Raw genomic sequence first — 144179 nt, 5'->3', positions numbered from 1 at the left:
TTAGAAAGCAGATTGGTAGCTGCTTGGGGAAGAGGGGCCAGGAGGGGCGGGAGGAAGCGTTTGGGAGTGACAGACAGCCTTCGTGATCTCGATGGGGCGGAGGGTTTCACGGGTGTGCACGGATGTCAAAACGGATCAGGTGGAACCCTTTAAACCCGTGCGGTTCAGAGTGCGTCAATCATATCTCGATTGATCTGTTTTTAAAATGTACTTGTTTAAACTCATAGTGCTTGGAAGGTATTATTTGGAAAATTTACAAACATGCGCTAGCCTGTTTCTTGACTGTGACTGATACACGGGGGTCCTTAAGATCAGTGTGTACTTAAGAAGAAAACAGAAGAAGAGAAGACGATCGTGGGCCTCAAGGCTGGCCTCAGAAAGGAGGGAAAGCCGGCGTGAAGCCAGGAGCGCCCGGCCCCCCTCAGGGGAAGCGCTGGGGTTCTGCCCTTGTACAATGCTATCAAAGCAACGTGTTTGGAACCGTATTATCAGGGGCTTGGGGAAACGAGATGACAAATGTGGTGCTGGCTGCCAGGAAGGAAATACATGATTCTGGACCTTACAGGCTCTTCCACTAACTTTAATCCCTAAAACAAACATCTCTGGGGAGAAAGTCAGTTAATACTGGAGGGGGGGGGGGCTCTTGCTCCGCGGCGCGGTACACCCGGGGAGCAGAGAACCCTCACTGGGGCCACTTGCCCATTAAAGGCACCAGCGCCAGTGCCTGGGGTGGGGGGTGCACTTGGCCGAGCGGGGTGCTGGAGAGTCCCAGGAGGGAGAGCCATTGCCAACAACGAGAGGCTTCAAGAGCTTTTCAGCTGGTGGAGACCTCCAGCCAAGGTTCTCGAGACCCGAGTGAGGCCAGGGAGCACGGAGAGAACTCGGGGTGAGGCTAAGGTACTGCGACCATGAAACCGTGTTTGTGGAGGGTTGATTGTGCACCTCATGCATCTGTTCCTTGGACCTTGACTGAGCACCTGGTGGGCGCAGGACCTCCTCCAGTGCTCCTGTCGTGGTAAGGGAGGCAGATAGCAGGTGGGTAAGCCAGGTTACAAGAGAAGTCCAGATCACCATTAAGTACAGTACAAATAATAAAGAGGGTAATGTGGTAGTGCTTGGAGGAGGGTGACAGCTGCTGTCCCTAAGGTAGTCAGGGAAGGCTTCTTGGAGGAGGTGATACTGGAGCTGAAGCTCAAGAAGGAGGCAGTGATGTGGAGATCTGGAAAGAGGACGTCCCAGGCCAAGGAAACCGGGAGGTCACAGGTCTGGGTGTGAGCTCGTGTGCTTGGAAGGCAGACACTTCTTGGTGCAGTGGGCACCAAGAGGGGCAGAGGGGAGCAGCCAGAGGGGAAGAGATGGGATGGGAGGGTGGTCAGAGCTAGGCCATGGAGCACCGTGGCAGGCCAGTCAGGGTGTTGAACTGAATTCTTAGAGCACTGGACAGTTTTTGGAAAATGTTACTAATGTGACTTTTTGCAAGGTTCTCTGACTATGGTGGGGAGAAGATATGTGAGGGGTAGGAGGGGAAGCCCCACAAAAGCCCTATGCGGGAGGCACCGTTAGCGACCCTCCCACGTTCCCTGTAGGTTGGGAACTGCCTTGGGGAAGCTGAGTACGTTCATCGCTTGGTCAGAGGGTCTGTGGGCTGGGAAAGATGCAGTGTCACTCATCACCTTGAGAAGCCACACCCCTGCAGGCCCAGAGTTGGCCAGGGTTGCCAGGCTGAGGGTCCCACGACCACGCTGCTCGGGTGCACTCAGGTATGTCTTCCAAAACCACACCTATGCGGGCGTCCCAGCAAGTGACCGGGCAGCAAGGGTTGCTCTGTGTGAATGCCTAAAAGTCCTAGGGCACTCGCTTGCTGGTCCCGTGACGGAGCTGAGGGCATTCTGCTGATTGCCTCATTTATGGCTCAGAACACGAGGCAGGCTCTGTGAGTAGCCCCGTCTTATAGATTCAGAAAGTGAGGTCCAGACGGCTTGTTGGGAGTCACAGTCAGGAAGAGGGAGACCCTCACGATGAAGCTGGGGACCCGTCATGGAAAGCCCACATACTTAAACCACTCAGCTCTCCGCTTCTAGAAGAGGCTGAACCACGACTGGATCACAAGCCAGTTCCCTCAGGCGACGTGGCGCAGGCTGAGGTTTACGTTTGACTCTTCCCTGGACGAGGCCCGCTGGCCCGTATCCTCCCAGGAGTCCATGTTGCCGTTTCTGGAACGTGTGTCCCGTGGTGCCGCTGCTTTGCCCCCACGCACACCTTGTGAGAGGCCTTCCAGGTGTGCTGGTTGTCTGTCCAGATTCCGCTCTGCAGGCCCCCGGGGCAGATCACGTCACCTCCTGGGGCCCCAGTTCCCTCCTCTGTAAAATGGGATAAAGATCTACCCCGAGCATCAGGTGATGCCTGAAAAGTTCTCAGCCAACACCTGGCCTGAATCGATTGCCTCTGTGATTAAGTGGCTTCCTCCTTCCTTCCGAAGCAGGAATGCTTTCCCGATGTTTCCACATTGGGCTAAAACCAGGCTTTCCAGCATGAAATTTCCATCCTCACTGCAGCTCTCTGGGGCAGTCAAACTTTTTTTTTTTTCCTAGACAGGAGAGTTGCTAGCCTCCTTGCACTGCTGTCTGTGCTCAAAGCAGCCTTGGTGTGGCCTGGTCCCTAGGTGGTCTCCGAGGTGACTTGTACCCAATTCTGCAAGCTACCTCCTCCTTTGACCTCTAATCTCTGAGGTCAGAGACTGGCAGGTCCTGACTTGTTCACATCATGACGCGCAGGAGACGTGGGCAGCCCGCCATGGTGAATGGACCGGGCTGGTTGGGGCTGGTGGGGCCTTGCTGGCAGCTGCTTCTCCGGATGCCTGCTTGGCGGCTGGGGGCTGCAGGGCCATTTTAGGCACACTAGAGGACAGGGCTCTCTACAGGGCACCTGGCGGGCTGGCCACATGGGGGACAGGTGGCTACACCCCGTCTCCCGGCACCGGCCACAGCATCGTGCTTTCTGGGCTTGCTCATCTGAGAGTCCTGCCAGGGCTAATCTTCCTGACCTTCTCATTGTTTAGACAGAAGAAATACTTCCAGATAGTATTCTAGGAAGAGAGTTGTCCTAGGAAGCAATTGTTGCTGTTTATCAGCAACAATGAGCCTCCAGGCAGAGCCTCATGCGTTCCCTCTATGGGAGAGAGACCCCCGCAGCCTCCCCAGTGCTGCTCGAGGAACACGACTGTTGTTCTGATAGCTACACGTTCCTTGTCACACTTCTTACCCAACCATCCACCCAGAATGATTCGAAGGTCAACACTATACGGAAAAAGATGCATAAAGCCATCCTAGCTCTGCCCCTTCTGTATGGCCCCCTGCTACACCTGATCACCAATTTTTACTAGATCTGACTTATCCTTCCAGAAAGAAAGAAAAAAAATACATATATACATACACATAGACATTTATCTTTCTCTCCATGTATTTTCTTGTACTCCCCCTTCTTATCAAAAGGCAGCATATAACAATTTGTTTTTGGCACCTGGGTGGCTCAGTCCGTTAGGCCTCTGCCTTCGGCTCAGGTCATGATCCCGGGGGTCCTCGGATCGAGCCCCACATCGGGCTCTTTGCTCAGCGGGGAGTTTGCTTCTCCTCCTCCCTCTGCCTGCTGCTCCCCCTGCTTGCGCTCGCTCTCTCTCTGTCAAATAAATAAATACAATCTTTAAAAAAAAAGAAAGAAAGAAATTGTTTTTTTTTATTTAGCAATACATTCTGGAGAAACTCATGTAATAAATACAAACAAAATTACGAACCCCGTACAGTTCAAAATGAACATTCGTCTAAAGGGAAGGCTGATGCTGTTTGGCTGAAACCAATCACCACTCGAGGGGACGGGGGACCCACCAATGGGAACAGCGCTCCTTCGGCGTCTGAGATCCCGACGGGTGCGCCGCGTGCAGGATGACTCAGTGCTCCCACCATTTTTTTTTCTCTATTTGAATTACTGCAGTACTTCTGTTTACACAGTGGGCTGTTACATCATTTGGCCTTCACTTGGCTTCAACGCATCATTTACGCATTAAATCCGCCTCTGTTCTTTTCTTGTTAGCCAGCAGCAATTAAAAAGGACTGCTTGATGCCAACACAATCATAAACACAAATGCAAACTCGGGCAGTGAAATCCTGTGTCAACAGGAGATTGTAAGGTGGTCAGGCCGACAGTAATGATGATGAAAATAACCGTAATGGCCAACCCTTGCCGAGTACTTGCAATGTGTTCGTGAAGCTGAATGCTTCACACTCGGGGTCAGACGTAATCCTCTCCAAAGGAAGCATACCCATTTCAGAGATGAGAACGTTTGGTACTACAGGGATGAGACAACTTGCTCAGGGTCACATACATGTACAGCAGACGGTGAACCCACATCACTGATCCCAGTGACCATTCTAAGGGCTGGTGGCTGGGGCAGGGACCTTACTGAGCTCTCTGACATCAGATCCTGGCCATAACTGGTCACCTTTGCCAGGACCTGCTGGGCTGGGCTAGGCAGGATATACAGGGGCTGGGGCAGAGGGCAAAGGGGTACATGGGGGTCACAGTCCCTGGTGGGACCTGGACTCCCAAGGGACCCTCTCCCCGAAGTCCTGGGTGAAAAAGTGTGCTGAGCCTGCGACCCTGCCTCCTGTCTCTCGGTATCAAAGCAAATAAACACAAGCCAAAAATATCATTTAGAAGAAAACGATCTACGCCCGTGACTGTAACAATGACATGTTGTCAGGTCCTGGCGGACGACTGAGAGTTCTAAATGTTCCTGCAGAGTCCCTGGCCAGCTCTGCCGGGCAGGGGCTGGGCAGTACTTAAGATAAAAGTGCAGACTCTTGGCCATCACCTCCCAGTGGCCTTCTATTTACCCTGACTCCTGCTCTGCCTCACTTCACCTCCTACCCCCTCTCCTGCCACACTGCGTGTTTGTTCTTTCCCTGTCCTGGGCCTGAGCTTGCTCCCTGCAGCTCCGGGTCCAGGAGAGAGGGTGGTCAGGTAGGCCTGGAGCCAGAAGCCTCCGCCCAAGCCTAGGGACCAGATCACAGGGCATGTCTGAGCTGCACAGGCTTCCTGGCAATGGGCAGAGATAGTCTGATGCTGAAGAGGGTGACTCAGGGCAGTCCCCTCCCCAGTGGCTACCCTGGGGTGGGTGGGGCTTTGGTCCTGAGGGATCAGGACAGTGTGGGACAAGCAGGCTGCTGGGGCTGACTCCCTGGAAGGTTCACATGACAATGCTTGGGGCTTCTCCACATCTAGATATTTCCGCTGTCTCCCAAAAACTCTTCCCTGGCTAGGGGCCTGGGGGGCACTCCCAGGCCCAAGGCGGCCAGGGAGGGTACCATTCCATGCCCACCTTTGCACCCTTCCTCAGATCCAGGCCTGAGAACACGGACACCCTCCCCCAGCCCCAACTAGGCCCAAGGAAGCCCAGCCTTATTTGGTCTCCATTTTTCTACATCAATACAATTGCTTATAAAAACTAAGTTACCCCGTCTCTTTGGCTCCACGTGACGTGCCAGGCACTGCTGAAGTTCCAGAAATGCTGGTCCCGTTGTCAGTTCCCAGTGTGGTCTTCACTTGGTTCGCCATGATTGGATCTGGGTATTCTTTTCATCTGGGCTGGAGCTTCTACTAGAATCCAATCCATTCCTACTTATAAAAATTTGGCTTCCTGCATTACCAAAGCCATATGTCTGCAACAACCATCTACTCTACCCCAGGGCCTTCCTGACCCCATCTCATCTCCCATAGTTCTCCACCTGGCTCATCTGACTCCAGCACACTAGCCTCTCTGCTATTTCTCGGTCCCTCCCATAGCACGCCTACCTCAGGGCCTTTGCACTGGCCATTCTACCTGGATTTCTCTGGCAAAACACCCATGTGACCTGGTCTGGCCATCTCGCTTAGGACTTGGCTTGAACGTCGCCTTTACTACCTATAGTACGTTAAAATGCAAATATAACACTCCCATCCCCCTTTCCTTGCTTCATTTTTGCTTCATAGTACTTCTCACATGGGATAGACTCTGTGTTCTCTTTACGTAATTGTTTGTTGCCTTTTCCCCCCACTGGACTGTCAGCTCTACGAGGGTGGGGTTTTTGCCTGTTTTGTTCACTGCTTGTCCCCAGTATGGCTGCAACAGTACTGGCATGTAGTAGGCATATTAATTTGTTGAAGGAATGGTTTCATTGTAGGAAACTTAAATCTACATAAAGACACAAGGAAGAAATAAAAGATGCCTAGAATTTCCAATCCTTCCAAAGGAGCTCCTCGTCTTTGGAGACATTTAAGTGGAAACTGGGCATCCATTTGGTGAGGAGTTGTAAAGGGATGTGGGCACTGGGTGGAGTGGAGGTGGGACTCCTACTCTCAGGAATATTTTGGGGGATACTGCAAAGTGCTCTCCACCACTCGAAGGCATTCTCTCTGCAATTTAGAGCCACTGAGCAGCACAGGACTTTCCCTTTGGTCCTTCCTCAGCACTGGGTGGGGAGCCCTGTGACCCAGAAGCCTTGGGGAACAGGGTGGAGTGGAATCACCTATCACAGCCAAACAAGACTGTCCCAGGAGGAAATGCAACAGAGACCTGTGAAACCGTGACAAAGGTACAGCAAAGCCGACCTTTATCGGGCCATCCCCACATTGCCAGACACGTCCCAAACACCAGCCACAATGTCTGGAGTTCCATCATTAGAGAGACCTAAGTCTCTGCTTTTAAAATGCACTCCTGGGGGGCGCCTGGCTGGCTCAGTGGGTTATGCATCTGCCTTCGGCTCAGGTCATAATCCCAGGGTCCTGGGATCGAGCTCTCTGCTCAGTGGGGAGTCTGCTTCTCCCTCTCCCTCTGTCTGCCTCTATCAAATAAATAAAATCTTAAAAAAAAAAAGCACTCCCTGGAGAGTCAGGCATTCTTCCATGTCGTCCACGTAAACGAGGTCTGAGTTTGCACCCTGAACGGGTCCTAAGGCAGTGTGAGATTTGGCCATGTGGGTGTTTAGCAGCAGGGGCACTGCCAGGAAAGAGAGCAGCCTGCAAGCCTGTGCTCCAGGACAGGAGCCCCCAGAATCAAAGAGCTCAAAGAGCAGCGTGACCTCACAGGTCAACCCTGGTGCAGGTACTGGAGCAAGTTATCTGGGACAGGAAGTGGCTATGAGAGGCAGGAACGAATGCAAAATCCCCTCTCAACATCTGCGTCATTTCTCCAAGGAGCCTGTCTTCACAGAAATGGGGTTACTGGGGCACATCACCTGTGGGGAGCACTTGGGGAACTCCTTGAAGGCTCACTTGGGACAAGACACTCGGGAGACCACAGGTATGGCAAACGCACAGCACACGTATTACCAGTTCTTTATCCTTGCCCACGGCAGACATTACTAATCCATCACCACGCAGCTGTGGAATCCTTCTCTGCCATGTTCCAGATAGTCACTGCTAATCTATCGGCACTCACACTCGAGGTGAAACATGATGGCTATCGCTGGTGGAAGGGCCATCTGGAAGGGGGCTGATGGGGGGCAAAAGAAATGTCTTTACCATGCCTGCCCTTCAAAGTTTTTTTTTTTTTAATTTATTTATTTGACAGAGATCACAAGTAGGCAGAGAGGCGGGCAGAGAGAGAGAGGAAGGGAAGCAGGCTCCCCGCCGAGCAGAAAGCCCGACGCGGGGCTCGATCCCAGGCCCCTGGGATCATGACCTGAGCCGAAGGCAGAGGCTTTAACCCACTGAGCCACCCAGGCGCCCCCATGCCTGCCCTTCAAGAATCATGGGGTTAGGATTCCTCAGATGAGGCTCAGGGAGGGAGGGAGACCTGGCCAAGGTTATGCTGGACTTTAGTGGGGAGAGGTGGGTCTGGAGCTCCAGTCTCCCCGCTCCTCACCTAGAAGCTGTCACCTGTTCAGGAGACAGAGCACATGCATATGTCCCCAGTGTCCATGTGCCCAGTGGAAAAAGCCATTCTAGCTCTACATGTCAACAAGGGCAGAGAATGTGAAATCCCAGGGTGCTTGGGTTGACATCATAAAATTTGGACTTTCTGGGCTCCGTGAGTCAGCGGGGCAGCAGTGGGTAGATGTTGGGGAGGCCCTGTGCCCGGAACATGGCTGCTGTCCAGATAGGTCCATTGGAGCTTAGTCCCTGGTCTGTATCCAGGGCAAACTCCCCAGTACCCTCAGGCAGAAGGAGGGGGGCCCAGTCCAGGGGACAAGCCTGCTTTAGGATGATCCCCGTCCTGGGCAGGCCATCTCTGCTCCCTTGGCCTCAGATGCCTGATCCAACCATGAGGAAGCTGACCCGTGACTTCACTTTGCTGAGGCTCAGTTTCCTCATCCATTAAATGGGGATAATGATACCTCCCTCCTGAGATGTCACAAGAAAGGGATGAACTAATGCTGTAAAGTGCTTGGCTCAGTGCCCTGCACACAGCAGGTGCAGAGGGAGGGCCGTGCAATCGCCTGACGACTTTTCTGGCTGCCAGAGTCCAGCCTGTGCCCCACACCTGCCTGTGGGAAACAGGCCATCTCACGTCGGCTCTGCGCTCACCAGAGCTCACACACGTTGGCCAAGCTTGGAGGGTGAGAAAACGGATTTCTCCTGCATTTGGGAAAGGGCAAGAGGGAAGACAGTGCCCTCTGTCTGCAGAGCAGCCCAGGAGTCCCCAAACAGCTGCCCCAGTTGCCCACGTTCTGTGGCGGGAGCTGTAGACAGGGGGCCCCTTTCATTCCCAGAGGGAACTCCCCATGGGGCCGATTGGCTGGAGACTGGGCAGGCAGATCAGTGACTCTCCTGCTTGGAAGCCGGTTCCGGCAGAGAGAGGGTGTCACTGCCTACCTCTGGCTTCCCAAGAGCCCACCCTCAGTGACCTCAGCTCCCCTGTTCCCACCCACATCACACAGGTGATGCTGGGGGACTGGGTCCTTGGTGCCAATGGGTGGGAGAAGGAAGAGCGGGCTTTGCCTTGTCTCTAATGTTTGAAAACACAAATGTGGCCCATATTATAATTTTACAAGAAAAAAAGGGCCTGGTTATAAAACAGCACGTGTCCATGGAGTTTACATGTGCACACTGAGCCACAACTAGAAGGAAAGACAAGGGGAGGCTGAGAACAGTTGTCCAAGGTAGGGACTGGAGGATTTTTAGTTTCTTCCTTGGGCCTTTCAAGCTTTGTGACTATGAACACGATTTGCTTTTATCGTCAGAACAAACAGGAACAACAAACCCCATTCCTGTTAAATGATGGCCACGAAGCCTATGGTTTAGGGCTCCGTGGCGAGCGGAGGGCAGACTTCCTCGACACGCGCCCCACCCCGCCCCCAAGTAGCTGGTGACCCTCAGGCAGGAGTGGGGCTCCCCCCGGAATGGTGAGATCTGGTCCGGCCCTCAGGCTGCTGGGGGGATACCTCCTCCCTCCTGCTCAGGAATCAGATCCAGCCCTCTCCAGGTCCCCCAGTCCTGAAGGTGGCAAAGGTCCTGCCAGCCGCTGGGGGTGGGAGTGGGGGGCGGAGCTCTGGGTTTGGCCACACCCCCCAGGGGCCCGACTCCCTGCCTGCCGGGAACCGGGCCAGGCGGAAGGACCCGATGGCAGGCACCAGTGACGTGTCCTCCACTTCCTTTAACCTGCCCCACTGCGTGTGCTGCTGAGTCAGGGTCCCTTTGGGGACTGACCAAAGGATGTGACATGACACAGCAGGATGTGGCGATGCTCTGGGCCGTCCCCGGGAGCTGGGAAAGAAGGCCTAAGGAAAATGAGAGCGAGAGCAGAGACATGAGGCGCCTGGGTGGCTCTGTCGTTGGGCGACTGCTTTCGGCTCAGGTCATGATCATGGGGTTCCTGGATGGAGCCCCACGTCGGGCTCCCTGTTTAGCGAGGAGCCTGCTTCTCTCTCAGCCTCTCCCCTCCCCGCCCACTGCTCTCTCCCTCTCTAATACTTAAAATCTTAACAAAAAAAAAAAAAAAAAAAAAGAGCAGAGACATTGTGTGTCCCCACCCATAGGACCACCTCCCGGTTCTAGAGCTGGTTCTCTGCAGTGTCTTCTCTTGGACCTTGGCCACAGGCCTGTGTGCTTCCCATGCCCCCTAGCAGCCCTCCGCGAGGTGCGGGTGGTGGTAAACGCCAGCCCACGTCTCCGGCGCTCCCTGTTTCATCGCTTCTACTCTAGAGACCTCAAGAGTTTGGGAGGTTTTCAAAGGGAGACAGATGCTCTTGGCATTGTGGGGGATAATTCTTCATGTACGATTGTTCCCTGTGTCGCAGTGGCCCCCTTCCACTAGATGCCCAATCACAGGGCCGTCCTGACATGTCCCCCCAACCCTACATTTCCAAACTAATCTAATCCAAACTAATTTCCAAACACCCCCTAGACGCTTAACCGACGGAGCCACCCAAGTGTCCCATGAAGAGATTTTCTGAGAAGGGACAAAGATCCTCTGTCCAAGCTCCCAAACCAACACCAGCAAGCACACACATCGGGGCTTTTCCAGGGCCACGGTTTTCTGCAAGAACTACTGAGTGTTGGGTCCTTGGTTACCCGAAGACTAACGCATTCCTAACGTCTACATGTGGGGAAGCAGCGACACAGAGACTGAGTCACTCACCTGAGGTCTCTCGCCTGGTAAGGAGCAGAGGCAAGATTCACACCCAGACGGCCTGGGTCCAGAGGCCCCGCAGGTAACCACTGAGCTAGGTGGACTCTGAGTGCCCTGGGACTTTGGCCTGAATGCACTTTCCTTCCCTTGAGGGGAAGTTTCATTCCCTCCATGAGATTCTCAAAGGGTTCACAATTGAATAAGAGCCCTCCTCCCTTTATGTTTTCATCCCACTCATTTTACAGGTAATAAAAGGTAACCGCCAAGAAGGAAAGTGTCTTGCCACATTGGTGACCAAGCTCAGATGATCAGTGGGCCTCGCCCACTATTCTGTCCCCTCCCCCTGCTCCTTCCTTACAAAGGATTGGACTGGGGCAGTAGCCTCCCCGTGGGCCTCCCTGCCACTTGGCCCACAGCCTGACAGGCTCCTACTCAACGCCTGGTGTTACTCTGCCCCGACTCATTCCAGCTCGAAATACTAGTATTTTCTTATGTCTACTGTCTAAAGATGGTCACAGAAGTCTTTTCAGTCCAATGTGGTGTAAAACCTTGCTGTGTTCCCACAGAAGGTGGAGGCTGTTTCCCCTCTCCTTGAACCTCAACAGGTCTTTGTGGCGGCCTTCCTGAAGCCGCTGTGGGTGGCAAGGGCTGCTAAGGCTTCCGCCTCCCTCTCCCCTCCAGTCTCTCCTGACCTTTGAACCCACTGCCATGGTGCGAGGACGTCCCTGTCTGGGCCCTGCGGAAGCTCCGGCCAATGCCGAGCCAAGATCTCTGCTGATCGCATCGATCAGCTCACGATGGTGAACGGCCCTCTGGATTCCAGCCTCTGCCCTAAATCTTCCAGCTGAGTCCCCAGGTATGGTAGGGCAGGCACGGCTGTCCCCTCCGGTGGGCCCTGTCCAAATTCTTGAGGCCAGTTTCAGTTGTTACTTCCTTGAATGGGAGACCCCTACCAACTTGGGCTCGGGAGCCATGGGGGCTGCCGGACGCTCTGGAGTAGGGGAGCACAGTAACCACCACCAAGCTGGCTAAGAGCGGAGAGGGGGCTTCCCGATCTCCTCCCCTAGCTATGTCTGAAGCTGGGGTCCACATCTGGTAGGGGCAGTTTTTTTTTGTTTTGAAGGAGAGAGAGAGGCAGAGGCAGAGGCAGAGGGAGAGGGAGAAGCAGGCTCCCTGCCCAGCAGGGAGCCTCATGTGGGACTCGATCCCAGAACCCTGAGATCATGACCCGAGCCAAAGGCAGACATTTAACTGACTGAGCCACCCAGGCACCCCTTTTGTTTGTTTCTTTTACCTTTTGCCAGTCTGATGGGGGAGACAGAATATCTTACTGTTGTTTTAATTTGCATTTCTCTGAAACCAGCAAGGGAGAGGCTCTTTTCTTATATGGTCCTTGGCCTTAAGGATTTCTTTTCCTGTGAGGTGTTCGCTCACAACTTATGCTGAATTTTCTGTTGGGTTGGTTCATCTGTCTTTTTGATTTGCAAAAGTCCTTTACATATTCTGGAAGCTAATCTGCTACTGGTTGTATGTATGGCAAATACCGCCTCCCAGACTGTGGACATATCTTATCGTCTGGGTTATGGTATATTTTGTTGAAGATTTGAATGTAAATGTTGTCAGGATCATTTAATATTTTCCTTTACAGCTGTACCTGGGATAGTCTTCCTCATCAAGAGGCACCATGGGACTTTCCAAGTTGCTGGCTGTATCCCATTTCTTGGCTTTAGAGCTGGGTACAAACCTGGGTTTGCTTTGGGAAATTTTACCGACCTTGGATGTATGACATGCACTTTCCTTTATTCATGTTGTAATTTACAAAAAGTTTACTTAAAAAGAGAAATCATGGGGTGCCTGGGTGGCTCAGATGGTTAAGTGTCTGCCTTCAACTCCAGTTGTGATCCCAGGGTCTTGGGATTGAGCCCCAGATCGGGCTTCCTGGTCATCGGGGAGCCTGCTTCTCCCTCTCCCTCTCTAGCTCCCTCAACTGTGCTTTCTCATGCTATCAAGTAAATAAATAAAACCTTAAAAAGAAAAGAAAAATCATTGCTTACCCTGAGGTGATAAAAACATTCTCCTAGATTTTCTTCCAAATGTATTACACTTTCGTTATTCACAGGTAAACCTTGAATCTACCCGCAGTTGTGCGTGTGGTGTTAGGTGGGGATCTAATTTTACTTTCTCCATATGGATCATCACTTGTCCCGACGCCATTTATAAAAATCTCTTCCCCACGTGGGTGATGCCTCTCGGTCACGTAGCGAGTTCTCCTTTATGCACAGTTGTACTTCTGTGCCCTTCCTCGGTTCCCTTCATCTCTTCGTAGCCTGAAGCCAAAGCTGGTGGGCTTGTTTCTTTAAAAAGCTTTGCTCTGCGGTAGGATCCAGGGGAGGATGCGAAGGCAGGAGATGGTGTGGTCGGAAAGATGCCGTGACCACGTCCCCCTGAGGAGTGGAGCGTGGCTGCTGTGGGAGCCAAGCCAGTGGCTGTGGGGGGGGGCGGGGCTGGGAAGTGGGCTGAGGTCAGCCATGCAGTGGAGATAAGGAGGACAGGATTTGCTGTGGATCAGAAAAATTAGGATGGAAGGGGACTCCTTGGTTTTCGGGCAGAGGCTGGCGGTGCCATTTGCTGAGCTGGGAAGGCCTGTGAAGCTGACAGGTAGGCCCTCAAGAGGGAGAGCCCTGGTAAGTGACTGAGTGAAGGCGGGAGGGGTGGGGATAAGGGTGGTCCTGTCCCACTGACCTTTGCATCCTCCAGGAGGCTGAAGGACTGCCCTCCTGGGTAACTGCGGTAGACCCCCAAAGCAGGGCTGTCACTGCTGTGGGAGGAGAGGGACATCTTCCTTGCCCGGGTGCTGGTTCCTCCCCTACAAATCCTGGCTCAGGGCCAGGCCTTCCAGGCTTCTGGTCCCAGGACACTGGTTCTTGGAAGTCTTCCAGTCCCACGGGAGGCCTGGGGAAGGACAGAAGCAGGTCCTGTGGGGTTGGCTTTGTCACCTGCCTCCCTGCTCGGTTACACATGGCCTCGGTGCATCTCCGTGGTATTTTGGGAGCCTGTGCTATTTGCCGGGACGGAGCAAGGATCCCTGGGCTTCACCTGGGCGTGATGGAAGCATCTCGGTGGAAAAGCTGATGGCCTCTGGGCTCCGAGCCTCTGCCCGTGGGTGGGGGCACAGACCTGGGCGTTTTCGACCAGATCATTGCTCTGTTTACAGTCTGCTGCTGGCTCATCATCCCCAGCTGTTATGAAAACACCTTTAGTTCGTAAAACGTGGAAATTGCATCTGAGCGCTCCAGCTGAGTCATTTCTCTGAGCAAGCCTTCAGCTTGGGCAACATTTTTGGCCAGGCCTGGGGCGCGGCTCTGTGTGGGTCTGGGTTTTGCCTGTGGAGAGCCCCAGGTGGCCTGGAAGCTCCACTCAAACCCCAGAGCCCGAGCTTCCCTCAGCGAATCGAGGCCCATTTTAAGTCCCTTCTTTGTTTTGTCACCAGGGTGGCTGAGGAGAAGAAAGGGACCCCCGGGGTCTCAGTCTCCAGACAACTCGGGGGGTATGCAGAGCCAGGAGGGGTAGGGGTATGGAGGGAAGGAGGTAGGAGGGAAGGGGTAGGGAGAAGCTCGGCTGGGCGGGGGGAGAAGGCCAGGCTGGGCCTGGAGCCGGTCTTGTCCGAGGGCCTGGGAGCCCTTGGCCTGAGGCACTGTCCCTCCCACCACAACCCTGGCCAGAGGTGACCTTCCGACTGGGGCCCAGCATGACTTTTGGACAGGAAGGAAGAAGGAGGGCGGTACAGAAGAAACCGGTCTTTACTATGCACCTACTTCATGCCAAGCCCTTGGCTAGCTCATTCTTCAGCCTCGTGCCTGGTCCAAGAACCTTGGCCCCTCGCCAGCTGCAGGCCCTTGGGCCTGAGTGTTCTGTCCTCATCTGCCTTATCTTCCTCATCCGGCCTCAGCTGTTGTGAGGGTCAAGCGAGATGGTACAAAGACAAGTCAATAAATGGGTTTTTACAGTGACACGGCTCACATTTACCGAGTATGCGCTCTACTGGGCTCCAAGCTGCAGGTTTTTCTTGCAGAAACTCATGGAACCCTCCCAGCAACCGTGAGGCGAGTTCTTTTTTTAGTCCCATTTTACAGATGAGGAAATGGAGGTGCAGAGACATCGAGTCACCTGTGGAAGGCCGCGGACGCTCGGACACAGGCAATAGGAATTTATGTGACACCGCAGAAGCCTAGGCAGTTGGATTCAGCTGGTCTTTCTCAATGTGAATTCTCCAGAACCCTCATCTTTACTTCATTTTTAAAAAGTTGCTTCACCGGGGTACCTGGGCGGCTCAGCCGGTAAAGCATCTGCCTTCAGTGAAGGTTGTGATTCTGGAGTCCTGGGATCAAGTCCCGGGTTCAACTCCCGGCGCAGCGAGGAGCCTGGGTCTCCCTCTGCCCCTACCCTCCTGCTCATTCTCTCTCTTCCTCCCAAATAAATAAATAAAATCTTCTAAAAAACTAAAAAGTTGCTTCACTATCAGATAAGCATGAAAAACACTGGAACACTGCATGCTCCTTCTAAGACATTCACTGGGAACGTTGATATAGTAAAGGTTCTCGGAAGTGCCGCGGTTAAAAGGGAAAAAGCAGACAACCGGTTTGTGTTTAACCCAGCAATTCTGAACTTGTTTGCTCTCGGAGCCTTATTTCTGAGGAGCCCTTATTAAGATCAAGCTTGAAGCCTGCACATTTCCCCAGTCTGCACGCAGGTCTTGGGCTGTCTTATGGGGGCAGCCCATGGACCACCCCGGTTCCAGAGCCCTATGTTTCTCCTTTGTTCAATCATTTCGTTCACCTATGCCACATGCCTTCACTTCTTTTTATTTTTTTAAAGAGTTTATTTATTTGAGAGAGAAAGAATGAGCAGGGAAGCGGGTAGAGGGAGAAGCAGACTCCCCACTGAACAAGCAGCCCAAAGCAGGACTCGATCCCAGGACCTGGGGATCATAACCTGGCTTAACAGACTAAGCCCCCCAGGAACCTCCACCTTGACTATGCACTGGCATGATGGGACATAAAGACGGGACTTTGGCTTTAAGAATCTTGTTAGACTGACGGGAGACAGGACAGTGTGATCAGAAGTTCAAGGGCCTGGGGAGCCCCAGTGGACGGCACCTACCCGCTATGGGAGCCAGGGGTGGGGGCGCCTCCTGGACAGGACGTGGGCTCAGTTTCTAGGTGAAGGACGTTGGGTGGTCAGGTCAGGGTTGCAGGAAAACGTGTACATCCCTGGAAAAGCGAGGCGTTGGTTATCTAGACTCTAGGGGACACCTCTTGGATTATCTGATTCCATTCTAATCAGGCTATTTTACAACTCTGCAAGTTGTAGATAAGTGATGCAAAACCATTCTTATCTATAGACCTGCGGACTCCGAATTGTCCCGCAGAATGCCAGCAGGCCTCCCCCTCCCCGCTTGTGCCTTCATTTGCACATTCCTGATCAGTAAATGCCTCTGTTCTTCAGATCTCTTGTGAACTGGTGAGACCATGTGCCTGGTTCCCTCACTGATTTAGGGGTTTAATAAACTTTTTTTTAAAAAAAAGATTTATTTGACACAGGGAGAGAGGGACAGAGAGAAAGAGAGAGCACACAAGCAGGGGGAGCTGCAGAGACAGAAGGAAAAGCAGGCTCCCCGCTGAGCAGGGAGCCCAACATGGGGCTCCCTCCAAGGACCCTGGGACCCTGGGACCCTGGGATCATGACTGGAGCCGAAGGGTGGACACTTATTAACCAACTGAGCCCCCCAGGCGCCCCGGAGTTTCATCAACTTTACCACATGTTCATTCTTATACGACAGTCATGATTCCACCTCTTAAGAGGATAATAGGAAGGAGCTCCTGGGTGGCTCAGTTGTTAAGCGGCTGCCTTCAGCTCAGGTCATCATCTCAGGGCCCTGGGATGGAGCCCCGAATCGGGCTCCCTGCTCAGCGGGAAGCCTGCTTCTCCCTCTCCCACTCCCTCTGCTTCTGTTCCCTCTCTCGCTGTCTCTGTCAAATAAATAAATAAAATCTTGGGGCGCCTGGGTGGCTCAGTGGTTTAAGCCGCTGCCTTCGGCTCGGGTCATGATCTCAGGGTCCTGGGATCGAGTCCCACGTCGGGCTCTCTGCTCAGCAGGGAGCCTGCTTCCCTCTCTCACTCTCTCTGCCTGCCTCTCTGCCTACTTGTGATCTCTCTCTCTCTCTCTGTCAAATAAATAAATAAAATCTTAAAAATAAATAAATAAATAAATAAAATCTTAAAAAAAAAAAAAAAAAAAGAGGAAGACAGTAAGAGGCTCCTGGGCAGAGAGACACATAGGCGAAGACCTGGCTTTGCTCTCGGCACCAGGCCATGCGGACCAGGTGCCCTGGGTCCTTGTCACAGCGGACCACCAGGAGCTGCCGAGATGGGCTAAATTTTCGGGCCCCACTCGCAAAGGGTGGAGGCAGGGGGGGTGAGATGAAAGGAGCGGGGGTTTGGCTGTCAGGTGATGTGGGCATGCCACCGGGGGCTGCTGCACTTGGTGTCACCCTGACTGGTGTGTCTGCAAGGGAGCTAGCACATCTCTGATGCTGCTGCTGAGGCCGGTGAGAAGCCTGAGGGAGCTCCTCTGCTCCCTAAGATCTGCTTCCTTGTTGGGATTTGCACGACCACCTACCTGCCCAGCCCTGCTGTGTACCTTCTGAAGCTGGAGCTGGAGCCCAGCATGGGCCTCTGGCCCAAAACAAACAAACAAACAAAAAACAAAACCCAAACCAACCAACCCACCAGCCAAGCCAAGCTCCTGCAAAAGGTTGCCTGGTGGGGTTCCCGGGCAGTCTCTGGAGGGAGTGTTTGCATCCATCCCCAGTGAGGGGCCCTCCTTGAACCCACACCCTCCTCATGTAAGGCCCAGCATCCCACCCGTGGGGTCTCGAAGAGCCCTCGGAGGGTTTCTCCTACACAAGGGCAGAGGGACGTAGGACAAAGGCAGCCCTTGGTGCCCTGCTTGGCTTAGCAAATGGCTGGAAATAACCTGCATGCCCAGCAGTGGGGGATCAGCGAGCCTGCGCACCCGTTCAGTGGAGTCCCCGGAGCTCTTAAAAAGACGAGGTTCCCTGGAGTGTTCTCACACCGGAGGGGCAGCTCCTGTGCCCCACTATGCAGGCACTGGCCCATCCCCCACCCCAGCCAGGCACCCCACATCCTTCAGAGCGCCCCTGCTTGGTGTCCCTCCGGCCCTGGCCGGAGGAGTGAGGTGGAAGAGGGAAGACTGCGAGCCTAGTGCCCGGAGTGACCCCCACACCACTCTTGGCCTCAGTGTCCGCCTCTGGGCAGTGGAGACGACTTAATAACCTCCCAGGTGAGACGAGCACCTGGCCTGCAAAGCGGGTGTTCAGTAAAGGGGACTATGACCTGAGTCTTGCCTAGCGGGAACTATGGGGTTGCGGAGCAGGGGCAGGGCCCAGAGTTGTCTGCCGGGAGGAGCCATGCCCTGCCTGTCACGTGCTCCGTGTGAGGGTTCCGGGCGTTGAGCTGTGGCTCCCCAGCCGCCCCCACAGCCGACGACGCGCCCCCGAGAGGAAGAGTTCACGCCGGTGTTTCTGAGGGAGGAGGCGCATCAGGTGACATGGCGGTTGACAGCCACAGCCCTCACCCTCGCCTGCCCTGAGATTCACGGGGCCCTGCCAGCAGTGGGGGTAACCTCAGCTCCCCCACTGGCGCCGCAGTCGCTCCGTGAAGAAACTGGGTGATCTGGGGCAGCCCTAAGGGAGCTGGTGCACACTGTGGGGGCGGCGTCTCCCGAGGCTCTGGGCGACGTGGGGGTCTGGGCTGGAAGTGGTGGGGGGCTGAGAAGGGAGCTCCCCCGGCTGTCCCGAATGCATGACCCCGCGGCCCCCACAGACCTTTAGCTGGCTCCACAAAAACTAGACTTCCTTTCCAGCTAACTTTTTAGTCCTTCCCTTCCCTTACTGACTTGGGTGATTCTTCTTTTCACTTCCCCCTCCTTCTTTACACTCTTTGTCATTCTTTTAAAAACCTTAAACATGCAAACTATGTTCTTTATTCCTTTCAAGGACCCCGTGAGGAAGACTCTACTGTGTTCCTATTTTTCAGATGAGGAAACAGCCAAGCGAGGACAAGGGCCCTGCTGGTAAGAGGTGAAGGGCCAGACTCACCCGTGCACCTTCCTGCCTCCAGTTGCCGGGCCCTCGCAGGTCACTGGGCAGCAGGAATGAGCAGAGCCACGTTGGCCCTTGGGGAGCTCACAGCTGGTGGCAGGGGCCTGACCTGTGGGGTTGGGAGTATGTCAGGGAAGGCTTCCAGAGGAGGAGACCTGGGATCTGGGGTGAGGGAAGGAGGCTGGGAAATGGATTCCGGTGACGGAGAAAGCATGTGCAAAGGCCCAGTGGTGTGGGAAAGGGAGCTTAGGCCAGTGGGGCTAGGGTGAGGGTGCAAGTGGAAAAGGTCAAGAGTCAGGGTTCCGCTCAGAGGAGGTGAGAGTAGATGAGGGTGATGGAGTCAGATGGGGCTCAGGGGCCTCCGAGGCTGAATGGAGGCGAGCCTTGACTGGCAGGCATGTCCCAGACACTTGTCAAGGCTGGGCTGGCCCCAGCTGCCTGGGTCCAGTGCCAGCTAGAATGAGCATCTATTAGGACATCTGGGTGACTCAGTCAGTTAAGCGTCTGCCTTCGGCTCAGGTCATGATCCCAGGGTCCTGGATGGAGTGCCACATCGGGCTCTTTGCTCAGCGGGGAGCTTGCTTCTTCCTCTGCCCCTCCCCCACTTGGTGCGTGTGTGTGTGTCTCTCTCTCTCTCTGACAAATAAATTAAAAAAAAAAAAAAAAAAGAATGTTTATCTGTCTTATGGGCTTAGGATCCCACACCAGGGACAGGAAGACAAGCTCAAGGATTCTTCCAGGCAAGAGAGGCTGAATTCCTTGGGGAGTGGTTACCCTTTTCAGCTCTTCGCAGGATTCAGCTGCCTGGGCTGGGACCTGCAGAGACCCTGGGTCCTCACATTGCTTCCTGAAAACCTTATTCATACTAAAGTGTCAATGGCTCCAATGAAAGGTAGCAGTGTTCGACTCTGGCTGTCTAGAATCATCTGATGTGCGTGCGCTTTTATAAAAATAACATTGCTCATTCTCAAAAAACCAAAATGAGTGATACACAGGAAAGTACAAAGAAGGAAGCAGCAACCCACGCATCCCCGTTAGAAAGCCAGCTTCCTGAGGGCAGGGTCGTTTGTGTTCTCTGCTGTCCTCCCAGCACCTAGAACTTCCTGGCACAGAGTGGCTGCTTAATACAGCCCACTGCCCAGGCTTCACATTGGGAGGATGTCATCTATCCGAAGAGAACTTTGGAGGGGTAAAGAGGGGCCAGTAGGCGGACAGGTAAACAGGTCCAAATACTTTTAAAAGATGGGATTGTAGGGGCGCCTGGGTGGCTCAGTGGGTTAAAGCCTCTGCCTTCGGCTCAGGTCATGATCTCAGGGTCCTGGGATCGAGCCCCACATCAGGCTCTCTGCTCAGCAGGGAGCCTGCTTCCTCCTCTCTCTCTCTGCCTGCCTCTCTGCCTACTTGTGATCTGTCTATCAAATAAATAAATAAAATCTTTAAAAAAAAAAAAAAGATGGGATTGTACCACACCTGCTAGATTTAAAACTAAAAGTAATTTTACTTGAGTTTAACAGGAAAAAACCCACCGCTGTAAAAACTGCTGAATCTTAGATAAGTTTTTAATTTTCTCAGAGGTATTCGTTTATGATGAATTTGTTTCATGTTAAGAAAAAAGATGATGAAATTCATCAAGAGACTGGAGTCTTGGGGGAAAACAAGAAATGCTTCACTTGGGCAGGTGCCCTCCTTCTTCGGGATGAAAGGGTGATCACCTGCCTTACCAGTCTTCACTCCGTTCCTGACTACGACTCTACTATTTTCTCTTTGGCACGGCTTCTAACGGTTCGATTCTGCTCTGCAGCCACAGTTCTCCTAGTATCTCAACTTAGTCCTGTATTTCAATGGATTCCATCCCCCTTTTTTAAAAGCACATTTTGTCCCCGGGGTTTTGCATCAGGAGGTCATCTCCTGGTTATACCAGGAAAAGAGAAGAAAGACTTTGAAATGGCACCTCTGCTCCTGAAAACAGCCTACAGCGGGGAGGAGGTCCTGTAGTTAGGAACCTGTGCCTTTTGTCATTTTGGAGCAAGTCAAAGTTGTAGAAAACTTAGGACAATGCAAATGGTTCTTGTTTGGAGACATGAGGACGGATTCCGTGCGGGGGGGAATGCTGTGGACGGCTGCCCCATGGCTCGTGAGTTTCGTTCACGGACGCACGTTCATTTCCAGACCCCTTAGCTGCCTGTTTGCGTGTACTTGTTTCTAATATTCCTTTAAGCCAGTTGGAACCTATTACTTGTTCTAATTACTTAACGAGTTAAATAAAGTTTTTGACATGTGTTCATTTTATATTGTAGGAGAGTCATGATTTTACCCTTAAAAAAAAAGGTCCCTTTTAACTTTCAGCTGGGTTTTCATTGCTGAATATTTGTGTGTGTGTTTTCAAAAGAAGGCTCAAGGGTGCTGTTTTCCCTGATCCTTTCCATGTTGTCTATAAATCTGAACCACCTCAGTGGGTGCAATATTCTTGGTTTCCCCCTTTCCACACAACTTTGAAGACTAAGCTCCCTTGTCTTCTGGAATTGAATGTTGCTGGGGAAAAATGAAAGGCCAGATTGATTTTTTTCTCCCCTTGTTCATGACTTGGGTTTTCCTCCTGGGTGCCTGAACACTTGTTCTCTCTGTCCTTAAAGTTCAGTAACTCAGCGCAAGTCGGTATGTTCCTGAGGGCGGTTACCCTGAATCCGTCTTGTGCCCTCTCCGTCTCTAAATATTCTTGGGCTTTAGCGGTTGGATCATCTACTTCAGGGAGCCAATCCCTCTCAGGCTGGAGGCTCTGGGCTCCACCATGACCATCTTCTCTGAGTTCACAGTGATTCCTTCACCTTTCTCTCTGTGCTGTGGATTTGCTTTTTAGATGTGCGTGCTATGCTGTGACTCGGTTTCTCAGATGTGCCGTGGTGCTACTTGGGTCCTCCCGTCTGCAAGCTCCCTCGGTGTGTCCTGATGTGGTTTCTTGACTGTCTCTTCTTGGTGCTCTTCTTAAATCGGGTTTGGATTCTCAGGAACTTTCTTCTGTCCTGGGGCTGCTGGTCTCATGGGAGCTGCCTTTGATCCTGGGTGCCTGCTCCCTTTCAGCTTTCATGCCCTCATGTGATTTCCTTCCCCTTCCCCTTCCCGGCAGTTGGCAGGGTGGTCTGGCAAGTTCGTTTCATCTGTGTGGTTCGCTGAGCACGTCCTGCGGTCATCCTCCTTGCAGCTGGAACACGGGAAGCAGCCTGCGTCCCCCCAGGACAGCTGTGAGGGCTGAGTGGTTTTCAGCTCCCTTTTCAGGAGCCCGAGCGTGTGGGGACACCGTCCTCTACGGAGGCCGCCTGGCTGGGGGCTACGGGCCTTGTCTCTGCTGCCGTCCCCTATATGCTCTGCACCCAGACCCCTGCTCTGTCCAGCTAGGATGGTGTCCTTGACCACCACGGGGCAGCCCAGAGTCCGTGAAGGAGGGTCCTAGAGGCCACGGCTATGGAGACTCTTCTCGGTTTGTTGGCCACTCTTTTCATAAACAATCTGTCCTTGTTATTCATTTCATCTGTACGGCGTAGGGGAGCCCGATCTGTCCCCTCACTCTGCCCCCCAAGGTCTGAGTTCCTCTCCTACACAGTGTCCAAAAAAATGCCAGTGTCCAGGTCCTACAACGCAGAGGCCCCGAGAGAGGCTGTGGGTCTGCGTGGGACCCCTGTCTCCACCCATTGTGGTGGGGGTGTCTAGACCTGGGGGCGAGAACTGCTGAGTCACCTGCCGGGGTCATTTGCATTTTGGTCACATTGAAGGAAGACAGCTCAGATTATGTGAAATCACGTGGCTCTGAACGGTTCAGTTTTGGAATGTCTAATTGGGTGGGCAAATTGGAACATTCACTCTATTGGTGAGGCCTTGGAGGCCCAGAAAGCAGAAGTGACTGGCCCAAGGTCATATAGCAAGCCAGCGATAGACAGGTCTGAAGAACTGGAAATGCCAACCCGGGATGTGGGGCCTGGGGATCAGGGTAGCCCAGCTCTGAGGGCAGGAAGGTCTTTGTCAGTGGGACGAGGGGGCCCCCCTTCCCATCTCCTGGCCTCGCAGAGAGGAAATGGTTATGGCCCTGGTCCTGGGGAACTGTGGTCACGACCTTCCTTGGGGGAGGGTGGCTGCCCCAGGAGGCCTGCTAGCAAATCCCAGCCCTCCTGGAAGGTGCTTCCTCTCATGCCTGCCCCCACCACATCCCCCCGCTGTCCTGACAGCTGTGCTTTCAGCGCAAGCCGAGGGCCTGGTGACGACCTGGGGACGAACGGCAGATAGAGCGGGACTGGTAAGGAAGCAGCGACGGAAAAGGTAGGGAATCTGGGATTAGTGCCGGAGAGGGCTCGGGTCAGGCCCTTCTGAGGGAGCCCCCCATCTGCCAGGGGAAGGGGGTGCCAGAGCGGTCGGGGCCCTAACTGGGCCGTGCGTGCAGCTTAGGTTCTGACCAGGGGCTGGGCCAGGCCCCTCAGGGTGGTCGGACGGAGCCGCTCGGCGCATCCTGGCTATCTGTCAGCCCCTGGCTCTGTGCTTGCCGCACCCCACCAGCCTGCTGGCGTTGGGCAGCCCAAGGAGAAGCCCGGGACCACCCCTTTACTCCTTTTGTGGCCCTCCACGGCTCGGCTGGCTCAGGAAAACAACAGGACCCTCTCCACAGGGTTGGGGCGAGGATTAATTCCTGCAAAGGCACACCGGAAGCAAGGCTCGCGATAACGGAGCGACCGAGCCCAAAATAGATCCATTCCACAAGGTAACAAGAAATATTTCACTGGAGTTTTTGTGAGGTGATGGGGAAAAGGAATCTCACTGTTCGCCACAGAGCTGCTTTTTAATTTCTCTCTGGGGACATTTCTGATCTTTCTCTGCTAAATCCCGCCCCTCCTCCTCCGCTCCTACCCCCCACCTATTCCCAGCGTCCCTTCTACCTCGCAGTCCCAGCTCTTTCACGGGGAGAGGGGGGCTGACGGCGGCGGCCCCCCAGCTGTGTCCCGGGGAGCGTGTGAATCACGACGATGATGGCTGCAGCTGGCGCCAGGCTCCGGCAAGGACACGGTGGGGACTCTCTGGGCCCCACCAGACACGGGAGGACCCGGGGAGGGCGCGCCAACTCTGGCCTCAAACTCAGGCGCCCGGGCCCCCCGCTGCTTCCCCGGCGGAGTCTGAACGCGTTCCACCCCCCACCACCCCCCACTCGTGCTTCCAGGCTCTTCACGGCAACCCTGGGAGGAAGACGGGCCAGGCAGCCACCGCCAATTCTGGCCCCAAGGCATCCCATTTTTCAGATGAGGAAGCGAGACCAGGAGAAGCGGACGAACACGGGCCCCGAACACCCCCTCCACGTCTGAGGGTGCGGCCGCCCAGCCATCCCGCTGAGCACGGCAGCTGCTGGGTCTGTGAGGGGAGCGGCCCGCCCGCCTTCCGCAGGGCCCATCCGCAGGGCCCATCCCCCGGGCCCATCCCCCGGAGACGGCCGCAGCCCACCTTGTTGTTAGAGCCAACTGTCTTCACACATTTTTGCCTGGGATTAACCTCCTCCTTTGCTCTCACCATTTTGCTGCGCTGAGTCCTCCTCCCACTTTGGAGGAAGCCTGGCTCTCGGGGAAGGTCAGGCGGGGCGGAGGGGTTGGCTTGGGGGAGGCCCGTGTGTGTTCCCCGAGTGGCATAGTGTCCAGGCAGCCTGGCGAGGATGTCGCCCTCTCTGAATCAGGTCTCCTAAACTGTCAGGCGTGCTGGCCCCTTGGACAACCTAACGAGAGTCGTGACCTCTTTCCCAGAAATCCGCGCAGACTCCCAAACAAAAACTTACAAGTTGGGAGTCCGTATGTCCTCTGCCATCTCTCCTCGGGTTTTCCCGGGGCTCCTGGTCTAGATGAAGGCCCCCTACGTTACGCGGTGCTCTCTGCCAATCTTCAGAACCCCAGAATCTGGATGCTTATGATGCTTGGATGGCTGGGGGTGGCCATGCCTGAAGCAGGCGTCTCTGGGAGAGAACAATTTTATGAGAGGATTAGGCTGAGAATGGCTGACCCCACTGAGTGAGAACGAGGTCCACATAAGTCGCCAGTCAACTCTGGCACGAGAGGCCACGTACAAGTAGATAGAGGGGGTCTTTGCTGGAATGAGAAGCACCCACATCCAGCGAGGGCCAGGCACCAGGCTGCACGCGCTCACGTGTTGTTGCATCTCCCTAACCACCAATACCACCGGGTCACACTATTCTGATCTCTCTGAGGCAAAGGAAAGTTCAGTAAGTTACTCGAGGTCGCGCAATGTATTGACCCAACCGGCGGCCTTTGACCTCAACTCCTCGGACCCAGGAAGCTGTGACAAGTTTCCCTTCCTGTGAACTGGGGATGTGCACAGACAGGGGAGGCCGGCCCTGCTCTGTTCTGAGACAACTCTGTCCCCAGCTCTGTTGGGTCCTCTTGGGTCTGGGCAAAGAGAGCAGGCGGGCGCCAAGTAAACACTGAAATGGCGTTTCTGGAAAGCCTCTGTAACACACTGGCGCCCCGGCCCCCTTGTCTAAGAGTCCCCGATGGACCGTATCACGAAGTGGCATGGCAGGGAGGCAGAACTCCGCTCTCAGGCAAACTTGGCCGGTAATGTGATCCCATTTGACCCCACAGGCTGGCAAGGCCTGGGAAATGTCAGCTTACACTCGTTCCCACCGTTTCCGAGGGGGTTTCCTTTGCCCCCGGTGTGCTCTGCACAGCGCCTACTGGGAACGGCGGGTCTGCAGCCGCTTCCCGGCTGTCGAGCCACAGGTGAATGGGCACTTTGGCGCTGGAAGGGGCTGCAGAGCCTGGCTCTCTCGTGACCCCTGCAAAGGGCTCCCCCTGAGCAAGGCTGTCCCGCTGTCACCTTCTTAAACCCCCTCCGGACGGTTCCGCCCCATCGGACAGGCTCGCTCAGCATCGTAGACGGAGGGAGCTTCGTCATCGCCAGAAAGCCAGGGTGAAAGAGGAGGAGGCCCTGGCCAAGGCCCAGAACCCAAATTCGCAGCAGCCCAGGTTTGTATCCACCCTGGGGACTGACCCTCTCCGCTACCCGAGGCCAGGGGATCTCAACATGTGGGTTGGGGGGAGGCTGGCGGCATCAGCGTCACAGGGGCGCTCGTCAGGACGGCAGACCTTCGGGCCCAGCCCCGATCTTCTGAAGCGGAAGCGCTTTGCACCAGCCCATGGCGATGCCGGAGCCGAGAGCCACCACCCTAGGCCTCTGCCTTCTCGGCTGCCCCGTGGAGCCCTACACTGGCGGGAAGGACTCAAGTTTGAATTCCCGCCCCTCCCCGGAACCCTCCCCACACGTCACGACTCCAGACACGTCGCAGAGAATAGGGAGCTGGAAACAGAGGCCGGCGATGGTACGAATCTTCGCACGTGGCAGAAGCAGCATCTCCAGATCAGTAAGTGGGGAAATCCGCTCGCTCTCGGATAACCAGAAACGTCCTCGAACACACACAACAGAGGACCTAAGCGAACAAGGCCAACTGGAGGGCAACTTGCACTCGTCTTCGTGAAGCTGGCAGGAGCAGTGAGGGAAGAAGCCTGGAGGGACGGGCCTGCCACCTGGGCTGTGGGATTCTAAGGCTCGGCAGGCCTGAGGCCCCTGTCCCCAGCCTCCTACCTCGCCCTCCCATGAAGAGGGCAGTCTGGGCAGAAAGATGCCTGTACAGTGGCCCTCTTCATCCACCCATCCAACTGTCTACCTGTCACCCACCCATCCCCCATCCAACAAACGTTATTAGGCACCTGCTGTGTGCCAAGTTCTCCTGCCATAACCCCAGTCTGGGGGCAAAGCACAAAGCTAAGGCAAGGACTGTGGAGGGAATGGTGGGACTTATGGGATAGGGGTCCTTGCAGGCTGGCTGGGGCCCCCCTCCCACTCCCCCTGTGCAACACCTGCTCCTCGAGTGGGAGTTCCTACTGGGCTCCCCAGCCCAGGGTGCTTGTCCCCTTGAAGTGAGGGCAGTCAGGGGGAGAAGGGTCACTTTTTTCTCAGAAGCGGGTTCCTGGGCTGGCTCTGTGATCCTCTCACCCTTCCCAGAAGGTGAGAAAAAGGGAGCCAGTGGGGCTGGAGGAGCCCGGGAACCCCTGGCCTGAGGGGCCCTGGGAGGGGGTGGCCGCCCGTGGCCCCACTGCCCGTTCCTAGTCCACAGGGATTCCTACCCCACAGCCCTTCTGGAGCAAATCTAAACCCAAGGTGGCTGAGTGGCTGTGTCCTTGCTTTGTTTGATTATAAAAATGATACAGAGCTTGTTGTAAAAGTCAATCAGTTCAGCAAAGTAAAAATGACCACAGTCCTGCCACTTTTACTGTTTTGGTCAGCAACCTTCACACACACACACACACACACACACACACACACACTCACTCTCTCTCTCTCTCTCACTCTCTCTTTCTCTCTCTTTTTAGTAGCCGTGCTATTCTGTAGCCTGCTTTTAAGAAAAGGAAAGCTGATGTTTACAAGCTGTACGGCCACCGAGCCCTCCCCCTGGGGCCTGGGGTTCCGGGGCTGGCGGCGGGGCAGCAGGGACTCACAGGGAGGTGGGGGCACCCTCATGCTCCCCAGCAACTGCTGTGGGTGACTCCCCAGGCCCATGAGCAGTGCATTCACATGCTCTTCCATAAAACATAACTTAGCACAGAGCTAGATTTTTTTTGTGCAGGGGTGTGTGTGGCCTTTGAGGGAACACTCGCCGAACTTGGGGGAGGCGGCGTGGGCAACAGAGAGGACACAGGCGCATGCACATCCCTCACACCCCGCACAGTGGGGGCGATCCCGAGCCCAGGGGCCCCAAGCGGACCCTCCAGGCAACAGTGACCTCCTGCTGGGGAGTGGTAGGGACTGCTGGAATCACACACACACACGGCCATCTCTCTGGGGTGCCATCAGAGCATGTCAGCAGCCCCTGCCCATTTCCCTGCCTTGGCTGGTGGGATCGGTCTGCTCCTGTCACCTGTGACCCTGAAAGCTGCCACGGTCTCCCCCCGTACGAGCAAAGGCCTACTGCCTGTCTGTGGGCGTCCAGCTCACCCGCTCTGGTCTTTCCTGACCCTGTGGTCAGGGTCATTTTTCTAACACATCAGATCATCGCTCTCTCCTGCTTCAGTACCTTGCCTGGGCTCAAGTCCACGCTCCTTGGCTGGGATTGTGTGGACTGATGTCTCTACCTCCCCCCGGCCTGTCCTGGACCCCGGGGGGCCCCCAACCCGCCGTGCTCTGTCACACCTCCAGCCCTCACCTTCACGGTTCCCTTTGGCCTGGGGTCTCCTTCTCTTGTTCTAAATTCTTCCTCATTTTTCAGGGCTTCAACTTCCCTTCTCGTGCTCCCAAAACTGGACCAGGCCTCCCTGGGGACTCCCCCGGCACCCCACATACTGCTCTGTTCTCCTCCTCCTGGGTCACGAGGGCCTTTGTCTCCCTCGCTGACTGAAGTTTGCCGACGGCTGGGGCCATGCCTGAGTCTGGGGGTTCCGGGCAGCACAGGTTTGCGGAGTAGGGGACCACAGTGGAGACCATCACCACCGTGGCACACGGGGACCCGGGGTTTCCTTTATTGTGTGGATGAGAAACGGAGGCTCAGAGAAGCCACGGAGCACACAAAGGTCACTCACCTAGCGTGGCAGGCGCTGGGTGGCTTTGGCTGGGTGCCGAGGAGCCGGCGGTGACAGAGGGACTGCAGTCCCCGTGTTCGCGGTGCACGTGCAGACAGTGAGTCGCAGCAGGGCTCGCGTGGGCGACTTCTCTCTGGCACTAACTGTTAAACCACAGCCGCCGCAGACGTTCACGCTTCTGTCTTGAGGTTAGAAGGGTTACAGCCTCCCAAGGGTCACGAGAGGCGCAAGGCCCCTCACGGGGGAGGCCCAAGGGTGCTGGGTATGGGCAGCACTCCAGCCGGAGGTCTCGGTTTCCGAGACGCGCTTCCTTCCTGGCTGGGATTCAGCCTCATGGCGGCTCTTCAGACCCTTCCTCAATCCTCGAAGGTCAGCTGGGTCAGGGTTCCCAGCTCACTGCCCTGCCTTCCACTCCAGGGTTCGCTGCTCTGGCTTCTGCCCCATGGAGGGAGTTCTCTCTGCAGGAGGCAGGGACCTGTATGCTCCGCTCTGACCCAGAGCTGGGCAAGGGGCCAGGGTCTGACCTTCGTGGGGCCTCAAGGCTCCTGGCAGGGACTGGGGACATGGGCTGGGACAGGCTGACGCCTGTGGCCTGTGTGTATGCCAGGCCCTGTGTGGGACCCAAAGGGATGGAGGCCCAGTGGGGTGAACTCCAGCATCCTGAGTAGCCCTAGGGGTCATCCGAGTCACCGATGGTCGCCAGTGGTCACTGGTCACCGAACCTTCTATGGGATGGTGGGAGCTGTGAGGACACCAAGAAACCCAGCCTCAGGTCCCCATCCCTGCTTGAGGGATGCCTCCCCTCTCCAGGGTTCTGTGGCCTCAAGTCTGGACTTCTGTCTACCCTCTTACCCTGTCCTCCCCCAACAACTAGGAGGATAAGGACCCAGCAGCCACCCCAACCATGGTGGAGTCTTGTTCCCTCTCCCCTCTCCTCCCACCGCAGAGAACACAGGTCTGGTGAGGAAAGCCAGTCTGGGGGTGAGAAGAACAGAATGAGTGCTTTTTGGAAAGCAGGAGCTTTCTCAAAGCCAGGGGCGCAGCAGCTCTAGCGGTGCTGCCCAGCTGCAGATGCTGAGGCCGTGCCTCCCAGCGAGAGAGGGTCTGGTCAGGGCTGGATTCCCCTGAGCACGTCCCACCAGCCGGCTTGTCCAAACCATCCATGAGGCCACGTGGGGGCTGTAGCAGCTGCACGGAGGGAGCAGCGGCCGCTGGTGGCTCTTGGGGACTCCACCCTGCCTTCACAATGGGCCCACAAGGCCATGGTCTCTCCGCCCAGATGTCTCTGCCAGGGTGGGAGTCCAAGGCTGGAGATCTATGAGACCCACCCGAGCGTAGGTGGGCCTCAGGGGCTGGGAGCAGCTCCAAGTCACAGGAAAACAGTTTCTTAAGAAGAGCAAGGGGGTCTGGACCACAGCCTCTACTTCCTCTTCTCCAGTTCTGGAGAAAAACCGCAGCTCAGCTGTGCTGGCTGATAATTCTGCAGCCCTATCCCTGGGGCCTGCCCTCAGGGGTCTGATGTTTCAGCAGGTAGTGGCAGGTGGCCCCTGGGGCTTTGGATGGAAAAATGGGGTTGGGAGAGGAGACTGGATTATCCAGGGAAAAAGCACAGACCTGGACTCCTTACGGCCTATTGCCTAAACTGGAGCACTTGCAGGAATGAAAGGGAGTGCTCTGGATTACTACACCAAGACGGCAAATACAGACGGGGACTTGTCAGGGCAAACCAGGATGGACCTTACCCTACTTATCACCACTTCCTAGCTGTGTGGATTTGGGCAATTACATAACCTCTCTGAATTGTGGTTTCTGCATAAAAAGGGCTAATATGTGCCTGCCTCCCAGGGCTGTTGGGAGAGATTAAAGGAATGAATTAAATTATGTGAAAACTCCTGGAACAGCCCCTGGCCGAGAGTGGGTTTTGCAGGTCTGTTCTCTTTCTGTGAAGAAGTGGGGTCCCTGTCCTTAAAAGTAAGCAAGGACCTGTCAGCGTGTTGAAGTCCTCATGGTGGGAGAGGAGTCAGACTCCAATCCTTCTTGGGTCCTCCACAGGGCTGGTGGGGAAGGTGGTAGAGCCCCAGACCCCTCCCACCCCCACCCCCTCAGGCCTTCCTGTACCTCGGGAGGGTGGGCCAGCGGAATGTCCTAGGCTGGAACTCTGGTAGACTCGTCTCCCACCTTCCTTCTGCGCCATGGTGATTTCTGTGCACGGAAACCCCAGGAGGGCCTGGTGGCTTTGCTGTCACTGGCTCTCTCTGGCTGCCAGGGGCACACAAAAAAAGTCCTTGTGCTTCTGTTGTCCTGAGATTACCCCACGTGGATGCCGCGGCATTCCACCCCCAACTCCCGTCCCCCACCCCTCCAGCAGGGGGATCTGAGAAGGCTGGAGGCTGAAATGGAGGAGGCCACTTTTATTTTCTGGGCCTGTTCCTGGGGCCCGATGAACTGACCAGAGCCTGTTCCAACCCAGAATTTCTAAAAAGAGGTGGCTGTGGGGCCCTGCTCTGCCACTGGACCCTGTGCAGGCCTCAGGTTCCGGCTGTGAGGTGGGGTTGCTGTTCGGGTTAGAGTTAGGCTCAGAGTCAGCTCTGTCCCCCTCAGCACCCCACTCCGGTGGCTCCCTCTGCACCACCCTTCTCTGCTCCCTGGCCCTGGAGGCCCCTGGAGATAGTGGTCTCCAGGATCTGGGCAGAAGAGGCCTCTCAGTAAAGGAACTACTGAGGTTGGAGCCAGGAAATGATCCAATGTCTTTGGGCAGAGCCCCACCTCCCCCGTGCCCCCAAGTCGAAGCTGCCACATGTGGAAGGATGTGACCTCCTGCCAGATGCCCTCATGCATTGCTGACACTCCCAGGTAACCCTGCGCCGGGGACACTGTCCCAGCAGCCTCAGCCACAGGCTACTTTGTCCTGTGTCCTTTCCTCACCCAGACAAGTTTCTTCTGGCTACTCGAGTCAGAGCTTGCTGGAAAGATGGGTTCTGTGAAAACGTCAGCTCTGGAAGATATCTTGAGAGAAGAGGGCACAGCGCTCAGCAGACTCTCGTCCGGCCAGCCTCCTCTACTCGGTGTGGAACCCAAAGCCCCAGGTGACAGACACGGAAGCCAGAAGGCGGTGTGCAGCTAAGGGCTGCCCCTCACGGTGGGCGCAGGCTCCACGCAGCACTGAGCCTGTGGGCAGAGGCCACAGGGCTTCCAGCCACATCCCACTGCGGGAACTTCTACCCGGGCAGGGCTCCCGTGCTCCACTCTCCTGACTGAGGTCCAGGAGAGAAGTGGGATGCCAAACAGGTCACCAAGGTTACTTACAGCTAAGAGGCGACAGGTCTCAAGAAATGAGGTACTACAGCTCCAAAAAGAGGTGCTAAAATCCCACGTTAAGACTTTCTGGCCCATCGGCCTATACGCAGAAGGTCTTCAAAAGTGAGGCCTCCCTAGTATTAACCGTAAAAAGCTCCTATATTCTCACCAAACGTTTGGCCATTCTCCTGTTGGCCCCAGATTTTGGGATATTATCCAGTGTTGACAACTTAAGAGGCAGAAGAATGGCATCTCATTGTTCTAATTTATATTTGTAACTGGGGAGACTGGGCGTTTTTCACATATTTGTGGGCCATTTGTACTTCTTCTGGGAAGAGCCTGTCACAGCCTCTGTTCATTTTTCTACCCAGCTCGTTTTCTTTTCTTTTCTTTTTCTTAAATGATTGATACAGGTACTCTGTATTATGGATATTAATTCTTCGTCAGATATTTTTCTGTTTTCTCTGTCATTTGTCTTTTAATTTTGTTTATGTCACCTTCTGCAGAGTTTTACAGTTTCACCATGTCCCATGCGTGTCTCTTCCTGCGGCTTCTGTGTTTCATGTCGTGCTTAGAATTTCTCTCACTGAGATGATTCAGCTGCTGCTTCAGACGTTCTGAGAAACGACAGCCACAAGGCTTGCAGCGGCAGCAAATCATGCTTATTCAAAAGAAAACGTTTATTTTAAAAATAAGAACTGTCACCCTAAGCATTTATTTAAATATTAATAGTTACGGGTAAAAATTATAAATGGTCTAACAAAACTAACAGCTTTATGGTCACAGATGGTGAGATGCTGACAAACAAGAAATAAGATCTATGTACATTGAGATCTGGTTGTTATGAGAATGCATACGAAGGCTTAAGAAAAGGTCTATTTATAGGCTTTGGTGGAGCCATAATCCCCAATCTTCTAGGGGCTCCTGATGCTGCTTGAGAACCAGGCACAGATGAATGGGGTTCAAATACGTTGGAGGATCTAATTTTAGAAGATGTCCTTCTGCATGCGGTGGACCCCCTAAAAGGTGACAAAGAAAATCAAAAGGTTAAATAAAATCAGAAGTGAACAGTCTTCTTGCTCTCAACCCGCACAGAGTTCTATCATCAGTCTGTGATTTTCCTCGCTCTTCCACGTCTCTGTGCACTTCCTGCCTACAAATGCCCCGTAACTTTCCTTTATGGTTCAAGGAATAAAGGACTGGTGCCCTTCGCACAATTTTGTTCTCAATTTGTCTCCTTAAAATGGCAAGGGCTGTTTCTTAATTTGGAGGCTTGAGACGGACCCCCTGTGCCTGCTCTCCACCCCCACTGCTCACAGCTAATGATGAGACACCTCCCTCTGGACAACAGAGCCCAGATCCACAATCCTCAATCTATTCTGACCAAGTGAGGAGGTGAGAATACCTTGATTTAAGGTTCCAGATGCTCGGACAACAGACACTGTGGAATTACAGTGCTGGCGCAGCTAAGAGAAAGGTAGCTTGGTGGATGAGTGGGGAGCAGCGGCAGAGCACGGGGGAGGGGGGAGCCTCGCAGCCAGCCCCCCTAGCGCAGGGAAGTTGGCCCACGTAGCTCCCCGGGGAGGCACTCGGATCTGGTGCGTGTTGTCGGGCCATGCGGCCAGCAGCTCGCTCTCTGGCCCACTCTCCTCTCCCACTTGCTGCCTTTAAAACCAGCTAAGAAGCCCAGCCACAGCCTGTGACAAAGTCCTGCCAGCACCTCACTTCCCTTACTGACCTGAAGATACCAGCTCTTTTCTCCCCGCTAAGGAAACGCAAGAGAAGAGCCATAGGGCCAGCATCTTACAAGGATAAGAGGAGAAACCTTTCCAGACTGCACGGGTTACTCCCCATGGTTTGTAACCAGCCAAGTCGGTGCCCAGAGGTAATCCCATAATGTCAGGGCCTGCAAGTGATCTTCCCCATTTCTGAATGGGGAGGCCAGGGTCTCAGGGCCACCGTCTGGTTAAAGGCATTCTGCTGGCCCCTGGGGAAGAGCGCTTTTTCAACATTTTTAAACTCCTGCTTGAGGGCAATACCCGGCAGAGAAGCAGCCTTCAATTTCCCTGCGCTGATTTCCTGCTGAGAAGTGAAGCCCTGAGCGAAAACCCGCTGTTTGCGTTGATTTACCGAATGAATCTGCCAGCAGCGGTCCCTGCCGCAGCCAGGCCATCCAGGACCCAGAACACAACAGGTTCATTGTGTGTTACTGGGAAGATGTAAAGCTCAGAGGGAGGGTTGGGGAGTTAAGGTTTCTGGCACTCGGCCACGGAATTCTGGGGCTGAGCACACTCTCAGCCAGGTGAGCAGCCTGGGAGCTGTGGGAAACCATGCCCGTGGTTCAGCGGCACCAACCGGGATGAAGCAGGGGAAGAAGAGGCTGCTACAAGGGGTCAAAAAAAAAAAAAAAAAAAAAAAAAGAAAAGGTTACAAAACTCCCTGGTTTTGGTCAGAAGGGATTAGGAAAGAATCCCATTGTAAACACACAGGCTAATTAACAAACAGCATTCAAATTGGTACTGGCTTTTGGAGAAGTGTGAGTTTTACTACTTCTTCCTAGATTAGGTTCTAACCCACAGGGCGAAGTGCTTCACTCTTAAAAACAGAAGTTGGAAAAACTGCAAAGGGAGCCAAGGGCAATGAACACTGAAATATGGTGGGTTCTGCTCGAACAAGTAAGAATGGGAGGATCAGAACTGTGTGCGAGGGAGCTCTGCGGACAATGTGCAGAAATGAAACGGCTCTGGGTAGGCGTGGGTGAGCCAGAGGCTGGTCCTACCTGGGATATTGAGACCCGGCTGGGAAAAGTGTCACACAAGCCTTCCCTAGGCCAGGCCTCAGCTTCCTCATCATAAACCCCAGGGCGCTGGACCAGACGCCTTTTAAATCCTCCTTCTACTCTGTGAGCTCCTGAGCAAGTGAGTATTTCCCAAAAGAGAGGAATAAATGAGGAAAATGAGAAAATGTCCCCACTGAAGAACATCTGCTGGTCACTTGCGCACTAAAAACCACAAAATGAAACTAGCATTTACTAATGCCTTTAATTTCTGTACCCTGGCAGAAGGATTAGCACATACAAGATGTTTGTTTATGGACTTAACAAGAAAATGACAATTTGGTAACATTTGCCTTCCCTTCTCTTCCCCCACTCGATTTTTGTTTTTTTATTGCCCAGAAGGAAAAGAGGTAGAAAAACTGCGAAAGAAAAACACAATAGCTTGCAAAAGTTTGCTGAGGACTTGCTTCCTTTCTCCTGTAAGCATTTCCGTTACATTATGTGGTTACTTGGGGGGCCACATTCTCGAGGCTGACGGGGTGGTCCCGATCCTGCCAGACCTTGCTCACCTACAGGGCATGGGCAGTGCAATTATGAAGACAAAAGAAGTACTGCATGGATCATCGGCCAGGACCTGACAGGGCCTCGTGCCCCGCCAGCGCCAGCGTGCAGGGAGCACCCCAAAGCCACCGCATCCCAGCCCCGGGGCCAGGCAAAGGTGGGAGATGGGAGGTGGGAGCCATTCACGCAGCCCCTGGAGGCCTGGCTTAACTGACCCGTTGGTTTGGTCTTTGCAGCTACCCTGCATAGGTTGGGAGGTCAGTTCTCCCAGGTCTCACCGCAGGGCAGGGAGCTTTTGGCAGGGAGCGTGCGGGGCTGCAGATGCCGCAGCAGAGAAAGCAGAGTGTAGCAGTACAATGGGATCATAAAAGCAATGGGGAAACAAAACCCTTTGTTTACTCAGTTAGTACAGAATTCATAACATTTTAGGTGGAAAAGAACCTTAAGAAGAGCGATTATAAAGAAAACACCTCTTTTTTTCAAAGGTAATGTCAAAACTGGAGACATTTTTGCAAAGTAGAAAACTTGAGTGATAATCAACTTAGGAGTAGAGATTTTAAACATCTGAAACAAATGTTTCTGTTTTGGATTCAGTCTTAGTCATCACTCCATTAACTAGAGAGGCAACATTTAACAATGGCTTATTTTAATAATGCTTCAGAGCGCACCGGAGCCATGGGGCTTTTGTACTCTCCTCCCTGATGTACCCACCGCCCTGTGGCCCATGGGGCAAGACCTACCCTTTGGTCTTGGAGCCACCAAAGCCAGTTTTCCTCCTCTTAGGCCTCTGGGAGGCTGACATCCTCTTCCTCTTTCTTTCATTTCTGGTTTTATTCGTAAAGTAGTGAGAAGATATGGGTGTTTCTTCATCAAACTCCTCGGGGCCGTTTTTTCTGGTGCCCCTGCTGCTGCCCGGGCTTCTCCTCGGGGAACCGTCATCAGCTACAAGTGGACAGTGCAGATGTTTGTCCCTGATGCTGCGCTGGCCCAGGCGCCACGACGGTCCATAGGGAGGACCACCACCAGGGGTGCAGCTGGGCTGATTCCCAGCTGCTTTCCTGGGGGCCTCCTGCCACCTGGGTTCAGTAATTCCACAAGAATGGAAGATTTCTTTGATGTCAGGGGACTCTGCCAGAGTCCTCAATGGAAATTTACTTTTAAAGTAAGGCGATCAGAATTTATTAAAGAAACCTGTGATAATCTCTCTTTTTTTTTAAGTAAGCTCTATGCCCAATGTGGGGCTTGAATTCAGAGCCCTGAGACCAAGAGTCACATGTTCCACCGCCTGAGTCAGCCAGGCACCCCAGAAATTTGTAAAAGTCTAACTTAACTAAGGACATCAGGTGTGGCTCATACTCTGTTGTGTCCCTATTATCGTTTGGGAGTTAATCCTGTGAAGCTCTTTGAAAAGTATAAAGGTATATAAAAGACAATTTTATTTATAATTTAACACATCCTGAAAAAAAAAAAAGAGCCCAATATAAGAGAAACTTAACAGACTATGCTCTGTACCTCATCTTGAACAACAGTTATGCAGTAAACGTGTGCCAGAAAACCCTAGGCCCTATTATACTCTTCAAAGACAAAAAAATGCTTCTTTATGTTATGATTGGGAACGTATCACATACTCTGCAGGAAATGGGTTGGTACAAAAGCACTAGTTTGCAAAGGAGGTGGTAATTTCCATGAGGTACTGGCACCCTAAGGCACCCAAAAAGCAGGAACTCTTCCCCTGGGTCACGGGGATCCCAGCTCCATTTTCCGGAGGAAGGTATTTCCCGGCTGGTCCGGCTCCCCCTTGGGGTACCCGCCTGCCTGGCGGGAAGGGGTCTAAGCTGTGGGACTCCAGAGTCCGTCCAACACTGGTTCACACGGGGAGCTGTCATCCCGTCATCCTAGCTGTGGGACTTGGCAATAAAAAGGCTGTGAAATGGGGTGTTGTGAGGACGGAATGATACAAAACAGGCAAAGCTCTTGGCACGGTGTCTGTCCCTCAGTAAGTGGGTGCGATCATCACCACACTGTGGGCTGTTTCCACAGAGCAGCCCGTCTTATGTGGGCAAAAATCCCCTCCCAAACAAGTTACTACACTAAACAAATGTTAAGTTCCTACCAATATTCAAAGCAAGGCTCTTAATGGAATAATTACCACACAGAGGAATTTATAAAAACCTCGCTTTTCAGCATTTTGTTAATGGGTAAAAAATGGAGGAGGAGGGACAGAACTTGAAAGAAATGCGCACTCATTCCTCATTCTGCTTATCTTTCCCATCAGCCTTGGGAAGAAACCCCTGCCGTCTATTACACAAACAGAAGAATCATTGAACTTGGCCCGTCTGTTGTGTCCTACTGCAGGGCAATATGCGGGAGGAGGGCATGGGACCTCGCATCTCCTACAAAAGCTCCGTCTTGAGCTTCTCGTGGTTCATGCTGTCTGGAGCTCAGTGAGGGGCTCACGGTGAGGGGCTCCATGACCGGCCCACTGTAACCGGTGGGACTGTCTGCTAGTGATGTGCTCAGTTGGGCAGATTCTCTCTGATAACGATGATTATCTAGCATTCCAACTGCACATTCATTTTCCCAAAACATTTAAACTCCACTCTTAAATTTTATCTTTAGACACGCTTGTCAGATAACATGTCCCTCCCACAGATAAGGAAACCAAGCACAAAGAAGTTACTTGCGGCCTGCCAAGGCTAGCAGAGTCCAGACGGGATTCCCTGGGCACTTGCCTTAACAGAACTGGAGCTCACGGGCCCAAAGGTCCTCCTCTGGGTCCTACTAGCAGGTCGAGTCACTGGCCTTCCTGGGGGGCAGGGCTAAGCGCCAGTGTCCTCCAAGAGTTGCCTGGCACAGCACAGGGGCTGCTCTGCACTTGAATGTCAGTGTGACAAGGTGGAAGAAGTGTTAACACAATCCAGAAACCACAAAAGTCTAATCCGGTGGGACGCATTGCTTAACATTCAAACAGGCTTCCAGAAAACACAGTTAGCTGTATACCGTACCTGGCAATGTCCACTCAGAGTACTTCTGTAATACTGAAATCACTTCGGCACCGTATTTTTCCAGTTTATCTTCAGTAACACCATCAATCTGAAGCAAAACCTCAGGATCAGAAGATAAAGATTCTGTGCATGGGCATAAAATTAGGAATTTAAATTACCACTCATAGAAAACCCACTGAATTCACGCTCATTCACTCATTCAGCACATGCCTGTGAAGCGCCAACTAACTGCAGGGCACCAGGCACACGGGCCAATTTTCTAACCGGCAGTTGGTGCCAACAGACGCAGCCGACAGGCCCTGAGGACGGGAGCCCATCGTGCAATTCCAACAGCAGAGGCACTAAGTCAGGGCAGAGAGGGGCAGAGAGAAGGGTGTGTGGGGGGGACTGGAGGCGGGTACCTGCACTACGTGTCTCAGAGTTTAACCAGACTTTGCTCCCGCCTGCTGTTCTCACAACAAAGACTTGTCTAGCTGCCACACTGATGCTCCCTGGTTTTGGAGAACGCCCACATTTGTCTTTCCAGCTCCGACTGCTCCCCGGCACTCCAGACACGGATCTCCTCTTCCAGAAGCCCATAACTGAATTCGAACTCCACCCCCAACCCAAACCCGTGCTTCCTCCAGTCTCTCTGCCATGTGGGGTGAAGCAAGGACTCGGACGTGAACAAGTGGGCCATTAAGAGTCCTCTGCATACAGATGGCCCATCAGTCTCGCAGCTAGACAAGCCTGTCGTTTTAAAGATCGCTCTGGCTGCCGCATGGAAAATGACCTGTCAGGGAGAGAGGAAACTGTGACCGGGCAGGAGCCCCTGCGGGAGCAGGCCAGGATGCGGGAACTACAGTCGGGCAGGGCACGTGGACGGGAGAGAGAGATCCATGTTTCAGAGGCTGGGTCTGGCGGATTTGTCGAGGCACTGGCTCTGGGGAGTGAGGAAGTGACAATTCCTACTCTTTGAGCAAATAAAGGGCAGATCTCAAATCTGTAATTTTCACATAATTTCTGTGTTTAGAGGAAAAAGAAGAGACCTGTGGGACAGACCAGTAGGTTTATGGAGGGTTAATGGAAGACGAAGTTGGGCAGGCAAGCAGAAATCTGTCCCTCTTCGAGAAACTGGTGGCGTTTCAGCGGACTTTGTGGAAGATTAAATGTGTCTCCTGTTCCTATCCGGAGTTAGAGACCAGGTAGAGAACTCACTAATAGCCTAGGAACAAAATGCTATATTTCCTTGATTCTAAGACACGCACTGCTCCACGCTGTGCCATTCCCAAGGTCCAGATGTGTCCGACAAGGGCCGCTGGCCAAACGGCTGCCGCCACCCGTGTGCGTGAGGTCTCGTCCCAGCTGGCCGTGCTGTGGGGGCCTCAGCAGTGTCCTGGGGGACCCCACGCAATGTTGGCCAGAAGATGAGACTGTGAGGACACTGGAGAAGTGGCTGTGATGCAGAAAAGCTCAGGGTCATGGGGAAGGGATTTGGCACGAATAAAGCAGATATCTGCCTTTGAGGAAAAGGCCATGATTCCATCAGCCACAACCAAGTACTTAACAGGACCTGAAAAGGATGCCGGCAGCCGATGGGGCAGCAGGACACCTGCGTCCCTGAGAGCTGTGGGGCCTCCCTCGGATGCTTTCTGGCACCCTTGGAGAAACGCCACCATCATATCAGAGCAGCTGACTGGCGGATTTGGTTAAATTGCTGGGGAGGAGAGTGGAGTGCGCTATAAAGGCTGTGTCACTAGCCCTCTCAAAGACACAAGGGAAAGACATGTACAGCCAAGGCCACAAATGGTTCCCAAGAGTCAGGCTTTGGATATGAATTTCTCTAAGTACCTAAATCAACTTGATTTGATTTTATGCAATTTTTATATATGCACAGAGTTATATACAATAAGAAATCTATATTTAAGTAAATCAGAAACAATTCCTTCCGTAAAAGCACTGTGTCACTGTTTAATTAGCACAATTTTTTCTTTCTTAATAATCCACAAAATAGCAGTCTCTGAAAACAGACAGCATCTCAGAGCTGATGAGACGCTGTGATGACCCAGGGTGGTAGGAATGGGAACAGAAGAGAGAGGAGGTGTGGATCATTGAGATTTTATGACGGAAGAATGCAGAAGGCAATGTGTACATTAATCAGTCAACTATGTGAGGGACTTATTTTACTTCCCAGGGGCTTTCTTATTAGGATTCTGGGTGGAGCTGTCAGAAGCTATGGAAATGACTATGGTCGTAACAAAAAGCTATGGAAATAACTCAGGTCAGCTGAACTCAAGATAAGCAGTGTGCCAGATCTGGGTTCAAAGGAGCATGAAACATAATGTCTTTTCACAAGGAATGTAGCTCCTCATTGCAAAGACATTTGTACTTAACATAGCTAAACATCATAAAGCAGGCAGATAATGAAGACAAAATCAATGAGTGACAGCAGGTATTAGAGATTACAATCATCCACATCCTAACATCCAGCATTAGAGGGAGAAGTATAAAATTAAAATTATACTGTGTGTCCAAATAACACAGTACTGTATATATCTTATTATTATTATCGTTTAAAGATTTTATTTACTTGTCAAAGAGAGACAGCACAAGTGGGGGAGCAGCAGGCAGAGGCAAAGGGAGAAGCAGGCTCCCCACTGACCAGGGAGCCTGATGCAGGACTTGATCCCAGGATCCTGGGATGGTGACCTGAGTGGAAGGCAGCAGCTTAACTCACTGAGCCACCCAGATACCCCACTGTATGTATCTTAAAGACCATATTTCATCTCAAGTTTAAGTTGCTTCTTTGAGCTTTCAATTTAGAGATTAAATAAAAATTATGAAAATAAACTGAGCAAGATCAATGCTCTTAAAAAGTTCCTTAGCCAGATTAACTTTTGGCTTATTAATTCATGCCACGTGACAGAAGACCATACGTACCTGCAAGCTTCTTGAGAGTGACAGTATTAAAGATATTAAAGTAGTGGACACCAAAAACTTTTCCCAGAGATTTGCAGACTTCTGTCAGTTCTCCAAGACACTTCTTCACCACCTCTTCCCTTTGAGATATCTTTGCCTCTAAAGCTTTCTGTTTTTTCACACTGGTGGAATTTTCTGTTTCCATAAAGTCTACCTTTGTGAGAGAGAAAGTGATCACAGGAGTGGGTACACGTGCACTTGTATCCAAATATAAGCTTCATTTAATTCTTACTTGCATTTGCATGGGTTTTTTTGGTTTCTTTTCTTTTCTTTCTTTTTTTTTTTTTTTTTTTGGTATTTCTGTTATGCCAAGCAGCTATAGCAAACTCTTCAGGAACAGGGGCTGTGGATTCCTCATCTTTCCATCTCCAGTGCCTGGCACAGAACAGCTTCTTGATAAATGTTTACCTAATGAACGTATGATGATTCAGAGATCGGACGACCCGATGGAATTCGCTCTGACAGGTACTATATTACTTGGGTTCGATTTTAAGCTCTTTCCAAATTAAGAGGAACAGAGTACATTCATGTAGGACAGTATATATAAATTCAGTATCCATAAGCTTTGGAGAAGACCCTCTAATTTGCAGTAATATATTTCTGGCCACTCACTGTAAGATAATTAAATAAAATAAACATTTAAAGTGTCCTACCTTTAAATGCCCATTTAGGACAGTTTGGGCTTTATTTCCTGGCATCACATAGGCAATTGGTTGGTCATTGGCATTGATATATAAGTCTTCATCCAAAATCTTGTCAAGTATCAATTTTTTAAAAAGTCTTTCAGCATTGTGTCGTGAATAAGTAGATCCCTTTCCAAATATCCCCGACTGAATTTTTGCACTCTTACTCCCTGGTAAGAAGGCCCAAGGAGTTAGATTAGTAAATGTAGGTATGTCAGAAGCCTCCAGTAGGAGAGGCTGAAGAAGTCATTTATGGACAGGTCTGGATAAATGGAGTGGATAATCTGTGCCATAGGAAAACCCATGGCACAAACATACCCATTTCCATAAAGTGAGAATATCTGAGTAGAACTCTAAAATTTCTACAGTTATATATACTTTTCCTCATCTTTTTATAACACACATTGAACAAAAACAGCAGCAAAATAAAGCTTATCATTTTAGGATGTTGCACTTACAACTTCTAAAATTACATTAGAGCAAAGAAATCAAAAAGAGGGTTACATAAACTCAAGGCACTTCGTATCTCTGTGCTACATTAGGATAACGGTGCATTACTGATCTCCTTACAAAAAAATTTGGACATTTTCACAAATGCTATCTCTGGTCCTGTACTGAAAGTACCACTCGTGTGCAGTCCGATTATTTAAGCCCATACTTTCTGTGACCCTCACGGAGGAAGCCTTGATAGAGTATAAGACAAAAACACATCACTCCAGGAGACTGCCTCCTTCCCTCCTCTTCCTACTGGGCTGAGAGCACCACACTGGCCTGGATATCTGGTCTCCTATCCAATCTGCTGTAATTATTAATGTCTTCATTGTAAACATAACTTTATTACAGCAATCTACTTAAGAAGCCTCATGATGCTGATTATAATCGGAATTAACAGTTACTCTGTAAAGCTTTAGTTCTATTTTAAGAGTTCCAAATAATTACATTATTGTAAATGTCAGATGGCTTCTGGTCATCTGTGCCCCATGATTCAAGGTTTCCTTCCTTCAAGTGGTTTGAATCCCTGAAACGTCACATCACAGGACCAGCCCTAGAGCTGGTAGTAACTAAGAAAGCTGGAAAAATAAATAAACGAAAAAAAAAGTGTGTGTGTGGGGGGGAGCTGCTTGTGAGTTTGAGCCCCAAACTGGTTGTAGAGATCACTTAAATAAATAAATAAATAAATAAATGTTCAAAAAAAAAAAAAAAAAAAAAAAAAAAAGCTAAACACAATCTTCTTAACATGAAAGAGCTAGTGAGGAACTAGGTATGCCAGAACAATGTTTGATGCAGTAATCTTCCTGGGAATCTACATGAAACGAGCAATCACAGGTGCCTTAAGGTGTATTTAAAAGGCTATTTATCATATCATCATGTATAACAGAAAAACATGTCCTTAAATAAGACTACTTAAATACAGCTCATCAATATGATAAAATATAAATTACTAAAAGCTAGAATAAAAAAGTTAAATAATGCTTGTATCTTGTTATGTAGAAATGATATAAATTATATGTACAGTACGATAAATATGTGATTGTGAATAAATACACATTAAAATATTAGCGCTTTTTTCCAGAGTTACTTTTATTTTCTACATATTGCAATGTGGAGTGATCACGCATCACTCTTATAATACATTATTTTATCTGCAACCCCTTGTTCCTCCTGACCCTGAAAGAGGTCCAAACTCAAAGGCAAGAATCCAGAAAGGGGGGGGGGGCACCTGGGTGGCTGAGTCAGTTAAGTGTCTGCCTTCATCTCAGGTCATGAACTCAGGGTCCTGGGGAGTCCTGGGATCCAGCCTCACATAGGCTCTGTGCTCAGCAGGGAGTTTGCTTCTCCCTCTCTCTTTGTCCCTCCCCCAGCTCATGCTGTCTCTCTCAAATAAATACAATTCTAAAAACAAAACAAAACAAAACGCCCTGGTGGCTCAGTTGGTTAAGTGTCTGCCTTCGGCTCAGGTTATGATCCCGGGTCCTGGGATGGAGCCCGGAGTTGGGCTCCTTGCTGGGAGCCTGCTTCTCCCTCTCCCTCTGCCCCTCCCCAGCTCATGCTCATGCTCTCTCTCTCTGATAAAATCTTAAAAAAAAAAAAAAATTCAGAAAGGGAAGACCAACACTACAAGTTGCTTTTGTCTGGAGGAAAGAGCAGATCCAGAAGGAAGAGTTGAAGAACTGAGTAAACCAAATTCCTACACCAGTCTAGGTTATTAATGTTTTAAAAAATAAATGCACCTATTAATTGCTTTATCTATTTTTTAAATTAAAGTAATGCATGTACATGGGAAAAATAAAATATAGTACAGAAAGGTTTAAGATGAAAACCAACAATCCTCTGTCCCATCCTTCTTCCCTCCCCCATCCTCCACTCTTCTGGAAAGCAATCATGTTTTTTTTTTAATTTTAATTTTTAGTAATCTCAACCCCCAATGTGGGGCTTGAACTCATGACCCTGAGATCAAGAGTTGTGCTCTTCCTGGGGTGCCTGGGTGGCTCAGCGGGTTAAGTGTCCGATTTCGGCTTAGGTCATGATCCCAGAGTCCTGGGACCAAGCCCCACACTGGGATCCCTCCTCTGTGGGGAGCCTGCTTCTCGCTCTGCCTGCTGCTCCCCTACTTGTACTCTCTCTTCTCTGTCAAATAAAATAAAACCTTAAAAAAATATATATCTATCTATATCTATCTATATATGAATATATGAGTTGTGCTCTTCCCTATTGAGCCAGTTGGGTGCCCAAAGGCAGTAATTTGGTTTTTTTTAAGATTTTATTTATTTGAGAGCGAGCGAGCGAGCACGTGAGCATGGTGCGCAGGCACAGGCCAAAAGCGTGGGGAGGAGCAGAGGGGGATGGAAAGCAAGAAGGAAAGACTCCCTAGCAGACTCAGGAGCCCTTCTCAGGGCCCTGAGATCAGGACCTGAACGGAAACAGGGGTGCCTAACCATCTGAGCCAGCCAGGCACCCTGGCAGAGTCCTGTTTTGTTTTGTTTTTTAAAAGATTTTATTTCTCAGAAGGAAAGAGAGAGAGCGAGAGAGCGCACAAGCAGGGGAGTGGTAGGCAGAGGGAGAAACAGGCTCCCCCCCTGAGCAAGAAGCCACATGAGGGACTTGATCCCAGGACCCTGGGATCAAGACCTGAGCCAAAGGCAGACACTTAGCCAACAGGGCCACCCAGGCATCCCCAGAGTCCTGTTTTAAATAGCTTTTGTTTTCAGCTCTTCCCGGGGCCACCTCCACAAGGAACTCAAACCCTTGCTGTCACTCCCCCAGCCAGCTCTACCGCCTGCCATTTATCCATGACGCCCCCCACCCCCGCTATGAAAGATAAGGCTTCCTCTCATTGACACTACTCCCTACACCTCACCTCGCCCCAAACTTGGCTAGTTATATAATATGGGTTAATCTACTGATAATTTTTTAACTTTATTTTTACTTATTTTTAAAAGATTTTATTTATCTGACAGAGAAAGAGAGAGAGAACACAAACAGGGGAAGTGGTGAGCAGAGGGAGAGGGGGATGTAGGCTCCCCTCCAAGCAAGGAGCTTGATACAGGGCTCGATCCCAGGACCCTGGGATCATGACCCAAGCCACAGGTAGATGCTCCACCCAGATGACCCTATTTTGTAACTTTAGACAGAACTTCTGGTTCCTCTCTCTCTACCTTTTACATAAGAGGTAATTAGCACCCCAAGGCTTCCGAGTGCTCCCCCTTTTATTGTACCTTTATTTTTACATCATTAAGATGAACACATCTTGTCCTGTTCCCTAAACGTATTTCAGTCCATACGTTGCCTGTAACTGCTGCAGTTTGTCAGCAGTGTTTATGACACGTTTCCTTCCCTACTTAGAAGGTCCTGACTCCTGTGTAAACCTCAAGAGCATGTCTACCGCACCCAGACAACAGGATTGCTTTCCGACGCTTATCAATTACTCAAAATTGTATAACAACTTCCCTTGTTTTACATTTGACCTTGGCTCTCTTTGTATAATCTTTCCCATGGAATTTCTAAATGCCTTTCTCCTTCTGTCGAGAATTAACATTTGCATTCTTTACTGTCATAAAAAAATTTTCATTTCTTATTCCTTCTCACATTGCTTGGGACCTATTTTTCTTGACTTCGTTAAAACCTGCACAGACTGCTTACTGGACCTGCTGCATACCCGTGGATCCGGGCCTCCTTCTCCCTGGACCCATGGGTCAGCTCCTCTGTTTATGGTATCACTTTCTTTGCCTTCTGGGCTCTAGTCACTGATATTAATCACAGGTTTGGCTTTGGTTTCTTTTTTTCCAAAGTTTTTAGGATTATCTCGGAAGGGGTGCAGAATATGCCACTGTGGCATAAAAATTATTTTGAGCAGAAGGCATTTGAGTTTCTGAAACCTCTTATCTGCAATAAAAAAGCAGAGACCCCTCCCCCACCAAAAAAAAAAAAAAAAAAAAAACCAACCCTCAATTGTCATAAATTCTCTCCCTGGGAGCAACCGAAGAAGACTGATTCTTACTTACCACCGGAGATGAGAAGTCTCCATACCATTCCTAAACACTGTAACAAAACTATCCTATCTCCCTCTCATCTATTCTCCTAAGGGCCCTTATCTTTCCAAAAAACTATTTGTTTCCCGGCAAGTGTTCTTCTCCCCCTCCCTTTCCATTATTAAGATGGTATATAAGCCTCATTTTTAATTGGCCCTTTTAGTCACATTTTTATGAAATCTGACTTTTGTCAGTTTAATTCACAGGCCCCCAACCACTAAATCTAACAGGATGGAGGAAAAGTTTTTCCTCCCCAACATCATTTTATTCTTGTTATTCTCAAATCTCATAAAGCATCTCCTTTGGCATTCCGTGGATGTTTTAATCTGAAGGCCTTTTTCTCTTTCACTCAGGGAAATTTTCTCTTCTCACTGATTTGATAACTCCATCCCTTTATTTTCTAATTCAAAAATTTTGTCGGATTTCACATCTCCTAAGAACCTATATTTTTCCTTATGTTTTCCATATATCCTTTTGCTCAGGTCTTAGAAAACTCTGACATTACCTTTCAACATTTCCACTAAACTTACTTTGTCAATCATTAAAAAAAATTTTTTTTTTAAAGATTCTATTTATTTGAGAGAGAGAGAGCACAAACCAGGAAGTGAGGCAGAGGGAGAGGGAGAAGCAGGCTCCCCGCTGAGCAAGGAGCCCGATGTGGGGCTCAAACCTAGGACCCTGGGATCATGACCTAAACTGAAGGCAGGAGAGTTAACCGACTGAGCCACCGAGGTGCTCCAATCACTTAAAATTTTTAACAGCTCTTGGAACGCCTGACTGGCTTAGTCGGAGGAGCCTGTGACTCTTGATCTCAGGGTTGTGAGTTTGAGCCCCATGTTGGATGCAGAAATTACTTAAAAATAAAAAATTAAAGAGACGAATAAATAAAAGTTTTAACAGTTCTTTCTCATTCTTTCTTTTCCATAACATTCTATTGTTACTTAAGTCTTGGTGAAGATTCTAAATTAGGAGTTTCTCCTCTATGCCTCCTAAAGCTACTGCTTACTTTCTAAATTTTCTTTATCCCCAGGGTCAAATACTTACTTGGTTTCTCTTGGTTGTCCAGTTGTACTTAACCTTCAGGGATCAGGTTAAACTTTTAAGGTGGATTTCCTCTGTTACATAAAAAAATTTTTTTTAAAAGATTTTATTTACTGATTTGGGAGAGAGAGAAGTATGAGTGCACGGTGGGGGAGGAGCTGAGGAAGAGAAAATCTCACACAGGCTCCCCACTGAGCTCAGAGCCCGACACGGGGCTTGATCTCATGACCCTGAATTCATGACCTGAGCCGAAACCAAGAGTTAGATGCTTAACTGACTGAGCCACCCAAGTGCCCTTCCTCTGTTATTTTCTATCTATTTCCCCTCAAATTCCTCCCCTGAATGGGAATATTCAGGTTTGCTTTAGGGTGAATGGGTGGGCTAGGTGGTCCCCAAATGCTACTTAGGGGTTCTGGCCCCTAACTCAGCTGCCCTTCTATTCCTCACGGCGTTCCTTTTTGTTCTAGAATCAATTCCAGGCTGGCATTTGATGCAGTTCTTTCCTCCTATTTCTGGCTCCCCTGCTTTCTTCACTCCCATCCCCTGTCCCTGGACCTGCAGACTCACTCTGAGGCCTGATAATGGAGTTCTGCCTGGTCAAGCTCCACCCCCCCACTCCCCCCTCCCGATTCTCACTCTACATTCATTCTGCAGGTGGCTTATTGTATTTCATTCCACTTGTCACCATGCTCCTATCTATTTCCTAAAAGATTTGAAATATCTTGAATCTGGTGATGTCTCTCTCTGGTTCTCTATGCCCCAATGAAGTGAATCCCCATTTTGTTTCCTATTATTTAAATAGGGCCTCTAACAAACAAAGAAGAAGGTATCCTTTTGCCCAAGCTGCCATCTGGAACTGGAAGTCACTGAACAGGTAATTTTCTTTTTTTTTTTTTAAAAGATTTTATTTATCTGTTTGACAGAGACCACAAGCCGGCAGAGAGGCAGGCAGAGAGAGAGGGAGAGAGAGAGAGGGAGCCTGCTGGCTCCCCGCTGAGCAGGGAACCCGATGCGGGGCTCGATCCCAGGACCCTGCGATTATGACCCGAGCTGAAGGCAGAGGCTTTAACCCACTGAGCCACCCAGGCGCCCCTCAACAGGTAATTTTTCAAGCAAGTTATATTTCACTCATTCAGATGAAACTGTATATGCTTTAATATTTTCTTTGTATTTATTATTACTATTATCTTTATAGTCATATAGTTGACATACAATATTTCATCAGTTTCAGGTGTACAACACAGTGATTCAACAATTCTGTACGTTATGTATGCTCAGCAGTCATGTTATTACAATGTCACTGACGACATTTCCTATCCTGTCCTTCTCATTCCCATGACATATTCATTTTATAACTGGAAGTTTGTACCTCTTAATCTCCTTCATCCATTGTGCCCTATTATTTGCTTTTCTGAATGTGAAAACCTCACCTTAGAAACATATGAATTCTATACAAACAATTGGTATAATTCATTAAAGCTAACTTTCTTTCATTACTCGAAAAAGTTTTATTCTGAAATCTTTAATTTCTATAAGACAGGCAAGAGAGATTTTTTCTATGTACTTGTGATAAATTCTTTAGATGTTCAATTTTATTTTTAAAAATATTTATTTATTTATTTGAGAGAGAAAGAGAGAGTGCACGCCTACACGAGCGAGCACACAGAGGCAGAGGGAGAGGTAGAAGCAGGCTCCCCGCTGAGCAGGGAGCCTGATAAGGGGCTCAATCCCAGGATCCTGGGATCGTGACCTGAGTGAAAGGCAGATGCTTAACAGACTGAGACACCCAGGTGCCCCTAGATGTTCAATTTTAATTGCTATAACTCAAACAATAAAAAAGATAACTTACCCAAGAAAATGTCAACCAGCATATTCATAGTAAATCTCCCAGAAGGACCTACGTGGTTTTTATTTCTTGTTCCTTGTGATGAACTATGTTCTTGAACAAATCTTACAATATTTTTTACATCATCAGTCACATCTCTTGTCTTATAATCCTGTAAGAAGAGATTACCTTCTGCTGTAATTAAGATGATACTGAGATTACTAGGGTTTCATACTGTGATAGTCTCATAACAAACCATTTCCAGACTAAAACCAAGATCCAAACCCAAACTTCAAATGTTCTTTCTTTTCTAAGCTCTTATATTAACCTTGTGTCTAGGACATTAGCACGACCACATCTATGTCATTACTGGGTTATAGACATACATCTCAGTCTTTCAATTGCCCGACAGCATGCTGTGGGGAGGAATATCCTTTCTCCCTTTTCAAGCCCTTCACACCTTCTAGATCAGTGCTCTGTCACTTGGATGGTGATTCCTGGGATAAAAACACTGTCCAACCATGCAAATCTGGGAGTTCTGATCGCTTATGGGGCTTTGGTGTCACAGTCAACCCTTTTAATGATGTCCTGTTAGTTTCCTTTTTCCTTCTCCTCACTGGTCTGCAAACTCGGCTTACTTTTTAAAGCCCCCATTACTGTATGATCTGTCTGCTTTCTTTTAGCCTAGATCTCCAAACTAGCAATACTAACCAGCCACTGTTCTAAAAAGCAGCACCACGCTTCTGGCCTCGGTCTACGTAGCCTCCTCACCGTCTAACCCTTGTTTTTCTGCCACAATCTCACAACCTCAAGACTAACAGGTTTCCTGTCTTATTCTAACAGTGGGTAGTGACTCTGAGACTCTATCAAGAAGCATCACGAAACATTGCTCTGTCATTCTCTCCGACATCATCCCTGCCTTAATTCTTGGTGACTCAGGGGACAGATGATCCTCCCATCTTGGCCTCTGGCATCTTGATCTCCTCTGCCCCAGTGACCCCATCTTCCACGTATGCCAGCCACTCCCTTGATCACACCTACCACCTTGGACTCACTAAAATCAGCACCCGTTCATTCTCTGAATGCCCCTTCATGCCATCTCGTATATTCTGATTCCAACAGCCCACTGGGCCTGCCTATCCACTCATTCCCATCCTTGGATGCTCCCCTAAGTCAGCTTGGATTCCACAGCCCCTCATTACAGTACTACCCTCATTACAATACTACCCTCATTACAATACTACCTCTCATGGGCCTTCAGCTTTGCCCTTAGGTCCATTCATCCCATTCAGTGCTTGATGATACACTCAAGATTCAACTCTTCACCACTCTGTGCCTAAACCTTGGCAGCTGACCTTGGCTGGAGACACACAAACAACCATGCTGAAAGTGTGTACTTTCAACAAATGGCCACAGACCTCAAGTGGGCCCTCCAAGCGGCCGGGTAATCATCACACATCCTTGGTCTCGCACTCCTCCGTCCTAGACAGGAGTCAGCCCGCTATGGCCCATGCGCTGGATGCGTTTCCGTACATCAAATTGTACCGGAACATGGAAAATCGATGTAGTTATTGTTTATGTCTGCTTTTGGGCAAAAAGAGCAGAGTTGAGTACTTGAGACAGAGCCTGTGATTCTAAGGCCCACGAAGCCTAACTATGCGCTCTGGCCCTTTAGATAAGGTTTGCTGACCGCTGTCCCAGATGACTGGACTACTTCACTTTCTCCCTTCTCTTCAGTTCCCTCTCTTGTCCTGACTGTCAGCTGACGACCTGGCCTGCTACTTCACCGAGAAACCTGAAACAACCACAAGAGAGCTTTCGCAAACTTCCCTCACAACACCTATCACCAGCAGATGTCCACAGTCCTCTCCTTCCCCGTGCTCTTAGAGATGAACTCTCTGGGTTCCTGCCTGAAGGCAATCTCTGGACTCGCACACCAGATCCCTCTCCCCACTGCCCCCGCCTATCCAAGGACATTGCTTCCGGGGCTCTCCCCATGCCTTACACATCAGCTTTCCATCCTATGCAGGTACGTTCCTATAAGCACCAACAGATGTTACTTCTGTCCTTTCCTGACTCCACTTCCCCTGCCAGCTGCTGTTACATTTCTCTGATCATCCTTGAAGCAAAACTTGAAAAAGTTCTGTATGTTCATATATATATGAAAGCCTGCAGGTTTGCCCCACTCTACTGGACCTGCCAGACAACTCCAGCCACGCTTCCTGCTGAAGCTAGTGGTGTCTTCCGGGCTCCTTCCCTACTCGGCTTAGCGGCAGCGCGGGAGCAATGAGCACTCCCTCCTCCCTGAAACGCTTCCTGTACGGATTTCTGATCTTCCCCTTACCTTGCTAATTCTCTTTCTTGGTCTCCTTTCCTAGTCCCTCCTATTCTCCTTAAACTCTTAAAGTCCCGCAACTCGGTCATTCGGTTTTCTTTTCTTTGGTCTAACCTTATACCCCTGAAGATTTCATCTGCTCTTATGGCTCTGAATACCATCTGTACGCCAACCATTCCAAAACTGGTAGGTACCACAAGCTCCTTTACAGAATTTCTGAATCTAACAGATTTATCTAACTCAAAACACCCCAGACCGAACTGATCTGCCCTGCCAAACGGCCATCCCCAAGCCTTGTTGCTGAGGGTCAGTCACACCACCCCTCCAGCTGCGGCTCTGGCCTGCCGCTTCCTTTCCCCAACTGACTTTTAGCCCTGCTCGGCTACACAGGCTCCCTTTGCTATCCCTCAAATGCACAGGCATGCCCCCCACATCTGGGAGCCAAGAATGCCCATGTCCAGGGAGCGGCTCAGCTAAGTCCCTTTTCAGGTGTCCGTGGCTCAGGCAGGCTGCATCTCTGTGAGGAGACTTCCCTGGGCCACCACACCTGGTCCTGCTCCTGGCATCCCACTCACTGCTCCAGGCTCCCACACCGCTGTGCTTCCCGTGCCCTTACGCTGTCCATACTCAGCCTCCCTCTGCAGGAATGTAAGCCCCACGAGGGCAGGGATCTTTTTATTCTGTTCAGGGATGCATCCCAATCTCCTAGAACAGTGCCTGCCACATAGCAGGCACTCAACAAACATTTGTTAAACAAGAACAGATACTGATCAGCGACGTCCAGGTGGATCCGGCCACGAATCCGCAGACCCAACCCTCTGCGTTGGCTAGTACCACGGACCTCTGTGACTGTGCTTATCACATGCCATGTCTGTCCCTCTCCAGTCTATGAACAGGCTGCTCTTTTGTGAGTCCCCAGTAACTTGCACAGACATTTCAAAATAAGGTATCAAATACGAAAATGCTCTGTAAACTGTAAAGGACGGAGACATTAGAACACAGAATTACCATGAGAGGTAAAATTAAGTACCTAATGACTGAATTTAACTTCTCGTGGTTATTTTTAGGGCAGACGAATTGCCATTAATTGTTCATAGTTTTTAAATAACCAATTTATAGTATAACGTAATTGACCTGATTCAAACACCAGTATACTAGTTATAGTATACTAGTTATAACTCTTCAGAATGAGAACTTCAAATATATATTGGGATTTGAATCTACATATTCTCCTGCCCATGTTGGATTTTTTGGGATATTTACAGATAAATGATACTTCTAAAATATCCTATTTTACACATATATAACCTCAATATTTGGGATGGGTCCAGGGTTTTTTTTATAGGCTTCTAATTCAAAAGCTATTCCACAGAATTACTATTAAATGTTTCTATGCCAAATTACCATGGGGAGGAAGCCACCTTTCCCTGGTTCAGTCCTGAGGGCCCACTTAAGGTAACCTAACTTGTATCTAACTTGCCAAATTAAAGTCTTGGCAATTTCCTGAATTACAAGGAACTTAAAACTTTCTTATTTTACCTTTGTTTTGCAGCAGTTATCACAAGAAACATCTGGGTATTTCTTACAAAAATCAGGATTAAATCCATTTTCACCAAAGTAAGCCAAAAGCTGTATTCTCCTGCATTCTGTTATATTTTCACAGTAATGCACCATACTGTACAAATTATTGAAGTGAGTCTCTCTGGTATGATGGTTTCCATCTTTTTCCACTAAAAGAGGTAAAGAACAAAATAAAAATACTTATTAGAGTAGGAAAACAGAAGAAAATATCACAGAAATATTTGGAATAGATTCATATAACTTTAAATACTAATTGAAATAAAATTACTAATAGCGCCAAATATCAGTACGACATCATTCTATATTATGACAAACCGTGTATTTATGTTTATCCCTCAGATTTTTAGTTTTATAGGAATAAATGAAGACTGTCACCAGGAGTAGCTGAAAAAATTTTCCGAATCTTCATGATTCCCAATGATGAAGATGTGAATCAAATTTACTGTATTTATCAGACAAGCACATCGGCTCAGCTGGACGTTCAAAGTCAGCAGAGCAAAGCAACCATGGTGGCGGGCCAGGCGCCACCCCCACCCCCCGCCATGGGTGTCTGGATCAGAGTAGTAATGCCAGCGGTTCCAAAGCCATGTGCCAAGGAGCCCCGGGGTACTGTAGTGAACTCATGGGGTGCTGGCAGGGTTTTTAAATTTAAGGGAAACACAGCGATATTTGAACACCATACAAACTGCCACTCTGAGGTCATGCTGCCTATACTCCTTCCAATGCCATCTCTGTGAAACCAGTTTTGGCAGTTGCTGTGATAAATACAAGAACCTCCAGAAAAATCCATGTGAAACAGGAAATAAGGGTGGCAGTGTCTAATCTAATTTCAAGGTTTGAGAATCACATGCACATACTTTCCGTTTGTAAGCAACCTGAGGTTCGTTAAGAATGAAAATAAAAATTTTTTTCTAGTTTATGAGTATTCTTTTTTTTAATGTTGCTAAGTGTTTAAAACTTAAATGCTTATTGAATTATTTGGATCTAACTTAATATAGGCTCTGTTTAAAAACACAAATGGTCACGCTAAGTTGTTGTGTGTTTTTTTGAAGATTTTATTTGACAGAAAGAGACACAGAGAGAGAGGGAACAAGAGCAGGGGGAGTGGGAGAGGGAGAAGCAGGCCTCCTGCCGAGCAGGGAGCCCAATTCGGGGCTTGATCCCAGGACCCTGGGATCATGACCTGAGCTGAAGACAGATGCTTAATGACTGAGCTACCCAGGCGCCCCATGTCATGCTGTTTTAAAGTCTAACTTTTTTCACTGAAAATCATCTTTTTTTTTAAGATTTATTTGAGAGAGAGAGAGAAAGAGCATGTGCGCGTGAGCACGAGAGGGAGAGAGGCAGGGTCTGATTGAGCAGCAGACTCCCCACTGAGCAAGGAGCCCGATTCGGGGCTTGATCCCAGGACCCTTGGGACCATGACCTGAGCTGAAGGTAGAGGCTTAACTGACTGAGCCACCCACACGCTCTCACTGAGAATCATCTTAGTAGAGTGCAAGGGACGTGGGCTTTGGAGGTTAGACAGACCTGGGCCCCATCAGGGCTCCGTGACCTACCGGCTCTACATCTGCCGTGCTCCTGTGTAAAATGAGGACAGTAACAGTAGTACCTGTGAGGCCTGTTGTGAAGACTGGATGAAGGGATAAAATCAAGCAGTTAAGACAGTGCATACAGTAGGTGCTAAGCAATGTCATCTATCTACCACCGGATTCACACTCCCCCTGGCCCCCTACTCCTACTGCTACTGCTGCTCATCAGCGCTCTTGGAGGCAAGTTACAAAACCTTAAAGAAACGCCCTTTCACCATGGGGTGAACGCCATCTCGAAAACCAGGGATGATGGGCACAAAAGGTGACCAGATATTTGGCACAGTGCCTGGTTAAGTGTCATACCCCATGTACGGTGCCTGTGGCAGGATCCATTCAGAAGTGGTCTCAAAATAGCAAATTTATTTAGGAAATGTACTTAACTATCACAACTTAGTAGAAAAATGGGCAAACAGCATAATAAGAGTCTAGAATATGAATTCACTTTAACCTGGCAAGTCTAGGTCTGGAAATTTATCCTATATAGACAGCTGCACAAATGCCCAAAGATACGTGCAACAGGTGCTCAGCACTGCACTGCTGATAACCGCGCAGAACAGCAAACAGTCAAGGTCTCTTGTCCAAGAGGACTGGGTAAACAGACATGGAATACTATGCAGTTGAACTACACGTGTCAGCCGGAGTCTTAATTACGTCTTAGTGTAGACTGAAAACAAACTGTATGTCTACATATAATATAACCCCAAGCACAAATGGCAAAATATATGCATTTGGCAGGGATAAACACCAAATACAGGATATTGCTTCTCTCTGATGGGTGAGTGGAGGGCTGAGGGAGGAGAGGGATATATGGGGGGGGTATTTCTGAACCCGGTGGTATGTGAGGGTTCGTTCTTTTTCCCATTCTATATTTCTGCATGTTTGAAATATGAGTTACATGCAAGCACCATGGAGAGGTTGGATCTGGAAGGCTACATGGGAAGCCAAGAGCTGGAGTGACTTTCTAGGGCCGGACTGTGTGCAAGGCATAGTCTGGACATTTTCCACTGTGTCCATGTCTACATACACACGTCCACACCATTTGAGTTTTACATGACAAGCCTGTGTAACGCTTGTATAACTATTTAAAGAAAGCCAGCAGCAGATTCTCCTGGGAGACCGCAGGGGCCCGGGGCTTGGCTTACTCAGGATGAGTCTCTTCAGCCGGGTCACGTCGTGGTAGGTATAGAAGAGCAGGCAGTGTGACGTCTCCCCATCTCTCCCAGCTCTGCCGGACTCCTGGTAGTAGCCCTCCACAGATTTCGGGAGAGACGCGTGGATCACGAACCGCACGTCGGGTTTGTCGATCCCCATTCCGAATGCTATTGTTGCACAGATAACCTGAGGGAACAGCACATGCCTCTTAGGCTCAGAACAGATGGAAAGGGACATTTTAGTAACAGGCGCCTGGGAAAGCTCTATCCTCGCTTTATCCCGCCATCTAGTATCTTAACTTGGTCCCATTATTGAGGATGACTAATGCGAGGTCTTCCTATGGATACTCTGCAATCCTAGGAAGGTCCGAGAAGGGGAAGAGGAGCTCGCGGCGGCAGGCACTTTCTCGTGGGATCTGGCATCATGGAAGGGGCCAGAATCAAGAGCCATCATGTCCTGGGGGGGTGGGCACTGCTTGCTCTCTTCCGTTGCTGATAGGGAGGCATGAGGGGCACTGTCACGAACGAGCGTTCCCAGGGCTTTTGCTCCCAGATGTCACCGCTGCCAGTTTCTCTGATGCTTTGGGGACAATGGCATTCTCATCTGCCCCCGAGTTTACCGTCTGTGCTCCCAGTGGGAGCAGCTGACGGATCACACACGGGCTCCTTGTCCTCAACAGCTGATTTCAAAGGAAAAACTTGCGAAATTTTTATTGGAACTCACGTGGGTAAAAGTCTGATAGGTGCTTCTACTACAAAAAATACTGCAGACTGCGGTACTGGCCTATGCAAATTACTTAGGACAGGAAAGGTGACAGTTAAATTTCAGGAGCTCCATAAATCCGCTTTTAGTGGAAAAAAAAATCATTTTCAAGAATATCCATTTCAGTTGCAAATGTAGGACTTATTAACCCAGACAAAACCATTACATCTCCAGCTTTATTATCGAAATAAAGCTGCAAGACATCCCCCCGCCCCCACTTTCAGGAAAATAAATAGCGGCTGCAAGAACAGTATTTCAAAAGCAGCGGAACTACCTGGCAGCCAGACTGAGGCTGAGGACGTGGTCTTGGTGACCGAGGACCAGGGTGAGCCAGTGCAGGCCATGGAGAACATGGCCACCAAACAGGCGTGCTTGGTGGCACTGGGGATGGCTGCGGCCTCATCAGCCCTCTAAATTTATGGCACTTTGATGGAAGGAAGTGTCCTTGGAAAAGAGAAAGTCTCCTGGAGCCTCTAGTGGTGGAGAGCAGGTGGAGAGGCTGTGCGGGGAGGTGAAGCAGCCAGCAGGCCTGCTCCGTTCTAAGAAGTGGGAGTGTGGGTGCAGCTCCCCTGTTCGGGTGGGCAGAGTGCGGGCTCCCAGTGAGGCGACCCCAATGCCAACTCCCCCTCTGAAAGCCTTTACTTCGTGTCACTGGGAAAACTGGCTTAGTCAAGCTGTTACTTCCTTCTTTATTTCTGTGTTGCTTTTGAAACTTCAGACTATAATAATGTCTTTGTGGAGAAAAACAATGAGGTTTTAGTCTATCTTACAAGTCTAACAAGATCAAGGTTGTCCGGTGACTGTATAATTACACCTTGACCATGAGGATTAGCCAGTCTGAAAACAGAAATAAAAACGCACCCATTTTCTTAAGCTGTATTTTTGATCCAAGTGTTTTATGTACATATATACAGATATGTATATATGTGTGCATGGCTATTACAGAACATTTATACTATATGTAAAGATTTAAAGAACTCAAAAAGAACTGGCTTTTTTCTTTTTTTCTCATCTATTTTTCTTTTTCTTTTTTTTTTTTTATAAAATTTTTTTAAAGATTTTATTTATTTATTTGACAGAGAGAGAGAGATCACAAGTAGGCAGAGAGGCAGGCAGAGAAAGAGGGGGAAGCAGGCTCCCTGCTGAGCAGAGAGCCCGATGTGGGGCTCGATCCCAGGACCCTGGGATCATGACCCGAGCCGAAGGCAGAGGCTTAACCCACTGAGCCACCCAGGCGCCCCTCTCATCTATTTTTCTATTCAAAAAATTTTTTCAAAGATTTACTTACTGTTTTGAGAGCTAGAGAAAGCAGTGGGGAGGGACAAAAAGTGAGTATCTGCACTGAGCGCAGAGCCCAATGTGGGGCTCGATCCCAAGACCCCAAGATCATGACCCGAGAGCCGAAACCAAGAGTCAGATGCTTAACTGACTGAGCCACCCAGGTGCCCCTCAATTTTCTTTTCTATAGCTGAGATTTCACACATTTAGGTTCCATTTGTCCCTACGTTTCTCCATCACTGGCATCTGAACATTTTCATATCATTATGAAATTCTTCATAAACCATTTTCTTTAAGATTTCATTTACTAAAAAAAAAAAAAAAAGATTTTATTCACTTATTTGAGAGAGAGTGGAGAGAAAGTATGAGAGGGGGGTCAGAGGGAGACACAGACTGCCCGCTAAGCAGGGAGCCCAGTGTGGGGCTTGATTCCTAGACTCCAGGATCATGACCTGAGCCAAAGGCAGAGGCTTAACCAACTCAGCCACTCAGGCACCCGCTTCATAAACCATTTTCTTTCATTCTTTTTTTTTTTTTTCAAAGATTTTATTTATTTGACAGAGATCACAAATAGGCAGAGAGGCAGGCAGAGAGAGGAGGAAGCAGGCTCCCGGCTGAGCAGAGAGCCTGACTCGGGGCTGGATCCCAGGACCCTGGGATCATGACCTGAGCCGAAGCCAGAGGCTTTAACCCACTGAGCCACTCAGGCGCCCCATAAACCATTTTCAACGCCAGGAATTCAATATAATGTACCCAGTCACTCTCTCAGGACATTTAGGCTACTTACTATTAAGAATAACGCTATCGGGACACCTGGGGGGCTCAGTCATTAAGCGTCTGCCTTCAGCTCAGGTCACGATCCTGGGGTCCTGGGATCGAGCCCCACATTAGGCTCCCTGCTCAGTAGAAGCCTGTTTCTCCCTCTCCTATTCCTCCTGCTGTGTTCCCTCTCTCGCTGTCTCTTTCAAATGAATAAATAAAATCTTAAAAAAAAAATAACGCTATCATACAGTCAATGACACTGTAATAACTTTGTATGGTTCTAAGTGGTTGGTACAATTATTACGGCAGTCATTTCATAATGCAGAGTTGTCAAGTCACTCTGTTGTATACCTGAAAGTAACATAATATTGTATACACCAGGTATACTTCAATTATAAAAAGCCCCACAAACCCATACAAACACTGATGTAAATTCCATGCACGCGTTTCAGATCTGAGGCTCCTGGAACAGTCTGCCATATTCTTTTCCAGAAAGGCTCTCAGGAGCATTGCAGGAAATCACCTCTTAGAGCACTGTCCCCCCCAGTTAATAAAAGTTTGCTAATACAGAGGTGAAAATGGTCTCTCACTAATTTGGATTCCTTTAATAATTAGCAAAGTTGCACATTGAAAAACAATTCTACTTAGCCTTTTGTGGCTCCTTCTTTTCGATGTCTCTTGATAGCCTGGGGTAATTTACTATTTGAGACTTATGTTTTTCTCATCGAAGTTTTGGGATATTTTATTTGCAGAAGACATTATTTCCCTAGTTGTTTGTTCTTTGCTATTGCCTTTAATTTTGTTCAACACAGAAGCATTTAGTTATTTAGATTTTTAATCTTTTGAGCTCTTTTTTTTTTTTAAAGATTTTATTTATTTATTTGCCAGAGAGAGAGAGTGAGCACAGGCAGAGAGAGTGGCAGAGGGAGAAGCAGGCTCCCCGCGGAGCAAGGAGCCCGACGCGGGACTCGATCCCAGGACGCTGGGATCATGACCTGAGCCAAAGGCAGCCGCCCAACCAACTGAGCCACCCAGGCATCCCATTTTGAGCTCTTTTTAAGCTTAGGCTCTCTTCCAGACAGAGTTTATACATTTAAAAATACCAATATTTTTATTTATCTGTGATTCATTTTGATAGGAGGATTGAAAATGATTCCCCCCAGCAAGTAAGCGTACCACTAGTTGGATCATCCTCCTTTTCTCATTATTTTTCAATATCATCCTTGCCACATATTGTTTTTACCTTTTTTATTCTTTTAAAGATTTATTTATTTATTTCAGGAGAATCTCAAGCAGACTCTGCCCTGAGTTCGGAACCCTATTTGGGGCTTGATCTCATGATCAAGAAACCCAAGAGTTGGATGCTCAACTGACTGTACCAACCAGGTACTCCGTTTTACATGTTTTCCTGTCTAATTCTGGACTTCTGTGAAACTGATCTGTCTGCAATGTACTGCAAAGCCAGTGTTCATGTGTTTTCATTTTCCTGCCAAATTCTTTCAGTTACTTTAACATGAATATTCTTCCAGCAAACTTTAGAAAAAGTTTATCAAAGGAAAAAAAATGCACTGGAATTTTGCTTAGTGTAATATACAAATTAGGGAAGACTGGCATCTGTGATTACTTGAGTCAAGATACGCTGGTGATGCATTTCTGGATGTGATCTATCTGAAAGTGTCTTTCTGTTGCGTCCAACATCTGTGACAATGAGCTGGCTGTGAATCCTTCAATCCCAACCTTTCCTCCTTTGATTCTGAAGACAGTGTGTTCCTGCTTTTACTATTTAATCAGACGGTCTCAGGCCTGCCTGCTTTTTATAGAGCACCCTATCTCTGTATCTTTGTGAGGATCATTTCTCTCAACTCTCCGTAAACCAAACAAAGTGGTGAACTATGTCTACATGTACGTTTTCCCCCAGGGACTCTGAGATAATGCTTTTAAATTTGTTAAATATTTGTTATGGATTCATTTGGAACACATCGGACTACTGTATCTGCTTCAGCCATCCTCGTTTCTTCCTTGGATACAATGATTATTCTTAGGCTGACATTTTCAAGTTACTCACTACCTCACTGATGCAGATGTCTGCACCGAGTTGAACCATTTGTGTCTTGATAATGATTCTACTTGTTTTTTGCCTTTTGTGCATTTTCTTATCTAGATAAACTACATTTTTTTTTAAATTTGTGCCTTCCTCTTAGCCTGTGATCTTATTATGGCAAAGTGCTTCTAGTTCATATATGCTGAGTATTCTGACACCTTTCCAAGGATAATAGGCTAATATCTTCTGAGATTTTCTTCTGTTTTCTGTTACCAAATAATTTTGAGAGATATTTTTCCCTTGAATCTTCGGGGTAATTTCTCTTTTTGTGAATTGAAAACTTCACAGGCTAAAAAAAAAGTTATTAGTTGTTTTTCTCAAATTCATCCTTGTATTTAGAGAGATCTATCCAACACTGGCACCTGAAACCGTACAGGACGCCTAGAGTGTTCTTAGCTTCCTCCCTCTTGACCCACTTGGGTGACAAATCTATCATCTCGGAAATCTCAACACAATTAGTTATTAGGGAAATGCAAATTAAAATCACAATGAGATGTCACTTCACATTCCCCAGGATAGATATAGTAAAAAAATAAAGTAAAATAAAATAAAAAGTAGAAATAATAAGACAGAGACATTGGAACCTCATACATCACTGGTAGAAATGTAAAATTCTGTAGCTGCTTTGGAAAACAGTTTGGTAGCTCCTCAAAAAGTTAAACAGAGAGTTACCATATAACTAAGCAATTCCACTCTTAGGTATCTATCCAAGAGAACTGAAAACATGTTCATACAAACACATGTACACGGATGTTCACAGAAGCATTATTCCCAATAGCCAGAAAGCGGGTGCAACTCAATGTCTACCAACTGATGAATGGGCAACAAACGAGGATAGAGCCGTACCGTACCATGCAATGCTATCCGGAGCACAAAGAGAAATGAAGGACTGATACATGCTACAACAAGATACACAATGTCTTGAAAACATTATGCTAAGTAAGAGAAGTGAGTCACAAAAGAACCCATAATGTCTCATTTCATTTATACAAATGTCCAGAACAGGAAAATCTATACAGACAGATTAGCAGTGGTTCCACACGTGGCTGGCCGGGGACTGGGGAGTGGCTGCTAAATCATACAGAGTTTCTTTTTGGGATGATGAAATATTCTGGAATTAGTGGTGAAGCTTGCACAACCTTGTGAATATACTAAAAACCACTGACTTGTAAACTCTGAAAGGGTGAATTTTACGGTATATAAATTACAACTAAATAAAAAAAAATTTTTTTAAGAAAGAAAAAGCACTTAAGAAAGCCTCAAAATGATCTGTTTTTAAGTTTCAGTCTTATTTTGATGCTTGCTGTCTTTAAAGTAAAAACAGTTCTCATCTGGCATGTGCAAGTTTATTCATATACTAAAAAAAATGACTTCCTTTGTTTATTCCAAAAACGTTACCTGGCAGCCATCCTGATTAACCCACTTGTGCTGTACTTCGTCCCTGGCAGAGTCACTGAGGCCAGCGTGATACGCAAGAGCAGCGAGACCATCCTTCTGTAAAGTGTCCGCCATGGTGTCACATTCCCGTCTGGAGAGGCAGTAGATTATCCCAGAGTCATCTGCCAAGAAACCAAAACAGTATTGAGACATGAGAGCCTTTAACATAAATAACAACACAATTTTCGTTATGTTCTTCCTTTTTTTTTTTTTTTTTTAAAGAAGGCTCCACATCCAGTGTGGAGCCCAGTGCAGGGCTCAAAACCACGGCCCTGAGATCAAGTGCCAAACCGAGATCCAAGAGTGGGATGCTCAACCAACTGAGCCACCCAGGTGCCCCTCATTATGTTCTTGGAAATACACAAACCATAGGCAGATCTTCATAGTCTACTTATAGTGGGACGGGGTCACATAGGTAGAGTAACTCAAGCAAGGAGCTCATGCGTACTGGAAACCACAAGACATGACCTTTTGTTCTGTCCCCGGAATGACTCCTGGGGTGGACCTGCAGGAAGCCTGGGCGCTACTTCACATGGGCTATAAAATGGCCGGGCACCTTACACGAACACTGCGGAAAGCGTGTAGCAGCCTTACAAATTCTCCTAGCTTTTGATTCAGTTTCCTTCTAGGAAACTAATCTAGGAAATAAAGTGGTACAGGACTTCTATGAACAGTTTTCTTTCTCCTTTTGAAAATTAATTTTGGCCATTCTAACTGGTGTAAGGTGGTATCTCAATGTGGTTTTGATTTGAAAATTAGAAAAATTTTAATGGCCAACATTAGGAAATTAACAAAGGAATTATGAAGTAAGAGATACTGAAACTTTTTAAGTGATTTCCAATTTTTTTTTAAAAACCCATGAAAATGCTCAAGATATAAAACAGGTTAAGGGTAGAAAAACTGTAGACACAGTATGCTAATGGAAAGAAAAATGCACACAATTGCTGGAAGGAAATAAACCCCTAACGGTAATTGTGACTTGTCTGGAAGTAAGGTTTGTCTTTTGCTTCTTTCTTCTTGTTGCTTTCTCGGTTTTCTTTTTTTTTTTTTTTTTAAAGATTTTATTTATTTGTCAGAGAGAGAGAGGGAGAGAGAGTTAGCGAGCACAGGCAGAGGCAGAGGGAGAAGCAGGCTCCCTGCCAAGCAAGGATCCCGATGTGGGACTCGATCCCAGGATGCTGGGATCATGACCTGAGCCGAAGGCAGCCGCTCAACCAACTGAGCCACCCAGGTGTCCCAACTTTCTCGGTTTTCTTCATGAGCACATGTTATATGTACTTTTATGAGAATCACAAAATGAAAGGTATGAAAGAAAAAGTCCTCGCTCGCGGCACAGCCATAGGTATAGACAGACATGCTAACCATCTATGTTCTCTGCCTGGGAGAAGGAGGCTTAAGGAGGGAGATTGTGGATGACTTCTTGGTCTATCCCCCTTCATCGTTTGATTTGTTCAAATACATATACTAATTTTTTTAAGACTTTTTTTTAAACATGCTCTCTAGGGCACCTGGGTGGCTCAGTTGGTTAAACGTTTGCCTTTGGTTCAGGTCACAATGCCAGGGTCCTGGGAACAAGCCCTACATTGCACTCCCTGCTCAGCAGGCAGCCGGCTTCTCCCTCTGCCTCCCTCTTCCCCCCTGCTTGTGCTCTCTCTCAAATAAATAAATCTTTAAAAAAAAAAAAAAAAGTGATTTCCATACCCAACGTGGGGCTCAAACTCACGACCCCAAGATCATAAGTCACTTCCTCCGACAGAGCCAGCCAGGCGCCCCGCAAACATATATACTAGTTTTAAAAAAATGAAACAGAGGTGGTTAACTTGGTTAACAGAAACACTTCTCTATGGGGAAGTAGAAAAGGGGTTACGTGGAAAACCACCAGGCATTTCAGGATCTCATTTTAGCTAACAGAACTCAGAGGCACTCTTGGGAGAAGGCCCTAACACAGAAAGCAGCGTAATTCATACCAAGAGAAGCCAGAGGAGAGACACTGAAACCGCGAAGTATGACACGGGTGTGTAGGAGGGAATACTTCATATACTTTTTTCTTTGGGTTTATTGTTATCAAACCAAATGTGATTTTATAATTTCCAGGATTGAAAGAGTTGCAATATTCTGTTCTATAAATAGCTAGTTAGTGCTATTATAACAAGGAATGTTTAATATGCACACTGATATATTCTATTGTGGCACTAAAAAGACATTTATTACTTCTAGACATAATGTCACATGGCTGTACTCACGTGGGTGATGTTTCCTGATCCACTCTAAGCAATCAAATGCCACCTTCTTGGGTTTCTTCGGTAACACATAGTATTTCAGATTATGTCTATTAAAGCTCATGCTGAACCTAGAAGTCCCAAACATAAAATTTTGTTATTATAAGAAAGTATAGTTTTAGTCACCTTCACACATTGATCACTGCTTTTCCACTTTGCCAACCTAATTACCAAGCCATCCTGAGCTGAATACAGTCACTGGCAGCTTGCCTATCAGAACCCCGGAACGGAAGTCAGGTGAAGGGCTCGTGGACAGAACGGGGATAAGGAGCGAATGTGTATGGACGAGATGACAAGGAGTCAGGAGGGTTGTAGAAGAGAATGTGTAGAAAGACAGGTGAGTCGGGAGCAGAGTCGCCAGGATGAGGTTGACAAGCAAAGACAGATAAAACATTCCAAAGATTAAGAAAATCAGAGAAAACACACATTTCAGGCTATCGGTGTCCCCAAGTTTTGACTGTGTACATGAAGAGCTGATGGCAGGGTGGCAGCGGGAGCTCACACCCTCATCAGGGGTCCTGTCCTCTGCTTTGTGCCCCAGAGGGGATGTGGCTGACTCGGAGATGGACATGCTCCCCTTCTGCTGGCCCCCTTCCTCCTTCCCGCTTCCTTAGGGAGCTCTTCCCCATTCCTTCGTCTCTTGTGTTTCAGTCTCTTCCACAAATTCTTCCTTTTTGTCTGAGTGTGTCCTATGGGACCACCAATCCTAAAAGCAACAGAAGGGCCTCTGCACCCTATATTCCACTGCGGCCGGCACCTCACCTCTTTCTTTCCCTCCAGTATTAAGTTTCTCAGAAGACACTTACACCCCCAACCAACTAACCACACATCCAATTTCGATTCTTGGCACCTCCATTCTGGCCTCTGCTGTTACCATTCTACCCACATTTTTCTATCTAGGCTTTTGAAACTAAATACGGGCGTCTGCGTGGCTCAGTTGGTTAAGCGTCTGCCTTTAGCTCAGGTCATGATCTCAGGGTCCTGGGATCCAGTCCTGCATTGGGCTCCCCACTCAGCAGAAAGCCTGCTTCTCCCTCTGCCTGCAGCTCCCCCTGCTTGTGCTCCCTGTCTCTGTCAAATAAATAAATAAAATTAAAACAAACAAGCAAAAAACACCTAAAGAAAGGTGAGGGGATTGTTACAGGGTCCTTGGCCCTGCAAAGACCCCCGCCCTCCCAACCCCTGGTTCTGACATCTCCACAGGAAGGAGAGGTAACAGTTAAGGTTAGGGCATAAAGACATGTCCGTGCCTGCGTTGATGGAAGAAAAGAAAGAGACCGTAACTATAATAACCCATGGTTAAGGAGGATGCCTACGGACGGGGTGGGGGTGGGGATCAGAGGGAAGTACGATGGGGAATAAAACAACTTGCTTTCTGTCTTTGTCCCTGAATCCAAGCTGGTTGGGTCCAGGTTTGCTGCCAGCGGCAGGATACACTCATTTGGTTTGAGGACAGAAGAATGCCTTGTGTGTGGAGGGCAGCATGCATGTGAACGGACCGCTACGCAAGTCAGAAGGCCCCGCAACAGACCGTGGTCATGTTCTCGCCGAGCGCGGAGAGCACGCTGGTCTTTGTAAGGACCTCACTCTGACTTCCTCATCACTCCGTGTTGTTGGCCGGCCTCACAAAAACCCGCTACGAGCACCGACATTTTCACAGTCCACAGACTTGCCCCCACCATGCTCCTCTAATTTGTCTCCTTATCTCCTTCCTTTGCTTACTCCTTGAGTGGGGACCACTCCCCAATGTCCAGCTCTTCTCTTCTCCCCCACATCACCTTCTTCGGGGACTTCACTTGCCAGTTTAAGCAGCACCCAGTGCCATCCCCACTTGCCCCAACTTCTGCCCCCCTCCCCCGCTTAGACCTTAGCGTTCTAAACCACAGTCCAACTTCTTTATAAATCAGTGGCTGAAACAGGGGTATGCGTACCCCAGGGGTTCACAAAGACTTTCTAAAGTCACATAAGCAAAGACAGCTGTAGAGGAATCAACCGGCAGATTTCTGTTTTCACGTGGACTTTCTGCGTCAGGCTCTGTGCTCAGTGTGGAGTCCGCTTGTCCTTGTCCCTCTGCTCCTAACCTCCCCCACACTATCTCTCCATCTCTTAAATAAATGAATAAATAAATAATCTTTAAAAAGAGAGTGTGCGTGCACAAGCAGGGGTGGAGGGAAGGAAGAGGAAAAGAGAGAATCTTAAGCAAGCTCCACACTGAGTGTGGAGCCCGACGCTGGGCTCGATCCCACGACTCAGATCGTGACCTGAGCTGAAGTCAAGAGTCCAGTGCTCAAACAACTGAGCCACCCAGGTGCCCCTGAAACCTTCTTTAATCAAAGTACCAGAAACCCTTGGTAGGGCTTCATGTCTTTTAAGGGTTTTACATAGTTCTGTTGGGAGTAAAGTGTGACACGAGACATGAAGTACGCTGACCTTTGCTGGGATATTCTGATTTCAGACACACCGAGAGCAAAGTGGTGGCAGGGGAGATGATTTTCACCTTATGATGCTGCTTCTTGCATAGCTGGCTATTGTCACAGGACTCCTTGCTCTAAGAGTCTTGTGAGACGTCTGCTAACCAACACTTTGAAACCATCCCTCTTATGCTATTTATATGCACAAAACACTGAGAGCTCTCTTCTAGGGCTGGAAATGGCAGAGGAACACGTAGCGGATTGTGGCAAGAAAAGGCAGTAGATAAAAGACTGATCCGTCTATGGACTATTTCGATCAATAGTTCTCAGTCAATTATTTACAATCACTGTTGCAGCAAAGGAAACCACAGGCCTGACAGGATGATGGCATAAAAAGAACTGCCCAGGGGCGCCTGGGTGGCTCAGTGGGTTGGGCCTCTGCCTTCAGCTCAGGTCATGATCCCAGACTCCTGGGATCGAGCCACACATGGGGAATCTCTGCTCAGCAGGGAGCCTGCTTCCCCCTCGCTCTCTCTCTGTGTGCTGCCCTGCCTACTTGTGATCCCTCTCTCTGTGTCAAATAAATAAAGTATTAAAAAAAAAAAAAAAAGAACTGCCCAGGTATACAAATGATGTAGATGGTCTTTTTTTTTTTTTTTTTAAGATTTTATTTATTTGACAGAGAGAGACACAGCGAGAGAGGGAACACAAGCAGGTGGAGTGGGAAAGGGAGAAGCAGACTTCCCCTGAGCAGGAAGTCCAATGCAGGGCTCGATCCCAGGACCCTGTGATCACGACCTGAGCCGAAGGCAGACGCTTAACGACTGAGCCACCCAGGCGCCCCGATGTAGCTGGTCTTAAAAATCAGTTGAGTTACTTTGGGCTTAGGTTGGGAATGGTGCGTGAGTCTCCCTACCCATATGAACGCTGAAATGACTATAGACAAGAATGGCCTTGTTACCTTTCCCTACATTTTACATCATGCTTTAATTTCAGAACAATGTTTTATGTATTAAAAAAAAAAGGTCTGGGTCAAAAAAGAGACCACAGCAAGTGCACGTAGCATGAGAACCTACGACTCTGCTGGTGGGAATGGGAAACAGTACGGCTCCTTTGGAAACACCTGGCAGTTCTGCAGAAGGCGAAAAACAGTCACCCAACAAGTACGCACTTCCACTCCTACGTGCATGCCCACGAGAAGGGAAGGAGGAGGTCCACACAAAACCCTGTGTGTGAACATATATTTCAGCATTAGTCATAAGAGCCCCAAATGGAAACAACCTAGATATTCACTAATAAATAAAATGGGCCACACCCATATAATGGAGTATTATTCAGCAATAAACTTTGAAAACATCATGTTAAGTGGAAGAAGCCAGTTACAGAAGACCATGGGTCAGATGATTTCATTTGTATGAGATAGCCAAAGCAGGCAAATCTACAAACAGAAGGCAGACTAGTGGTTGCGGGTAGGCATGTGGGGGAGGGGGAATGACTGCTACTGGACGTGGGTGTTTTTGCAGGGTGAGGAAGACATTCCAAAATTGATTGTGGTGATGGCTGCACAACTCACTAAAGCCCACTGAACTGTACCCTTGAAATAGGGGAATTGTATGGTACATGGATTACATCTCAATAAAGCAGTTATCAAAAACTGACACATCATCTGAAAAATGTCTAATATTTGTGTCATAATTAAAAAAAAAAAAAAAACTTAGGGATGCCTGGGTGGCTCAGTCAGTTAAGCTTCTGCCTTCAGCTCAGGTCATGATCCCAGGGTCATAGGATCGAGCCCTGCATCAGGCTCCTTGTTCAGCGGGGAGTCTGCTTCTCCCTCTGCCTGCTGATCCCCATGCTTGTGTGTGCACGTTCTCTCTCTCACCCTGGCAAGTAAATAAATAAAATCTTTAAAAAAAAAAAACACCACCACCTTAGAAGTGTTACCTAATTACCTTAGTCAAACAAATTACTAAAGATAATAAAATGACATGACATTAGGAAATAAAGTTGCCGATCTCAAACTCAAAACCACAACAGATCTCTCCACTATAAAAGGCCCGCTGAACCCCAGCACACGGGCCAGGTTGTACACAGTTTGCTACGTTGAGAATGTCAGCAGTTGCTTAGAGTTTGTCTTACCTGTTCTGTTGGAAAATAGGATGTTTGGAATTACCAAATATTTTTCTTTTAAGATAAAAACATATGCAGGGGGAGAGGGAGAGGGAGAAGCAGGCTTCTGGCTGAGCAGGGAGCCCGATGCGGGGCTTGATCCTGGGACCTGAGATCATGATCCGAGCCGAAGGCAGACGCTTAACAACTAAGCCACCCAGGTGCCCCTGGAATTACCAAATATTCTAGTCAGAGACAGGTCCCATCAACTGATGAATGTATAAATAAACACAGAATGCCCATACAATGGAAGATTACTTAGCCTTAAGGAACCCGGTACTGATACAAGCGGCCACAGGGATGAGCCATGAGAAGACTGTGCTCAGGAAAAGCCGATGGGCACACAGGAGAAGGGGAACATGGGGAGTGACCACTAACGAGTACCACGTTTCTTTTTGGGGTGATGAAAATGTTCTACGTTTACATTTGGGGGATGGCTGGATAACTCTGTGAAGACAAAAAACCCCCCGAATGCTAATCTTTAAATGGGTGAATTTTATGATGTGTCATTTATCCCCCCCCCTTTTTTTTTAAGTAGGCTCATGCCCAGTGTGGGGTTCAAACTCACCACCTGGAGATCAAGGGTCTCAATCTACCAACTAAGCGAGCCAGGCACCCAAATTATATCTCAATAAAGATCTTATTTTTTAAAAAAGCTTAAGACTCCACGGTATCTTCACTTAGGGAGTACTGTATCAGTTGACATTAACATGGTAACTATGATTAGGTCCAGGGTGTCAAACTCATATGTCATTTTAAGTGATGTGTCAGGAAATGGAATCAATTTGTGCTCAGCTCTTGTTGCTTTTGAAACTGAGATAGTTGTCATGGGGATGTGTACCACACAGTTTACGTGAATTGAGAAAGTCAGAATTTTCCTTTTAAATAAATGAAAGTAAGTTTAATTTAGGTGATGGGTTTGGCAACAAACGCTGGCTTGGCCAACCAAGTTATACAGAAGTCATGTCCCAATATTTGAAAGAGCTAGCTGGTAGCCACAAAATTTTGATAAAACTATTATTTAAAAGCATATCCCACAATAAAAATACCTTAGATTTATAATATGTAATACAGTAATAATATTATAATATATTAATTATATATTAATATAAAATATCAATTATATTTATGTTATATAATATAAATTATATATAACATTAAAAATGTTTCAGCCAAGTGTACTGAAACTAACAGCATTTTGATTTCCCCAACTCTTCCGAATGTAGTGGATACAAGATGCATTTCAGTGAAAAAGGAACAAGAATACTGATTGACCGACTGATTGGTGGGAGAGAGGCCGACGGAGAGAGAATCTCCAGCAGGCTCCATGCTCAGTGCAGAGCCTGATGTGGGGTTTAAACTCACAACCCTGAGATCACGACCTGAGCCAAAACCAAGAGCCAGATGCCTAACCTACTGAGCCACCCAGGCGCCCACGAACAAGAATATTTAATGGTCATTAGAAAAGTCTTGGTAAAGTATTTTTTTATAGCATGTTTCCCAGAAAAAGTAAAGTGAGTAACTAATGATCTGACTTATTTTGCCAGTCAAATAGTTTACAATTCTTCACTTTCCACAAAATTGAAAGGATTTGAGTTGTCAGCTGACAGATCATTAAAAATAATTTTTGACGACAGATCATTATGTAATTTTGGCATATACGTCAGAAAAAATTCAAATAATTGAGTGTTACTGTTATAATAAATGCTTTCCATTCCCATCTACATGTTTATGTGAGCAACGGTTCTGAATGCTCACATCTATAAAAATAAGAAATACGAGCTGTTTTGATTTGTCAAAACAAATGTTGTATCAGCTAGCTGAAAGAAGTCCTATCTCATTAAATTACACATTCCCAATCAAAATGTATGCTAAAATTTGAAAAATACGGTTAAACTGTTCTGACTGGTTACATAAACTAATGATTATAATAGTTCGATCTGGAAGAAAATTTTGGTATGGGAAATTTAAAAAAACACCTTTTAATTTATGCATCTATTTTCTTGCATGTAAGTATAGTAGACTAAGCAACAAGACTTCATGCATAAAAATATTCTGCCTTAGGATAAAAATCTGGGGAAACTGAAAGAGAAATAGGGAGTTCACAGAGAAAAAGGAAAGATGTAAACTATCTGTTTAAGAACATTCTGAAGATAAAGTTAAAAATTTTTAATGTGGTTTTTAAGTTAGTGAAAGTAGGTACAAAATTTCTATTATATTTATATTCTACTGGAAACATTTAAAAGGGCCAGGTAACAATTTTATTTAAAAATGTTATTTACCACAGATCACATTCTCTTTATTTAAAACTCATGCTGAAAAATTTCTGGTGTTAGGTTAGAAACACACAAGGGGTACGGTTTTCCAAAATCCTTTCAGGAGGCCCATATGACCACAAAAAGCTGGAAGACTGAGGCCATGACCATCCCGACCCACCCCCCTTAAACATCCCCCGCACCACTGAGCTAAAAATCAAATTCATTACCCACTCCTCCATCCCTGCTCCCTTCCTGCACGTCCAATTATGGTCAGTGGTGGTGGTCACCTGCACCAGAAACTGTACACAGAAACTTCCATGACGTCTGCCTTTCTTACGCCATCAGCTGCCAGTCTCCTGGATTCAGCTGTGCTTTCCCTCCACCCTGTCCCCTGCATCCTCTGCTGCTGCCACCATCGTCACCGTCTCCTAGAACGCTAGGAGCTGTCTGGCCTCCGATCTCTCATTTCTCTGCTCTACCTTCTGTTTCACTGCCAGCATGATCATTCTACCATAGGGTTCAGGTCAAGCCACTTTCCAGGTCACGCTGCCCACAGGACGAAGTCCAAACACTTTATCATCGCGAAATGCAAGATCCCTGTGATTGGGCGTCGACCTGCCTGTCCAGGGCCAGCCCTTCTCCAGGTCTCTCCACTCACCCCATGAATTATCATCCGTTCCTTGGAACCAACTTGTACTTTGATGCCCAAAACTCCAGCCCCGAATCTTCACTCTCCACCCGTGAAAGTGCCATCCTCACCACTTCACACCCCCGAGGATAACCAAAGAGGCACACGGTAACACGTGTTGGAGTGGACAGGGAGAAACCACAACCCTCACACACTGCATGCTGCCGCTGCTTTGGAAAACCACCTGCAGTTTGCATGGCCCGATGACGCCCCTGCCGGACAGATGTCCCTGAGAAACGAAAGCTCCTGTCTATGTGACAACTTAGACACAAAGGCTCATAGAAGTATTCCTAAGTATAACAGCCACAAAATGGAAACAACTCAAAATGCCACCACATGATAAACGAATGAATAAAATGCAGAGCGTACACATACGATGGCGTATTTTTTGTCACTGAAACAGAATGAAGTACCGTCACACACTGCGACGCAGATGAACTGTGGACACATGTGCTACGTGAGAGGCCAGCCACAGCAGGCCACGTCCTGTAATTCTGTTTTTTTTTTTTTTTAAGACTTTATTTATTTATTTGATACAGAGAGAGAGATCACAAGTAGGCAGAGAGGCACGCAGAGAGAGAGGGGGAAGCAGGCTCCCCGCTGAGCAGAGAACCCGATGCGGGGCTCGATCCCAGGACCCTGAGATCATGACCTGAGCCGAAGGCAGAGGCTTATATTAACCCACTGAGCCACCAAGGTACCCCTAAAATTCTGTTTATATGAAATGTCCAGCTTAGGCAAAAATATATGAAGACACGAAGTAGATCAGTGGTTGTCTAGGGCTGGAGAAGTGGGGGGATAGTCGGAACTGCTAATGGGTATGGAGTTTCTTTTAAGGGAGACAAAAATGTTCTAAAAGTAGCGGTGGGATTGCACAACATTGTGAATACACTAAAAAAAAAAAAATCCTAGAATTGCACACTTTAAAAAGGTGCATTTTAAGGTATGTAAACTATATCTCAACGCAGCTGCTTACAAAAAAGACTACTCAGCCTACAAAGCCCGCTTCCCGTATAAAACCTCATCCGACCCCTCCTCATTAACAACCAGTTGTTATTTTGGGTTATCGTCAGTCTTGCCTTCCTGAGTTCCTGCAGTCATAATTTACATCTCTAATTACCACTTACTTCATTCTGCAACTTATTAAAAAGTATTTCAAGGGTTCTGAAACCAGACTGTTTGGGTTTAAGTCCTCCCTCCATCATTCGCAAAGCATATGACCTTGTTCAAATTACTTCTCTGTGCCTCTGTTTCCTCATTCCAAAGTGAGGAAAACAGGAGTACTTACCTCATAAGCCTTTTGGGTGGAGAAATGAGTTCATATACATAAAAGGTCAAGAATAGCGCCTGGCACATTGTATAGGCTAAATATGTAACTGTCAGCTCCTGTTACTACCGTATTACGCTACATTGTTGTATCAGCTGTCTATAAGTCTGTCTCCTCTTTCTCAGTTTATATTTTAAGGTCCTAAGGAAAAGGAATAAAATCTCTATTTTATTATCTACCCTCGTATTTCCCAAAGAAGAAGAAGATCAGCACAGAGTAGCTGTAGGAGAGGAGCATGGGGGCCAGGGCTCCAACCCTAGGGAGACCGGCCTTCACCGGGGCCCATGACACAGCAGCAGCTGGGTAAATTTAATCCAAACAAGGGCCGATTGGCAAAAGAGATCAGGAAAAAATGTACCAGAAAGTGTCTGTTAAAATCTTTTACTTCCACTAAGAGATTTAAACTCTCCCAAATATAGAAATACCAAATATATTAAGGAATCAACAGAGTTGCCCAAATTTTCATATTTTACCCACATTTACCAAAATTCCTCCATATGTTCCATTTATTCATTCGTACTGAGTGCCAATTATGCACAGGGTGCCACATGCTAGACTCAGGAAATGTACAATCTATTGCTTTTCCAGGCTGATCTCCTCACATGACTAGGAAAAGATTTTAAAGGTGTCTGTCTCTGAATGCATCTGAGCAATGTTTACTCAAACAAAAACAACAAATTCCGTACTTAGAAAAAGTTATTCAAAAGGTGAATTGAATTTATATAATTTCTTTTAACTATGTGCATTTGGTAATTAATATGACTGGCCTAAAAGAAGGAGTAGACTGCATCTGGAATAAATTTAATGGAAAAAAGCTAAAAACATGGCCTATTAAAAAAAAGAAAGGCTCCCACAGATCAGTGTGGTACTTACAAAAGTGAATTTCTAGCACGTAGGTTATTCACTAGAACCTAAAGCGTAATATGACACTTAAATATAATGTTATAAAGTATATCAATTATGGAAGCAAAATCTCCCCCACCCCCAAAGTCTACACAAACACCTTCTGCAAGTGGGATTAAAGTAGAATATTCCATTTCAAATTTTGGGATTTCACAGAGAAAATTCTGAGGACTCAAAAATTCGTGCGCTCAAGAATGCCAGTTTAATCTGCAAAGGTCCCTGTAGCTGTCTTAATCTCATGCTCCCCCATATCCTTCATGTGGCACTTTCGGTTCTTCCCGTAACCTGCTGAACAAGGCTGCTGTTTTTACCGACAATATTTAGAGAGCCAGCTTACTGTCTGTATTTCCAAATGAACAAAAGGCGTGCCTTAGCCATTCACTCCAACACATCAGTCATTTCTTCAGGCATTCCTCAAACTCAAAGCACCCCTGATAAATTAGAAGGGAGAAGTATTTTCACTGGCACACAGCAGCTGTTGAGTAAGTATCTGCTGAGCGAGTGCACCTATCAGAGAATGCACCTGCCTCTACCAACTCATGGAAAGAACAATCTAGTACACAGATATGTGGGGCTACTCCTTTATAGCAGTTTCTGTTACGAGTAATTACGGATTTGGTGGCAAGAAGAAGCACTTTGCTGTTGAGATGAAAACAAAGTATAAAAGCTGTTACACATCATTTCTGGATGGGTTTCAGCATCTTGGATTAAGTGGGGCTTCAGGGGAAAACGACAGAGCAGGGTCATCTCTTCACTTCCTGTGTACGCTCTAGGATGTACAGGAGCCGGAATCAGATAAACACAAGCTAATTTGCTCCTGGGACCTCTTAGAGTTATCAGGTACAGCACATACTTTATCCCTACTTCCAAAATAGCTATGGGGATAGAGCTTTAATTTTAGTAAGGAAAAAGCCACTAGGGCTTGGTTCCCATATTTTGCTGCACACTGGAGTCACTTGGGGACTTTCCAGAAACATAATGGCTCCCAGCCCCCCAAATTCTGATCTAAATGACAGAGTGCAATCTGTGCCTTGGGGTTTTCAAAGCTCAGTCTGTGGTTCTCCTGTGCAGCAATCCAGGAATCACTGCCCCCGGGTGTTTTAATTCAGGACTTTCAGCAACTTACACCTGAGGCTGGAGAATCTTCAGCTGAGTGAGGATGTCCTTCTGTACCCTGGGGTTAGCCGTGGCGGTAAGGGCCATCACTGGAACAGAAGGGAACTTCTGGCGAAGCATATTCATTCTTTTGTAATCTTGGCGGAAATCATGTCCCCACTAGTTGGAAAAAAAAATACTGCTTTTCAGACTGTCTGGATCTTCCTTACATAAAGAGAAAACACTGCTCACTGTACTGAGAACCACTGTATTCTTCAGCAAGCTAGAAGAGTAAGTTACCGATTTCCCTCTATTCTGGAAATACATATCCTACTGGTAGTATGTATTGAGATTTCAAGTCACATAAACCAGTATTTACCTGACTGACACAATGTGCTTCATCAATGACAAAACGTGCCAAGAGCTTCCTCTCATACAGATTCTCCAGAGTGGAAATCAGTCTATTACTTGCACAGACCTAGAGCAGAAATGTATTCATTAGAGATCTGAAAACATTTAAACACCACATCACCTTAAGGGCTCTGTTGTCTTTAAGTTTCACTACAACGTAAGCTGTATTAAAACCTCCATATAAAAGAAGTTCTTACTTCAATGTATGAAGAGAATTGGCAGAAGTAATAGAAAATTCTGAATGAGACCTTCTAGAATATTCACCCCCATTTAGCAAGCAATTATGTATTAGGTCAGTGGTTCTAAAGCATTTTTTCTGCCTCAATATACCTGAGGTTCACCACACATTTACGCTGGTAACAGGGTTATAGATGTATGTTGTGGGAGGGCATGCTATTTGGGGGATGGCGACACACACACTTGTATGTATATATGTATTTCATGGTTCCATCTATATACAGGGCCTAGAAGCAATGATGTCCCAGTGGCAACGACAAAACCTGGCATCCATATCTAGACAGGGACATGTCAAAAGGACACAGAAGCAGTGAGTTGGAACTCTTCTACTAGTCAAATCTAGGACAATTAGAACATCCAAATAAACAATGAGAACTGATGATAGCCCCCTGACAAATTAAGAACCCATGACTTTAAGTTGATATAAATACATAAGTAGATAAAAGGGAAAGCTCTTCATCATAAGAGAACGCCAGCTAAGTCAGAAAAGTCATCATTTGGCATCCATTATAGTAAACACTGACAGGGAGTCATCAACGGATGATAAAAACTCTCTTGGGTAAGTCTGATGAGTAACAGGAAACTTACCCAGTCTCAGAGTATCCCACAGCAGGATACCCGCCAATTGCAAAAGCCAAAATGTACATTTATTTTTGTAATTATTATAGTAATCGCAACAACGACAAAAAGGAATTTTGTAGTGGAGAAACTGGGCAGACATCACCTCAACCAAGTGATCAAAGTTAACTAACATGACCGGTAACAGAAGGAACAGACATCCGGTGCCTCCCACTCGGATGCGAGAACATGTCGCCACCTCTGTGATACTCCTGCCAAGACGAGTAACATCAACCTCTTCATGAGAAAACAGAAGATACATTCGAATTGAGGGACAGTCCTCAAAACAACGGGCCTTTACTCTTCGCAACTTGTCAAAATCACGAGAGACAGAAAAACCTTAAAGAGACATGACAACCGAATGCAATGCATAATCCAGGATCTTCTTTTGCTATAAAGGACATTACTGGGACAACTAGTGAGACTGGAATGAGGTTTACCGATTAAGCCATTGTACTGTATCAGTAAAAATTTTCTCATTTTAATGATTGTTCTGAGGTTATGCAAGAGAATTTGTTTTATTTATTTATTTATTTTTAAAGACTTTATTTGTTTGACACAGAGAGAGAGAACACGAGCAGGGGGAGCGGCAGGCAGAGCGAGAGGCAGGCTCCTTGCTAAGCAGAGAGCCTGATGCGGTGTCCATCCCAGGACCTCGGGATCATGACCTGAGCCAAAGGCAGATGCTTAACTGACTGAGCCACCCAGGCACCCTGGAATTTGTATTTAGGAAATGCACAGTGAAGTATTTAGGGTTGAAAGGGCGAGCATGTCTGCAACCTACTCTCAAATATTTTAGGAAAAAAGTAAAGAGAGAGAACAATAAAGCAGTTACAGTAAAATGTTACCATTAGGGTTTCAGGGTAAAAGTAATGCAGGAATCCTTGTACTATACTGTGTATCAGAAATTATGTCAATGATTCAGTCGGTTGGGTGGCTCAGTTGGTTAAGAGTCTGCCTTTGGCTCAGGTCATGATCCTAGGGTCCTGGGATTGAGTCCCACTGAGCAGGCTCCCTGCTCAGTAGAGTCCGCTTCTCCCTCTCCCCCTCCCCCCTGCTCATGCTCTCTCTCAAATAAATAAATAAAATCTTTATTAAAAAAGATTATGTCAAAAATCTAAAAATATTATGTATTCTAGTGGGCTTTAATGAGATAATAGAAAAATATATTGGTCTCTGCTTCCAGTTCCTGGCACAGAGCTCTTGAAACCTTTGTAATTTGCTAAGTGATAAGAACAGAAGCCTCCCTGGTTCTAATATTTGTCTCTGAGCCCATCCTTGATGCAGGGCTCCTAAATCCCTTCTAAATTCTTAAGTGTTAAGAACAGCAGGAGCATCTTTTGTTCTGGGGCAATGACTCTGGGCGAGGGCTGCTCACCAGAGAGACTGAGCCATGATCAGAAGCCTGGAATTTTCAGGAGCACCCCATCCTGCAGAGAGGGGAGAGGGGCTGGAAATGATCTTGCCGACATGAGGCAGCCATAAAACCCCCAGAGTTGGGGGTTTGGCGGGCTTCCAGGTTGATGAACATGTCCACAAGTGGAGGGTCAGGCATCCCAGCGCCACGGGGACAGAAGCTCCTGTGCTCGGGACCCACCTAGTCCCTGTCCTGTGTCTCCCTCCTCTGGCTGTTCATCTGCATCCTTTATCACATCCCATAATAAACTGGTAAATGTGAAGTGTTCCCTTGAGTTCTGCAGGCCACTCTGGTACACCAATTGAACCTGAGGAGGGGGGTCATGGGAACCTCTGATTTGTCAGCCAAATTGGACAGAAGGTATGGGTAACCTGGGGACCTTCAACTTGCTGGTGGCATCTAAAGAAGGGTGGGAACCATCTCGAGGGGCCGAGCTCTTAACCCATGGGATCGGATGCTATCTCCGTGCAGACTCTGTCAGCATGGAGTGACACTGCGGGACCCCCTGCTGGGGTCACAGAGAGCTGCTCAGAACGAGGAAAAAGTCCACACATTTGGTCACCAGGATTGAAACACTCTATGTGATGGCAGAGGAGAAAACAAGAGTGGGGAAGACTGGGTTTTTCCCTCCTCAGGAGGCAGACCTGGGCTGCTTTAATACCATATTTTAAAATAACAGTATCAATACACACCTTCTCTGGAGTGACATACAGAAGTTTTATAATTGGGTCTTTCTTGGATAATTGCAGGTAAATACTTGTGGCTTCAGAGTCAGTCTTATCACCCGTCAGATAGGTAGCTGGGATCTAAGCACAAAAGTAGCAAACACAAGCACAGACGTATCCTCAGTCTCTATAAATGTTTTAGAAGTCATATATCAAAACTGGGTTAAAGGGAAGACAATCTCAGCACAGTGGAAGTAAGTAGTTAGCATATATTAAAAAAAAAATTCTCTTAGCCATAACTCAAAATATTCCCATTATTTATTTCCTTCTCTTTTTTTCCCCTCTTTTCTTTACTGCCTTTGCTTTTCATATCTATAAGTAAGATAAATGTGAATTCAGTACCCAAGAGCGTCGCATCCTAAGGTATGGCTCGTTTTAGTTTGGGCAAAGGTATCTCCAGCGTTTTAAAGCTCAGGGACGATGAGAGTAGCATAAGGTCTGATGGGCCACAGGGGACGGGCACTGCACAAACACATTCTTTGGAAGAAAAATCAAACCAGTGGTCTTGTTGAGGGGTGGGAGCTCATAACCTTGAAAATACGCAGGATTTGGCAGAATACATTCACATACGTTCTTAACCTCGGCCAAGAGGAAAAAGGATGCCCGTGTGGGGGTGCTCCTGTGTACGCATTTTAAGATGTGAAGAGAGTGGAAACTGTGGTGATCTCACAGTAGTAAGAAAAGAAATCCTTTCACATTAGTAAAAGAAATTCACATCAGCAAAATATAGGTTAAAAGTTCTTGCTAAATTACATTTTTCTAGAATAAAATCAGACTGAACTACAGAAGGTTATCTGTATTGGAATTTTCAAAGACTCGTACAACTTAATGAAACTGCTGTGCTTTATGCTTACAATTCACAAACTACTTTATGAGAAAGGTTACTCAGAGTACTGAAATACAATTATTTTTACGTCTTTATTAGTATTTTTTATTGTAATCGGTAGTATTTTAACTTACATCCAAGGAAGTCAGCTTTTGGACTTGATCTACTATGAGTGATCTCAAGGGAGAAATGACAATCGTGACGCCAGGAGAGACACAGGCAGGGAGCTGGTAACATAGACTTTTACCACCTCCTGAAAGGAAAAAAAAAACAAAACCCCAAAACCTGTCAGGTTCTATCTGGAGAGCATGAAGGCGAAAGTTACGAACTAAATCATACAGTAATATTTAAAGCAATTAACTAATAGGACACCAAGTGACATTCAGCACCGTGACAACAATTTGCCATATTTGAATGAGCCAAAATATTTAGACAATTTAAATGTGTGAAAATTACCTTTTAGGCCATCTCGTGTAGGCTTACGTGAATGCAAAAGCAGGAATCAGGGCAGGAAACTTAGAGGCAATAGAATTGCTTTAAAAATCTACTTGGGAAATCCAAACGCAGTAAAAGGGGTGTTCTATCACTGTGTTAGGATGAAAATAATTACCTGGTATAATATTTAATTTTTAAAGACTTAAAATGTGATAAAATATACATCACTCACGACCATAGTGACCATGGTTTAATACTTCTTAGATGATCAGAAAACACTTGTAGGATCTCACCTTTTTTTTTTTTTTTAAAGATTTTATTTATTTATTTGTCAGAGAGAGAGAGAGAGAGAGAGAGCGAGCAAGAGAGCGCACAGGCAGACAGAGTGGCAGAGGGAGAAGCAGGCTCCCTGCGGAGCAAGGAGCCCGATGTGGGACTCGATCCCAGGACGCCGGGATCATGACCTGAGCCGAAGGCAGCCGCCCAACCAACTGAGCCACCCAGGCATCCTGGATCTCACTTTTTTAAACTAGTATGAACCTGTCAACGCTAAATACCCACGCTTTGACTCCCGGTACTCTTATCAATAAGAGAATGTTCCCAATATTCCTTTGAGATAAAAGAAGGGTAGAACTACACTGGGGTGTACTAACAGAACATGAAGAGAAAGACACCCTGAGACGCACCCCCATCTCTCTGTGTAACTCGAATTCAAAATGGTAAGACAATCAATACACGTTAAATGCTAACTAAAATGATTCGTCTCTAATTTTCAACTTCTCCCATCCACTAATAGTGGAAGCTTGTGACAGGCAGTTTCTAAGACTTTGCTTTTTGTTTTGAACCATACATCACATTCTACGCTTTTCGTCGGATGGTCACGACATTCTGTGAAGTAGGGGCTTTACTGTCATCCTCACCGGACATAGGAGGAGCTGGCACGTGGGCTGAAGGGCCTTGCTCAAGGTCACGCTGTGAGTAAGTGGCAGGGCTGCATGCTGAGGCCAGGCCTTTGCTCCAGAGCTAAAGATCTTAACCACCCTTCAACACTACACTGAACCAAATAAAGTGCCAGAGGTGGGCAAGGCCTCTGACGGTAATTCTTTGGTTAAGTGCCAGACTAATTTAGACTTAAAGAAAGAGAAAGAGAAAGAGAGACAGAGAGAGAGAGAGAAATTCTAGATTGACTGAACACAACAAGCTCTGAGTTGAAAATCTAAGAGGGCCATTAGCGCTATCACGTCAACAGAGGACATGAGGTAGTACACTTTCTCACTACAGCACGGGAGGTCTAGAGGTCCCTTCATGATGGAATTACTGTGTGGGTGTGCATTTTATTTCTATTAAAGGACTTTCATTTAACATCTGCCAATGGACTACTGCCAACTGACATCCAAAAATACGTACCAGTGGGCATTAAGATAAAACAGTCTTCACCCAGCAGTGCAGCATTGATCGCCTCTAGCTGATTAGTTCTAAAATTATGCAGGCCAAATTTTTTATGAAAAATCTTCATCATTTCTTTTGTATGAGGAAAACTAAGACTTCGGAAATGCTCGTGTTTCAGATTTCTGGATGCTAAATTTTGTGCCGACTTATCTGAGAAAACAATCAATGTTAAGAAAAATCAGCGCGTTATTGTTAACAAGTCCGTTTCAGCCCTTACCCCTTGCCACACAAAATCAAAGGCATGCATGTCCCTGCAGCACATCTTTCTTTAACCACTTATCAGGGTTTCATCCCTGCCAAATGTCAAAGCGGCCAGAGACTTCCTGAGGCCAAATTCCAGTCTCTTCCTTGATCGTTCTGTAGCACCTGCCACTATTTCATTTATTCCCTTCTTCCACCTCTCTTGACCTTCAAGACAATTCATGGGGTTTCTACTCAAATTCTCTCTCCAAGCTCCACTTCCTCCACCTGCCCCTTACACTTGGGAGTCTTTGCAGATGCTTGGGACTTTCAGCCATTCTTGCTTTGGAATTCTCTTAGTCCTCTGATCTTAAACATCACCTCTGTGCACAGAACGCTCTTTTGTAAAGCCCCACCGATACCTGCCCAAGTTCCGGTCCTGGGCGCATCTCCAGATGTCTGCAAGACATTTCCACCTGAATGCCTTACCAACACTTTAAGCTCCACAAGTCTTAAAATAGCCCTCCTCAGCTCTTCTCCCAATCTGCTCTGCCTCCTGACTCCCCTGCTCTGCTAATGGTGTCATAGATTTCTCAGTCACCAGGGCTGAAACCTTGGCGGCATCTCGGCTTCCTCTGGCTCTCCTTCCGCCATATCTCTCACATCCACCCCCCTGCTCAGCTTCCTGCGTCGCAGCCCTGCTCTCCCAGCCCCAGTTCGGCACGCAGAACAAGGGGTGCTCACGCCAGCTCTGGCAGTCTCTCTAATCCCAACACTTGACGGTCTCAAAGATAATTGCGAACATCAAGGATGACACACTCTAACGTGATACAAAAATAAATCCATTAATGGTTATTCTAAAGGTCAACAGCATAACTGTTAAGAACAACCTCCGTGGTATTAAGTCATCAATGGCAAAAATAGGGAAGGCTGTACTTTATAAAACCTTACACATAGAAATTTGTTTCAATTAAAAAACACTTGGCAATAACTTTACAGAGTTGATGTAACGTTTTAAAATTAATCTTGGCTTCTCTCTGCAGCCTTTCCAGTGGTTAATTGCGCTTCTCGACAAACTTCTACTAAACTGTGAGTTTCAGGAGGACAGGGACTACGCGTTACTCATCTATGACCAGAACCCGGCACAGAACAGGGCCCAAAGTACGCACACCATAAGTGTTTGTTGAATGAATTAAAAGGATTTTAGGCCCAAAGAAATAATTTGTCTTTTTTTTTTTTTTAAGAGAGAGACAGCAGGGCGCCTGGGTGGCTCAGTAGGTTAAAGCCTCTGCCTTCGGCTCAGGTCATGATTCCAGGGTCCTGGGATCAAGCCTCGAATCGGGCTCTCTGCTCAGTGGGGAGTCTGCTTTCTCCTCTCAGCCTGCCTCTCTGCCTTCTTGTGATCTCTGTCAAATAAATAAATAAAATCTTTAAAAAAAAAAGAGAGAGAGAGAGAGAGCATAAGCAAGAGGAGCCCGATATGGGGCTCAATCTCAGGACCACGGGACCATGACTTGCGTTGAAGGCAGATGCTTAACCGCCTGGGGCCATCCAGGTGTCCAAGAAATAATTTGTCTTAAGAAATCTCTGGCTTCATGTCTTTCTTAGACTGTCCTGCATTTTAATATTTTAAGACAGAAAACATGACTCTCTACTTTGTAAATTGATCAGTTCTCATTAATTCAGAGTTCTAAAAATACACACAATTATAGTTTTAATATATAAATTTAGCCTTGATTTTACTCATCCCCCAAATCATTAAAAACTTGGTCCTCATGAGCTTTATTGTTCTAGGGACTAAAAAACGTTAATTTAAAGGCAAAGCACATTTGTAATGACTTTAGAGCTTTACTACAATAGGTCATAATTAGTCATTTTATAAAACAGCTGCTACGGAGACAAAGGAGCAAATACTTTCGAAATTGTGATCTGTAACTTGTGTCATCAGCAGGAATTTGCATAGAAACAATGTACTTTTCAGGCAAGGATGATGTGCTATCGATTCTCTTACACAACTCCGATTCTGACAGTTATGTTTTCATATAAAATATAAGCATTTATTTTAAACTTACCAATGTACTTCTGAATTGACTCTGAGTTTTTATTTTGAGCAGCAGATGCCACTGGAAGACAGTTTGTCTTGGCTGAAGAACTTCTTTCTGACACCGGCTTAACGGGCTGACCTTCCCTAACAGGTTGACAGGCAGCCGTAGAAGATTTGCTGGCCACTAAACTATGCATGATATTTTCCCAGTCATCATCATCATCATCAAAGCCATCTATGTCAAAACTGTCAATATCACAGGCAGCCTGAAATTCTCTTTCTAAGTCATTTATTGGAGCAGCGCGTTTACTCTGATCTTTCACAGCCGTGCTTGTGAGAACACTTCCCGGGAAGTAAGAGCTTTCGTTTCTTTTTTCTACCCTTGGTGTGTCAGCCCAGTTGCTACTTACAAAGGACTTCTGTAAATGGGGGCTGAATAACGGTCTTTCAGAGGGATTTTTCGTGGTGGCTGTGAATCCTGTCTTTCCTGGGGTAGCAGCCACTAAACACTCCCTAGCGGAACTGGGATGCGAGGGAAGGTGTGGAAAATTTAACTCCTTAACAGAATTAGAATTCCCTGTAGGACAGGAGTCACCCTTTGGAAAAGCGCTGGGAGCAGAAACAGAAGCCATATCCTCCACAGGGTTCCCACGTGAAGCAGGCCTGCATCTCCACCACGAAACAAGAATACTGGCATCACTTGTATTAAAGTCGGCTTCAGCTAGGAGCTTCCTTCTGAAGAGGAAACAGAACACCACATGAAATGTGAGGCCACACAAGTCTGTCTTTAGTGGTGAAACAGATCCTCTTTTCTTCAGTCTTGAAAATGTGAATACAAATGCTTAGGGGGCAGTTTGAAAAGGTAAATAATTTTTTTTTTAAGGTTAAAAAAAAAAGATTATTTATTTATTTATTTGACAGACAGAGATCACAAGTAGGCAGAGAAGCAGGCAGAGAGAGAGAAGAGGAAGCAGGCTCCCCACTGAGCAGAGAGCCTGATGTGGGGCTCGATCCCAGGACCCCGGGATCATGACCTGAGCCGAAGGCAGAGGCTTTAACCCACTGAGCCACCAGGCGCCCCGAAAAGGTAAATAAATTTAAAACAGAACAATGACAATTATCCTATTCAATTTCCTGGCCAGAATGCTTGGAAATTCTGCCCCATATGTTCTGACTTAGGTCGGTTGAAATGTGATCAGATACATACCAGAAGAAAAAGTAAGATACCTTATGTTCCGCTGCTGATGCAGTTCATTCCCACAATCCAGAGCTTTCAGTTCATGGTCAGGAATAGTATCGACTAATTTACAGATCTGGTCCATCACATGAATAAGCTGCTGCTGCACACTTGTCTGTCTAGCTATAAAGTGTTATTTTGTTAATATTTTTCCTTGAGCAAAGATTTAAAATTATGACAGTCATGCATGTAAAATTGGTAGTAGTTTAACAACAAGATTATAAACTACCATATATTGCCCTATTATCTGCCTGTGAAATAATCTGAAATTATGTTATATGTACTCTATATCATGAGAGCCCAAAACTGTGTTATCATCATCTCCTTTCATGTTAGTTTTCAGTTATTTCTCTTAGGGTAACCAATGTCATTGTAAGATGCAAAGGTTTATCAGTTTACTATCGTTTTTCACTAACTGCAGGGGTAAGTCTCACCATGCCCATACATGGGATCATACAAGGCCAGCCAGGCAAGAGCCCCACCCCACCTGCAGTCCCGGGCTGCCCGGCACCCACACTTCCTTCGAAGTAACAACACAGCACTAAGACTTTCTCTTTCTCTTTTCTCTTTTTAAGCCCCCAACCTCAGTGGGCATCTGATAAAAGGCAGCTCAAAGAGAATTAGATCTGGGAGTTTTTTGATCAGAAAAAACGATTTCTCTTTTCAATAAGCTGGATAGGCTGCTGGTGGCTGCCCCTGCCACCACCCCGGGAAACAAAGCTTGAAAATAAGCCCCACACAAGGGAAAGGGGAAAACAGAAAAAGAAAGGAGCAGGGGACTGAGATGGGGACAGATGGTGGGGGAGAGGGGAGGAGACAGGTGTGAGAGAAAAAAATGCCTGAAGACGATGTTTGCACATCAGAATCCGGCCAGACCACTCCACATTTTTTTTTAAAAAGAGTTTATTTATTTGACAGACAGAGATCACAAGGAGGCAGAGAGGCAGGCAGAGAGAGAGAAGCAGGCTCCCCACTGAGCAGAGAGCCCGATGCCGGGCTTGATCCCAGGACCCTGAGATCATGACCCAAGCCGAAGGCAGAGGCCCAACCCACTGAGCCTCCCAGGTGTCCCACCACTCCACATTTTTAAAATTCACGTTACAGAACTAAGAAAAAGAATGTCAAAGGAGATAATACTTTAAATGAAGGAAGAAAAGAAAGGGTCATGGGTAGCAATGGGAAGCCAGGAAGATGCCTACTCCACCCCGAGGGCCTAAGGGATGTGGAAGAAATAAACGGTTGAGCGGGCTGCCGAGGAAACGATTCTCAGGAGACGATCCAAGAGCTAACAGAAGAAAACGGTCAGAGAAGGGAATGAGGCTACCAGAAAATCCCTGGAAGACGGCAGCCCGTTGTAAGGTCCAAAGGGCAGGAGGGAGAGGGAGAGCGGACAGACGGGGGCGTCAGGGGGACAAGTGTCTATGTCAGAATGAGCTGGGAAACAGGGACTCTTCCCGGTGACCGGCCCGGATCAGGACGCGAGGTCAAAGATGGCGAAGTGGAACCGCCGAATCCCTGTTTTTTTGTTTGTTTGTTTGTTTTTTAAATATTTTATTTATTTGACAGACAGAGATCACAAGTAGGCAGAGAGGCAGGCAGAGAGAGAGAGGGAAGCAGGCTCCCCGCTGAGCAGAGAGCCCGATGCGGGGCTCGATCCCAGGACCCTGGGACCATGACCTGAGCCGAAAGCAGAGGCTTTAACCCACTGAGCCACCCAGGCGCCCCCCGAATCCCTGTTTTGCCTGTTTTCTCTACACAAAGAACGGGTATCAGATTGGAAAGAGGAGAACGAACAATGGTCTGAACCAAATGAAAGCCAAGACAGGCTCAGAGAGAGATATAGATATTGAAAAGGAGCTCAAGTCTTCTTGTCTAGACAGATTACACCTCAGAATACAAAGGAAACCTGCAAAGAAGATCCCGCTGATACGCGAGGCATCCAGCGAACAGGACAGTTGATGGAAGAGCAAAACAGGCAAACATTGTTCGAATTAAAAAAAAAAAATGCTGGGACGCCTGGGTGGCTCAGTTGGTTAAGCAGCTGCCTTCGGCTCAGGTCATGATCCCAGCGTCCTGGGATCGAGTCCCACATCAGGCTCCTTGCTCCGCGGGGAGCCTGCTTCTCCCTCTGCCCCTGCCTACCACTCTGTCTGCCTGTGCTTGCTCGCTCTCTCTCTAACAAATAAATAAAAAAATTAAAAAAAAAAAAAAATAAAATGCTAAACAGACTGCCAAAAGCTACAGGCTGGTGCTTTGGATGTTAACTCAAGGCAAAATTCTAGAACACGTTATCAAATGTCTGCTTTGTGAGCTCTAAGAAGGAGAGGAAACAATTATAGAGTTAGCAAGAGTTCATATAAATAAATCAGTAATCTTAATGTATTTCCTTCTTTGAAGGGATTACAAGACTGGCAGATAACAATAGCTACCATTTATCAAAGGCCGACAGTACACTGGGCCCTTCACCATGAATCTTGACACCCAACAAGGTAGATCTTACTCTTTTCATTTCGTAGAAGAAACTGAGGTTCAGAGAAGCTTCACTGATCTTCCACAGTCTCCCAGCCAGGAGCAGGAGGGGATAGGTTCGTACCTTGAGACCGTATTACTCTGGAGCCTATGCGTCGTCATCACCGCTCCTCCCCCCGGTTCCCCTTGCCACCTCAGACCCTGAACCCGTGGAGTCCTGTGAGTCTTCTGTAGCCCCGGGGGCCAGGGAGAGAAGCACGGTCTCAAGGCAGGTTTGTGACAACACGATGCCGGTTGAGAGGGAGACCTTTGATGACATGCTGTCCTTGCTCCCGGCCTGGCCCACCACTGCCTCAATGAGACCAGGCCGCACAGGCGGCAGAGCATGCGGCCACAGGCGTAAACCCGGGAGCCTGCACATCACTGGGTTTCAAGCCCTGCTCTGTTGTCTAATTCTGTGAGCCCATGTAGTCCTAGTTAACACTTCTGTGCCTCGGTTTTCTTATTTGTAAAATGGGGAGAAGAGACTACCTTAAAGGGCCGCTGAGAGGATGAAGTTAGTAGCATAAAAGGTCTAGAAGAGCACCTAGGACATCAGGTGTCTCAGGGACATCTCTAACAATAAATTTAGACACCAAAATAAAGAAAATGAAATTGGGAGGCTGTAGGCTGTGCACACACCCAACATGCATGCCTGTGCACACACTCCACGCACGTGCACACACTACACACGTGTGACATGCCCACTATACACACACACACGTGCAAACATACCACTGCACATGTGCACGCACATACACACACACACCCCCCGCAAGTACAGAACCCATCAAAAAGACCAGAACGTGTTACAGAAATATTCAGGGAATGAAGAAAGAGCTCTTGGAAGATGGCTGATTAAAAGGAAAAACCCCACAGATGAGTTAAAGATAAAATCTGGTAAATCTCCCAGAAAGCAGAGAAGCAAGAGATGGAAAATAGAAGAGATAACTCACGAAAGCCTAATATCCAAATAACAGAAGTTCCAGGAAGAGTGAAAGAGAAAACAGACAGAAGAAGAAAAGACAAAGAAATAAGACCAGAAAACTTTCTAGGATAGAAGGACACAGACCTCGGGACTGACAGAGCCCCCGAGAAGTAGAAATCAGGAGAGGAATGGGGGCTGCCGCTCTCCAAAGTCTTGTAGGGCAGCTGCATTATTTTTATTGATATTGAATAGAAAGTTTAAAAATGAATTGGAAACAAATCAAACAGAAAGTACTAAACTTTGCACGGACGTCAAGTCATAAACCCAGAGTACAAACGAGGGAAGTCAGGAGGATGAAGGTCTAGAAACCAGTATCTATAAAGAAGAGTTAAAAGACCTAACAATATTTAGCCCTTAAAGGAAAAGGAGCGGGGGGGGGGGGGGAGGAAAAGCTTCTAGGAGCTTTAGACTTATCTCACAAGGCTTAAAGTTCCAGGAAGGCAAATTCTGGCTCAACGTGAGAAAAAATTTTCTAACAGGTTGTGTTTTCACCATAGAGAATGGATTATCTTGTGGGAACATGAGTTTCTGAGTTGTTCGAGCAAATGCTGGCTAACCAGCGTCTAGAGGTGGTTCGGTCTTAGAGCTGAGGAAGTGCAAGGTTGCCATCTCACACTAGACAGCCACAGGTTAAAAATACAACTGTGGTTTGTCTTCCAAGGTTACGTGGTTAAAATATGTGCTATGTCAAAATACTTTTTGTACCATCAGAGTCTGTGCTGGTCTCTTGATCAGGTGGCTGCGTCGTTGTCCCCTCAGGTGTTGGCAAGTCCTCGGATGTGCTAGGACCACCTTTTGTGTCAGAGGTGTCAAGGTCCTTTAACATACTGCAAATTGAAAAACATAAAACCAACCTCAGTACAGACTTAGACCAAGTGTATAATTTTTCCTCTCATGTTTTTCCACAACTGGTCAGACAATACCTAACAGAAAAGAAAAACATGGTTTTTTATCTCCTCTATTCTAGAACCTATTTGGCTGGCCTTCAAAGACTCCCATCCTCTGGCCCCAAGAGATCTTTTCAATTTTACCTCCAACTATGTCCTTTCGGTAACCCTGTGTGGTGTCATGGGGCACGACTTACATTCCTCACAGGAGCCCAGTGTGGTCTACTTGGTCTACTTGAGGGATTCTGCCTTGCTCTCCTCTCAATTTGGAAAACCACTGTCCAATCTCTTCTGACAATTTATCATTTTATACAAAAATTATTAACACATATAAACACAGTCAGCCTGAAGTTACAAAATAAATGAGCACTAAAATTAGTGTTAAGAAGAGAATACCATGGAAATCCAAACAAAGATAACACTTTCTGAAACCTGAGAAGGCTTTGCCAAGGAGGGAGATTTGAGGAAGCTTTGAATTATAGGTATGGGAAAGGTAACACACCATGAAAGACAAAGGATAATTCTCTTTTCTTGGTATCAACTGTATTTGCCTAAAGCAGGATTTTGGAATGCAATCTTCTAACTTAATTGAGCAGTGATAAATAGCCATACTTTACATAGTCTTAAAAACTCATAATATAATTAAAGAAAAGGCCTTATATTTTTAGCAACATTTTCCGGATTGTTGGTTTGTCTCATCTGCCTCATGGGAGCTTAGGGTTATCAAAGGGGCGTAACTGGAGATAGAAATGAAGAGGTAATGTGTGGGGCCTGAAGACAGAGGACTTTGAGGGCTGGCTCGAGAGGTTCGGGCACACAGGAGATACACAAACATCTCTCTTTTTTCTGTTATATATTATCAGATGACTGCACCTCTGAAATTAATCCAGAAGTCACAACAGTGTTTTAAAACAATATCAAATACGAAAGAAAATTTATGTGTGTGCTGCACGCAGTAAGAGTATCACTTGTGAAAATTCTATTTCAGTTTTAAAATACATACAAATATGTATTTAAGATTGCAATGGAAAATATATAGAGAGAATCTACCTTGGGAATAACCTTGGAAATAAGCATTTTCCAACGGCTAAAAATCTAGGTAAAGTTAACCATGGTATGACAACTCAATAAATTACACAGCCATTAAAAAGAATAAAAATAAAGATTACCTAGCAATATGGAAAAATGTTTCAAAAATGTTGATAAAAGCAGAACCAAAAATTATAGATACATGTTGATTACAGCAATGCAAAAATCACATACATATGCAGACAGTACCTGGTTTTTTGGAACTGCAAGACTATAAGCATCCTGGTAAGCTGTCCGGAAGTTCATCGGTGCAACACACACTTTTTTAATAAACAGGAAAAAAACCCCAGATGTTTGGTAGGAATCAGTATGGTCCAGGAAATAGCCCTACACTGGATCCTAATCCATGTGCCATCAACTGTATCATCCCAGGCAATCCCCTCTCCTCCCTAGTTCACTCTATATGAACTCCTGCTCAGTACTTGCACTTTCAATAATTCTGTCCTAATTTCTTTGGGAAGGGAGGGGAGGACAGCTCCTACAGTTTATTAGTTTTGTCATCAATAGTGATCATGCTCTGACCTTTCCCTCCTCTTTAAACATCCTAACCCACCTGTTAAAACACAACCCCAGAGAAAGGAGGCTACACAGGCAAACACCTCCTTCCTGCCTGCTTTCCTTAATTAAGGTGGGATCCTAGAGGGACACGTTTCTCATCAAAACACTGGTTACCAAAACAGTAAATACTGCACCACTCGACTGATCTGGACTGGGTCAAAGATGGAGGTAAGACTGACTACTGGTATTTTAAGCTATTGATGGGTTATGCGTACCACCTTTTTCACCCACAGTACTGCCAATTAGCCACAATCATGTCACCGATTTACTGAAGTTCAGTGAATGGCAAATAAAATGGCCAATTCTATCCTGCACGGTAAAGAGAAAAGGAATGGAAAGGAAAGAACAAGACATATTATTTACTAAGTCACTTCTCAAATAAGGAGTTAGTTTTGTGTCATTTTAGGACTAGGAGTTTGAAAATATAGTATTTTTAGGAATATATTCCACACGTCAAAATCAACTAAATAAAACTGGAGGTCCCATGTAATTAATCATAATGTGACCTTACAGCTATAGACTACCACCGATTAAATAAAATGTATAAAGAAGGATTTTTTTAAAAAAAGATTTTATTTATTTATTTGACAGAGAGAGATCACAAGTAGACAGAGAGGCAGGCAGAGAGAGAGAGAGAGGGAAGCAGGCCGATGCGGGACTCGATCCCAGGACCCTGAGATCATGACCTGAGCCGAAGGCTGCAGCTCAACCCACTGAGCCACCCAGGCGCCCAAAGAAGGATTTTTTAATGCTTTCATGCAGATATAAAACTTTGCAGAAGCATGGAATGCATCTATACAGAAATGATCCTACCTAGCTAAACAGAATTACTTCAGATATCCCAGAAATAAACAATAATGTTCACTGAGTAACTTGCTGTTTTACCTGAAACATTTTAAAGAGGAAGAAGAGGCAGAGATCGTTTCTTCTTCTGGAGAAGGTGGAACAAAGTCTGTATCGTAATCATCCTCGTCAAGCTCGATACACGGAGACCTCTCGACCGAAAAGAATTCTGTTTCTTCCAAGTTCTTCTTTTCACCACTATCTAAAGTAAAACCGTGGACAGACACAGGTTACTTTCATCGCTCCTGAGACAGACAGCACAGGGCAGGACCCCCGGGGTGGTGCCAGCACTGCCCGTGCGCCCTCCCTCTGCACGGCCGTGTGGGGGTTTCCTCATCAGTAACGACTGAGTCACCTGGCCTAAGTCTAACGGATGTGGGAAGGAGGCTGACGATCTGCTTACGGATTTGCATGATGGTCTCCAGTTCAATTAGAAAACCCAAACTCAGTATCAGCACCTCTGTTTTCCTATTTTTCACTCATATTTCAGTAAGAGGGAAGTATAATAAATGAGTCTGATAATCGTACAAACACTGTTAACTTTACCACAAAGGCACCCTGGTTACTGAAGTCGCCACGTTCAGTGTCCCTCTCTTGACTGTGTGGGACTATAATGCCCAGTGGTTGCTCGTCAGTTTATGTATTTGATCAGACTCCATCGCCTCTCACCCCCTAGCAACCATGATGGCATTCGGTGTTTTTTTTTTTTTTTTTTAATTTTTATTTATTTATTTATTAAAAAAATTTTTTTTAAAGATTTTATTTGACAGAGATCACAGGTAGGCAGAGAGGCAGGCAGAGAGAGAGGAAGGGAAGCAGGCTCCCCGCTGAGCAGAGAGCCCGATGCGGGGCTCGATCCCAGGACCCTGGGATCGTGACCTGAGCCGAAGGCAGAGGCTTCAACCCACTGAGCCACCCAGGCGCCCTGGCATTCAGGTGTTCAGAAGTGTCAGCCTCACATTTATCACCACTTCATAGGGCGGGTGCTTCCACACATGGCTAATCTCAGCTGTGAGCTTCTGGACACCTAAAACCTAGGAGACTTTAACAGAAAATGATGTGAATGTCATCTGGAATAGTTTACTGTCATATCCAGATCACGTCATACATCCATAGTCAGTGGGAGCATGCCATAAAGGAATTATAATGGAAAGCCTTAGTTTCACGTCCCAGTTCTGCCACGAGCTAGCCAACGGGGCATTAAGAAACCATTTAACCTCCGTGGACCTTATAGAGCTATCCTTGGTGTTTATGCAAAAATTATGTCAGCAGAATAAAATCTTTCATTTCATCCATGGGTCCCGCCTCAAGAAGTGGCCAACAGACTGAGCAGCAGGGCCCTCCACGGAGCCCAAGGACAAAGGCTGGATCTATGATCTATTTGCTATTGTTCCCAGTGCCTAGCTTTGACTAAATTAATACAGTCAACATACTGAAAGGGGATAAAACATCATTTTTACCTCTTTCTTCTCCCAAATGAGTTTTTAAAGGCTGACTCTCCTGAGGATCTCCAGGTATAAGGTCTTCAGGATTGGGGTCATCGTCAATGCAAATCACATCGTTACTGAACCATTCCGAGTCGTCATTCTGTTTCTTAGTCAAACACACTTGCTTGCTTTCAGAGGAGGATAGAGTCAAATCAGCCTTTACCGTATTTGCTTCGGGAAGCTGTGCTTTCAAAACATTTCTCTTAGACTTTTTGGATTTCTGAGCAGTGCTTACTCTCACAAAGTGATTTTTGCATGGCGTGACAAATGCTTTTGAATTTCCAGAAGTATCAAAGTCATCCATATCATCCCAATCGTTGATGGTAACAAAAGAATCTGATGAAGAACTAAATTCTAATTTCTTGAAAGTAGCATTACTGGATTTTTTTACAATCGGTGTGTTCTGGGTATTACATAAAACTCCCTGTGGAACTTGCAACCCATCTGGCAATAATGGTTTTGAAACAGCTCTCTTGGTTTGCTGTCCTGCTGGAGCATTTCTGAAGTCGCTGGGCCTTGTCTGCTGACTTGCGGTGAGGGGCGGTGGTCCACTGAAGGAAAAGGCCTCAGTGACATTAACATCTTTATCATTTAACGCAGGTGTTTTCGCTACTGAGACACTAGTGACAGATACATTGTTGGCCAATGTTACTTTCTTTTTAAAAGTGAAACCTCTGAAACATAATTGAAAAACTGAATTAGACTGGTTAGTTTTAACAAACCCACCAATTATAGGAAACTCTAAAATCTGTTACTGATTTACACAGCAACTCCTTCACTGTATCACAAATGAGCAAAGAATCTATCTCCCTCTCTGGTTTTGAAATTTATATGGTAACTTCAATTATACTTTGCTCTGACCTTTCCAATTTAGAAGCCAATTATTCAGTTTTGAGAGGGTCCAGGCCATTCCCACTACTTTTATTTCATAGGCAGGTCGTCCTTAATGAGTAGCACCTGATTCAGCGGGAGGGGACAGCATAAAAGAAACAGACAAGAGACGCAAGTGTAGTGACTTCTTGTCTCTCTGACACATGGTCTATGGGGAAGACAGGTGACGACTGAGAGGCTACACTGGAATCTGAAGGACAAGTAAAAGGGGCAAGTGTTCTGGGTGTCTGCTGGCCTTGGTGACATGAAGTTCAATGGTAACTTTAAAGTCCAGCTCCCAGAACAGTTGGTGAAGTTCTAGAAATTATTATTAAATGTCATAAGGAGTTTGGAGTCTAGCTCAGAGGAGAGAACACAACTGGAGAGCTACAGTGGCCTTATAAACTGTTTCTGGAATGGCTATAAAATTATATTAAAATATTAAAATACCCATTTTCCCAAATTTATAAGAAGATTCAATATTCATTCATCCTACAGATATCTACTGAGCAAGCATCACGTGCCAGGAACCAGGCGAAGGTACTGAACATTTATTACCTGGAGCTCCTAATGCATGCACTACTGGTAATTTGCAAAGTGGGAAGATCACTGACCCCTCAGCTTCATTTCCTCATCTGCACAGTAAAAGGGTTGAAAGGGAAGGTATTTCATTTGTATGATACTGTGGGTCAGTGCCTGTATGGGAGCCAAAATACTTACAAAGGTTTCGGTTTTGAAGGGCTTAACTTGTTACTAAGTTTTCTGGCTGAATGGCGTTCTAGTTGCTCCTGTAGATTATTCTGGGGAACAGCAGCCATGATCCTAAACAGTGAGGAAAAGAATTTATCAGTGGAGTTATGTACTTTGGATTAATCATAGTATTCTTGGGGGGGGGGGCGTGGAGCACTGTTCCGACTGTGCTCAGTCAGGGGTTTTTTTGGTCAATAAATTGCTCTGACATTTTTTCACAAGTGGTGGTATTTGAACTATTTAACCTTTAACTCACTTGAAGGCTCACTTAAATAGCAAAATGACCTGGTTTCCCTCAATGCTAAAATAAGCACAAAAGATATCAGACAAGAGATTATTTGTGAAGGATTTGGAGAAAAACAGGACGGGGCTTGGGCTTGAAGAATAAATAGAAGCTGGATGGGGGTGAGGTGGGAGTGAACGAGGAAAGCACACGGAAAACCCCAAGAAGAGATGAGCAGAAAGAGGACTTTCCCCGAGCACCTTCCTACCCCTGGTGGGACAAGTGGGATATTGCTAGATACCGCTCATGATAACGCACAGCCCCTGTCCCCTGAAGGTTCCTGAGGCCGAAGGAAGACAGGAGAGCTGGAATCCATGCACAGGCAAAAATTCTCCTTCAGGCTGACAGTTACAACCCCTTCTCCCATCCCATCCTGACCAGAGGTCTACTTTTATCTTATGCCATGTACCTTAAGAGGAAGGGTCGACTACACTAGATGATATTCATGGAAATACGAAGTTTTACAGAAATCATATTCCACTCACTGATTATTAAAATAATCTGTTTAACAGCAGTTTTACTCGATTTTTTAAAGTTTATTTATTTTAGTAATCTCTACATCCAATGTGGGGTTCAAGATCCAAAGTCATACTCCTCTAAGCCAGCCAGGCATCTCTATTTTACTTTAAGTAGTAGTAAAAACAATTTGGAAGAAATGAAATTGTATTCAATTGAGAAATTTCCATTTGTCCAGCTTGACGAAGATGATTACGATATAAATTTTGTTCCCTGTTCTCCAGAAGGAATGATTTCTGCCTCTTCTTCCTTGTTAATATACTTTAGGTAAAATAGCTAATTAATAAACACTGAAAAATTCACACTGATAATGTCAATTATATCTTAATAAAGTTGTTACCAAGATAATCATAAAAAAGTAGACAGAAGGGTTATAATGAACTCCTACATACCCGTCACCCAGTCTCAACAGTTTATCAACTTGCCCAATATCATTTCACTGGACACATATCCCGGTGTCCTCACTTTACCATTCTGGAAATTAATCTCCTCAAATGATGTATTTTAATCCTGTTGTCCCTTCTTTATTCATTACCTGGAATATTTCTATCAAGAGACATCTCCTCTGATTTACTATTTTGCTACCTAGTATGGTACAGTTCACACAGGAAAGAGAGGATAAATGTTAGATTCTTTCCTTTATTTATTAATTTTCAAATCAATGACTTGATTTTCTAATAACCCACAATGATGGTCAATTTTTTCCCCAGTATTATAAGCTCACAGGTTAAACATATTAGGTACATTTTAGTCCAATAATTATCATCCTCGCTGTTTGTCCAATTATTTCATGTTTGGCCAGTGGGAGTCTCCGAAGTCCTTTTGCATAACCTTCATAGTCTGCGAGCTCCCTTGCTCTCTTGAATGAAAAGATATTCCAAGCTAATCTTGTGTATTTCTTGCCCCAGACTTAGAATCAGCCATTTCCCCCAAAGAGCCCTGATTTTTTTCATGGAGAATATGTTAAGACCACAGCCTCCACAAGTCCAAAGGCACCTTCCTATTTTGTCCCAATGTGGGGCTTGAGCTCACAACTCCGAGATCAAAAGTCGCACAAGAGTCCTATGCTCCTCTGACTGAGCCTACCAGAAGCCCTGGCACCCCCCAGTTTTATATCCAGTTAAAAGGATTGGTCTTTTGTTGAAATATGCTCTCTCCAAGGTCCATCCAGTGTGGGAGTCCTTTGCAGTATAAATGAGAAAGAGAGAAGTCACACTGCCGAGTCTCAGCATTTCAACCTTTGCAGCTGATACAGAGGCAGAGGCACACAGACCTTCATCCTTAGACACTAAGCAGAACAAAATGGTCCATGGCATCATTACAGAACTTTCCCCCACATTCCAAGTTTTTACAGCTTTTATCTTATCCCTCTATGAATTTTCCATGTCTTATTCATTTTTGCATCAAAACCAGCCCCGGTACTCTTAAGAGATTTCCAACATTACTTCACAGCATGATGACATGTGTATTTACTCATCTCAATAGTACAAATGCTTGATTAAATACTTCATAACTGTAGTGACACATTATGGATTCATAGTTATCATGCAGTCAGCCTGAAACCTGAGGCACTCTTCCCTATTTTTAAGCAACACAACATTTTGGTTATTCCCAGAGGGCAGCATCCTCTAGCCAGAGACATATCCCAAAGCATGGCAGCAAGCACATAATTTTCTTTTCTTTTTATTACGTTCACAATTTTCTACTCAATATTCTTCAGTGGGAACGCTCTTAAGAAGTTGGGTGAGTGCTGAGAAGCAAGGAAGTGTCTCCTTTGTGCCTACTCCATTAAAACATTAAAATTGACACACAAAAAATTGTTCACTAACAACAGTAAAGATTAGTGATATAAAATTAAAGGAGGAAAATAAACTGAACACAGAGACTAGTGATAAGTTTCACAATACCAAAGAAGAGCAACTAAGCGATGAGCCCAGAAAACTTCTGAATTAGGCTCCCCACAGGAATCGCAAGTGTAATTTGGAAAATGATCAACAAGTTTCTCTCACTTGCGGAGGGAAATCATTCTTAAGCCACTGTATTAAGCAAAACACTGATTCAAAAATATGAAAAAATTTACTGAATGAAACAAAGTAAACCAGAAGACCATATCCGTGCACAGAAACAATAAGCCAGTGAAAAGAAGGAATGAGAGGATGATATGATAACAATCCAGAGCTGGAATACAAAACATATACCCAGTAAAAGAGACTTCTTCAAATCTGTGTAAATTAAAAGAAACCAATGGCAAAAAATAAATGATTAAAGGGGCCCTATCTGAACAGTATCTTGAATAACAAAAATAGTTTAGGCCAGAAATGAGAGGACCTTTATTTAACAAGCAGGTTGTGATACTAAGAAATAGTCTAATGACATTAAACTAAAAGGAAAAAAAAATTTAAGTAATCTCTACACCCAACATGGGGCTCAAACTCACAACCCTGAGATCAAGAGTTGCATGCTTCATTGACTAAGCCAGTCAGGTGCCCCTAAAAGGAAAAATTAAAAAGATCCAAGCAACTTTCATTCACTTGTGACAAGAAGAGAAGTATCTTCTTGGAGTTTGTTTTTTTTGTTTTTCTTAAGATTTATTTATTTGAGAGAGAGAGAGTGGGGTGGGGAAGAGAGGGAGAGAGAATTTCAAGCAGATTCCACACTTAAGTGTGGAGCCTGATGGGGGGCTCGATTTCACAACACTGAGATCATGACTGGAGCCCAAACCAAGAGTCGGATGCTCAGCTGACTGTGCCACGCAGGTGCCCAGAGTTTTAACATGGTAAAGTACACACCTATTTCCCAAACTGGCTGTTAAGAAATGTTCACATTGATGGGGCTCTGTGCTCAGTAGGGAGTCTGTTTCTCTCCCTCTGCCCTTCCCCCAGCTTGCACACATGTGCACACTCTCCCTCTAAAATAAATCTTCAAAAAAAGAGAAATGTTCAAATAGCAACAATGACTTTAAAAACACAAATTTAGGTAGACACAAGCAGAGGCTTGCAGACTCTGTGTTCCTGCTTTGCCAGGAAACTACAAAAGTTCTTGTGCCAGTGAAGCAGAATTTCTTAAGAATGTAAGGGGTGGAGAAGAGAACACCTATGATGGCTATGAAGGCCCTGATGCCATGAATGTCCAATTCATGTCTTCAGATGATCATGTAGTTACTGTGGTAAGAGAACATGTGCTAACATCCAGAACAATAAAAGCCACGTTGTGTGGCCTGAGTCAGTCTGCTGAGAATGAGACTACTGAGGTCAATTTCATGTGTGCTATCAAAGGTATGCATGGGGGCGCCTGGGTGGCTCAGTCGGTTAGGCATCTGACTTGATTTTTGGCTCAGGTCATGATCTCGGTGTCGTGAGACTGCCCCACATGGGACTCTGCACTGGGCATGGAACCTGCTTGGGATTCTCTCTCTCCTTCTGCCCCCACCACCCACCTCTTTAAAAAAAAAAAAAAGTACATGTGTATTTTACCTACAAGATTCACTACACTAATAGCTCCTCAGAAATGCCCAAATTCCCAACTGCATCTGAAACTGGGCTGGAATTGCTGGTGGCTGTGAACTTCTAGATTGTTAAGTATGATAAATTATAATAAACTGTTCACTTCTTTCAGTGTTCAAAAATGAACAAAAACAAAAATTTTAAAAGTTCATGGAAGGAGAGGGTCATCTGAGTTAACCATGTCGGCGATGTGTTCTGAGAACACTGGCAGGAAAAGGACTGTTGCTGGGAAATGCAGTTATTACAACAAAAGTAAGGTTAAAGACTGCAGAAAAACAGAAAGACGACAGAGAAAGCAAAGTTTTCTCCCTCCGCCTTTTTTTTAAAGGCAGAATTCCTTTTCTTTCAAATAAATGAGACGAAAGTTACTATTCTGGGATCTATCACAATCAGTATTACCTTCTCTCTAGGTCAAGCTTTTCTTTTCTTTTTGTTGTCTTAGGATGGCTACCTCAGGACACAGGGAGAGACTGGCCAAAAAGACTGCTCTTAAGAAACTCAGGGCCAACTAACATTCAGGTATATCTTGCTCTGTTTCCAGTTTCGTGCTGGAGGTGTAGGTTTCAGGGGTGGGCTCCACTTGGTTACTGTTCAAAGGGAGAAGCTACCTTTCCTGGGGCAAAAGTGAGGGCCAACCTTACAAACCTCAACTTCACCTCCACGCACACCAAGGACAAGCAACACTCTCTCTAAATAAACATCAAGCAAACACAATTTCTAGACGAAGAGAGACTTTTGACTAGGATTTCATAACTATATATTTTCTTCATTTATTGTCATACATAGTTTATCTTCTGGGAAGAGGCATATCTGTGTTAGTTAACTAAGTTAGTTAACTAAGAAAAGCAGAGCTGTCAAAATGTGGAATCCGACTACATCCCACAAGAAAGGGAAATTTATTAATTACTGGGTATCAGGTGGTTGTCAGATCCATTTTCCCAAAGATCTTCCATATCGCTATTTTTATTACAAAGGTTTTAATTATCTCTCTCTTTAATATCCATAGTAAAAATGTATTTAAAGTAATTCTCCATCTTTTAGACTTTTATTTAACTTCCAGTTATATTTAATAAGTAACATTAAAACAATGGATAAGAGCTATAAAAAGAACCTACACATTATATCAAAGAGTCCAAGGCAAAGGGAATTAATAGTCATTGCAGAATGATTAAAAAGCCCAAACTATACTCAATCTCTATGACCCAAACAACACAGCAAGAAAGTGAATAAAGCTGAAACTGTTGGGGCACCTGGGTGGCTCAGTGGGTTAAGCCTCTGCCTTTGGCTCAGGTCATGATCTCAGGGTCCTGGGATCGAGCCCCGCATCGGGCTCTCTGCTCAGCAGGGAGCCTGCTTCCCCCTGTCTCTTTGCCTGCCTCTCTGCCTACTTGTGATCTTTCTCTCTGTCAAATAAATGGATAAAATCTTAAAAAAAAAAAAAAAAGCTGAAACTGTTAAAAATGCAAGGAGAAATAATGGAAAGAAACAGAATTGTAAGGAAATCAGCATCACTTTACCACAAAACACAAAAACCAGTGGAAATGAGAAATGTACTAAGAACCCAGCTTCTTTGGTCAATCCTGCCACAAATTCACTGTGTGGCTTGGAGGAATTCATTTACTCTCTCTAACATCCTCATGTGTAAAATAAGGAGGTTGGGTTGGAGAGTATCTGTGTTTCCTTCTAAAATTAGTCTTCTATGATTCCAGAACTAAATGGTAACTGGCAGGAATAAAATGAGAAGTAGAGAATATAATCCTTTAAAAAATGTTGATTAGCAATAAAAAAAGCTGTCAAAGAAACAATATACACAAAAAACCTAGTTTCAATTTGGAGGCACAAGTTAATAAAAACAAATGAACAGGGGCACTGGGGTGGCTCAGTCGTTAAGCATCTGCCTTCGGCTCAGGTCATGATCCCAGGGTCCTGGAATCGAGACCCACATCGGGCTCCTCGCTCGGCAGAAAGCCTGCTTCTCCCTCTCCCACTCCGCCTGCTTGTGTTCCCTCTCTCGCTGTGTCTCTATCAAATAAATAAATAAAATATTAAAAAAAAACACAAATTAATAAGGAAAATAAAAGTAAAATTTAGAAAGTTTAAATTATGGTCTAAATAAAACAACTGGAGCTAATGAAAAATCTCAATATTATAGAATGATACTATTTTTAAACAGTGAAAATTAAAACACTATATACTGAACTCTTAGTTGGCAGCGGTTTTTAGTTTTTAGCATTTTAGGTCATAGATTCTGATAACAATCTGATGGAAGTAATGGACCATCTGTGCAGAAAAATGAACACAATTTTGTAAAAAGTTTCAGGTGGTTCTGAGTCCCACCAGAAGCCCGTAGCCCTTGCGAAGAATCTCCTTCATCTGAATATGACTTGAAGGAGAGGAAGACAAGGAACTAATTATACACTAATCTTAGAAAAAGCACAGAATAACAATTCAAACAAAAATTTTTAAAAGGTTTTATTTATCTGACAGAGAGAGAGAGAGCACAAGCAGGGGGAGCAGCAGAGGGAGAGGGAGAAGCAGGCTGTCCACTGAGCAGGGAGCCTGACGTGTGTCCACTGAGCAGGGAGCCTGATGTAGGGCTCAATCCCATGATCCTAGGATCATGGCCTGAGCCAAGGCAGATGCTTAACTAACTGAGCCACCCACGCACCCCTAAAAAAAACTGGATGAAATGAAAGCCAATAAAGAAAAATTAGGGAAACTGACACAACCAAGAAGTTGTTTCTAGAGCACAATAAAGGAACAAATAGTAAAACAAAATATGAAAGGATAAAGTAAAATATAAAAAAAAGAAATAAAACATAAAGGGAAACAGAAACACTAAGTACCAAAGTATGAGTTGATATGAAAAATCTAAATTAAACGGACTTTTCATTAAAAAAGAGATGTCTTCAATATTGATATAATAGGAAACCAAAATGAACAGTCAAAACCAAAAAGAACTGTAAAGTTTCTCTAAAAAGCACCAAATTCATTCTACAACACAAGCATGGTCTTGACCCTAAAACATCGTAAGAACCAAGTAAGAAACTTAAATTCATGCTCACCAACCTCAAATGGGCCTGCAGCTCTGTGGGGGGGGAAAAGTACATTTCTCTGGCCAATATACTCTCTCCTTACTTCTCCTCAAACTTCTTACTCCTCTCTCTCAGCAGATGAGGGATGACAGAGATGACTTCCTTTCTACATGACAGAGAACAGAGAAAACGACCACAGAAAACTTCCTCACCTTTCTGCTGCCAAACACGCAAGCTCTCCCTTTATGTGGATCCAGCCTACTCTCTTTGACAAGGTCAAGTTCTCTATCTGAACCCGCAGGCCCCCTACACATCCTCCATCTTCCTAAAAACCTTACTCTGTTTATTACTGATTTTTCTCCTTCCTGTGTAATTAGTTCATCCTTCTCAACTGGCATCCCTTTACCTTCGAAACATGTGAGAGCCTCTCCCTTTCAGGAAAGAAAACTCCAAAACACGATGCTTACAGAACTCTGTATCTCCTTTCCTGTAGAGCCAAACTTTTTTTCTTTTTAATGATTTTATTTATTTATTTGACAGCAAAAGCTCACACAAGGGAGGAGCAGAGAGAGAGGGACAAGGAGACTCCTGGCTAAGTGTGGAGCCCAACATGGTGCTCAACCCCAAAACCCTGAGATCATGACGTGAGCTGAAATCAAGAGTTGGACACTTGACCGAATGAATGAGCCACCCAGGTGCCACTAGAGCCAAACTTCTTGAAAGACACACCTTCATTCTCCATTTCCTCACTCTCAACCACTCTTTTCCTCATATAAATCTGGCTTCTACCCTGACCACAATGCTAAAAACCTTAATAGGGCCACCAATGATCTCTATGTTACTTAATCCAACAGCTTTTTTCAAACCTTCTCTTTCCTAACCTCTAAGTATATGACATAGTTGACTACATGCTCCTTCTTCAAACAGGGGCCTTCTATCAGACCCTCCTGACGCAGTTTACTCTACTCATCCTTCAACATGTCAACTGAATCATTACTTCCTTAAGGAAAACTCGATATTTTGGTAATAGCAAAAGAGGTTAAGAGCATGGGTTCTGGGCCAAAGTACATGGGTTTGTGTCCTGGCTCTGCCATTTATTGGCTAAGTGACCTTAGACATTATCATTTAACCACTCTGCATCTCAGATACCTCATCTATATAATGCCCACCCACCTCATGTGGTTGCTATGTGAATTTGAATGAATTAGTATTTGTGAAGTGTTCAGAATGGTCTCCAGTAGAGAGTAAGCAACACATATATCTGTATTTACATAGATATGTGTGTGTTTGATGAAGAACAATTCCCCTCTAACACATTCTTATAATAACAAATACCTCCCAACTGCAGTTCTTATCATAGTTCTAACTCTACGTACATTTAAAAAATTATTTGATTGGGGACGCCTGGGTGGCTCAGTTGGTTAAGTGGCTGCCTTCGGCTCAGGTCATGATCCCAGAGTCCTGGGATCAAGTCCCGCATCGGGCTCCTTGCTCAGTGGGGAGCCTGCTTCCCTCTCTGCCTCTGCCTGCCTCTCTGTCTGCCTGTAATCACTCTCTCTGACAAATAAATAAATAAAATCTTTAAAAAAAAATTATTTGATTGGTTATTTCTTCTACTAGATTATAAGTACAATGCAAAGATTGGGCCCTTATTGATTTCATAACCCACAGCATCTCTAAATACCTAGCACTTAGCTAAAACTTATTAAATGAAAGGATAAAATCAACTTTAAAGAATATAGAAAGGATGGCTCAAAAGGACTTTATTATTTTAAAGATTTATTTATTTGAGAGAGAGAAAGAGAGAGAATGAGAGAGACTGTACATATGTGCACAGGGTGGGGTGGGGTGGAGCAGAGAGAGGGGGAGAGAGAAACTCAAGCCAACTTGTCTCGGAGCATGGAGCCCAATGCACGGCTCAATCTCACAACCCTGAGATCGCAACCGGAGCCGAAACTAAGAGGCACTTAATCAACTGTACCTCCCAGGCGTCCCTCAAAAGACCTTCAACTGTGATCAACTATGCCTTATCCCAGAAATGTAAAGCTGGTTTAACGTTAAGTAAAATCATTAATATGATATGTCATCTTAATAAAAATCAGTATGAAAAAAAAAAAATAAAAAAAAATAAAAATCAGTATGATCAGATCAATAGACTTTAAAAAATACATTTCTCCTGGGGTAAAACATATATGCAGTAAAGTACACTGATCTTAAATGTACGTCTCAATATAGTTTAACTTACATATTCAACCTTATAAACGACATTCAAAACATAGTATAGAACATTTCTAACACTGCAATATGCCTTCTTGTCCCCTTCCCCAGTTAATTTACTGCAGATGTAACCACTATCTTACTCTATTACCAATGATTAGTTTTGCCTCTTCTTGAATTTCTTCATTCATATATATAGAATTATAGAGTACGTATTACCAATGCATTTTTGAAAAGCCATCTGATAAAACTCAAACCATTTCTAATAGATAGACTGAACCACAGAATTAGAAGTTAAAAATTAAGGCCCACATTTATATCTTATATTTCACAACAGGAGTGAATCCATTAAACACAGGGACAAAAGACAAAGCCGTTCTCTTATTTTCTCTATCATATAGGATATTTTGCCAATGCGAAAATATTCAAAAAAGAAAATTCTAGAAGAGATGAGAGTATCATTACATGCAGACAATATGATTATATACCAACACAATGCAAAGGAAATCAGTCATAACAATACATAATTAAAACTTCAGCAAAGTGGTTAAATAAAAGACAAGTAGAAATCCACAGAAGTCAAGTGCATTCTCGTGTAGTGGTAATAACTAACTAGAAAATACAATTTTTAAAAAGCATTCAGTTAACAATAGCAATGAAAAGTACTAAACTACCAATTAACCTAACAAAAGACATACATCTTCATGATATAAAGAAAATGACCAAATATTACCGGGAGAAATAAAGAAAAATTTGGAAAATATTTCATAGACAAAAGTTTCATATTCTTCAATGAAAGGTTTAAATATCATTAAGATAACCGTTTTTGATAAGTTAATTCATGAGTTTAACAAAATTCCAACGAAGACACCACAAGAATACTTCATAAAACTCGACAAAAATGCTTCTAAAGTTCATTTGACAAAAGTACAAGACAAGAATATGAAATAACATTGGGGAAATACAATTACGTTAACTATAACAGGAATTTAAATGGCATGGTACACATGGTACACATCTTGCGCCTGGGTGGCTCAGTGGGTGTCTCAGTAGTAAAGACAAGCTCAGGTCATGATCCCGGGGTCCTGGGATCAAGCCTCGTGTCGGGCTCTCTGCTCAGTGGGGAGCCTGCTTCCCTTCCTCTCTCTCTGTTTGCCTCTAGACTACCTACTTGTGATCTCTGTCTGTCAAATAAGTAAATAAAATCTTAAAAAAAAAAAAACCTAAAAAAAAAAAAACTAAAAAAAAAAAAAAAAAAGAATAACCTAGGGGTGCCTAGTTGGTTAGGCGACTGGCTTCAGCTCAGGTCATGAACCTGGAGTTCCAGGATCAAGCCCCCACATCCGGCTCCTTGCTGAGCAGGGAGTCTGCTTCTCCCTCTGACCCTCTCTCCTCTCATGCTCTCTCTCTTTCTCAAATAAATAAAATCTTAAGAAAAAAAAGAAAAAGAAAAAAAAACCCCTCGTCTCTAAAACATAATGTTTACGTGTGGTGAGAGAAACATAACAAAATGGGGAAATAATGAGTATTTAACAAGCGTTATTGGGGTATTCAGCAAGCAATATACTCTAGATCGGGAGCTGGCAAACTACAACTCACTGGCCAAACCTGGCCTGCAGCCAATTTCTGTAAACAATATTTTACTGAAACGCAACCATACTTCTTTGTTTCCAGACTACCTATGACAGCTTTAACACCATACTTGGGTAGTTATGACAGAGACTATCTGGTCTGCAAAGCCTAAAATATTTACTATCTGGCCCTTTATAGAAAAGGTTTGTTGACAGTTGCTCTAGACTGGGGTTGGGTAAAAAAAGGAATTATTAAATACATCAAATCTATGAAAAGAAGTTAAAAAAATTATCAGGCCAAAATCTAAACAAAAGTGGGCAACCAGAGAGTTATGGAAAGCCCTGGAATTGCTTTTATTCTAAGACAGATGTCTCATCCTGAGAATATGGACATCACTTTTGATAGCCCTGGAGGGAAAAGACGGACAGCATGAGAGTTAAGGCCTAACCAGGGTGGGAAATGTTCCCCTATAAAACCAGCACCCCCAATGGCTATATGATTTGGGAAAACATAAACTAAAATTAAACTCTATTTCTATCCCTGGTGTCTGTAAGCGAAGAGAAGTTACCAGCTGCTGAGGGACTAAGTGGGACAGACCCTGAGACCACAAGCCCAAAAATATTTTCGAATCAATTTTTACACTTGAATAACTTCTTACAACTTGGAGTCATGAATTTAGATTAAAGTGATCCTAACTCCAGAACACCTGGCAGAAGCAAATGCAAAAACATCCCTGGAGAAATAAACCTTTATCTTAAGGCTTAAATAATTCCCATAAATAATTCTTCAAGACAATACATAGCAAACACAGACAAAAATAGCCAAGCACACAAAGAAACAAGGCACCAGAAATGAGAACTAGTTGTAATAGAAAAACAGTTGAACAGTATTAGGCATAAAAGTATAACGCAATTATACTTATTTTGTTTAGAAAAATCAAAAACGAGTTTGGAAGTATCTGCAGTAAACAGAAAACTATAAAAATGATCTTGCCAAGAGAACTTCTAAAAATGAGAAATACAATAACCAAAATTAAGAATTCAATGAATGGATTTACCAGTACATTACACACAACTAAAGAGATAATTAGTAAATGGGAGGGAAAATGACAAGAAAGTGTCCAGGATCAGTTTCCAGGGATTTCTCACATTCCTACATGGTCCAAGCCTACTGAGCAAAGGACATGTTAAATCTTTGGCAGCTAGACATAGTGTGTCCCTCCAGAGAGATCTGGAGTCACACCTCCCCAGAGACAACCCACAGTAGTAAAGACAAAGCCATCTCCTTTCTCTCCCTGGAGACATTTCCTTACATTTCAGGGTAACAAACCTTAAGGCACCTTCCCCATCTCACCTGGGGCAGATTTGCCTACATCCTAGGCTAATGAGTAATCTCTCTGGAGGGAAGGACGTGCAGTGTGTCAGCAACCCTTAAGTGTTCAGAGTCTCTGAATTTTGGAGTTCCTTTTCTGTGATGCACTAAAATGTATGTATGCACAGTATCAACTTGCCCTTATCACCTCACCCTGTGGGAATTAGGGCATGGGGAAATGATGCAAGATATTGCTGGCTGTGTTTGCTACAATAACTTGTCTTTATCTCTGATCCAGGGGTCTTGGGTCTCGACAGTACCTATGTAAATGTGCACGTATGTGTGTATAAAAACCTGTGACAGGCTAACTTGCTAGTTTAAAGGAAGGGCATTATCTAAGATCCTTCATGGTTTCTGACTTAACAAATGCATACTCAGAGAGATAAACAGGTAGAAAATATGAGAAGTTAGAAGACATGGAAGACACAGTTAGAAACTATAACAGAAATTAAACAGAAATCTAGTTCCAGAAAGAGGAGAAAGTGGGGCAGAACTAATACTTAAAAAGGTAACAGCTGGGATGTTTCTAGAATCAAAGACAAGAATCTTCAGATTCAAGAATGCAGACAAATTCTGAGCAGTATAGATAAAAAAGAAATCCACATCAAATTATATCATTGTACAACATTTGAACAGAAAATTGATCTCTTCAGCAAAAATGAAAATCAGAGGAGGCAGTAGAATGGTATTTTCCATGTGCTCATAGAAAATAACCTAGAACTCTTTTCCCAGCAAAAATATCCCTCAAAAACTGAGACTGAATTGTATTCTTTAAAAGGATGAATTTCGTGATATGTGAATTAATCTCAGTAAAGCTGTTACTTTTAAACTGACTATAACAAAAGCAATGGATAATAAGTGTTGAGGATGCAGAGAAATCGGAACACTCATACACTGCTATTGAGAGTACAAAATGGTGCAGCTGTGTTGGAAAAGTCTGGCTGTACTTCAAAAGCCTAAACAGAGCGATTTCACTCCTAGATATACACTCAAAAGGATGGAAAACATGGATTCAAACAAATACTTGTACCTGAATGTTCACAGAGGCATTATTCATAATAGCCAGAGAGTAGAAACAACCCAAATGGCCATCCACTGACAAATGGAAAAATAAAACATGTATATCCCTGTGATGAAATATTATTTGGTCATACAAAGGAATACAGTACCGATTCATGCTACAATAATGATGAACCTTGAAATACTATGCTAAGGGATAAGAAGCCAGTCACAAAAAAAGGCATATGGTATGATTCCGATTATATGAAATGTACAGAATAAGCGAAGCTGTAGAAAGAAAGTAGGTTAGTGATTGCCTGGGGATGGGGGTGATGATCAGATTGGGGGGTGATGGCAAGGGATGTGGAGGTTCTCTTTGGAATGAGGAAAATATTCTGAAATCAGCTGTGACAATGGCTACACAAGTCTATGAATATAATAAGAGCCAGTGAGTTGTACTCTTTAAATGGGTGAATTTTACGTTTTGTGAATTATATCTTAAAGTTGTTATAAAAAAAAAAACACAAGGTAAAATAAAAACATTTTCAGATCATCAGAACCAATAGTTTTCCACCAGCGACTCTCATTAAGTGAGATTCCGAAGGAGGTACTTCAGGTAGTAGAAAAGTGAGCCTACCTGTAAGTTCTAGATGATAAGTGGAACTATCATCAGATAGTTGATAGATGATATCAAGGAAGGAAGTCAAGACCGTGGTAAATATGTGGCTAAATCCATGAAAGCCTTGACTGCACAAAGCAACAATAATGTCTTGCAGGGCTGAAACAAATCGTTAAAATACCCATCAATAATGACACATAAGTGAGGTAAAGACAATTAATGTGCTCCAAGGCCTCTGTGTTGTGAGGGGTGTATGGTGTTGTTTAGCTCTACACTTTGAGAAGACAAATGTGCATTCTGCACTTTCTAGGTAACCAGGTAACCACTCAAGAATAAAAACAGAATGACTTAAAACTTTTTTTTTATATATATATATTTTAAGATTTTTTATTTATTTGACAGACAGGGATCACAAGCAGGCAGAGAGGCAGGCAGAGAGAGGAAGGGAAGCAGGCTCCCCGCTGAGCAGAGAGCCCGATGCGGGGCTTGATCCCAGGACCCTGGGATCATGACCTGAGCCGAAGGCAGGGGCTTTAACCCACTGAGCCACCCAGGCGCCCCGACTTAAAACTCTTGATTTCAGCTCAGGTCATGATCTCAGGGAAGCCCTATCTTGGACTCCACGCTCAGCAGGGAGTCTACTTGGGGTTCTCTTCCTCTCCCCCTACCCCCTGCCACCGCTTGCATGCTCTCTACCTCTCAAATAAATCTTTAAGAAAAGCTATAAGAAAGGAGAGAAAAGGGAAAATGTAATACAAAGCACAAAATAAGTTGGTAGTAGATTTAAATCCAAATATTTGTTAGTTACAATAAACATAAACTGGGCACTTTGGCTGAAAAGATGATCAATCTGAACTTAAAAAATGAAATCTAACTACTGTATCCGCTGTTTGTCAGAGACGTCTAATACTAGGTGTACAGAAAGGCTGAAAGTAAGATGAAAAAAATATGTAAAAACTCACCAGAAGCAAGCTGAGATTGATATTAATTATATTTGATATTATATAATTATATAATTATATTGATATTAATACCAGACAAAATAGATTCTTAAGACAGAAAGCCTTACTAGAGATGATGAGAATCACGGTAGGATGATAAATTCTGGGGCACCTGGGTGGCTCAGTCATTAAGTGTCTGCCTTCGGCTCAGGTCATGATCTCAGGGTCCTGGGATCGAGCCCTGCATTAGGCTCCCTGCTCAGCAGGAAGCCTGCTTCTCCCTTTCCCACTCCCTCTGCTTGTGTTCCCTCTCTAGCTGTCTCTCTGTCAAATAAATAAAATCTTAAAAAAAAAAAAAAAAGAATTCAATTCACTAGAAAGATATAGAACTTTAGATCTGTATGGCCCATAAAGTATCTGCAAAATACATGAAGCAAAACTGATAAAATTATAAGAAAAAGAAAAAGACTATAATTATAGATTTAAAATTAGCTCTCAGTAATTGATAGAATAAGTAACTAAACAATCAGTAATCACCCAGAAGAACTGAATAACACAACATTTACAACTACAAAATGTGCATTCTTTTCCAGAACAGATGCTTACAAGAAGCTGACCATGTACTAGGCTATAAGGCAAGTCTCAACAATTTCAGTGAAGTCACAAGATGTTCTCCAACCAAATATAATTATGCCAGAAATCAATAATAAGATAATTAGAAAAAGTAATTGTTTTAGTATCCAGTGATGATTCAGGCCTGAAGAAATAATAGTGTGAGAGTAAACAGGATTGTGCAATGATGGTTTTCATAACCCTTTCCATCAGTCTTTGTAGTGGGCACCATCGTTCAGTAGCAGGCATTCGACAGTAAAGAACTTTCCCTTCTTCCCTATTTGCTTTTTATCAGTAAGGATTCTTAATGTATTTGGTGGGTTGTCATCCATTACTGTCATTATTTCCACGCTTAAATGCTTTCATATTTGATTAGTGGGAATAGAGCTCCTTAAAGCTGGCTCCTGTATCCTTTTTTATTTTTAACTGTGCTAAATTACAAGTAATATAAAATTTACCATCTTAATCATTTTTAAGCATTGGTTCAGTGGAATAAAGTATATTCACACTGTCGTGCAACAAATTGCCAGAACTTTCTCATCTTGCAAAACTGAAACACTATACCTGTTAAACAATAACTCTCTACTTCCCCTTTCCCCAGCCCCTAACAATCACCATTCTTTCTGCGTCTATGAATTTGACTGCTTTGGTGGACCCATACAGTGTTTGTCTTTTTGTGAATGGCTTGTTTCACTTGGTATATTGTCTTCAAGGTTTATTCATGCTGTAGCATGTGTCAGAATTTCCTTCCTTTTTAAAGCTTAGTGATATTCCATTGTATGGATCGAACACATTTTGTTTATCCATTTTTCTGTCCATGGACATTTGGGTTGTTTCCACTTTTTGGTTATTGTGAATAACGTTGCTGTGATCATGTGTGTACAAATATCTCTGAAACCCTGCCTTCAATTCTTTTGGGTCTATACCAGGAGTGAAATTCCTGGATCCTATAGTAATTCCATTATTTTTAATTTTTGAGGAATAGCTATACTATGTTCTACAGTGGCTATACCATTCCACATTTCCACCAACAGGGCACAATTTCTCCACATCCTCACCAACACAAGTTATTCTCTGCTTTGTTTTTTATAGTAACTATCCTAATGAGTGTGAGATAGTATCTTGTGTTTTTAGTTTGCATTACTCTAATAAATTAGTAATGTCGAGCATCTTTTCATGTGTTTTTGCTCGTGTATCTTCTTTGACAAAATGTTCATTCACTCAAATCCTTTGCCCACTTTTAATTGGGTTGTTATTTATTTGTTTTAAGGAACTATAGGAGTTCTTCATTCTGGACTAGGGAAAGGGGAGCAGGAAGGAGGCAATACAAAGGGGCATGAGGAAACCTTTGGGAAAGATGAATATGTTAATGAACCTGATTGTAGTGATGAGATCTCCTATCAAAACTAATCCAATTGTACACTTTACAGGGACACCTGGGTGGCTCAGTTGGTTGAGAACTGAATCCCGACTTCGGCTCAGGTCATGATCACTGGGTCATGGGATTGAGATCGGGGTCCATGGTTAGCACAGAGTCAGTCTGGGATTCTCTCCCTCTCCCTCCACCCCACCCCTGCAAAAAAATGTACACTCTACACATACACAGTTTACTGCAGATCAATAAAGCTGCTTTTAAAAACACAAAACCCAAAGGCATCTAGAAGACTGAAAAGTTTTGGGGAAATTTTATTTCACTTTAGCCCTTCAACAACTAAAGACAGATGACTAAACCAATAATTGTAAGAATAAAAAGTTAACTAATAAAGAATTTGGAAGTTTTCCTTCATTTCCTATGCTCTGAAACAATGTACTTAGCACTGGGATTACGTGGACTCAAAAAATTTTCAATAGAACTTCTCTGTGAAACCATTTAGATCTAGTGGGTTTTTTTGGTGTGTGCTCAATGGGACAGTTCTTTCATAACCTTATTCTATGAAAATTGAGTTATTTAACTTCCAATCTTTGCTGGCGTCAATTTTGGTAAATTGTATTTTCCTAAGTAATTTTCCATTTCATTTGAATTTTCAAAATCATTTAACACAGAAGTATGCAAATTAATATTATTAACATTTTTTCCACTTGTTATTTTGTATTTGTGATTTCTCCTAATGCTCTTAACTTAGCAATTAGTTTACCTGGTTTGTTAAATGGTTTGAGAGCTAAGATTGTGATATCTCAATCAGATGTTTCTCTGTTCTCCATCTCATTAACCTCTGCTTTAATCTTTATTGTTTTTTACTCTCTTGTGCTTTCTTTTGTTTTACTTTGTTCTTTTTCTAACTTTCTAAGTTTGGAATTTATTTCATTTATTTCCCTTTCTGAATTGTAAGACAATAAATCTCCCCCCCCCGCCGCCAACCACTATTTTATATGTATCTTACAGAATCTAATGTTGTGTTTTCATTTAATTAATTTTCAGGAATCCTTTATTTTAATTTGTAGTTCCCCCTGCATCCAAGAGTTCTTTAATTGAGGGTTTCATTTTCCATATAGAGCAATCTTTTGTTTTTTTAAAATTTCATTTTAAATTTCTAGTTTTGTTGTATAGTGATAAAGACTGTTTCTAATATTTCTACTTTAGGGAAATTACCAATCTTTTCCTTACAATCTAACATATGAACTATTTTTATGAATGCAAATGTATACTTAAGATAGATCGTGGGGGACTTGGGTGTCTCAGCTGGTTAAGCATCCAACTCTTGCTTTCGGCTCAGGTCATGATCTCAGGGTCCTGAAATCGAGCCCGGCCTTATGGCCCTGAGTTTAGTTTGGAGTCTGCCTGTCTCTCTCTCTATGCTCCTCCACTCGCCCCCCTATTCCTCTCTTCGAATAAATAAAGAAATAATCTTTAAAAAAAAGGGGGGGCCCTTGGGTGGCTCAGTGGGTTAAGCTTCTGCCTTTGGCTCAGGTCATGGTCTCAGGGTCCTGGGATGGAGCCCCGCATCGGGCTCTCTGCTCAGCAGGGAGCCTGCTTCCTCCTCTCTCTTTCTCTGCCTGCCTCTCTGCCTACTTGTGATCTCTCTCTGTCAAATAAATAAATAAAATCTTTTTTAAAAAAAAGCTCATTACCGTACTAATCCTGCAACTTTTCCAAAGATTTTTAATTTTTCAAAGTAAAAGAAAAAAAATACAGGAAATCTCCATGTTTAGAAATAAATATAAATAAACTATGCATCAAGTAAGATATCACAATGAGAAATGAATATATTTGGAATTGAAAAATAACGAAAGTCCATATATAAAAATATGATATGCAACTAAAGAGGTAGTGACCAGGAAGTGTAGAGCCATACTGTCAGAAAAGAAGGCACAAAGTCAGTGAGCAGAAAGCATCTATCTAAGTAGTTACAAAATGTAAAACAAACTAAGCCTGATGAGAATAGAAAGGAGAAAATTATAAACAACTAAAAATAATAAACAATGCTAGGGAGGCTCAATAAGCGAAAAGTTTGTTTTGTGAAAAGATTTACCAAAAACGAGAAAAGACACAAATTGGTAACAGGACTGAAAGAAGAGACTTAACTACATATACCATTTACGTTAAAATATCATAATAGATCCTGAACATTGTGCCAATAAACTTTAAAATCTAGATGAGATATACAAACTTCTTTAAAAACTAACTTATCAAAAGTCACTCAAAAAGAAACAGAAGGGGCACCGGGTGGCTCTGTTGGTTAAGTGTCTGCCTTTGGCTCAGGTCATGATCCTGGAGGCCCTGGATCAAGCCCCACATCGGCTTCCCTGCTCAGCGGGGAGTCTGCTTCTCCCTCTCACTCTCCATCTGTGTGTACGCTCGTTCTCTCTCAAATAAATAAAACCTTAAAAAAAAAAAAAGAAAAAAGAGGGGCGCCTGGGTGGCTCAGTGGGTTAAAGTCTCTGCCTTCAGCTCGGGTCATGATCCCGGGGTCCTGGGATTGAGTCCCACATCGGGCTCTCTGCTCAGCAGGGAGCCTGCTTCCTCCTCTCTCTCCTCTCTGCCTGCCTCTCTGCCTCCTTGTGATCTCTATCCATCAAAAAAATAAGTAAAATCTTAAAAAAAGAAAAAAGAAACAGAAAACCTGATAGCCTTATAACCACTTAAAGGAAATATCTATGGTTAAGACTTGCTCTGCCAGGGGCACCTGGGTGGCTCAGTGGGTTAAAGCCTCTGCCTTTGGCTCGGGTCACGGTCCTGGGGGCCTGGGATCGAGCCCCGCATTGGGCTCTCTGTTCAGCGAGGAGCCTGCTTCCTCCTCTCTCTCTGCCTGCGTCTCTGCCTACTTGTGATCTGTCTGTAAAATAAATAAATAAAAATTAAAAAAAAAAAAAAAAAAAGACCTGCTCTGCCAGACACATAAAGACTTAATAAAAAAGGCTTGTTTAAAACCATAGCAATGATGCGGTGCCTGGGTAGCTTAGTAAATTTGAGTGTCTGACTCTTGACTTCAGCTCAGGTCATGATCTCAGGGTCATGAGATGGAGACCCACACTGCGCTCTGCACTGAGCATGGAGCCTGCTTGAGATTCTCTTTTTCCCTCTCCTTTTGCTCCTCCCCATGCTTGTAGGCGCGCTCTCTGTCTCAAAAAAAAAAAAAAAAAAAAAAAAAGGCAGTGATGATGTAAGGACAGGCAGGAAGACCAGTGAAAGAGTAAAAGGACACAGAAACAAACCATACACAGATAAATTATAACAATTTATGACACTTATCACTGCAGAACACTAGAGAATCAATCTTTCTGATGGTTGTTGCTGGGACACTGGATAGCTACGTGGAAAAGAAATGAAGTTTAAACCCTACTTCATTCACTCCATACACACAAATCACTTTCAAGTGAACTGCAGATCTAAATGTAAAGGGCAAAACAATAAAATTTCTGGGGGCGCCTGAGTGGCTCAGTCAGTTAAATGTCTGCCTTTGGCTCAGGTCATTATCCCAAAGGATCAAGCCCCACGTTAGTCCCCGCTCACGGGGGAGTGTGCTTATCCCTCTCCCTCTGCTCCTCTCCCCCATGTGCATGCGCTCTCTCTTTCTCTCTCTCTCTCTCAAGCAAATAAACAAAATCTTAATAAAAAATAAATAACGTTTCTGCAGAATAATATACAATAATCTTATTCCTTCTCAGAGATTTCTCAGATAAGATACAAAAAGCACTAACAAAAAAGAAAAAGACTGCAAAATTAAATTACATCTTTTTTTTTTTTAATATTTTATTTACTTATTTGACAGACAAAGATCACAAGTAGGCAGAGAGGCAGGCAGGGGGTGGGGAGAAGCAGGCTTCCTGCTGAGCAGAGAGCCCGCTGATATCATGACCTGAGCCGAAGGCAGAGGCTTAACCCACTGAGCCACCCAGACGCCCCTACATCTTTTTTTTTTTTTTTAAAATTAACATATAACGTATTTTTGCTCCAGGGGTACAGGTCTGTGAGAATTACATCTTAATTTAAGAACCTTTTTATGTGTCAACCAGCCTAAAAGAGCATCAAGACTTTTGAGACAAGTGAATGTAAAGAAAAGCAAGGTAATGATCACACGCAAGTCAGGATGATGGTTGTGTTTGGGGTAGAGGATGAGACGGGGCAGACACCCTCTGAGGTGTTAGCTATGTGCTTTGTTATTTCTTACCTGAGACACAGGTACAGGGGTATTCGCTTTGACAAATATGAGCAGAAAGCTCATATTCTGAGCTTTGACAAATATGTCATTAAGCTATTTCAGGGGTCCCCAGACCACCCCCTCACATTCGGTGGTTCACTAAACAACTTACAGGACTCAGCATATAAGAAGTACTACTCGAAGCTAAGATTTACTGTAGCAACAGAGAGCTGGGATGCACAGCCAGATCAGCAAGGGGAAAAGGCCGACCAGACAGAGCCTGTAGGACTCTGCTCTCTACCTGCCATGAGAGCACACTCTCGCTCAGGGAAGACGCACCATTTCTGCCCTTGGAAACCTGCCAGAGATGCAAAATTCAGGGTTTTTACTGGGGGCTGGTCACAAAGGAACCCTCTGTCCACCAAAAATGTCGACTCTCAGAATGAAAACAGATGTTAGTGTCCCAGGTAGGCAAAACCACCACATTGGCTTAGGAAACGTTTCAAAAACCAAGTTCCCATTCACCAGCCAAGAACCAGTCTTGCAAGGAGGTCCTTCTAAAGAGAAGTCTCAGGGCTACTATGCTAACTCATTCCTGCACAGCTTATACAGATGTTTTTTGCACTTTTACCTATGATATTTCACAATAAGAGACGTTTAACAATGGTAGACTACCATATTTAAAATCTATGTTCAAAAGCCACAGAGACGACATTTGCATTATATATACCTGACAAATTAGTAGTGTTTGGGATGATTAAACAATTCCTACAAAGTAATGAGATAAAGCAAGACGGCTGCCAAGAAAGACAAAAAACTTCAACAGACACTTTACAAATAAGGAAACAGTCCATAAACACAACACAGAGCTCAGCTTTACTAATAATCCAGGGAATTGGAACCACAAGAAAATACTACTATACATATACCTCCTAAATAGGCAAAAATTACAACAAAATATCAAATATTAGCAAGAACGTGGGGCAAAGGAGAGTCTCACACGCTGGAGGGAGGGAGTGCAACCACCTTTGAAAACAATTTGGCCTTATAAAGTATAAGGTACACACACTCTTCCGCCCAGTAGTTCCCTGAGTTACATATACAAACTTGTGAACACGTGCACCAGGGCATATGTACAAGAACATTCACAACAGCATCAACAGCCAAAACCTGAAAACAATCCAAATGCCATCAAAAGCGGGATAGGTAAAAACAAACAAATAGGGGCGCCTGGGTGGCTCAGTGGGTTAAAGCCTCTGCCTTCAGCTCAGGTCATGATCCCGGGGTCCTGGGATTGAGCCCCGCATCGCATCGGTCTCTCTGCTCAGCAGGAAGCCTGCTTCCCTCTCTCTCTGCCTGCCTCTCTGCCTACTTGTGATCTCTGTCTGTCAAATAAATAAAATCTTTAAACAAACAAACAGAAAACCCACAACAAAACCCAAAACACCAGGACAGATACTGTGGCACAATCACACAAAGGAATATTCTACAGCAATAGCATAAATTTTAAAAATTATTTTAAAAATTAAAAAAAAACAAAAACCCTGTATCCACAATATGGAAGAATCTCCCAAACATAATGTCAAACCAAATAAGACAAAGGAGAGTACATCAAATAAAGATCTCAAAACCAGGTAAAACTGAACTACGTTACCCATGGATGCATACATAGGGTAAACTATGAAGACAAGATAATCATCACAAAATCAGAATAGTTCTCTCTAGTGTGGGGAGAAGGAGACTGCTTAAGAGGGAAGTCACACTCCTGGGGCACCAGTAATACCCTATTTCTTGATCTGTCTGATGGTTATGTGTAATTACTATTTTATAATTGTATTTATGTTTACATAATTTAGTATTAAACTTTATAATTTTTAAACTTTGCAATTTTTAAATAATTAGTCTTTAAATTGTATATACACATATACTATGTACTTCCTAAGATACCATGTATCCTCTTTCTCAAAAAATTTCTTTGAGAGGGGCACTGGGTGGTTCAGTTCATTAAGCATCTGACTCTTGGTTTCAGCTCAGGTTGTGATTTCAGGGTCATGAGATCAAGCCCCAAATCAGGCTCTGTGCTCAACTCAGACTCTGCTTAGGATTCTCTTCCCCACCTCCTTTTACCCTTCACTGCCATGCACAAGCTCTTTCTAAGATAAATAAAATCTTTTTAAAAAATTTCTGTGAGACAAAGTTGGCAAAAACAAAGAATTAGTATTAAAAACATACAAAGAGGGGCACCTGGGTGACTCAGTGGGTTAAGCCTCTGCCTTCGGCTCAGGTCATGATCTCAGGGTCCTGGGATCGAGCCCGGGATCGGGCTCTCTGCTCGGTGGGGAGCCTGCTTCCCCCTCTCTCTGCCTGCCTCTCTGCCTACTTGAGATCTCTGTCAAACAAATAAATTTTAAAAAAATCTTAAAAAAAACCCCAAACATACAAAGAACACCAAAGTTCCCATGAACAAATGATCAGAGAGTATAAACACACAGTTCACCAGACTACACAGACACTAAATAAACTTATGGGAAAACATTTTCTTTTCTAAGAATTAATAGCACGAAGTAACACTGCATACTGATTAAACCAAAGAGAGTGCAATACTGCGATAATTTATAAGATAAATCACAATCATGAAGACCTAGTAGCTACATGAAGTAATTTAATAACGGAAAAACAAAAGAGTAAATTATGAGTACATTATGCTTACAGCTAAGAAATCTGTATAGCTAAAATTTGGAAAGGACCCATGACAAAGGAAAACAGCTGATGTGGTTGAAAGCCAGAATTATGGGTGTAATATTTTCCTTGATACTGTGAATGGGTTTCATTAAGATAACAGGCATTTTTAAACAAAGTAAATCTAATAGTTCCTTGCAATTCTAGAGAACAAAGTCCATATGTCATAACCCCAAGACCTTCCACAAGCTGACTTCAGCGTGTGTTTTTCACTCTGTGCCAGGCACCATTCTGGGCACTGGAATAGAGACAGGCAAGACCTAATTACTCCCCTAGATGAGCTTCTAGGCCGGCAGGAAATGGACATGTCAACAAGTAATTACAACTCAATGAAGCAAGTCCCACAAAACGTCTCTTCTTTTAAAAGTCTGTGACTTCCCACAGAAACAGACCCATAAATACGGAGAACAAAACTGATGGCTGCCAGAGAGGAGGGGTCAGGGGACGGGCAAAATGGGTGAAGGGGAGTGGGAGGTACAGGCTTCTAGGTAGGGAATGAACAAGTCACGGGGATGAAAGGTACAGTGCAGGGCACAGAGTCAACGGTATCGTAGTGGCTTTGGGCGGTGACAGGTGATAGCTACACTTGCAGCAAGCAGCGCATGCAGTCTAGAGCTGTCAAATCATTACGCTGTACACCTGAAAAGAAGGTAACATTGTGTGCCATCTATACTTCAATTTAAAAAACAAAATGGGCCAGTGCGGAGGTGGGGGCAGGTCTGTAGCTTCCCAGGTGAAGGAAAAACTCAGGAAAACCAGAGAAGCTTTCAAAAGAATACTGAACTGGGTCTTGAAGGGCAGGTGAATGGTTCCAGACAGGGTGGGGGGTGTGAAGGGTGTCCATGGCATATTTGTGCCAAGTGAACAGCAGGTGCTTGCAGAAGGAGACCGCTTAAGACATGCTCCAGGCAATGGTGAACCACTAGGGCTTTTAGCATTCAGTTCCCGGGTACTTTGCAATTACTTTGGGCCTCTTTGTTCTATCCTTTCTTCCATTAAAAGAAGTACATAAAAGTATTTACAGAGAGTAGACATTATATGTTGGAATAAGTGTGTATTTAGTTAAAACTAGTATGAAAAATATATTCATTTAATATATATTTAACCTTACATATTTCAAACATACAAAAAAAACGATGCCCATGTACTCACCAACCAAAATTAAGAAGTCAAATTCTGTCCTACTCTCTTTCAAAGGCATAAAATGCTTCAAATATATTTCAAATCCCTCCTACTCCTCTTACCTCCTTCCCTTCTGCCTACTTCATAGATACTACTGACTATCCCCAACTGGACGCATATGATTTCTCTGCATATTGGACTTTCACTACATACCTAACACCACCGGCTTTGTGTAGTTTTAAAATTCCGGGTTATCAGTAAAATGAAGGCAGTAGCTCTTCCAGTTAGTGGATTAGAAATAGAACTATGGGCACCTGGATGGCTCAGTGGGTTAAGCCTCTGCCTTCGGCTCAGGTCATGATCTCAGGGTCCTGGGATCCAGCCCCATTTCGGGCTCTCTGCTCAGTGGGGAGCCTGCTTCCCCCTCTCTCTCTGCCTGTCCTTCTGCTTACTTGTGATCTCTCTGTCAAAAAAGTAAAATCTTAAAAAAAAAAAAAAAAGAAAGAAAGAAATAGAACGAATATGGTGGATATCATGGTGATCTGCACTGAAAAGAACTCGAGACCCAGAAATTTTGTTCCCTCTCAGACTCTAAGCTACCTTCCAACAGCAGCCTGGCTAACAAAACTTTGGTTCAATTTAGCTCTATTTACATTCCCCCTATGCAATATTTCTGCCTCCTTTCCTTCCTAATTTCTTTTTTTTTTTTTTAAGATTTTATTTATTTATTTGACAGACAGAGATCACAAGCAGGCAGAGAGAGAGGGGAAGGGACGCAGACTCCCCGCTGAGCAGAGAGCCTGATGCCGGGCTGGTTCCCAGGACCCCGGGATCATGACCTGAGCTGAAGAAGGCAGAGGCTTTAACCCACTGAGCCACCCAGGCGCCCCCCAATGTCTGACATCTACCCCAGTCTCTGCCGTTACTGCCCCTGAACCCTGACGGGACACAGAAATGCTACTTGTCTGTACTGGTGGCTCCAGGAGCTGGCGTGTGCCTCCCCCATCTCAGCCCGTTAAATGTCCAAAATGCTGAGTAACCTGAGGGCACGTGAGGAAGTCTGGTGTGGAAGATGCCTCGGAGTCAGGCAGCTCTTTTAACACATGGACGACCTATTGGTGCTTCAGATTCTCCTCGTCAAAAGGAGGGCAGATTTACCTACTTAGGGTAACGGTGATAACAGAACCCTTACTATGTACCAAGTACTCCCTGAAGCATTCACTGGCTACATTAAGCCACTTAATCCTAACGAAACCTCTAGGATGTGGAAGAGATGATGTCCGCCGTAAGACAGAGGGACACCGAGACCGAGTTTAAATGACGAGTGGACCGTCACGGGGCTCGTACTGGGAGAGCCGGGATTCGACCCAGGCAATGTGACGCAGGCTGTGTCCTGAACCACTCCCCTTCGCGGAAGTGCTGGGAGCCACACTTGTAAGATAATGGGTCCGAGCACGTGACACGCAGCGCACCCAAAACCCAGGAGCCCAGCGCGTGCCCGTGGAAGAGCACAGGAAGAGGACGAGCTTTGGTCTTGGGGGGGGGGGCGGGTGGGGAGTGCCAGGGGTCTGGGCTGGGACCCCGGTAGGCACCGGAGCACAGAACCAAACACCGTGGGTGCTGGGCCGGCTCTCCCACCGACGCCCGGGGCGGCCCCGGCCCCACCCCCGGGTCTCTGTGCGCGGGTCTGAGAACACGCGTGCTTTTCGGCTCTCCTCTCAGGCTCCTGGCCGCGACGGAGCACGGCTCCGCGGGCCGCGCCGAACCAGAGCGGGCAGCGGAGGAACCTGCGAGCCTTCCTCTTCGGCCCGGGGGCCAGGTCGCGGGAGCTGGGCCAGGCCTGTCTGCCCGTTAAGTCCGCACTCACCTGTCCCGCAGGCTCGCAGCGGGCGGTAACCCGGTCCAAACTCCCCGCGCCGCCTCCTCAGCCCCCGCGCCCAGCGCCAGCTCACTTCGCGCCGGAAGCCGGCCAATCCCGATTGGCTGCTTCCTGAGGGAACTGACCAATGCCGTCGTCCCATGGCACCTGTCCCCGCCCCTGGGGCGGGGGCGTTCCTAACGCCCAATCAGAATCCGGAAGTCGAGGTCACGTGACCGCAGTTAACCCCCGGGCTTCCGGTACCCTCGGGATCTTTGTGTTCCATGTGTTTCTTGGTGTAGGTGGAGGCTTTAAATAAGACGGGCTCCTGAAACCGAGAGCTGGGGCGGGAGTGAAAATCCCCGGAGTTTGAGAGGAGCCCGAGACTTGGCAGTTTCCACAGACCAGGCCCAGGCTCTTATCCAATGTTTCTGTGAGGCTTCGGCGGATTCTCCCCTCCACCTCCTTGTAACAACGCTGGCCTCTGCCCCAACCGAGCTTGCGCGAGAGACTGTACGTTGTCATCGACCGGGAAAGGGGTCGCAAACTCAGGTGCTTCGGGGGACGTGTGCGCTCCCCGAGTGCGACCTCTTGTTTTTTTTATGTGAAATCTGCCGATTTTAAAATGCTACAAAAATAACACGCTGCGGTCAAACAAAACACACTGGGAAAAGAAAAAGCAGGTTTTTAATAGGCCAAATAGCAGGATAGAGACAAAGAACAAGGTATGAAAAGTATACCAGAAGAAAGAGCTCTGAAGACTCAGACTCAAGGGTACCACCCAGAACGATAAGTAGGGTCGTTTCAGAACTCAATGAAGGGTGACACTCAGCTGAAATCGCCTGGGCCACACACTGCCTGAATTTTCCTTTAGCTTTTTTCTTGTCATTCACATTCCTGCCTTCCCTAGTGCCAGGCATTGTGCTAAGCTCTTGAGAACTTTCTCAGGGAGCGCACAGGACGTTAGACTTGTACGTCGGTGGCAAAAGTGATGGGAACTCTGATCGATGTTTTGGGAGCACCCAGGAGGGACACGTACACAGATTGGCAGCGTTAGGTAAGACTCTGCAAGATGGGTGGGAGGTATGATTTGGCGGGAAAGGCCAGGAAACAGGAAAAACCACAGTAAGGGACCTTTGAGGAAATGTCAGGAAAATGAGCAACAGAGAGAGATGACAGGAGACAAAATAGGGACCAGATCTCAGTTTGGACTTCATCCTAAAGATAAATAGCAATTGGAGGGATCTGGGGACAAGTTGGATAGGAGGAGGCTTGTTCACTAATTTACATTAGTAAATTAGATACATTATCTTCACCACCCAAATCAGGATATATACCATTTCCAACACCCAGTAGGATTCTCATGGGGAGCTTCCCATCTCTCTGTGCCCCCAGCCATAAGCAGGTATCACAGTGTATACTCCTCCACATCTGCCTTTTGTGGCTCAATGTAATGCAGTCAAATGCTCTACCACTGAGCTATACGCCCTGGCTCAATGTAATGTCTGTGAGCTTCATGTATATTGTGTGTACCAGTGACTCATTCTTATTACTATGAAATGTACAGAAAATTCATGAAAACTTTGAATTGGTCCCCAAAATATTACTTCTTGTCCAGTGAAAAATAAGGTGGTGTCTAGCACACACTCGGGGATATCGGATTCTATGCGGGCTCTACACCTTTCATTGTCTTCAATATAAAGAACAACTCTAAGGTTTTTTTCAAGAAATGGTTCCTTTTTTTTTTTTTTTTAAGATTTTATTTATTTATTTGACAGAGAGAGAGATCACAAGTAGGCAGAGAGGCAGGCAGAGAGAGAGGGGGAAGCAGGCTCCCTGCTGAGCAGAGAGCCCGGTGTGGGGCTCGATCCCAAGACCCTGAGATCATGACCTGAGCCGAAGGCAGAGGCTTAACCCACTGAGCCACCCAGGCGCCCCAAGAAATGGTTCTTGTCTAGAAAAATGCAAATTGTGTCCAGTGGAATGCATTTAATTACTGTCGATTTCTTCACTCCTGCCAGTTTTTCATCTATTTGTAAATATTTCATTATTTCTCATTTAATTACAGTTTATATGTGCGGTCCTTTGAATTTCCCTTGGAATCAGTTGTACTATCTGGATCTCATTAAAGAGTTAAATCAAACCTTTGACATGTGTTTATTTTATATCTTTAAGAGAATCATGATTTGGGCCGCCTGGGTAGCTCAGTGGGTTAAGAGAATCATGATTATACTTGACTTTATAAAAATTATTCTTTAACACCAGTACGCTATTGTATGAGCATGCCACAATTTATTGATCCATTCATCTACGGAGGAACATTTGCGTTTTTTCCCCCGGTAGCTGTTATAAATAAAGCTGCTATGGACATTTTTGTGTAAGTCTTTCGTGATTGTATGCATTACTTTTTCTTGGGTAAACAGTATCTAGGAATGAGATTTCTGGTCTATCGGGTAGAAACAGTCATGTTTCCAAAGTGGTTATATCATTTTATACTACCACTAACAATGTGTGACTCTCCCATTATCTGCATCCTTGCCAACACTGAAATTGCCAATCCTTTTCATGTTAGCTATTCTGCAGGGTGTGTAATGGTATCTCATTGTTGCTTGTTGTTTTGGTTTTCTAAAAAGATTTTATTTATTTGACACAGAGAGAAAATGAGCAAGGGGGAGGAGCAAGAGGAGAAGAAGAATCAAGCCTCCTGCCCAGCAGGGAGCATGATATGGGACTCTTCCCAGGATCATGACCTGAGTTGAAGACAGCCACTTAATACCCAAGCGCCCCCACTGTTGTTTAGTTACCCATAGAAGGTTTTTCAGGAGGGAAGTAAGTTAAACGGCTTTCAGAAAGCTCTTTCTGGTTGTTATGTGGAGATCAACATTTGTATATCAGCGCTCACAGCAGTGTCATTGATAATCGTCAAAAGGCGGAAACAAACCAGGTGTCCACTGGGAGATGAATGGATGAAAAAATATATACATGTAATGAGTATGCATCAGTCTCAAAAAGGAATGAAATTCTGACACACATAACAATATGAACCCTGAAGACAGTACGTTAAATACAACCAGCCAGGTACAAAACAACCACTATTGTATGATCCCACTCATATCAGGTACCCAGAACTCAGAGACAGAAAGTGAGATGGTGAATACCAGATAGAATTTATGTTGATAGATAATAGATAGAGAGACAGAATTTATGATCGATCGATAGAATTTACGATGAAAAACTTCTGGAGATAAAAAAGTTCTGGAGATGGATTTGGGGATGGTTGCATAACACTGTGAATGGAATGAATGTCAATGAACTGTACACTTCAAATAGTGATGGTAAATTTTGTTATATACACTTTCACATGCACACACACACACACACACACGGACACACAGATACACACACGAGCCTAGTATTCCGCGTCTGAGTACTGAGCAGTGGCTCCTGTCTCAATTGTACCTGCAAAATTCTAATTCATGCACGTGCCCAAATGAGGACACAGAAAGAAGATTTTATGAATTAATGTTTCTTGAAAGGAGGAAGCACACCTCACAGGGCCACATGGGGAAGCAACAGGTTTGGCCAGGATGCAGAGAGGAACACAGGAAAGCCTAAGCCAGAGTCTTATTGGGGTGTGTGCAGGCAGGGCAGGGAAAGTAGCTTAGGACTGGCTAGTGTGAATAGTGCTGGTGGGCTGTGGGGCACAGGGGATGTTCCCAGATATCTAGTACCTGGCCCTGAATAGATTTCAGCCATGGAAACACTGGGATGGTGTGTGAGAGTCAGAGAAGGAGGGGGCTCTGGTTAAGGACTGGAGATTGGAGGCAGGGTTTGTAATAGGACTTTTCTGTGCTGGAAAAAGCAAGATCACAGACTTTAGCTATTCATAGGCGAAGATATGTCAAAAGGACAAATACTGGATCGAAAAAAAAAAAAAAAAACACAGAACAGTTGGCCCGGTGGCTATCTAGCGTCATTTCAGTGGAACTTCGGGGGTGACAAGAGCGGAGACTTTCAGGAAGTAGGGCCTAAGTTGCTCCATACAACACAGGAAACATTTTACTCTGAGCGTGAAATGAAGGGACAGGAGCAGTAAAGAAGTCCTTCTAGGCCAACCCACAACCAGGTTTTCCATTTATACAGCATTAGCCACAAAAAAAAAAAAAGGTCTTAGTGTAATTCTCAGGACAATTTGTACCCTCAGGTCAAGTGTATTTCTCAGCAGTTATGTTGCTGGAGGGTATGAGCTGATATCTAGCAAAGCACAATGGATCTGGAAAGTCACAGACTCAAGGTCTGTGAGAGCCTGTATTTCCAGGAAAGCCCAGTGTGTAACCAGTTACTTGTTTGTTTTAATCGTGTGTTGCATGAGGCTGAGAGAGTTTCTTGTATCACAAGCTCTTGGGCAACTTATGGCCATCACAAGTAGTCTAGAAACTCCAGGAGACGTGAGAAGTTGCTGAAGATTCTACAACAGTGAAGGAGCTTCTGAGGGCACTGATGGGAGGGGCTGTTGATTTTAATTTGGAAGTAAAATCTGTAAATGAGGAATATGTCGCCACCAGCCCCAAAAGGACTAAAAGATACGGGACTTACATGTCTGCAAGGAGCGTGTCAAATGAGTTTCCTTGGAGAAGCATGTCATCGGTCATGGCATACCTGTGCTCCTGGGGGACATGGGAAGATCTTGTCTGTGCTGGCTGGCTGCGGTGGCGAAGCTGTTGAGAGTCCCCAACCCTGGAAGAGGTAGGTTATGCTCCTTCAGGGGTGAAGGCGAAATGCAGCTGAGAGGCTGTTGAAACAGGCACTCGATATAACATATAACGTATTAGCCACATTTATAAGAGCAAAATATAAACCTATTGTTGACTGGATAGATTCAGTAATCTTAATAGTATTAGATATTGGGTATCTACAGGCCTGATGAATGGGACCAGAGCACTCCTGTCACAGTAATCCACCATGAGTCACCTGCTGTGGACTGATTATGAATGTCCTCCTAAAATTGATATGTGGAAGCCTCAACCCCCACCCTGACGGGATTTGGAGATAAGGCCTTTACAAAGATAACTAAGATTCAATGAGGTCATAAGGGCAGGCCCCGAATCCAATAAGACTGGTGGCATTACAAAAAGAGGAGAGAGATTTCTCGTTCTCTGCACCACCAGAGGGAAGGCCACGTGAGGACAAAGCGAGAAGGCCCACAAACCAGGCAGGAAGAGAGGTCTGATCAGAAACTGAATCAACCGACACCTTGACCTTGGACTTCCCAGCTTTCACAACTGTGAGAAAATCAATTCCTGCTGATTAAGTCACCCAGTCTGTGGTATTTGGTTATGACAACCCCAGCAAACGAATCCAGCACCCTTTATTTTGTCCAAGAACAGGCGAAATTAGGCTGTCAAACGGAGAAGCAGCAGGGATAATCACCCTTTTGTTAATTAGGTTTTATATAATAAGTTTTAATCCTCGAAGGCCCTGTTTTAACTTACATTGGGCTATAATAGCTATTTTAACTAAGGGGTCCGTGGAGTCCCATTGTACCAAGCCAATTTGAAAGTGCCAAAGATTTAGTTTTAATTTATTACTCGTTGTGTTAGAGTGTGTGCCCAATGTGGGATATTTTTAGGACAATGGGTATTATGACTATGGGAAATTTAGGCAAAGCTATAGTTAAAGTGAGACATTCCTACTTCTTTTCTCTATCTTATATTTAGTTACTTTCTTAAGATTATAGCAGACACGATGTTTAAATTTAGTGGAATCTCTAGATATAACTGTAATTTGAGCCCCAGTATTAAGACCATGAAGTTACGTCAATTGGTGCATTTTAGCAAATGCTAAAGTTAATTTAGAACTTGGGTTGCAGACACACAAAAGACAATCAGCACCGTTTTTATCTCTGTTACATAAATTCTTCTGGTATATACATTGTCTGTACACAAATTTTGGATTTCCAATTGGGCCAAATTAAGAAAATTTCTTTTTAGTTAGATGTCGTATATACAAATGTAATATATCTATTACACATTTGTGTTAAAATATTAGGCAGACACATAATTTATTTAGTTACCTTTTATTTTCTCCCCCTGGATCTAGGCTTTGGTTTTGTTGTTTTTTCCTCTGCCTACTGGTTTTCTCCTGTTTCAGGCTTCTAGCTGCCTGAAGCAGTGGTTTTTAGTTTCTGTCGCCGGCTGATTAGAGGAAAGAAGGAGGGGGAAGAGACCCCTGGTTCTAGGCAGCAGCTTCTCCCTGCCCACAGCCTACTCTGTCCCCTTCTTGCCAATCCCCCAACACACACCTGTTTTTCTCTTAAGAAAAGTCTTTTAGAACAGTCAGACAGCTGTATCTCTAGGTGGGTAATGTTGCCCCCCCTTTTCTGTCTCCTGTCTGTCCCTGACCATTCTGACCAACCCCCCATTTTTGCTTTTGGTGTTTATATGATAAAGTCCTAGTCTGAATACTTCCATCAGGATCTGGGGGGCATAGGAGCTGCCCCTAGATGTCTGGTTCCTAGCCCTGGGTTGATTTAGAGCGGGGGAAATCCCGGCAAGCGTTGTGGGGATTATATAAAGGAGGTGGCTGTGGGTACGGACTTGGGATGGGTTGGAGGGTTTGTAAAAGGTCTTTCCAAGCTTGCAAAAATGGACTGCAGGTGAGATGTAAACAACTTTGGCTGTTCCCTGGGCCCTGTGGTTAACAGACATCAGAGACCAATACAGAATCTAGCAAAAGACAGTTTGAGCAGCCCTTCTGCGCCCTGAGGCGTTTTCCAAGAGGTCAGTGCTAGTGGTTGTGTCCCCTCAGCCACACCTGTGTTAGGCATAACAACACAGTTTCCAGGCATGAAAGAGCCAAAACCCCCCCCAAGCAACTCCAAAGACAACGAAACAGCATCTTTCGTAGTAGCAGATGTCTGTCATTTTCACCTTTCTGCTCACAGCACCTCAATATCCCTTTGGAGAGGCACCCTTCCAACTCCCAGCCCATGCCGTTGGGGGACTGACCTCTAGAGTCTAGAGCTCCAGAGGTGGTCAGGTGACTTCCGTCTGGCCAGTCAGCATCTCCCACTGTCTTGGTCCCCATGATTGGTTGAGGGATGGGCCTGGGATTCCAGCTAGTCCCTTGCTAGAATGTACTGGGAGCCTGGCAGGTGCACCCTTTCTGGTGGGGTTGCTAGCCTGTTAGGGTGACATCTTGGAACCGGGACTGGGAGGGAAGCACCAGGCAGAGGAGGAGTGGGAGCTAACCGGGGAAGAAACCACCACAGAGGAGAGTACAGGCCGGAGCGGGAAAGAAACTGGGTTCTGACGGGATTGTCCCATGCCTTGGATCCTGCTGGGAGGTCAAGTACATGAACTGGTAAGTTCCCTTTCAACTTAAAAAATACAAGGTGCAAACTGGGGAGCATAATATACGACGGTTTGTGTAATAAAAGGGGGTGGTAGTGTTTATACGAATCTGTTTGCAAATGCATTTAATCTTTTCTGATAAGTAAGAAACAAATAATCAAGGATACTTAGTATAGAATGGGAACTGAGTAAATGGGGGAAAGAATCACAGAAAGACTTCGCTGTATATTTTTTTTTATATCTTTTGACATTTACACACTGAGAATGTTACCTATTAATAGTATTAAATACAGGATTCTAAAAATATAAAAACTAGAGTTTGCAACGGTATTTGATAAACCTTAGGAAGAACAAATCCTATTACATCAACTGTATTGAATTTTCAAAGTGTGTGTTAGTAAGATAAGTATATTTATATCCCTAACCACCCTGGAGCAAAGTAAAAAAAGAACAGTTAAGAGACCAGGTATGGGGACGCCTGGGTGGCTCAGTGGGTTAAGCCTCTGCCTTCAGCTCAGGTCATGATCTCAGGGTCCTGGGATTGAGCCCCACATCGGGCTCCCTGCTCAGCAGGGAGCCTGCTTCCCACGTGCCTCTCTGTCTACTTGTGAGTTTTTTTTCTCTCTGTCAAATAAATAAAATCTTAAAAAAAAAAGAGAGAGAGAGACTAGGTATGGAGAAAGATCTTAATTAAATTTAAGGTTAGGGGTGCCTGGGGGGCTCAGTCAGGTAAGTGGCTGCCTTGGGCTCAGGTCATGATCCCAGGGTCCTGAGATTGAGCCCCTGTGGGGCTCCCTGCTCAGCGGGGAGCCTGCTTCTCCCTCTGCCTCTGCCCCTCCCCCCTGCTTGTGCCCAAGCACACTCTCTCTCTCTCAAATAAATAAAACCTTAAAAAAAAATCTTAAAAAAATAAATAGGGGCACCTGGGTGGCTCAGTTAGTTAAGCGTCCAACTCTTGATCTCAGCTCAGGTCTTGATCTCAGGATCATGAGTAGAAATCCTGTGCTGGGCTCCATGCCTTAAATAAATAAATAAACAACCGAATGAATTTAAGGTTATATATACATAGCCTGCCTTGTGTTATGTTTGCTGAGAAGATGCAAGGAGCTTTTTGAGATATCCAGTGATAACTGCAAAGTTCTTCTAGAATATTCAGTGTTACCCACAAGGAACTTCTGTCTCTGAGTAGGATGTAGTAGGTATCAGTAGGTCATCATTCCTGCTACAATGATTGGGCGGGGGAGGGGGTGGAAAGGATAAACTTCAAAAATCATATTTTTAAAGACATCACAGAGCAGTGGAAGCAGAGAAGGAAGAGCCCTTTCTAGAGGAGCTGGGATCATTTGTCCTTTTTTCCTGGGTCATTTGTGAAGTCTGGGCATAGGCTAAAGATTGGGCTTGGTTTACACTGAACTGCTGAAGCCACTCAGGCTATTGTTATAGGCTAGAATCTAGATATGAGGTTCTTTTCTCCTTGGGATATTTGGTAAGTGCTACAGTAGACGGGGGGGGGGGGGGAGTTGAGGGGTAGGGGAGGGGAGGGCCTGTCTGGGGCCTGGGCTGGAAAGACAGAGTAAAATCTGCTGTCTCTTCGTGTTTGAAAAGTAGAGTCCTACTAGGGAAGGGCCTGCAACAGACATAAGGCAGGTCTCATTCTCAAGATAATTAAAAACAGAGGTGGACAGAGTCCAATTAAAGATGCAACTCACTCCAACTCAGCACAATTCCTAATTGGATTGAAGCACCATCCCTTGGGGCTACGTTGCCTTACAGAGGATGGGTAAACTCTGGAGAAAATATGATTACCTTCAACTTCTGTGGTTCTTTTATACACAATATTTGGCATATAGCAGAAAGTTACAAGTCATAGAAAAAACTGGTACAGTAGACCGTTCAGGTGGCCTCCCAAAGATGTGTGTGTCCTAATTCCTAGAACCTGTGGATGCAGAAACTTTGTGGATGTGGTTAAGGGTCTTGAGATGGAGAAAGGATCCTGGTTTATTGGGGGTGGGGTACTGATAAACGCACAAGGGTTCCAGTGAGAGAGAGGCAGGAGGGTCAGGGTCAGTAGTCAGAGATGTGAGGCAGCCAGAAGCTGGATTTATGTGACAAAGAGGTCACAAGTCAAGGAACGCAGGTGGTCCCTAGAAGCTGGAAAAGACAAAGAAATGGATTCTCCCTGGAGACTCTAGAAGGAACCAGCACTGCCAACACCTTCACTTTAGCCCAGTGAGACTGCTGGACTTCTGAGCTCCGGAACCAGAAGATAATAAATCAGTGTTGTCCTGTAATAAATAACCACTAAATTTGTGGTTATTTATTACAGCAGCAATAGGAAACTAATACAGCAGGGCGGCGTGACAGATAACCAAGAGAGAAAAATGAGACAATAAAAGTAGACCCACATCTGATCTGGATGTTAAGGATTTAAAATAACTATTTAAATATGTTAAAGAAGGGGCGCCTGGGTGGTTCAGTCTGTCGAGCATCCAACTCTTGATTTCAGCTCAGGTCATGATCTCATGGTCATGGGATTGAGCCCCGAGTTGTGTTCACACTCAGAGGGGAGCCTGCTTGAGACCCTCTCTCTCCCTCTGCCCCTTCCCCCTACCACTCTCTCTTTCTCTCTCTCTAAAATGAATAAATAAAATCTTAAAAAAATAAATAGTGGGAGCAGTGGACAAAATGCTGACAAAGTGGGGAATTTTGATAGGGAATTGGAATATGTGAAAACCAAATGAACATTCTAGAATGAAATAAAGAATGGGATGAAATAAAGAATTCAGATGGGCTGAGCAGCAGAGTGGACACAGCAGAGACAAGAGCTTAGTAAACTTGAAGACAGGCCAATGGAAAATATCCAAACTAAAGTTCAGAAAGATAAAAGAACAGAAAGAACAATGTCAGCTGCAAAGGTCTTGTTTAACGGCTTCCCAGAATACAATATTTAGCCAAGGAGATTATTCCTTTAATCTTAGAATGGTTGTTGCCGAAAATAAAAGGGAATTTGTGTATTTGAACTATAAATAAACTCACTTCATAAATCCTATTGTAGGTGTTCCTATTAGACGCCTGGATCTAGTTTTGCACATGGATTATAAATAAAGTAGGTTTGAATCTAACAGCCGCATCATTTGACAACTCTGAAGTTGTTTTCATATTTGAAAAATGGAGGTGGTAGTACATGTCTCACAGTTTTAGGATGAGGATGAAGTGCCATAAGCCCTTAGCATAATGCCTGGTTCCTTGTGGATAACACTGAATATTCTAGAAGAACTCCGCAGTTATCGCTGGATAGCTCAGCAGAGTAAACGTCTGTTTTTATGAAGTTTTTCTTGGGTGGTACGTCCGCCTTGTCAGACGAGTCCTCAGGGGAGGATGAGGCAGTGAACTCGCATCACATGAAATGAGGTTTCAAATGAGATAATGGGTGTGAAGCTCTCCATAAAGCCCTTACAAATGGTGGCTTTTCCTACTAGGGGAACCTCAGTTTACCAACTCAGGTGTGCAATAAATACCATTTTCTTTATCTGTAGGTAATTTTATGTTGTAGAACCCTAATCAGCTAGAGTGACGGCACATTAATCTCCGGAATTTGGGGTCTTCTTTCCTTTCTGCCGTCCAAGTTCTAGAGGCTCACATTGTGCCAATGTGTCAAGGGTGGGCAGTCCTGGTCATCCTTCTCCGTAGTCACAAAGTAATATCCTTTCCCTGGGCCTGTGTGTTCTTCCCAACAGTGGACTCTCTCCTCAACTTCCATTCCCAGTCTGGGGGCCACGGGAGTCTCTCTGCTGCCACAGTGCCAAGCAAGGACGTGGGGATCTTGGAGAGGCGGCCTGGGCATGGCTGGCCCAGACATCTAGACACCAGTGCCCTCTCTGCAGTCATGTTCCCTCGGGCGCTGGCCAGGAAGCAGGGCCCCAGGCCTTTCTTTTCTGAACCCACCTCATCACTGTTCTCACGAACCACTTCCTCATTTATCTTTCCCCTTTTTAAGGGGCTTTTACCTGGTCTTCGTAGAGAACCCTGTCTTCTTAATAGGCACAGGCCTCTGGAAACGATCGTTTTCAGACTATAGTAGTCCCCCTTTATCTTCGGGGGTCCTTCCAAGACCATGCCCCCCAAGTGGATGCCTGAAACCGCAGATTGTACTGAACCCATATGCTGTTTTTTCCCTATACATACATACCTATGATAAAGTTTCATGTATAAATTAAGAGATTAATAAAGATAACGAATAATAGAACAATTCTAACACTATACTGTAAGGAAAGTTACATGAATTTGGCTTGCCTCTCAAATTACCTTATTGTTCTGTACTCATCCTTTTTTTCCCTTTGAAGATTTATTAATTTATTTGAGAATGCGAGAGTGTGCAGGGAGGAGGGGTGGGGGACAGTGAGACAAGATCTTAAGCAGACTCCATGCTGAGTGCGGAGCCCGATGCTGGGCTCAGTCCCACGACCCTGAGATCATGACCCTGAGATCACGACCTGAGTCAAACCCACCGCCACCACCAGGCGCTCCTCTGTCCTCACCCTTCTTATGAGGAGGGGAGATGGCAGAATGCCCATGTGACAGATGAAGTGAGCTGAATGACGTAGGACCGTGGCGTAGCATTAGGCTACTACCGACCTTCTGATGCTATGTCAGAAGGAAGAATCATCTGCTTCTGAACCATGGTGACCATGGATAATGAAAGCACAGGTAACGGGGGACAGCTGTAGCTTTCATTACTGCTTCATCTCTCATCTGAGCCAATACACACAGAACTGTCTTAAATTGATGAAGAAGGGGAGGAGGGAGGATACTACAAGAAAATAAAAATCTAGGGGCACCTGAGTGGCTCAGTCAGTTAAACACCCGCCTTCAGCTCAAGTCACGATCTCAGGGTCCTGGGATCGAGCCCCGAGTCAGGGTCCCTGCTCAGCAGGGAGTCTGCTTCTCTCTCTGCCTCCCCCACAACTCGTGCTCTCTCTGCCAGATAAATAAATATAATCTCTTTTTAAAAATAAGATTTTATTTATTTATTTGTCAGAGAGAGAGAAAGAACAAGAGAGTGAACACAAGCAGGGAGAACAGCAGGCAGAGGCAGAAGCAGGCTCACTGCTGAGCAAGGAGCCCAATGTGGGACTCGATCCCAGGACCATGGGATCATGACCTGAGCCAAAGGCAGACACTTAACCAACTGAGCCATCCAGGCATCCCAAATAAATATAATCTTTAAAAAAAAAAAAGAAAAAGAAAATAAAAATCTGGCATTTGCGGGTTCCAGTGATGGTATAATGCTGGTACCAGATTAACTTTCCTGACCTGAACAACGGTATAACTGGAAAAAAGATGTGAGCCACTGCTCTCAGACACGGGACAATAGGCAGTACATGACCATGATCTCTGAGAGAAGGGGAACTCAGGAGATAGACCCCAAATCATTTTGATTCTCTGCTGGGGAACAGTTTTCCAATCACAGCATGGCAAGCTGGAGTCGCAGCAGAGTAGGGATGCCCTGCTGTGCTGTGGAAGCGAAGATCAGAGTCCAGGGTTGCCAGAAAAGACACAATCTATAGGTTATGGCACTGGAAGGGATGTTGCTCCACGTGTGGGAGGCAGAAATCTATGTGGCAGGTCCCCTGTGTCACTGCCTGAGAGCTGGGGTACACATGTGTTGGGGAAGAGTGCCTGAGGCTTCTCTAAGAGAACATGCTATAGACTTGAGAACAGAACAGATACTAGAGGTCCAGCAGATAATGGAATCTAGAGCATCTACAGTGTATCATCCACAGTGTCCACGAAGTCATCTAAAATTCCTACACACACAGGAAAACAGGAAAACGAGACCCTAACTAACAACAACAATAACAGCAACAACAACAAACAGTCAATAGACACTGACCTCAAGATGGTCCAGATGTAGGATTTTGCAAAGACTTTAAGGAAAATATTATAAATATATACAAAAATGTAAAAGAAAATATGTTCAAAGAATTAAATGAAAAGATGCTCATCATGAGTGTGCTGATGGGAAACCAAGCCCAAAGGCATGCAGTAGATAAGGGACCTAGGGATCGAACTGTTCTCAAGCTGCTTGCACCTAACCGTCATTATTTTAGACTTTCCTTCACTCCTAATTCCAGAGATACCTGGTTCTTTTGATAGTTGTTCCTTTTTAGGATTCTGTGGTATAAACTGAATTGGTTTTTGCCTTATCCCACTACTGGCTCAGGAATGGTCCCGTCTGAGATCTGCTAAGATAATCACCTTTCCTCTTCTGTTATGTAGCCTCCAAAATTGTATTACTGTTGTCTCCTCTGTTGTCCCCATCCTTGTAGATATACTGTAGGTTTTTTTTTTTTTTTAATCAGTTTACTGTTGTTTTAGTAAGGGTTTTAGAGGGAATGAATGTAGACTTGCATGTTTAATCCACAGTTACAGCCCAGAACTCCTGTACTAAGTCTCAAAATTGATTTTTTTTTAAAGATTTATTTATTTATTTGGCAGAGAAATCACAAGTAGGCAGAAGTAGGCAGAGAGGCAGGCAGAGAGAGAGGAGGAAGCAGGCTCCCTGCTGAGCAGAGAGCCTGATGTGGGGCTCGATCCCAGGACCCTGGGATCATGACCTGAGCCAAAGGCAGAGCCACCCAGGCGCCCCTCAAAAGTGATTTAAATAACATAACATTTCCTGGAAACTGTTCTCATCCAATATGTGAAGAGCCTTCTGTTTGCCTCCTCTTCACTAAAAGGCCTCAAATGAGATTTCTCAATTTGTCTTTCTTCTTGTGTTCTCAGGGGCCACAAAGCCTCTAACATAAATTATAGTTATGCCAATACCAAGCCCATTACTTGGAGATGACAAATCAGGAAGAGAGAGACACTCATTTTCTTCTAAGGAAGTAGCCCTCCTCAAGGGACTTGGGCCCACCACAAATGCATACCTTCTTAGACATGTCTGGCTTTGATGACGGTAAATATTAAATTGTGCTTCAAATATAAAACCTCTACTGCTTGTAACTCAAGCTAACAACATTAAATGATTACCTAGGTTTAGAAATCTAAAAGGCTTTCTTTTCCCTTAAACAAGTCCTGTCAGCCTTAGCATTAATTTTCTTGATTCTAGTAAGCACTTCACTCTTCTCTGCCATTTGTGGGGGGGAGGGAAGCACCTTTGTTGTACAAAGACTCATGGAGACAACTCCTTTTTGCCTATTAGAATTCTCCACACAGGTGGTAGCCCCAGGTGTGCCTCCAGCCTGTGTTCTGTGCTTAGGACATCTATCTGGTTGGAGCTTTCTTCTATTTTTGACTTGGCTGCCCCCTGAAAGGGGAGGGAGCTTCTCCCTGGCAGGTACAGTACTCCTTCTAAAAACCAAACTACAATTCCTACCTACTGTCCAAGTATGTTCGTGTTAATTTTACCTATCCTGGGTGGTCGTATTATCTTCATCCATTGGGCCCAAGTAGACCCTGCACTCCATTTCCAACTCCAACATACTAGAAACCTGATAATTGCCTCACGGTTTTTGCATCCCCTCTGTTTGCCCTCATACAAGCTTTCTGCCCTCTCTTTTGCTTCACGGAATCTTGATTTCATGCAAACATCTATGCACATCCCTCCTCTCCTAGAAACTGACACTGTCCCCAGCTCAGGGCAAATCTTGACCAGTTGAGTACCCTTTCCTTAGGTGGGATTGTTCCAGTATGGATCAAGTTCTTCCAGTGACACATGTGGACACATCTCCTTGGGAGACTTCTGAGAAAGGTTTCCTCATTCCCAAAAACAGACCCCCGGGGAGAGTCATTCTCTTCTGCTGAACGTTGGCAGATCTGAGTCAAGTGGCTGGAGCTACAGCAACCTTCTTGTGATGGGGAGGAATCTAGCCTGAGGAGGGCAGAGGAGAAAGATGGAGACTTTGGGTCCTCCATGACATCCCCAATTATACCAACCACGGAGCTTCCCCACTTCAGGAAATCTTGTTAAATAAGTAAAATGCTCTGAATTTTTAAAGCCAAATTGAAGTTGAGTATATTACATTTTTGTCTGTTTGCACTTCAGATCCACTGTCCATTCCTTTCCGGATCAGGAAGCTGGGCTTGGCCAATGGCATGCCTCAGTAGTAGATCAAAGGGTGGGACTAGAGAGCCGTTCCCATAACCATGCTTCTCTTCGCCCTCTCAAGTGTGAGGATAGCTTCTCCCTGTTACTAGTTACATCCTTTGTTGGTTTCCTGAACCTGACCCCTACTTCTGTAATCTCTCCATTAACCTCTCTCAAATGTGCCCTTTTCAACATGCCATCTCTTTCCTGTTGGGACCCCGACTAAAATATTGGATTTTCTTTTTTAAAGATTTTATTTATTTATTTGACAGAGATCACAAGGAGGCAGAGAGGCAGGCAGAGAGCGGGAGGGGGGGGGAAGCAGGCTCCCTGCTGAGCAGAGATCCCGATGTGGGGCTCAATCCCAGGACCCTGAGATCATGACCTGAGCCGAAGGCAGAGGCTTAACCCACTGAGCCACCCAGGTGCCCAAATAGTCGGGTTGTCAATGGATGCTGTTACTGTCCACCTTACTGAGCTATAATGGCCTCAGAGACATTTCACTGTCTTGTACATAGATGGATCTGTTCACTGGTTTCAGTTCATGTTCCCCTTTGATGTCTCCTCTCTACACAGGTGATGGCCTGACAACTTTCAACACACGTACCTTCTAATAAATCTATCAATGTTTTTATTGACTCCAGGTGACTTTGGGGTTGTTCGTATTTATGGCCAACCGGGAAATCAATGAAGAGAAATAAATCTCCAAATGTCTTTAGACTAAGGACTTTTTACGCCTTACACAAATGCTTTGGCTGCTGCAACCATTTCTCTCCTCTCAGGCCATTGCTTTGTTTTCCTCACCCAACAACCAGGTTCCTCTGACAACTTTCTTGAAAGTTGCTCTGCTCCAAAACCAGCCCCCACTTTCGGTGGGGCAGGGGGACATCTGAGAGGCTGGACTCTTCACCCAGGTGACCTGAGGTAATACCCCAGTTGGCCACTTGATGGCGCCCAAGAATCTTCTCCTTCACTTTGCTCACATGATCCAGGAATGGCTCACGTGAATAAAGCAAGTATGGTAAAGAAGTCTGATGAGAGCTACTCATATGTTCTCACATGTCCCATTGTGGGTCACAGTACTCTTGTGCCTGCAATTTTTATTTTGTTTATTTATTTGTTTGTTTCTTTATTTATTTGAGAGCCGGAGAGACAGAACAGGAGTGCAGGGGAGGGAAGGGGAGGAGAGGGGCAGAGGGAAAGGGAAAGGGAGAAGCAGACTCTCCGCTGAGCAGGGACCCTGGGATCATGACCTGAGCCGAGGGTAGGTGCTTGACCAAGTGAGCCACCCAGGGCTCCGTGCCTGCCGTTTTTAAAGCATACAATGGATTACTCTGTTTAATTTCATCCAGATGAAGAACTACTGATCACAGAAACAGAAATGTATGTTCATAGGAGATACAGAAATATCATCATAAGCAAAATGTAAGATGCTATTGTCATCAAAGAGCTGCGGAAAGGTTTCACAGTCAGATCTGAAGTACCCCTGTCCTTTAATACAATGGGACATACACTTTATAGACGATACTGAGAAGGAAGTCTGTGAAGCCTCTCAGAGACAGCAAGAAATTCACCATAGACGTTCAGCAAGGCCGTAAAGTGGCAAAATAGGAATTTGAAAACGAAATTGTCCAAGGCATGTGCAGATACCTGAATCGAACAGCCTAGATCTTGCCCTTAGTTCTTGCAAGCACGAGATGCATAGCTCTCAAAGAGACAAGACTTTCTTATCTGGAAATATTAATGGGTTGACCCATGAAACTTTCTTCCATACTCTCAGGGGCACCCACTTAAAAACCAACATATACTAAATGCTATCTTACTAAAGTAGTGCAAAGCGTTTAAAAAAAATGTATGTCACACTCTTCCATTCGTAAGTGTCCTACCATAGCAAATGGTGTTTCACCTATATCCCTTTCAGTCCCTTCAATTCTGATTCCAATTCCAACAGGTCTTGTTTTTTCCCCACACCAAGTCATTCTCTGAATCACCATCTATCTAATTCCACTCAATTCTGACACTATCTACCTGGAGATAACATCAGATCCCATGGGTTAAGGCAAAGTTCTACAAGATCGTTCCCCTCTTCAGATGCCAACCATAAGTCTAGGTTGTCACCTGGGCTTCTGACCAAACATTATAGACTGGAGGTTCCCATGGCTCCGTCCTCGGGCTCAATTAATTTGCTAGAGCAGCTCACAGAAAAAGAAACACTGAACTCACTAGATTACCAATTTATTATAAAAGGATGTAACTTAGTAACAGCCTGAAGGAAGAGTTACACAGGGCAAGGGATGGGGAAAGGGGTACAGAGCTGCCATGCCTTCTCCAACCATCTGTCTCTCCAAATCTATACTTGTACACCAACCCACAAGCTCTCCAAACCCCATCCTTCTGGTTTTTTATGAAGGATTCATTCCATAGGCACAACTGATAAAATCACTAGCCACTGGCAAATGACTAACCTCCAGCCCCCCTCCACTCCATGGAGGTCAGGGGGTAGGACTGAAAGTTCCAACCCTCTGATCACAAAATTGGCTCCCCTGGCAAGACCTTCCCCTTAGGGAGACCTAAGGGTTTCCTCGGTCACCTCATTCACACAACTTGAAAAGACACCTTTATGACTCTCATCATTTAGACAATTCCAAGGATTTTAGGAGCTCTGTGCCAGGAACAGGGACAAAGACCAGATATATATCTCTTATTATAAATCCCAATATCACAGTCCCTTTCACCCTTTCTGTTCTGTCACCCTCCAGCTCCTCCCTGCGACTGTTTGAGGATCTCCCTTGGGCTACAGGGGCTGCTTTGCACACTAAGCTTGCCAGAAGTGCCCGGGAGTTAATGTGCCTCTCCTCCTCCTCTGAGTCCGGGGCTACTGACCAGCGTGGGGGTCTGAGGAGGGACCCACTCCGAGACAAGGTTTGCCCTTCAGAGCTCCCCTCTGTATCTGTTGGTGCTTGGCCAACACCACACTCTTGCTGGCGTCTTACCTTTCCTATATGTCTCTCCCCCACTCCTTCCCTTGTTTCTCCCTGGAGTATTTCCTTAATAAATCATTTGCACATGACTCCTGTCTCAATATTTGCTTTTGAGAACCCAACCTAGGAAACCAACATTGCTATAAACCATGTAGTTGTGAATAGCCTTATGTTGGGATACACATCAAAGTCCACCAGGGAAAAAACCATACTGAGACATGGCAGAAAGTCCTTGGCCTTGAATCTCTGACTGCAAAGAGAATTCGGCTTCAGTGTAGGTAGGGAGGGGAGGAGAGAGGCAGAGGGATAACGCCTGCCGCTTTGCTGCTGACCAGCAGGCAAGAGCCGTCAGTGAAACGCCCACCAGGGTCCTTTGTGCTTCAAGAGGAGCCGCCATGGGGGCTGGTAAGGACTCTGTTCTTCCTGACTCCCGTGAAATGCTCCTAGGCAGGGGTGGGGCGCCTGGGTGGCTCAGTCCGTTGAGCGTCTGCCTTCGGCTCAGGTCATGATCCCAGGGTCCTGGGATCGAGCCAGGAGCCTGCTTCTCTCCTCTCCTCCCTGCTCGTGCTCTCTGTTGCTATTTCTGTCTCTCTCGCTCAAATAAATAAGTAAACAAAATCTTTTTTTTTTTTTAAGGAATGTTCCTGGGTTTGTGTTTTGATTTCCTACTCAGTTGAAGATCTGCAACACCAAGACAAAGGTATTTGCCAAACAAGTTTTGAAAACCCAGTGTCTCTAGAACTGTTGGCTACACACTGGCTACAACTGTAATTTTCTCGCTCATCATTTCTGTCCATGTCTGTGTCCAGAACACTGTGCCCAGTAGCTGCAGAGTACACTTTTTGTTTAAGAACACATGAACATTCCCCAAGATAAGCCACATGCTAAACCATGAAATAAATAAATAAATAATGAAGGATTGACATCTTAGAGTATGTTCTCTGGTTACAATAGAATCATAATTGTTAAAAAAAATTTAACAAAGTAAATCTGAAGATCTAAGGGGTGTTGTTAAAGGATTCATGAATCGGGCAGCATCCCAACTGGCAAGTAGAGCAGATCTCCGAAGGGCTACAGAAAAGGGAGGGTTTTTAAAGGTAGAGCAAGAGTGGAAAAAAGGAAATTAAAGCAAAGAATCCATTCTTAGGCAAGGTTACCCTCTTAAGGGGAACGGAAGGAGCCTATCAGTATATATCAGTGTATTTCCTAACGCTGATCAGGAACCCGATATCCACTGGTAAAAGGTTACATTTCTGGGGTGTTGAAACTGTAATTAGGTTAGGTGTTAAGTCTTGGTTTACTAACTTAGGGCCTTAACCTAAATGATACAATTCTGGGTCTGTGGTTTTCTTTTAAACAGAAATAATAACAAAAAGAAACCTAGAGGAGCCTCCAGTATTTAGAAATTAAGCAACACACTATTAAAAAACTCATGAGTCAAAGAAAAAAATCCACAAGGAAAATTTAAAAATATGTTAGGGGTGCCTGGTGGCTCAGTTAGCTGAGCATCTGATTTTGGGTTTCAGCTCAGGTCATGATCTCAGGGTCCTGGGATCAAGCCCCGAGTCAAGCTCCTTGTTCAGTGGGGAGTCTGCTTGGGATTCTCTCACTCCCTCTCCCTCTGCCTCTCCCAGCCTCTAAAACAAACAAACAAACAAATAAAATCTTCAATAAATAAATAAAAATACCTTAAACTAAAGAGAATGAAAATACAACATATCAAAATATGTGGGGTGCAGATAAAGCTGTGCTTAGAGGAAACTTTATGGTTTTAAATGCTTATATTACAGAAGAGAAATTTTGAATCAATGATCTAGCGGTCTACCTTAGGAATCAAGAAAAATTAAATCAAAAGTAACAGGAAGAAAGGAGATAATAAAGATGAGTAGAAATCTGTGAAGTAGAAAACTAACAAAAATAGAGAAAACCAAAAGCTGGATCTTGGAAAAGATAAATGAAATTGGTAAACCCTAAAAAGGCTTCGCAAAAAAGGGAGAGACAGAAAGTAAGAGTGAGACCAGGGTAAGCAAAAATAGACACTCAGATCAATGGAACAGAATAGAGAGCCCAGAAATAAACCCACAATTATATGGTCAATTAACCCACAACAACAGAGGCAAGAATATCCAAGGGGAAAAGACAGGCTCAACAGACGGTGTTTGGAAGACCGGACAGCTCCATGCAGAAGAATGCCACCGGACCGCTTTCTTTCACCACACACAAAAATAAACTCAAGATGGATTAAAGACCTAATGTGAGACCTAAAATCATAAAACTCCTGGAAGAAAACAGGCAGTAATTTCTTTGACATCACCCATCGCAACATGTCTCTAGATATGTCTCCTCAGGCAAGAAAAACAAAAGAAAAAATAAACCGTTAGAACTACACCAACATAATAAGCTTTTGCACAGCGAAGGAAATCATCAACAAAATGAAAAGGCATTTTGGGAGAAGATATTTGCAAACAATACACCCGATAAGAGGTTAATATTCAAAATATGTAAAGAACTTCTACAACTTGAGGTACCTGGGTGGCACCAACTCTTGGTTTCAGCTCAGGTTGTGATCTCGGGTTGTGAGACGGAGGCCTGCTTCAGGCTCCCTGCTGTGTGTGGGTGTCTGCTTAAGACTCTCCCTCTCTCCTTGTCCTTTTTCCCCCCTTTTTACCTAAAATAAATCTTTAAAAAAAAAAACAAAAAACCTTGTACAACTCAACACTAAAAAAGCCCCAAATAGGGGCACCTGGGTGGCTCAGTGGGTTAAAGCCTCTGCCTTCAGCTCAGGTCATGGTCCTGCGGTCCTGGGATCAAGCCCCGCATCGGGCTCTCTGCTCAGCAGGGAGCCTGTCCCCCCCACTCCACCTGCCTCTCTGCCTACTTGTGATCTCTCTCTGTCAAATAAATAAATAAAATCTTTTAAAAAAATAAATAAGAAACACTTATAAGAAAACAAGTGTTAGCGAGGATGTGGAGAAAAAAGAACCTTCATGCACTGTTGGTGGGAATGCAAAGTGGTGCAGCCATCATAGAAAACAGTATGGAGGTTCCTCAAAAAGTTACAAATAGAATTACCACACAATTCAAGAATTCCACTACTGGGTGTTTACCAAGGAAAATGAAAACACGGATTCAAAGAGACGCATGCATCCCTATGTTTACAGCAGCATTATTTACAACAGCCAAGATATGGAAGCAACTCAAGTGTCCACTGATAAATGAATGGATAAAGACGATGTGGTGTGTGTACACACACACACACACATGCACACACAGAAGAATATTACTCAGCCATTTCTAAAAAAGTTTGAGATTGTGCTATTTGCAATGACATAGTTGAATCTAGAGGGTATAAGCTAAGTAAGATAAGTCAGATGAGAAAGATAAGTGCCATACGATTTCACTGAAAGAGGAATCTAAGAAAACAAAACAAACAAAAGGCAGAAGCAGACTCATAAATACCGAGAACACACTGACGGTTGTGGGGGGCCGGCGTGGGGGGGAGATGGAAGGGACAGACTTCCAGCGATGGAATGAGTAAGTCCTGGGGATGAGGATGCGGAATCCCTACGTTGTGTACTTGAGACTCATGTCCCGCTGTGTTAACTATACTTCAGTTAAAAAAAAAAAAAAAAAGAAGGGGCGCCTGGGGGGCTCAGTGGGTTAAAGCCTCTGCCTTCGGCTCAGGTCATGAACCCAGAGCCCTGGGATCGAGCCCCACATCGGGCTCTCTGCTGCAGGGAGCCTGCTTCCTCCTCTCTCTCTGCCTGCCTCTCTGCCTACTTGTGATCTCTGTCAGATAAATAAATAAAATCTTAAAAAAAAAAAAAAAAGAAAAGAAAAGGCGGGGCGCCTGGGTGGCTCAGTGGGTTAAGCCTCTGCCTTCGGCTCAGGTCACGATCTCAGGGTCCTGGGATCAAGCCCCACATCGGGCTCTCTGCTCAGTGGGGAGCCTGCTTCCTCCTCTCTCTCTCTGCCTCTCTGCCTACTTGTGATCGCTGTCAAATAAATAAATAAATAATTTTAAAAA

The 144179-nt window shown here is 45.6% G+C and overlaps 1 protein-coding gene and 2 long non-coding RNA genes across 3 annotated transcripts; 1 reads left to right on the top strand and 2 right to left on the bottom strand.

The window, feature by feature from the left end:
• Positions 1 to 2592: 2592 nt before the first annotated feature.
• LOC308346224 lies at positions 2593 to 13555 on the bottom strand. Its single transcript, XR_013967155.1, has 3 exons — positions 12658 to 13555; positions 5510 to 5670; positions 2593 to 3675 (listed from the first exon to the last, which is right to left on the bottom strand). It is a non-coding gene; the product is annotated as an uncharacterized lncRNA (long non-coding RNA).
• Positions 13556 to 32092: 18537 nt separating this feature from the next.
• Positions 32093 to 121823, bottom strand: BLM (BLM RecQ like helicase). Its single transcript, XM_080808151.1, has 22 exons — positions 121737 to 121823; positions 94732 to 94833; positions 93115 to 93815; positions 91697 to 91856; positions 88983 to 89104; positions 84772 to 84904; positions 83573 to 84279; positions 81279 to 81470; positions 79571 to 79689; positions 78578 to 78691; positions 75582 to 75680; positions 75234 to 75382; positions 64316 to 64422; positions 62034 to 62194; positions 55723 to 55918; positions 52947 to 53137; positions 49097 to 49244; positions 41648 to 41847; positions 40956 to 41148; positions 38037 to 38159; positions 35772 to 35973; positions 32093 to 32713 (listed from the first exon to the last, which is right to left on the bottom strand). Exons 2-22 carry the CDS (start codon positions 94827 to 94829, stop codon positions 32536 to 32538), a joined length of 4293 nt encoding a protein of 1430 aa, XP_080664277.1. The 5' UTR covers positions 94830 to 94833; positions 121737 to 121823; the 3' UTR covers positions 32093 to 32535.
• A 6994-nt stretch (positions 121824 to 128817) lies between these two features.
• On the top strand, positions 128818 to 141074 carry LOC308345716. The gene is made up of 4 exons (XR_013967099.1): positions 128818 to 129089; positions 137987 to 138095; positions 139931 to 140093; positions 140789 to 141074. It is a non-coding gene; the product is annotated as an uncharacterized lncRNA (long non-coding RNA).
• Positions 141075 to 144179: the final 3105 nt, after the last annotated feature.

This window comes from Martes martes (genome assembly GCF_963455335.1).
Source record: "Martes martes genome assembly, chromosome: 7".
NCBI classification, from domain to species: Eukaryota; Metazoa; Chordata; class Mammalia; order Carnivora; family Mustelidae; genus Martes; species Martes martes.
This window is presented reverse-complemented; position numbering and strand designations above follow the sequence as displayed.

Coding starts and splice junctions, on each gene's coding strand:
- BLM (XM_080808151.1), bottom strand. CDS start 94,829: ATGGCTGCTGTTCCCCAGAATAATCTACAGGAGCAACTAGAACGCCAT. Junction 93,816..94,731: donor CCTTCAAAACCGAAACCTTT/GTAAGTATTTTG, acceptor ATTATGTTTCAG/AGGTTTCACTTTTAAAAAGA. Junction 62,195..64,315: donor GATCAGGAAACATCACCCAC/GTGAGTACAGCC, acceptor GTTTCTTGGCAG/ATGACTCTGGGATAATCTAC.